General features: G+C 41.0%; 1 protein-coding gene across 1 annotated transcript; it reads left to right on the top strand.

Moving 5' to 3' along the window:
* Nucleotides 1-37486: 37486 nt before the first annotated feature.
* On the top strand, nt 37487-131069 carry LOC139722177 (uncharacterized). The gene is made up of 80 exons (XM_071633492.1): nt 37487-37532; nt 38187-38435; nt 39257-39508; nt 40549-40806; nt 43800-44069; nt 44590-44845; nt 45268-45342; nt 45965-46146; nt 46565-46828; nt 47186-47444; nt 47876-48132; nt 48496-48750; nt 49353-49614; nt 50162-50415; nt 51989-52240; nt 55791-56042; nt 57074-57325; nt 57717-57968; nt 58370-58621; nt 59018-59269; nt 61592-61843; nt 62830-63081; nt 63971-64222; nt 64868-65119; nt 65770-66021; nt 66330-66581; nt 67986-68240; nt 68747-69001; nt 69414-69668; nt 70172-70426; nt 71897-72151; nt 74606-74857; nt 75937-76191; nt 76846-77091; nt 77376-77630; nt 78351-78596; nt 79553-79804; nt 80685-80930; nt 81657-81914; nt 82878-83123; nt 83580-83834; nt 84637-84888; nt 85369-85620; nt 89465-89716; nt 90948-91202; nt 91663-91776; nt 92213-92335; nt 93041-93166; nt 93596-93718; nt 94306-94431; nt 94966-95100; nt 95698-95856; nt 96665-96811; nt 97273-97392; nt 98203-98451; nt 98938-99186; nt 99631-99882; nt 100778-101032; nt 101479-101730; nt 102663-102914; nt 103498-103740; nt 104479-104730; nt 105775-106026; nt 106577-106831; nt 107542-107796; nt 108156-108413; nt 108851-109108; nt 112480-112734; nt 112990-113244; nt 114514-114516; nt 115616-115867; nt 117264-117518; nt 118207-118467; nt 119119-119370; nt 120854-121111; nt 123369-123449; nt 127993-128031; nt 128986-129087; nt 129643-129777; nt 130837-131069. Exons 1-80 carry the CDS (start codon nt 37487-37489, stop codon nt 131067-131069), a joined length of 17796 nt encoding a protein of 5931 aa, XP_071489593.1.
* Nucleotides 131070-138493: the final 7424 nt, after the last annotated feature.

Below are 138493 nucleotides of genomic sequence, written 5' to 3'. Positions count from 1 at the left end.
AAGTTAGAGCAAGTCATGTGCACTATTAGTTTTATGAAATGGTGACAAGATATAACTTCCGCGGAGGCCATTAAAGCAATCTAACTAAACAGCACAACAACTGCGATGCATTTGAAATACACAGAGAACTGTATTACTGCAGCTAAGCTCAGACGAGGGATCATTAGAACCTGTCAATTAGTATACTGAACTTGCTTAACGCCCGGTAATAGGTAAGATGAGCCTTTCAGGCAAAAGTAAGGAATTGGTCACTTGATAGTTCTCATCCAATCATTTGGTTAGATTCCTTATTTGCATTCTATATTCAGTTACCTATTCAGTTAAGGCAACTGCCATCTACAGAGACGTTCAAATCTAAACTTAAAACGTATCTGTTCCTGTCACATTAAAAGAAATGTAAGTGTTGTCACTAATGTTCAGGACAATTGTATTCTGTATTTGGTATATATTGTCGGTATATGTTTGTTTGTTGTTTGCCATGTTCTTCTTTGTTGTCACGTTTGAACATGTATATGGATGTATATATCTATCTTTTCATTCTTAAATCACCATGAGCACTGAAAGGTGGACCTGTGCGCTATTCAAGTAGCCACTATTATTATTACACCGATAGTCACTTTGATCGCTTGACTTGAAAAAGGGGGCGTGGCACTATCAGACATGATCCTTCATTCTGTCCTCCCTGGTTCGTCGTGAATGTGCGCACTTGCACAACATTGAAGGAGATATAAATCACAACTTCTTTCTCTCTTCTTTTTTTAAATCTCTTTCTCCTCTCGCCCTGCCTCTCAGTAGAATGTCACAGTGAGTGAAAAGGAATGTCATTCTTCTGCACATGCACGACCTTTCATTTTTTTCTCTCCCTCTCGTGAATATGCGAGAGCGTATTACACACAAACAATTCAAATCTGAAAAAAGGTTGTTGTTTGTATCGCTCTCTTTTTCTCGTCTTTCTCTCTCCATCTTTTCCCGTCTCTCTCTCTCTCTTTCTCTCCCTCTCTCTCAGACGGGGTTAGAATAAAAGAAAAGGAATCACACTCCTGTATACTTCCTTTTATTCTCTCTCCCTCCTTCGCTTCCCTCTCCCTCCCTCTCTCCCCTCTCCTCTCTTTTCACCCTGCCTCTTTATTTCCCCTCCTGATAACATGAGTTATGTACAAAAGAAAACGCGAATAAAAAGAAGTGGGATTAACATAGACTGCACACCTAGTTTACATAATTAGCCTTTGGGAAGGGTGTGTGTTTTGCTCGTGCATTCGATATGAAGGCTGAAACTTCTTGTTGTTGTATAAGAATGCGTGAAATGAGGGCTCATGTCTGTAGCCAGGTAGTTTTACTCAGAGGTTTGTTTCGGGCTTAAAGGAAACCAAAACCGACAGAGCAATTGAGTGAAAACAGCAAAATTATTAGAACACATCAGTGAAAGTTTGAAGAAAATCGGATCATCGATGCAAAAGTTATTGATTTTTAAAGTTTTGGTGTTGTAATGACTGGATGAGAAGACTACTTCAGTTTATGACACCATGAGTGGACAACAATAGAAAGAAAATATAAAGAATATTCCACATGCTTTCACTTTTCTGTCCTAATGAAAGAGCACTTGACTTGCAGAAAGCAGGGGGAATTATACAATTACCCTTTACATTATGTCAGTAACAAGTTGATGAAAAAATGAATTTTTGTGGAATTCTTCATTTATTTTCTTTACATTGTTGTCCACACATGACGTCATAAACTCTAGTAGTCTCCTTATCCAGTCATTACAACACCAAAATTAAAAGATCCATAACATTTGCATCGATTGTCCTATTTTCCTCAAACTTTCACTGATGCGTTCTACTAATGTTGCTGCTTTCACTCGATCCACATTTCTCTTTGGGTTTTGGTCTCCTCTAACTGGAGTTGAACGAAGATGTCACCTTCATACATTTTGTCTTCCCGTTGGTCAGAATTGAGCTCATCATAGTTTGAAATCAAGACCTACATCGTGTATACATACGAGTATCTATAGTATTGTCAAATTTGCTTCTATCATTATTTCATTAAAACAATCTATAGCTGTCCTGTTCGCACTCACTGGAGCTCCAAAAAAAAAAGTAATGAATACATGAAATGACACTGGTGATTGTATTATGCACTTTAATTTGAAATAAACGTAGCCCTTACACACTATTCTGACACGTAAATACACTGTACATCCACACACAGGATTTTTATTGTTTGAACCTACAAAGATAGCGTGTATGTAAGCCTCTAACAGACAATGACAGAGGATTAGCATATTACGTCAGGTAAGTTTAGCTTGTTCGTCTGTCTGTCCGCCTCTCTCTCTCTCTCTCTCTCTCTCTCTCTCTTTCTGCGTATCATATGCCTTTACCAGTCCATCTAATCAATCTGTCTATGTCTATCTATCTATCTATCTATCTATCTATCTATCTATCTATCTGTCTGTCTGTCTGTCTGTCTGTCTATCTATCTATCTATCTATCTATCTATCTATCTGTCTGTCTGTCTGTCAATCTATCTAACTATCTAACTATTTATTTATTTATTTATCTATCTGTATCTATCATCTTTCTATCTATCTATCTATCTATCTATCTATCTATCTATCTTTCTATCTATCTATCCATCTATCTATCTATCTATCTATCTATTCATTTATCTATCCATCTATCTCTATATATCTATCTATCTATCTATCTATCTGTCTATCTATCTATCTGTCTACCTATCTATCTATTTCTCTATCTATCTATCTATCTGTCCATCTATCTAATCAATTACATATTGTACTATTGTTATCATATATACGTGCACCCATTTTGCTCTCTCTCTCTCTCTTACATGTAGTCCATGCTTCTATCAGTCCATCTAATCTATCTATATATCTGTCGATCTGTTAATCTATCTATCTATCTATCTATCTATCTATCTATCTATCTATCTATCTATTTGTCTATCTATCTATCTATCTATCTATCTATCTATCTATCTATCTATCTATCAATCTATTAATCTATCTATCTAATCAATTTAATACTGTATTATCATTATATATGCCTATCCATTTTGCTCTTTCTCTATCACCATCATGTCATTCATTTTCTGGAGTCGATCACATCTTCTACAACACAACGATGTCCTATTCTTCATTCCATTCTCGGTGAATGAAAACGCTGCTCCCACCTAAGAGTCGACCGAGCTCCGTTTCACTTCCTGACTTACGGTGAAGGAAGAAAATTGTGTTTGTTCTGTCCCTTAACGAATGCAAAGCACCAAAAGAGGAATTTTGGAGGTCTCTTTTAGGCGAGGGAGAAAAAAATAAAAGGAAAGTCTATTGTCATTCATTTGCAATCAAGGTAAATATCCCATTGAGTACCAACCAAACACGCCCTGAAACTTGAATGCAAATCATTTGACTGGCAAAGTTTCACCTCACTATAAACATTCCAATCAGTCTAAACCCAATACTTTAGGAGAGAGAGAGAGAGAGAGAGAGAGAGAGAGAGAGAGAGATGGGGTGATATAAGGAATAAACTCTCTCTATACCTCATGCACACATTACTTTTCAACGTTTTTTGTTTGTTTTTTTTTCACGGAGCATGGTCATTTTGCCGAAAATGTCAAACTCGTATAAGAATATTGTATATGAAACGTGATTGATATCATCATGCAGTATTGAGTCGTCGGCAATGGTTTTCGTCTCCAAAAGGTTTGCATTTTATTCATTGGGTGCTGCTCAAAAAGTGAACTAGTATAAAGTTTACTCGAACATGATAATGATGATGATGATGATGATGATGATGATGAATAATGAATGAATGAACTATAAAAAAAAAAAGAAAAATCAGCGTCGCAATGGGAGAAAACGGCAACGTTATAAGTTCATTTATGAAAAAGAAGATATCTTATTATGTAAATAAGCAGCTATTAGTATAGACATTATGCACCATATATTTACATGTGCATACATGGTCTACATATCTAGATAGCGATATTGATGATTACAATGACCATCATTCACCTCAATTCAATTCCAATTATACTTCTTTTCTTTTCTCAACAGAATATAGAAAGAAGTGCTTGAAATTGGACATCATTTGAGTCATACAAAGAAACCAAAAATAATACACGTTTTAAGTTTATGTCCATGACCAATGCAAACAGATATATATGTATACAATCACACTTGTATATATATTTTGAAAAAAAAAATGGAGGTCCCCACTGTAAAGACTACTAGTATGCTTGTAGTATGAGGGCTCCGTTGGAAGGGAGGGGGTGAAAACTTACAACTACAAAAAGAGTGCGCAATGCTTGCTTGATGATCTTGATAATCACTGTATTAATGTAATCTTAAAACATTTAACAAAATGTTTCAAGATGTTTTCCGATTTTTCATCTCTCTCTGATACAATTCACAACAAACTACGCTTCCGGCAGTTTCCCTGATGTTATTATATCTTTATTTTCAGTTTTAACGTTTCTCAAGTGCAGGGTGTTTGACCCCGGTGAAGTGGTCGGTCGGACTTACATCCAACTGAACCCCATGGAAGACCAGCTACAAGTGAAGAGGAATATGGGCTCTCGATCCAGCCATCTTCTCGGGTGGAAAATGAAACAAGTCAGCAAGTAAGCAAACAAGCAAACAGATAAGCAAGTAAACAAGCAAGCAAGCAAGCAAACAAACAAACAAACCTTCATGTCTTTTTTCATGACTCCCAGTGAGTGATGAAAAGAACCAAACAACTTCCTTTACGCCCATTAGAGTCCGGTATTAGAGCTACTTTTGATTCCCAAAACCAAGGAGTTATCAGACATATTAAGTCCTTTCCAAAACGCGAGGCCAGAAACTTGTCGGTTGTTGCTCCTGATGGCTGAGTCATCGGAAGGCGGATCCCATTATACGGGATTTTTTTTTTAAATTTTTTATAGCAGACACGAGGGAGAGAGAATAAACGTTTCGTAAAGCTTCAGGATGGTTTAGACTAATCAACCAGGCCGACCGCCGCGCCGGTTACATCGTAAAAGTCACCACTATGAAAATATCTCAGTTTAGTTGTTGTATCACAGTGCCACCGTGACCGTCAAAATCTAACGACAATAGCTATGCGCTTCACGTATATGCGTATAAACTGCATCCTCTGTACTATTCCTAGAATACATTATCTCTTAATAATCAAAAACACAGGAAAAACAAATACATTGTATCGTCATGGATTTGAAATAAACTATCGTAGTGTCATCGTTAATTGAAATATATATGGTGTCCCTTGTTCAATGCTTATATGTAGCCTATACAATGCATGGTTGGGAAGGAGTCATCAAATTCTAAGTAAAACCCAATTAGATGAAAAGTCGACCGGACGTCCCAATATAATCATTTTTCGATAATTTTCAATGAGAGTGGAATATGAAATATACTTATACACACAATTTTGTTTTGGTATTAGGTTACAAATTAATGAACAGTGTGGAGTCATCTGCAATCGAAACTTAACTTACGTAGTCCCAAACCTCGAAAAACATCGTGTTTATATTATACACCCCAACCACCATCTTCTTAGTGTAAGTCATTGGTACTGTACATAACCAATTTAAAGTGCAATTCATCACCATGTTCAAATTGGCTTTACTCAATAAAGTACAACTATACTCAACCAGAAAGGCTTTGCCAGAATCAGACGTTATAGGAATAAAAAAATCATGGATAAAAAAGGAGTGAAATTGATAACAAGAAAGCAGAACGTGAATATGTAATTAGTCAATGTGTCGTGCCTCCAGAACTCTTCCATTTACCTGCACAAAATTGTCACTTAATTAACCATGCTTATATGCAGCTTTTGTTGAGGTGCCATGGCAAGAAATTTACACCCGATTATTATTGTAGTTACTAGCAGCACCCGTGGAAATCCACGGGTCTGAGGGGTTTTATTTTTTTTCTCATAATACGATTTTGCACATTTTTATTGAAGAAATAAAAAGAAAAGTCTTCTCATTCTTTCGTTATTGTGCTGTCTTCTAAATGACCACCCTTCCCAGAAATTTTATAATACATTTTTGTAGTATTCTCTGCCAGGCGATCCGGTCCATTGGTAGGGATCATTCCCGCCACTACTTGCTTTTATTATAGAACTTGAGTTTCGAGGGGTTATTTGCACCCGTTGAAGTCCAACAGTTGTCTTGTTGCCCCTCACCCCTCCCCCCCCTCACGCACACACACATTTCCACCTCCGCGGGGCAAAAAACAAAAACATTCAGGGAAAAATTACCAAAAACGCAAATGAGATTCCCCGAAAGTTCTGCCCACCGGTTGTTCCCGTCGAAACGGGAAGATATTAACACTATGACTTTGATTACCCCCTGCTCTTGCATCCACGCGGGCACCCGCGGGAATCCACGGCTGGTCTCAAGGCCTCGGTTTGTTTTGTGGTTTTTTTTTTGTCATGTTTCTTTTCCCCACGTTATGAGAGAAAAATAAGATATTTTCGTCTTCATAATTTTGCTCCCTCCTTTTTGTTTTTAATCACCAAAACTTGGCTTGATGTATCATATTAATATAGAACTACATCTGCTTCAGATTGTACATTATCATAATTAATATTAGGCCTACAATTATTGCTCCTATTATTGTTATTATTATATCATTATTATCATTATCCTTATCATTATTAATATTATTATTATTATTATTATTATTATTATTATTATCATCATTGTTGTTATTTGGGGAGGGGGAGATCATAGTCATCAGGTTTAATAGGCACCCGTGTGAGTTGGTTCTCACGACCTCGTATTTTTTTCTTTAATATTTTTCCCATGTTATGGAAGAAAGAAGAATATATACATCACTGCATTCGTCTTCATTTGCTCCCTCTTTTTTGTCACCAAAACTTGGTTTGATAGACCATAGAACCACACATTCTATTTCCACTTGCAATTTTAAAAATAGGCGGTCGGCAAAGCGAGGTTTTCCTCTACGTCCGCTCATCTTATGAATATGTATGATTACAGCAGCTCTGCAGTAAACGAATAGACACAGCTGCGCGTGTAATCTGATATGTAAGGGTACGATCGGCAAATATATTTAGCCGCGTCCTAAACAGTCTGCGTACAATGACACCGGACTTGAGAACAAACGGCGAGCAAACTAAATGACGTACCTGAACTGCATTTATAGTATTCTGCAGTTGTGCAAAATACAATTACATAACCAACGTTTGTTGTTTTCATTCAATAATGGCGAACTGTACGTAAATGCCCTTGTAGTACATATCACGCACACACAGATTCGTGTAACCATCGTCAATACATTCAGTACACGTAACAGGCGGAGGCAAAGGTACATCACAGAACTATATACACACAGTGTAGAGTGTGTATAGAGTTCTGCGAGGTACATTGTGTGTGTGCGCGCGCGTCCGCCGGAAGATGTCAGAGATTTCGCTGCACCATCATCTTTAGTATCCCCTAGTGTCTCTGCAAGCTAAAAGATGGAAGATCGAGAAAGCAGGAGGCCAGCGCAGGTTCGGTGAATATTGAAACGCTCGGCTCTTTCGTCACGCACAAAAATGCATTATGCATGTAGCTAATTAATTTTTCTTTTTCGTCCTCGACGTCGACACGGAGGCGGAGAGGGGACGAAACCCGCGCCATTCGATGTAGGATACTCTCCTGCGGCCGACGGCACCGGTCGCAGCTGCCCGGAGCCGACGGCTCGGGAGGAGATAGAGAAACCAGCAACGCCGAAATAAAACAGGAAATACATAAGGCCGCGACAACAACAACAACTTCGAGTATTATAGTATAGGACTAGCAGCACCCGTGGAAATCCACGGGTCTGAGGGGTTTTATTTTTTTCTCATAATACGATTTTGCACATTTTTATTGAAGAAATAAAAAGAAAAGTCTTCTCATTCTTTCGTTAATTGTGCTGTCTTCTAAATGACCACCCTTCCCAGAAATTTAATCCATGTAATACATTTTTGTAGTATGTGCCCGGCGATCCGGTCCATTGGTAGGGATAATTCCTGCCACTACTTGTTTTTATTATAGAACTTGAGTTTCGAGGAATTATTTGCACCCGTTGAAGTCCAACAATTGTCTTGTTGCCCCTCACCCCTCCTCCCCCCCCCCCGTCACGCACACACACATTTCCACCTCCGCAGGGCAAAAAACAAAAACATTCAGGGAAAATTACCAAAAACGCTAATGAGATTCCCCGTAAGTTCTGCCCACAGATTGTTCCCGTCGAAACGGGAAGATATTAACACTATAACTGATTACCCCCTGCTCTTGCATCCACGCAGGCACCCGCGGGAATCCACGGCTGGTCTCAAGGCCTCGGTTTGTTTGTTTGTTTGGTTTTTTTATATTTCTTTTCCCCACGTTATTATGAGAGCGGAAAAATAAAATATTTTCGTCTTCATTTGCTCTCTCCTTTTTGTTTTTAATCACCAAAACTCATAGAACCATCATCTGCTTCAGACTGTATACATTATCATAATTAATATTAGGCCTACAGTTATTGCTCCTATTATTGTTGTTATTATTATTATTGTTGTTGTTATTAGGGGAGGGGGAGATCATAGTCATCAGGTTTAATAGGCACCCGTGGGAGTAGGGTCTCACGACCTCGTTTCTTTTTTCTTTAATATTTTTCCCATGTTATGGAAGAAAGAAGAATATATATTCGTCTTCATTTGCTCCCTCTTTTTTTTATTGTCATCAAGACTTGGTTTGATAGACCATAGAACCACACATTCTATTTCCACTTGTAATTTTAAAAATAGGCGGTCGACAAAGTGAGGTTTTCCCTTACGTCCGCTCATCTTATGAATATGTATGATTACAGCAGCTTTGCAGTAAACGAATGGACACAGCTGCGCGTGTATTCTGATATGGAAGGATACGATCGGCAAATATATTTAGCCGTCCTAAACAGTCTGCGTACAATGACATCGGACTTGAGAGCAAACGGCGAGCAAACTAAATGACGTACCTGAGCTGCATAGTATTCTGCAGTTGTGCAAAATACAATTAAATAACAACGTTCGTTGTTTTCATTTGGGGACGCCAATGGCGAACTGTACGTAAATGCCCTTGTAGTCCATATCACACGCACGCAGATATAGTGCTTGGTGTAACCATCGTCAATACATTACATATACACGTACAACAGGCGGAGGCAAAGGTACATCACAGAACTATACACACAGTGTAGAGTGTGTAGAGTTATGTGAGGTACATTGTGTGTGTGCGTGCGCGTCCGCCGGAAAATGTCAGAGATTTCGCTGCACCATCATCTTTAGTATTCCCCCCAGTGTCTCTGCAAGCTAAAAGATGGACGATCGAGAAAGCAGGAGGCCAGCGCAGGTTCGGTGAATATTGAAACGCTCGGCTCTTTCGTCACGCACAAAAATGCATTATGCATGTAGCTAATTAATTTTTCTTTTTCGTCCTCGACGTCGACACGGAGGCGGAGAGGGGACGAAACCCGCGCCATTCGATGTAGGATACTCTCCTGCGGCCGACGGCACCGGTCGCAACTGCCCGGAGCCGACGGCTCGGGAGGAGATAGAGAAACCAGCAACGCCGAAATAAAACAGGAAATACATAAGGCCGCGACAACAACAACAACTTCGAGTATTATAGTATAGGAAACCAGTTGCAGAATTGTGAGGAAGAATTATCATCTTAAGAATATACATACATGCGGTCAATATCAATTTTCGGGGAAAAAAAGGAGAATTAATATAATACACTGACATTCCATCAAGAGTTGTTATTTTACGCCCAATATCCGTTTGTCCAAAATATTGTATTATTTTTCAAAGACAGCGTAAACATAGTGCCAAACTGAACTCAAGAAAGCAGGTGAATGAAGTAGGAGAACCCCGTACAAAGATACGTTCTTGCATCAGTGCCAGATTTAAATGCTCAACTGCGCAGTATACACGTAGAGTTCTGTTTATCAGGCACTGGGAAACTAAAGTGAATATCAACAGGAAAAGACGAAACAAGTGTGTTTGCTTTCCCCCTCTCAAACTCAGAAGCCGTAAGTTGCATCGCAGTAGGAGCATCTTGAAATAACAGCAGCCCTATACACATTCTATCCGAGGGTGCGGCATTCCGTTAATGTTTATTCGGCACCAAATCGGCACACACTGCAAATAGTACAGCCCGAATGGAAGATTTACCCAAGAAGCACGACATATGCAACGAATCGCCTCAACTCGCACTCAAACTATATTTGGAGAAAGCTGAAGTGTTGTGTTTGCTGCCTGGAGCAAATAGCACACACTATAGTTTATCGCGGAACCCTTCTCGACAAAATCGTCTATGTTTTCCAGTCACGTATGTGCCAAACTGAACATGTTTTGTTTCGCCAGTGAAAGTGCTACCGCTGCTATTCAATCACCTGCCACAGAAGGAGTAATCACTTTTCACACACAAGACCAAAAAAAAAAAAAAAAAAAATATATATATATAGAAGATGTCTCAGGGAGCGGCCTTGTAGCATACATCATTTGGGAAACGCCTTTATCTGACAACAATCGAAATAATCTCCCAAGGTGTCGCGTCCGGGCCAGGCCAAGATGAAAATTGGTTCTTATAGGAATGTACGAATCTGCCATCATCTCGTGAAACTCCTCGCCGTCACTGGCTCGATAGTGGCTGCAGCTAGTCACTCCTTTTGATTGACAGGTATGAGAGGAAAAGAGGCGGAGAAGAAAGTATTCTTCACGGTAGACACTTGGGATGAAATCAGTGACGCCAATCCAAGAAATAGGTTCTATCTCCATACGGCGAAGTTTTATATACCTCACAGGAGCTGGGTTAATTGGTGGGTGCTGGGCAAATATTGGGTGGTTCATCAGTTCATGCGTTGTCATCCCCCAATCCACTCCCCCCCCCCCAAAAAAAAAGAGAATAAAAGAGACCACCACCAACAAAAAAAATAAGCAATCAAAAAACATAAACGCGCGCGCGCGCGCACACACACACACATGCACACATACACTCATACACATACACACAAAAAAAAAAGTTATAGACGGAACACCTCTTTTGCAAGGAGTAAGAAAGGAGTCTGGCTGTGGCCCAAGCGTTTCATGACCGAATGCTATTTGCCTATAAGACCCTACTTCGAATATTATGTAAATTATTGTGAAAAATACCTCTCATTGCAGTGCTTTCCCATCCTGCCTACTTGCTAAAGCCTTTCTTAACTCAAGTCTGCATTAATTTTGCGTCACTTCGATCCGCACCTGAAGCGAGCTAACGCCCAGTATAAAAGGGGCAAGAGTAAAACAGTACTTGGTTATGCACAAACAGGAAGAAGTTGTCCCAAAGGAGAAGAAGAAGAAGAAGAAGAAGAAGAAGAAGAAGAAGAAGAAGAAGAAGAAGAAGAAGAAGAAAAGCTCCTGTAGAGGAACACGACACGGGGTCTGTTACAAAGCTGCACTGCAATAGGGAACATGAAGTTTGGAAAAGTTAAAAACGTTTAAACGTGTTTCTATTGACCCGATTTCTTGATATGGCTTACCAACTGCACAAGATTTTAGACAGGGCTCTATACATGATCTTATAGCGCAAAAACAAAATCAAAGTCTGTTCAGTTCATCTAATTAAAAAAAAATCCAAAGGAAAAAAAAAATCGTACATTGTGGGGGACCGAGGAATAAATTTGCTTTTCTTCAATTTCATAGATTGTCGATAAGCTGGAAGAAGTTTTGAATTTTTGCAAGTTTTGATTTTTGTTTCTTATCATGTCATTATGTGGATATATCCTTAAACATTCAATTTGGTAAGATACTGTAAAGGCAGATATAGATAACTGAAACATTTTTTTGGGGGGAGAATTTGGCCAATTTATTCCAGATTTCAAATAGAAAGAGAGGGTGCCACATGGAATCTAACACAGCTTTAAGAAGTCGTATAAGGTTTTAACGAATTTTCCAATAGTTCTCAAACTTTCATGGCGTGTTCTGGTAATCTTTCTTTATTTACTGAATACATGTCTGTCATTGTCTGGGGAACCTTCTTCATCACTAACAGACATAATAGGCGGAAAGATGAGAGGAGAGAAAAAAGGGTGACTTCAAATTACACAAGACGTTTCCAACTAAGATGCTACTGGGGTATTCCAGATTATTCACACTGATGCCTGATTCAGGTTGTGTCGTTCTCCGAAACGCACCGTACAAGCATTTATGATTTAAATTGCAAACATCAGGTCCACTTACGGGAAGAGAAGGGGACAATTCTAGACGATACAAAGTGCGGAGTGGCATACTCCAATAGGAATGAATCAAATCAGGGAAATAACGACATCAACAAGAACAAAACAATGACAACAATAAGACTAAGTTTTATATACCAGGGGAGTTTTATCGAAATAGACCCTGGGACCAGGATTCCGTCCGGAGAACATGGGTGTGTTAAGCCGATTGGACAAGCCCGATTGAGGCTGGACAATATATCGACATCGTAAGGCTTCCAAGTTACATGCACACACAACCCCAATCACATTGTCATATACATTCTACACGTGCACATGCTCCTGGAAACTTTCGAGAAACCTGTACATGTACATGTTTTTCTCTTTTGTTGAAATCCTGTTTGACACTTTTTTCTCTCTACATAAGATTGCCTAACTTTATGAGTTATATATAAAGTGCATGATTTTATCTCTACATATTGAAACTGAGTGGAATTCAAATCAACACCCATATGACCAGCGTATACAAAATAACATTTATTTGTAACCATAGCATTATACAGTGTACATCAAAACACAAAATAGCATGTATATGTGACGATTGTGTGTTCATTAATTCAAAGCATAAAAAGTTCTGAAATGAGTTTCTATCCAGGTGCTTTTTATCTTCTCCTACATTTTTGGAGTCTTTCTCCTCATTGTTTATTATTCATCCTTATCATTTCATCCAGAGGCACAAATGTTTGGTTTTATTCGAAAAATAACACCACTGCATCATTTTATTTGATTGACGCCGCCATACATCTTTCTCAGCAAATGTGAAGATTAATTTTGAACTCTAAAACAGCACCGCGAACAGTCATTTCCAATTCAAAGATGTTTTTTTTTTGTTTCTTTTCGTTTCCATCTGAGAAGATGTATGGATAGCCAATATTCAGCTGCAATAGCTGGTTTTCCATGGGGTCCAGTTACAGTGTCCGCTTCATCACACTGCACTCTTGCACACGCCGAAGCAAATGCCTAGAAATTCCTTACTTATGGAATCTATTTGAAAGCATTTCGTAAGGGGCTCGTTTTCTGTGTTTTTATTCATAACCAAACCCTTTTTTGATACTAAAGTTAACAACCCAGTTCCTAAGCAAGAGACGGAATTAGCAAAGTTGTTAATTTTGACTAACTTGGTCTACATCTGACTTTCTCTCCATTGAAGAGAAGGTGAAGTGTTGGATTAGGCGGACGTTCATTCATTCGACAAAATTTCGAGGACAACATTCACTTATATTCATGCAACGCCAAAGAGGTTATGCATACTAGTCGGTATACTGAGTATGCAACCTCTTCCTGGAACACGCAAAAAACCCTGAATCAATGAGCTTGGAAGATTTAATGCTCTCTACTCTGTCGTTTATACCTGTAGTCTGCATTGAACCGTTCAGACACGGCTAAGCACCTCGATGCCCTGTACAATGCATTGACAATAGAAGAGCTCGAGACTTCTCCAGGCGCTCTTGATTGCGAATTACCGAACTTTGTCTAGACTTGGCGGCAGCAATTGCAATATATTCACAGATCTCGTCGAGCGAGACCAAAAATCACCGTCCATGCATCTTGTCTGCATGATTTCACGTGTACGTGATCCTTCCAAACTGCTTTCTTTTGGTTTTAAAGTTGCTCCATCTCCATCCATTAAACTTCCCCCCTCCCTTTTAGATTGCATATATCAATTTCTTCAATTGCCCGTTTACCAAAGATAGCCTTTCTTTCCTCTTGAGATCCAACATCTGTTATGATTGCTGTATTTATGTCTTATGCAAAATGGCATGTCTTATCATTTTGTACGTCTGATATAGCATTTACATTGCAAGTAATTTCGTTGCGTCGGACATTCTTATCAAGTTTGCAAAAGAAAAAATAAAGTTTAGTAAGTTGATTGCCGAAAATAGCATTATTAAGTAGTCAATCGAACTAACAGCCCTATAGTCCCTTTAATACAATATTATTACTTTTGTTTTATGTTGTATATGGACACTTTTCAAGCATTGTGTTTCATAATATGATCATTCCAGAACTTATCCGAGTTCTATATAGGTAACGATATCAAATATATAAATATATATATATAATACAGATATAAATAGATTATGACGTCAACTACACATTGTAATCCTATATGCCTACAATCACGAATACCTGAAAATGTGGACTGTTCTTAATTCTACTTTGTTTGTTATGCAATATGTTAACGTGTGCGATGTGATGTGACAACCTTGTGTAAATTTGTTATGCAAACCTACAAATCCCCAGTCACGAGATAAGGTTGAATGCGCTTCATTATGATCCGAACACAAATATCCGAAAAGCTCACATGCTCTTTCTTTCAATTTAAAGAAGGCACTGTCCACTAAAGGTGTAAGAATAAAGGAAATCCCTTAAGTAACTGTAAAGTGCAAACACGCGTACATTTAAAAACACAACGTTTCAGCCTTATCTTAATTTCGTTTAATTTCATTTATTTTTCCATATAGCCAAATAATGCCAAACTATTAAAAAGTAATGAAACAAGTAGGTGAAAAGACATAAATAGGATAGCACAAAAAACACCTAAAACAAATGCATACTTGAAGAAAACATTAAACAACCATAAATGAACAAAATTACAAATAAACACCTGCATATACATGCACGTACAAACACATATGCAAATATTTTGATCTTGGTGAAGTCAACGCCAAATGAAGTAGCACGAAATTGTAAGGAACGTGGAGGGAACTTAAAATAAGCACAGCTTGTACAGATATCAACAATTTATGACCGCTGTCGCCATCTAAATAACCTGTCTTATTGTTCAAAGTGATAGTACAATGCAATGAAATGTAGTTTATAAAATCAATGCCATCTAATATCGGAAATTCGTAACAAACTATCTCATCATTTCAATAGCGTTCAATAGCGTGTATTTATTTCCATCATCAAAAAGAAAAGAAAAAGTTGACGTAATCCAAAGTGATACATTTTTTTTTTCATTTTTCTTACACTCGTCTGATAAAGGATTTTTTTTCAAATACAATATAAAGTATATGCACGAATGATATCATAAAAAGAAACAATGGACTTTGCCATGGCAACATAAGTAGTAAATAATCACAATGATGGAAATCCGTGTTCCACTAAGAAAGCCAAGCTTGTAAGATGTGAAACACTGGGACAAAACAACAACAGCACCAATTTGTTATACCAATAAAACATATTCATTTTAAATTCTTCAATATACTATTGTACATTTACTCATTGATATATGATGCTGATTCTATGAACAATACTTATTAGAATATTAGAATGCAAACATATAAACTATATAACATATCACATTTGTGGCACAGACACTATGGGGCCAGGTATGCCAGGAAAATTGAACGGAAAGGAAGATATGCAATCGGCCACAAAAAAAATAACGACAACAATAACAACAATAACAACACAAAACACAGAAATAACAGAACTTGAGGAAATGCACTCAGACAGATACTGGACAACGAAGAACGAGGAAAGAGGAGCAGGGAAGAATAGAGAAGGAAAAGGAGAGGGAAAAGGAGAGGGATGGAAAAGGTCTGTGGACACACTACAAAATCTCAAGGAAAAGTGAAACATAACGGGTTTTTTCATTAAACAAAATTAACTGGTATATTTAGAAAGCAAATATTATTCAAGTTTATACTTCAATGTAATTAACTTCACAGATTCTTTTAAATCACTATCCAGGCTATTCCAAAATCTGGGTCCGGCGTAAACAAATGAATTTTGAGTGTGTACAGTTCTCGCTAAGGGAAGATGAAATTCTGTAGATTGTCTAGTAGGATAATTATGTACGTGGCTGTTACGGTGAAATAAAGAATAAAATATTTTGGGGAAATGGTTGCAGTTATGATTAAACACGAATTGACCAAGTTGAAACAAATACAACTCTTTTATTTTCAAAATTTTGTGTTCAAGGAACAGCTTGTCAGTATGTGCTCGGATATGAAGGTTAAAAACAATTCTGAGCGCCATCTTTTGCAGAAGAAAAAGTTTATCTTACAATGTCGAATATGTATTCCCCCAAGCAAGAATTCCATAATTCAAGTACGGCAATACCAAAGCGTAATCAAAGCCGAAGAAGGAATATGATATTTCAATCTATTCATTATGCCTATGTTACGTGCAATTACATTACAAATATTGTTTATATGACACTTCCATGATAACTTATTATCAACACAAACACCTAAGAATTTGATAGACGATCATTCACCGATGCCATGCACGAAAGGGGAGGGGGCGAGGACACAACGTGTTTTCTATGATAAGAGAATTTTCGAGGGAACTCGTCGTGATGCCTCTTTATCCAGCTCATCAAATAAAATGTTATATAATCAAACGTCCATCAATTGCAAAATAGGGGATGACATGTACCCCTATTATACGAGCCGTCATTTCACGGCGCCTTGAGCGAACTCCCTCTCATGACGCAAACAATGGTTTAAACGCAGCGATACCATACCATTAAGGGTGTAATGACGAATAGTTGAAGTCGGTTCTTTGTCGTGAAATCCTTTCAATTTCATTTCTCTCCTGTCTGATGTCTGTCTGTCTGCGCGTCTCTCTCTCTATCTCTCTCTCTCTCTCTCTTTTACTCTGGCAAACAATAGGACTAATAGGCCTACAAAGTGTGCTTCTTCTTGTTTTAACTCTTCAGGGACACGAATATTATGCTTCGAATGGATTCCTTTGTCAGGCAGACATTTTCTCGGCGCTGTTCTCTCATAAGTGCAAACCTCGTCGAGGGAATTAAGGGCTTCGGCACTTCGGTCAGTGCGCGGGGGCTATTCCTGCGTGGTGTCGCTTTTCCAGCACCGTACTAAAATCCTTAAAAGTGAAGAGTATTTCCTCTGGGAGAAACAGGGAGACAGGTGAAACAAGAGAGTTAGAGAGAGGGAAGGAGGGAAGGGAGAGAAAGGAACAAACAGAAAGACAAAGAGACAAAAAGATGAGTAAGAGAGAGAGAGAGATGTATTTAAGACAAATGATATACCATTCGTTGGGTTCGTGGATTACTACATAATATTTACACTTAGAAGTTCCTCCACATGCGTGTGATTTGTATTTCTTGCATCAACACGTTGATCTATCAGGTAAATGCATACAGGGTGTGATCCCTAATTCTGTCTGACAGCACATTGCATCTTTAGTCGGAAGACAAGTAAACAAATTGACTCAACTGAATCTCTTTGTTTGATCTTACGTTGTGCTATATACGTATATCATTTAGTGTTTTGTCCATGAGCCCATTACTACAATTTCACTTTCGTAAAGGTTTGCTTCTATAATCACAGCGGGCGCATAGTGAAAATTCTAAAAGTAGCCTATATCTTTCATGAAAATATCATTTTGATGATTGGCTGAAATAACTTTGACTAACTGCATAGGCTTATCAAATTTCTAATCATGACACTGGCGAATGCAAATAAGAATCACATAATCATTTGAAAAACAAAATTTTGCGACGCCGTGTTTTCTTCACTGAATTACGCGAACTGCAAAAGACAACTTTTGTAAAAACACGTTTTGAGTAAAACACCCCTACCTTTATTATCTCAAAGGTGAAACGGTTACAGCAACAACAAATTAGATTTTGTTGAAGTCTTTCGAACCATGGAACTGCAATACTTCATCAACGAAAATCTCCATTGTATTTCATCTCGCTTTCTTTACACACATGCATGTACGTCGAAAGTTCTCGTGGTCGTACTGGCGTCCTTGGAGTGAAACTTTTACTTCCGCTCCCGCTAATGTCACGCTACCTCCACCGACCACGCCCAGTTTACAAGCAATTAAAGGGAGGGGCTGTCATATAGATGTAAGTGATAATTGCTCGGCAAAGAAATCGCTGTTCATCATTCCATTGTTTCGGACTTTAAATAAATGAATCATTGTTGGCAAGAAGGGATGTGCAAAAAAAAACCACGTAAATTGACCTTGGCCAAAAATGAGTTGTGCCCTCGTGGGCTGGTCTCACTGTGGGAGCGTGCATCGCAGATCGTATATCTACAGGTGAACTACGCTTAAAGATCCGCAAACCTGACAGTATATACCTACGACTATTGATGCTCTGTTTGTTCTGCACCGACGCGATTACTGACATCTTAGTCAGAAGGGCTTTCAGTGTTTGTGCATATACACAAGTCCTTCTTAGCCCAGCTAACAATAAGCCACCAGTTCCAACGTAATACCAAGAGCTGCGATGCATCAGAATCGAATGAATGAAAGACGATTAAGTCATTATCATAACAAACCTTTAGCGATGGTCCATTCCTTTCCAAGATGGAGGTTGTGGTATATAGTTGATAATAAGACTCTTGATTTTAAAACGAGTTCGAGTGCTGTCAATGGCTGACGTCTTTGGTCAATTTTTTTTTTTTTTACTCATGATATCCCTTTCGACCCGAGTGTATAAAATGGGTCCCTGGATGATGAGAGATGAGATAACTTTAAAGGGGAAATCCAGTCCAAATATAAGTAAGTCGGACAAATAAAGAGAGTAAAATCATGCGAGTTAAATGGCAAAAATTTGACTGAAATCGGATGAAAACAATAAGTTATGGCATTTTGAAGTTTTGCTAATTTTTGCAAAACAGTGGATATGAATATGCAAATGAGTGAGCTAACCATGTCATAACCTCACAATTTTCCATTGATCGTGTACGAAAATTGACGAAAATTCAATGTTTCTGTCATTGTACTCTGAATTATGATGTTATCCCTGGTTGTGTAACTTCATAATAGTGCTCAGTTAGATATACGAGGATTTGGCCTCGGGCATAATTGCGTTTGAATGAAAAACTGGAAATTTCACAATTTCATGTACAAACTATATAGTTGTGAGGGATGACTAGATGTTCACTTTTCCATTTGCATATCCATATTGACCGTTCAAGAACTCCCCCTCTCCCCAAGCGAAACTTTAAAATGTCACAAGTTCCTTATTCTTCATCCGATTTCGATCAAAATTATACTGTTGAACTCGTAAGATTTTACTCTTTCTTATCAGACTAAGTTATATTTGAACTGGACTTCCCCTTTAAGGTCTCAGTGGGGTATCAAATGGTTTTACAGGGAATAAGTCTTTTGTGAATTCATCTCCTGGACCGCCTAAATAGTTTGAAACCGTAATCTACGGAAGATTGTAACTTAGACTGATCGCTGATGTCAGAATGGTATGTCTGTTGTGTGTGCGTTTGTGCGCGTGTGCGTGCGTGTGGGTGTGGATGTGTGTGTGTGTGTGTGTGTGTGTGTGTGTGTGTGTATGTTGTATGTGTTAGCAAGATAATGAGTGTGTGTGCACATGTATGGGTGTCAAATAACCTTAGACAGAAAGGAAGAGAGAGAGAGAAAAAAAATAGATGCACAGACAGGAGAGGGTACACCACCACCACCACCACCAACAACAACAACAACAACAGCTAGCAAGTTCTACAGACACGCACCAAGGTACACCCAAGGGTGATACCAATACCTATTTAGAGCCCAAGAACCAAGTCTCAAGTTGATGTCCGATGACTGTTCAATCATCGGACAACTCAACAGACTCTCATATAGGACACAGGATGGACACTCCCAATATCAAACTACACAACACGAATCTGACACACACTGGACTGGACACTAATTCGACACTGAAACGAGTTACAACGGCAAATGGCGTCCGATGACGGTCTAGGCTCTGAGCTTAGTTCCTTCATCGGACGATCATGCCTCATCGACACACGCCAGATACAAAATGGACAACAAACACAAGTAGGATTCATCGGACGGCGAGCCGATACACATCGGTGAGTGGTCGGAAGCAAAAAACTTTGTATCCGGTGAGTGACCAATGAAAAAAAAACAAACCCTCTGTGGAACGGGAGTATTACTGCAAGTAATAAGTGTTGGATTCGGAGCGCTCAAAAGCAAGTCCCCTTTCATTTCTGATAGTGAATTGACCCTCTATTACAGTATACAATTCGGAATACGAGATTAAACGAATGTCATACGTGTAACAGTGTTGCAGCCAATATCCAGAATTTGGTGACCGACAAAAGCTAATAACAGTGGAATGTCTGACGAACATGTAAATTATTATTTTCTTGTTGGTAGCTTTGCATTTATTTTTCACGAATGTCTCCAGTAGGTCTGTCGATTTTTTTACGTAATCATGCACGCACTCGTGGAAAAACCGAAGACAATTAGTCTCTCCCTTGATCGCATTGACGTCCAATTATCAACGAGTCTTGACTATAACAGTAGCAGAATGCGTTATTTCCGTGTTCGTCGGGGCAAGAGTACAATTGATTTCAAACACCGTGTTCAATTAAGAGGAGAAAGGAGCATGAATTCGGCCTGCCGGGACCGACATTCCAACCAGCTCGATTTACATTTTCGCTAAAGACATTCTAAGAATAGGCGAAATCGTTATCGACGGGTTTCTCAGATCACCGAAAGCCTTTTAAAACAGTGCTATACTGTGGCAAACAATGCTACATAACCCCCTCGGACCATTCCGGGTTCCGTAATGCTTAATTCGGTGTCATGTAAGGGGCTGGGATCTCGGGGAAATAAATGAATACACATCAGTCTTGCTATTCATGGTTTTGATGCAGCTTCAACATTATGTAGGGAAAAAATGAGATCAAGACAACTCCCTTGCGTGTGTCTTGCGTTCCGTGTCACATGTTGCATGATTCATAAAATGCCGAAGTACCCTTTGACTGATCAATGCGCTGCGGCAATTGATTTGCATTGTTACATCACGATCCGAAATGCCAATTTGAACATTCCTCGGAATGGACTCTCCTTCACTCTCTCTCCTGCACTACTCTCCCTACTCCCTCTCCCTCTCCTACCTTCTCTCACCATGTTCCTATTGTCCGAGTGGAGTGTCCTGTCAAGCACGTCCCATTGTCCGCAATTCTTTGCAATTTGCATACGCCAATGAATGGCGAGAATGAGAGGTGAATGGCGAAGGGATTTTTAAAAGAAGCCCTCGATCCTTTGCGCAATCAAAAGAAGAGCTTTGGAGGAGATTGGTACGTACGGCGTCTGGTGCACTGGTGCGTCGTACCAGGTCTATTCAACTCCTCAACAGTTATACGAGGAGAGAACGGAAAAGAAGGGCCAGTCGGCGAGGTTCAACTCTGCGAGGAGGAAGCCAGCCGTCCCGACCACTCCCTTTTCTTCCAAGACCAGTTTTTTTTAAATCCCCCCTCTCTTCAATCCGGACCCCCATCATTCCCGCCCATCTTTCCCGGCGACCGTGCTGAGGAAACCTGTGGAACCTGTCCCGAAGCGGGGATTCATCAACCTCAACTCCTTGATTTTTTATTCCCCCAAAGAGGAAATTTTGTCGACAGGGGAAAATAAATCTGTTTGGACTCTCAGCAAGTCCCCACCTTCACCGTCCAGAATAGATCACCATCCATCCTGTGCCTCAAACGATGGGGAGGTTAACATTCATCCTTATAGCAGCCAGCTTCCTTGTCCAGGCTCTCGCACAAGGTAAGGTTGTCATTTTCAGATCAAAAAAGAAAAGTTTGAACTTCACTACTGTTTAAGAAAAGCTGTATTTTTTCTCTCAAAGTGATTAAAAGATGATTATAACAAAACAAATTCTTATGGGTGTGTGTGTGTCGGGGGGGGGGGGGGGGGGGGGGCTAACGTGCTTTCATGGCTATAGCGACCAACTATACTTAGACCTAGTCTATGTGTAAAGATCTGCTATTTAAGTCACATTTTGTGATAAGTCCCCTCCGGACCCCGAAAAATATAAGAACGAAAAGAAGAAACAAAATTCACCGAGCCGGTAAGGATTATTTAGAGCTATAGTCTGTAGACCTATGCCTCCAAGCAGTTCAATCAGAAAGTAGAAAACTGACTTGAGTGTAGAATCCATGACAGTAATAGACTATAGCTTATTATTTCGCTGCTATACGTATGTCGAGAAGCCTTTTGGTTTCAGATTCAAATTGTTAAAACCCGCTGATGTACATTTACATCGTGTATAGAAGAAGCAAAGAGGAGAAGTTACTGCTGACTTTGTCGTTTTCATTGGTGGTTTGCATTAACATTTTACATAGATCTAGATCTACCTATCCATCTCTTGTTCACAGAAGCAGAAGTGGTATTTGAAAAATTGGTGGGAGCGAGGTATGTTGAATGAGCCGAAGTATGCAAGCTAGCAAAAGCAACAAGTAAAATTAACTAAACCTTGTGAAACTACTGCTGAAAAATAAATACAAAATTTAAAGATTAACAAAAAAATAAATGAATTGAGACGTAAAGCCACGCCCAAATTTTCCCTTTAAAAAATGTATCCAGAAAATCGATAAAACTTTCAATCGGGTTAGATTTCACTTCTTTACATAACTGGTCTAATTCACTTTATCGTTGTCAGTCAATCAGATTCCACTCTAGGGCTGTCTGAGCAGCTCCTTTAGGAATTCACAGTAAAGCCGCAGCATCAATTCAAAAATGAAAATCAATTCAGACAACTGCACCAAGGTCACAAAATGTTCCTGGAGAATTGATTTGCATAATGTTTTGGGGAACGAAATGATTTAATCATGTTTAGTGTAACCCCGGAATGCAACAGACCGGTTTACTTTGGGTGAGAGCTAAACATTATTATTTTGATTCACCCGTTCTTCTGTGACAATGGCTGCTTGGAAGTAACGGTTGCACGCATCACCTGTTGCTATGTCGGTGAATGTGGGTTGGCCTTTGCAGTTACGTCAAACCACCACTGTTTCTGTTAGTGAACTCTCCGCTTCACTGGGGATGACTGCAATACCACATCACGTGATCTTCAAACTAGTGTCACGTGACATGCACGACTCGGATTAAAAAAATACTAGTAGTTTGTAGGAACACTTTAAAGTGCAACCGAATCTGAGGTTGCACACATTCAGTCTCATAAATCTCGGGTGCACAATTAATGTGTCTATTTTGTTCGTTTAGTATTTATTGCCAGGAGTTATTTTTCGCGATTTTCCTGGTAATATACCTCGCAAGATGTGAATGTATAAATTCTGTTCCGTGAATTTCAGGTGTCCACAATCTGAGTGTGCGTTTGTGTGTGTATTTGTATTTGAGTTTACGAGCCTACATCCTCCATGATAGGATGGAGGAACCTGCAATGATAAACATACAATATATACTCGATATGTAGAAGGCAGTTATCTAATCGTTCGATTAGTTTTGCATCAGGTTCGTTGGATGTTTAAAGCTTGACACATTGCAAGTTCCGCTTCAAAGTGCCAGTTTGCATCTCCGATGTTTGTTACTGCTGCTTCGACTGGTATGAAAATATAAATCTTCATATCACAGCAAGTCTACTTAAGCGTCTCGAGTTATCGGAGTCACGGTATAATCCTCTTGTCCTTACTTTCAGATGAGAAAAACAAATGTCAACAGATATATTTCATATGTTGATCTAAGAACATGGTCAATGACAGTGTTCATACTCACACGTCAGTTTGGTCTGTGTCGGCATTTATGAGATAATTCTCTATATTACTCTTGACAATGAAAGTCTATCATAGGTAACACTTCGTCGACGGAGCAGCGAAACTCTGTGGCGACAACGATTAAACGTTACAATAGCACTTTCGTTTGTCCGAACCGCCATTTGTCCATGTTCAGTGACGGATCCACTCTTTGGTTAAATTTTCATTCTCTTAGCAACGGTTCGCAAAGAAAGCAGACAGTTGTGACAAACAACAACAACAACAAACAAACAAACCAGGAAGTTTTGTAAAGTTGGCGGAAATCGAGAGGAGAAGATTTTTTGGGATGAATTCCTGCTAATCGGATCTTGGGCAATTCCATCTTTCGAGCGTGACACGAGGACATAGCTCCGCATGAGAGAGCGAAGCGTCTCCTTTGATTGATTTTATCGAACCAAAACGCGTTCCTTGCCCTGTATCGATTTCACGAGCCCAGTTCGGGCACCATTTTTAAATGGCGATTTCGACGTTCCGCTGTTGGATTAATACTTCAATAATTATCCTCCTTGTAGGAACAGACTATATAACGGCTTGTAGATCCTTTCGGTCACGGTCGGCCTGTTGATCTGTCCGCACGTGGGCCAGGTACTCGAACAATGATTTGAAAGAGGGCATTATTGTAAACCCTGCAGACAACCACCATATTCACACAAAACGTTGTACATGCATAATACCTAGTCAAAGAGGTTCTAGCGCTGGGATTCCAACTGGCTACGATTCTTCCAAACAGCCGTCAATATTCTAAGGGGATGCACAAAAGAACCACACGAGTTCGCTTGTGCCTTTGATTGTTGGTGTTTGCATTATGTCGCTGTCTTTCTGAGCAATCTTAAAATTGATTTTGAACTCTCACATTAAAATGTCGATATATTTTGCTTGTTTACTTATTAAATGAAATTGAATTTTGCCCATAAAAATTCACAATGAAATGAAAGTCAATGTAGTCCAGAAATATGATTATACAAAAGTTTCAATCAAGGCAGTACATTATGAAAGTGTTCGAAACTGTTTCTTCCTCGAAAGAAAATTATCTTACTTTTCCGATTTATCTGACAAATAAAATTATTTGGTTTTGATAGCACAATCTTCAAGTAGAATTCTTTATAAATTGATACATCAGATCAGTGTCCGGACATGACCTGTCGAGCAATTTTTATTTTTATTTCATCAATTTTTTTTTCTCAATGTTTTATTCACGCATCCCCATGTGTTGACGATTATGATCTGCTTATATTACATAAAGTATATTAATAGGGATGGCTTAAAGTACTTCCCATCATAAAGACAATCCATGATTCGTGTTGAAAGAGTGGCTGGACAGTATGCAAAATGACACAATAAATCCATTGTTTTCCTATCTGTGATGCAGATTTACTTCGGTATTAGTAGCTGCATCAAAGTTGGTTCGAAGTATAAAACAGGACTGCTGTGGTTCCATGTCTTAAACTTCCTTGATCTGCAATTTGTTCATTGTGCGCTTTGATCCCTCTCATGTATTCGAATGCGTTTAGATCACTTGCTTGAAACGTGCAATGATGGATTTTTTTAATAGTTATAATTGAAGAGCTTGCAACCAAAAGGCGCTAAATCAATTGAAAATGATGGATTTAGCGCCTTTTGGAAGCAAGCTCTTCAATTATTGAGCAGGTTTCGAGCTATGCGGAATGTTAAAGGTGTTCTTCTCTTTTCAAATAGGAAATTGAGAAAAAATAACTCACAAGGAGGTGGGGGGGGGGGGGGGGCGGGGAACGTTTGAGCATGCGTCATGAGTTCAATATGTAACTGATAGTCACGTGTTTGCCCGCAGATCATCTTACTTGACTTCCGGGAGTGTCGCCACTGTTCTGTTACTATTCCCGCATTCGTAACTAGCTTTTATTCCTCCAAGCTATTGCTCTCTACATCCTTCTTAAACATTTAACAAAAAACTCAGACAGACCAAATTACAATGATAAATTAAGCAAATGGGGGTGAGGTACATCGACGACAGTTCACAAGGTTATTTAATAAGCCTATCGGATCACTATGCATCAGCGACCCGGATCACGTTTTATTTATTTATTTTTTTTTTCCTTATTGATGACATGCTGGAAAGCCCGCATTCATGATATCAAACAGTAACGTTCTTTTCCGGTTCATTAAGCACCATGGGTCGTTACTCGATATCCTCAGCACACTATTTAAGAAAAACACTATTTACGTATAGAAAACATTGCGAATGAGATTAGTCAAACCAAAATTGAACTGAATTCGAGAATGATAATATTAAAAAAAAAATCAAGACAAAAATGAAATTTTCCGTAGACAATTCATGGAACATGACCAAATGGTCGAAAGATGGAAAAGAACTGCATGCAATTCACAGGTATATGACGGTACATACACCGGCACATGCACTTCGTGTTTTCTTCAGAAAAACATATTCGTCGTGGTTACGATTGATACCAAAGGGTAACACAAACAAATGTTTATAATGAAGTCGCTCGAGTGTTTTTCAAAACAGTGGAGAGATTTCGCTCCCCAGCACCTTAGACGTGAAAGGCAATAGACAGGTTTCACCCACGTCACGTGACTGACCAGATCGTGAGCGCGAGATGCCATGGGAACGCCATTTTTTGATGTTTCACACCTTTGTACTCATTTTTTCTCATCTCATGGATTTCCACATACACTGTATGTACTGTGTTTTGTTTTGTACGCTGCCTATGTCTTAGGCAACGCCTTTTTATTCTTGAAGGCCTATTATTTCGAACCTATAATCTGACTTCTGCCTACAATATTGGACAAATATTGTATTTCACCTGTTGAATGACTGAATCATCCTTAATGGGAATTTTGAAAGTTAAAACAAAAAATGATGGTGATGCAAAATCGATAGACCATCAGCTTAGTACTCTTTTCTTATAGCAATGATAATCGAATCTTTATTTCATGTAACGATTGAGGCATTCTTTGTAATTTACCATGAGGTGGCCGCATTTTTCATAACCGGTTCACTGCTTAGGCTTGCCATCGTGTGAATAAAAAAGTAAGTGGAGTCGTCGATGTATACACATAACTTGTTAGTCCTGCTGTGAGCGCATTTTGTAAAACCGCGGCATGGTCTTGATCTTGGTTAGTTGAAATATCCCAGCATTCCCCGCTACATTCGTAATACATGTACTGCATGTGATGAGATGGCGTGCAGGACCCCGAGTGTGTAGTATTTTTGGGCGTGGCCGTCTCGCAGTGTCCTCGATATACGGCGGAAGCGCTTTCTAAGCTCCCAAAACTAATCTACACACGAATGTGTCACGCATCACAACATGATCCCCGCCAAGTCAGGGAAGCTAGGGAACAAAAAATTCTTTTGTTTGAGAAGCTCACGAATGCCACAGCATTTGTGGGCTTATCCAATCGAGGGTCCTGTAGATTTTGGTCCTGTTCTTGAGCGTTTATGTGTCGTGTGTGTTTCTCGAGCCACGAAGAGACAGCAAAAATCCCTCGTCGGTGGTTTGGACACCGGGTTTTGGGTGATGCCAGACACAGGCTGTTCTTGTAGAATTTCGGTTCATTCCAAACAATTTCTTTTCTTGTAACACATTAATTCCACAAGAAAGTATTGTGCGTCTTGCACAACTGAGATCTTATGCAATAAACGTGTTGACGTCTAGAGGGAACCAAAGGGGGAAAAGTAGGGCCCACACACACTAAAAAAGTTAAGAATGACTCATCGCAATAAGTGCTTACTGTGTTTCGGAGAGATAGTCTGATCATTGTTCACTTTCTGTAAAATATGAAGTATGAGTATACTGTAATACGTGAATGAGTTAACGTGAAAGTAGCTTAAAATTGTTCTTCATTTAGGCTTCCTCGAAACGTTCTTGGCATTGCTAAAGGGGAAAGATTTCAGTGCATAATTTGGGGACTGTAAAACTTTATTCCAAATTAAAAGCAGGATTCTCAACAAGGGCGACGTCAATCTGTAAACTAAATGTTTAATCCCAGACCGCCTCGGCGAGACGCCATCAATGTTGTGAGCAAGAAGTATAGTATGATGATGGTTATGACGGAGTTTAACAGCAACCACAATAACGCCACCACCACCACCGCCAACATCAACAACAACTTCATCACCACTAGCAAAACAGACGTAAAAAACAACAACAAAGACAGAACAAACAAAACAGACGAAGCTCCTCACTAGGCTAAAAGGGCGCGTCGGTGTGCCTTTTTAAAAGTACGCCTCAGAGCTTGCCCCACCCTCACGACCTTGGGTATGTCTTGTACTTTTTATAAGTGGATTAAAGAAAAAACAAGCAGAAAAAGACAGGCAATCGACGCCTCGCCTTCCCTTTGTCCATACATTTATTGACAAGAACCGAAATATTGTGTAAGCATATCGATCCTCGGCTTAGCGAGACTCGCATCAATGTATCAGTGCGAATACACATTACGTGGAGGTCCATTTCACATGGGCATCATGATTTCTTGTCTCTAGGTCTTAATGTTTTTCGTTGTTGCTGTTGTTGCATTTCGGGATGGGGTATGGGAGGAGGAGAGGGGAGGGGTGTGTTGGTGTTCAGACGAAAATAGCCCTCAAAAGAAGCAAATAAAGCGATGGGGATTGAAGTTGTAAACCAGGATTGGGGGGAAGGGTGTGCACGTCACGATCTAGACACCTACGAGTCATACAGTCCACGAGTAATACAGCTCACGAGTCATAAAGCCTCGAGCTCCAAGGCCAATGAGCTCGACATCAAGACAGACCAACGAGCTATCGAACTACACTACGGCTTTACTTGCCTATGTCTATAGCTCGTGAGCTCGTGGGCCCGTTTAACCGGGTGCACGTCACATGTCCGACATTCACATACGAACGAAAGCATTTATGTGTTCATACATGAAAATGGAACATTCATAGCCTAATGGAATGTGATTGATATATCCATGAGACATGTTTGGGTTATTAACGTAGTTGGACATTCTGCGCTTTATACCTGCATGGTTAAGTTACGTACGATATATTGTACCAAAAAGTTAACCCGAGGCTTAGGGCCTACCTACGTAGTATAGCTCAGTACCTTCATATACATGCGATTGGAATCACCACACCTTCACTATACAATATTAATGACGCAGCTTTATAATGAAACAGCCTTGATAAAGCCTCTTTCTCTTTAACGATAATGGTGCCTCAAACATTCACTGATGTGTTATCAATCATTAATATAGCCTATTGATTCGTTAATATTTACGATTCACCGCGCAGCTCCATTGTGGTGGCGAAATGAATAACAGGATCTGGCAAAAGGGGCATTTACTTCCCGTCGCTTACCAAGCCTCCTGTATTTGCCGCAATTGTCCGGGCAAGGACATAATGCCGTCAACCCTTTTATGCATGTGCGTCCGAGCTCGCTGATGCGAAACGGAGGCCCATTGTTTGGAGTGTCCGTTAGCTGGCATTCCGAACTGTGATTCGGATGAATGGAGAAGAAAGTGTGGTCGCTACATTCAAGAAGAAAAATGCGTTGTTCAGCGACACACCCCGGGAGATCGGTCTTCACAGATCCCATGTGACCTCGCTTGGTGAATGCCTCGATCAGTTCACGAGTCTGAGCTAAAGCTATCATGTTGAGTAATCACACACTCTGGTGTTAAACGCCTATGTGAATGACATGTGTTATGGAATATACACATGTGTAGTACAATAAAATACCCGTCTGTGCTACTGCGTGTATGTTTGTGTTGTGTGTGTGAAAGGAAAGATGGTGCTTATGTTTGTAGGCCTCCTTTATTGGCCATGCTGGTGTCAAATCTCCCCCCCCCCCCCATCTAACGCGAAGATTTTGGGCGGCGCCATTTCGCCGTCCTGAAAACCTGTGACCCGATAATGAAGGTGCACTTACACCACAAATTCACAATGCTTTTAGACGGAAATGGTGCTTCTTCATTTTGTGAACATCACAGTGTGTGGAATCTGAGGTCCCTTTTGTCCGCCTTTTTTTAATAGGTTCTATATTTTAGTCATTTCTAACCACTTTCTGGAAAAGTGTCGACAAGAGGGCTGAAAGCTCTCACTTTTTCGTCAGCGGCATAACATTTCACTCGATACTTCGATACTTCATTTGTTCTTTTTTTTTAATTCAATAAGTGGTTTACATGATTCCGCTGAAATCGGCGAGCAACACATGCAAACGTCAAAATATACATACACTGTATATTTATGTAATACTGTGTATGTATATTTTCACTTTTGTAAAATCATTTGTAATTCAGCCTCAGGCTGCGATCAATGATTTGTTGAATAAAGATACCATTAATAATAAAAAAGTGACGCAATTTCGACACCATGAGGGCAATGCTCCTGGCTGATTAGAACGTCGTAGCTCCATGATTAGAATGTGCCACGAAGCAGCAGTAGGGCGTTTTTCCAAACGCCGCGAGGTACGCCGATAGCGACCATTATCATCTTTCCTCTTATGATTTGTCGCTTACACAGCGCAGTTTGCCTTTCGTTTTATCCCTATAAAAGGGACTCGCCACAGGATTATACACTTTGGTTAAAAAGAATGACGATTTTAAACATCGGGTGTATAGATAGATCGGCGCTCACAGCATAGGATGGACTATTGACAGTTGGGTCGTAAAAAGGACTCGTCCATCCTTGCAATCACATCGTCAAGCGTTTGACGCTTTTTCGGAGACGGCCAAAATACAATGCTGTAGAGTGTTATGCTAAATCATGTTTCCATGTTATCAAATAATAATGGTATTTCGATGTATTGCAATTCAGAAACGTGTCCACAAGATTGATCTGTTATTTCGAATTTCCAAGTCCGGCATGATTTGAATATGAGAACTTTATTTTGGGAGGAACCATGAAACATCTTATTTAAATACCTTACATGCCGGATGAAACAAATTTGAACATGATTGCGCAGGAACTGACTTGTACCCTGGATGTTAATTACACAGATATGGATGAGTGGGAAAAGAAAGGCTACATAAAAATTGCTGCATGAGTGTGTTTATAGGCAAAATACAATAAGAACCATTAAGATACGTGTTTCGTTTTGCTTTTAATCTTGAAGAGATTTCACTGTTCGAGCTTCACTTAGCTTTATCAAGTTGCGGGTCTTTATTTTCATAACCAAAGAGTAACAACACAGTCAGTATTTCGCAAATGGCGATTTCTTAATATTGTTCTTGCCACAATAACCGTGATTTGCGATACCCTATATACATCGACACAATCTGAATCTTTCGCAAATGATGTAAAAGATGTTTGACCCCGATTCCCGCTGAATGATTTGAGCAAGATTCTTTTGCAGGAAGGAAAGAAACCCGTCGTTCTGCTCAACATGTGTCTTTAAACATAAAAAAGTCACCAAATAATAGGGAGAAGACTCTATAAGCCGTTGGATTTTTTTCCTCATCGTTTTAAGAAGATTACCACGTGCAATTCAGAGAGCGAACAAATCGATGACATCGCGAACAGAAAAGGTCACTTTTTACTCGCAGACTATACCTCTATTCTACTACTCAGTATTCGCGTTTTGTGTAATCTCCTCCTCGAAGTGCGCATAATGGCGTAACGGGCTTGTCGAGAGTCCGGAGCGAAAGAGGGCGTGGTACTTTGTCTCCTTCGTGATTGGGCGGAGTCCCTCCTTTTTTATTTTTATTTTTCAGGGTCGCGACTTTGCACCCCTTGTTCTGTTGCTCCATTAAAGATTCTTCTTGGTCAGGTGACCATGATGAGTTATCCACGTGATCAGGTGATACAGAGAAAGTATGCACGTATAACGATGTTAGGATTGTAAACCTTTGATTACGCACCATCTAGCAAAGCATTATGGGATACTGAGGAGACCGGTATTATGTCACAGGGAAAAATTACAATGGGATGTGCAAAGCAGGGACTGCGCTCATTCTTGGACACCGATTGAAATATAACAACAGTCTTACGTGGGTCTGTAAAAGATGACAAGTCCCTGGTGTCTGAACAATTTCTGAATTTAGTGTAAGTGTTTCTGCACAAGAAGGGTAGATCTAAATTAAAACAAATAAGGGTAGAAATTTATACACAAATGATTTCACTTCAATTTGTTTCATACTTCTCATAGGTTCTATCAAGTTGCATTGAAAACCATTAATGTGAGCACACATTTTTGCACTTTGTCAATAGTAAACAAACAAAAGAATACACACACATGCACTTCTTTCGATGATAACTTGTCAATATCGACATTACGTTACGGGTTAATAGTAAAGAAGTTATGATGGGATCTATACACCTATTTTTTTTTTTTTTTTTTTTTTTTTGGCTGTATGCCCCGAATGAGCAATGGTTGCAAAATGAACGGAGCGCGGACAAGAAAATTCAGAACAGATCAAATAATATCAAATAAAGAAAACGACTTATGTCTATATGCCTACCAACCGTTACGTTTACATTTTCAATCATGACTGTGACCCAGTTTGCATTTGCTTTGAGAATCGAAAATGTAATTTTTCAGGCCTATATAGGTACGTATTATGAAGCGGAATGCACAAATCGTTATTCATAGGCCTACCCTGCCGTCGAGCTCTCAGCAGAGAGAGAGAGAGAGAGAGAGAGAGAGAGAGAGAGAGAAAAAAGAATCGCACATAGAGAATGAAAATCACAAATCATTTACGAAGATTTTATAATTCAGCAAGCGAATATTGGTACTAATACTGAATTCTCAGTGACTAGGTCTAATTGGTGTTTGTAGTCGAACGGAAAGATAGTGAAGGAATTAGTATCCTTAGAAACTATCATGGCTAGACCCATTCCGATACGTGTTGCAGTTTTCACACTGATAGCAACATAAGGTGTCAACAAGATTGACTTGCATGTTTGCTAGTCCCACATATAATTGATTTTGTTGATTTAAAAAACAAGTCTCATTCTTCAAATTCATGAAATTCTTCCATCGAGATGTTTTTGTAACACTCTAATGTTTTTAGGTAGATTGATTGTGGTACGCGTGGACTTGTAGGCGAGTGTCACTGGAGTATATTAAGTTGTATCACGACGATGACAATAATGCGAAGACACCACTTGTAACACTTGTATAACTGAGTGTAACTTTAAACGTATAACCGTTCAGTAGACTTTACGATGACACAATAATGATGACGAAGAGACGCGAAGGAAAGTACAGTTCAGCCAGAATGTATACTTTTAATATTTGTCGTAATACAGGAACTGCGTGAAAGTACAACCTCAGTATAATAGTAAAATAAACACTTGGCACTCCCTGTTGTGCTCCCAATCGGGGCTGGAGTGTATAGCTCATATAACCCTCTGCCGGGTGGCAAGAGGTCTGGCAGTACCAGTAGTTAGGCTGAACTAGAACCAAGAGTAGTATGGATTTACAGGGACATTTATACTAAAACTTGTAAATACATTATTATTAACACTTTGCATAAATTGAAAGGGGAGATTATTGTTTACTAATACATATGCAGGATATTTCCTAGAAGGCAACCCAAATTTGGGAAGGGGAAAGTTCTTATACCATATTTGGTCATGAGAGTTTATGAATGAACTCACTATTCTGTAGTAGTGGTCGTCAGCACAAAGGAATGTGCTTTTCTAGTGTTTTAGGGAGAAGTCTAAACAAAGGGGCACAGAGAGGAGGGTGGAATGGGTCAGTGGGGACTGACCACTTTCCTAATAAATCAGTGCGTCATGCGTTATAATGCACTGCAAGGACATCTACAGTGGGGAAGTGAGGAGTGGGGAGATGGACACAATTTTGGGTCTTACATTTTCATTGCAACTGATTGACAATCAGTATTTACGTCGATGTAGGGCAATTTGTCAATCAGTTGCAAAGACTCATTCTTATGCTGCGAATAGCTTATGATAATCATTATTTTGCTCGGAGAGACCCCTCTCCTTGGTTTCACCAGGGAGGTGTTAGAAAAGGAGAGACAACTCTTCGTAATTCATGCAAACACATGTTTTGGTTCAAAGCGTTACAATGGGATGTCTAGCATTCCACTATACGCTTTGAAGTCATGCTCTGCATCGCTCTAGTTGCAAGGCGAAGTTCGGAGACGAAGAACGCATTTCCCTTTTCGTTGAATTACAAGCTTTATTTCCTCGTAAAATTTGAAATGAAATACTAGAATTGATTAAGAGTAGTTGAGGAAATAATTCAATATTATAAACATGTATTTCTAGTTTCTTCGTAATGCGCAAATTGAAATGAAATGAAAATTAGGCCATCTTAAAAACGTCATATTTTTCTATAATCCGCACATTTCCGCATGTTAGTTTTCTATCCTTTAATCTTGGATATTTTGATCTTTCAAATAAAGTACTCCGCTAAAGCCTGCACCAGCGTGCTTTTAAACTATTTGCTGTTAAAATTGTCAGTTTTACACTGCATTTTGATTCGCTGCTCCAATTCAAGGTACACAAATTCATTGTTGCCATCACATTGAAAGAGAGAGAGCGAAATGCAGTAGGGGCAAGTATTTCTAGATGTGAGAGCGCTATAGTCCCGATTATTGATGCTCTCTTTTGTCAAAGCACCTGATATCCACCTGCAGTTAAGCGCATAACTTCTCGGCGGTGCCGCGCATTACTTCAAAGGAGAGCAGGAGTTGTCTCTCCTTTTCTAACACCTCCCTGGTTTCACCGTAAAGCTAAGGTCGACAGTTTAATTTAAAAAAATAAAATGAGCCTCGATACTTAAAGATTAACAAAACAAACAAATCAACAAAAACGCTGGGCTGGCTATGACATTTTCTTGATGATGAGAATGATATAGGCATAACAATTTACTTTTACTGTCATTGTATTACCATACTAGAACTACCAGAAATGGAGATTCTCAAAACAACAACGATCGAAGGTAAACAACAGAAAACAAGCAAAACACAAAAACCCACGTGTGCAAAAGGTTGCAACCAAGTCACATGACCAAAGTAATGTCAGGTGACTATTTCGCGTCTGTTTTGAAAGGTGCGACATACATACTCACAGCGCTGACCTACAGTGCATGATCATGTTCTCTCATACCTCCTTGGTGATTAGTTACGGTGTCCCCGATTCGCCTGCGCGGCACACTAGCTTGCGATTACACACGATCTAGCTGAGGTAGAACCAGTGCAGGCCACTGGCAGTAGAACAACAAAGTTGGTAAGAAACTCTCGGCCATGTTTTGTGATGGAGATAGCGATCAAAGCCTGTTGGAGGTAATCAAATGAATGTACACGAATACTACTAGATAGATGATAGATTTAAACACTAAACTTTACCCGGGCGCTCGTACAATTAAGTTGTATAAACGTTACTAGTTAGACTAGATTCTAGTTGTAACAACTGTTGACACTGTGTTGTGTAGGTCCTACCCTGTGGCGCTCTTCACACGGTTTAACTTCGTGTCGCGGGCCGAGATTGTATATTCCAACCTGCTGTGTGTGCTAATGCTGCCTGGTGGAGTGGTGATAACAAAATTTGGTCTTTAATCATAACATGTTAATTTTTTCCACCTTTATTCAGGGCCGGACATCGTGGGCTGCCCCAATGACGTGAGAGTAGTCGTCGCTTCCACGGCCAGTTCGGCGCAAGTGACCTGGACGGAGCCCACGACAACTACACCAGCGTCCGTCATTCAAACGGCATCGCCTGGAGACACGTTTGGCTTTGGCTTTACAGATGTCACGTACACATTTACGGAACAAGCGAGTCCATTTGATTCGTCTGTTTGCAGCTTTACTGTGATTGTCTCTGGTAAGTTGAAGAAAAAACACAAACAAACAAAAGAGCAAAAATGTAAAAATATTTTATTCTTATGACTAATAGATGACGATAGATTGTGAATTGTGTGCAGTTGAGATTCAGAACATGTTCTGGATATATTCTTATTTTGAATATCGATTGCGTTCAGGATCACACAATTAAATTAGAGCTTTGTCTAGCCAACCAAACCGATCAATAAGAGCCTAGATTCAATCTTAATCTATTCATTCTCAACTGAAATTTACACTGAAGTTTGGCATGCAATCAATGGAAGCTTCATGCAGTCAGAACCCAGACAATCGGCAATCATTCATGACCCATTATTGGAGACACCTCACACTAGACTATTTCTAACTGCACTTTAAAATCGAAAAAACAAACAAAACAAACCAAAACTAGATTTTAGACATTCTACCACCTACCCAGTACCATTAAAAGGAAGAATACAACTTCTAGACTCATGTTGTGAACTCTAAGACAATACTACGTGGAGTAAGAAAAGCTTGAAGTAGAATCCTATGTATGTTGTCTATCATCAACTGAGTTAGTTTGGATGGTCTCTAGTAATGTCATTATTGCCATCTGCTTGCAGCCATCTTGTTTTTAGTGACTTTATCTTAAACCCTACCGGTAGTGTAAGCGTTCGAGGAAAAATGGATCAATTGAGTATCTCAGTATGACCTTCATTTTTGTCGATTACAGTCCCCAATGACAACACCTTGCCAACGGTCTTCAACTGTCCATCCGACATCATTACCTATGTGGCAAATGGGGTCTCGAGCACTCAGGTGACGTGGACCGAGCCTACTGCGTCGGACAACCTCGGTGCTGTGCGGTCATTCAAGACCAGCTCACCTGGTGACGTGTTCTCCGTAGGCACCACTACAGTCACATACACATTTGAAGACACGGTCCCAAACCAGTCGACGTGTACATTTGATGTTGCCGTTGTTGGTAAGTGGGCAACAGCCCCTTTTTTCATTAATTTAAGATTGTAGTGTGTTGATATCTTTAGAAGAAATAAGGCACCCATCTTTGAATTCTTTTTTTTTTAAAAATTTTTTTTTTTAGATATCATCCTGAAAGAAGATTTTAAACAGCATTGCATTCATACTCATTATGTAGTTAAAGGGTGGAAAGTGCTTGCAGATTGCACATTTTAGAAATATAATTTTATTCCGTCTTGTAGTAGCCAGAAAAATATGGCAGGGTTTTATATGATTTTAACTTGAATTTTATAACAAGCAATGTCTGAAATATCTTATAAATCTATCTTGCGGAATTGAAAATTCTTTTAAAAGTGCAGATTACATTACAAAGTTCAAAGTTAGGTCTTCTTTTCAATGTCAATTTCTCAGCAGCAATTCAGTGCAAAATTGACAAGAGATGTTGTCATGGGGGAGGCATTTCCTGAAGCTTTTTGTCTGATAAATTTGTTTGAAAATTTGCTCCCAGCCAATCAGATGCAAGGATTTCAGTAGCTTATAACATTTTTGTCAGAAAAAATATCTGACAAAATGCTTCATGAAATGCCCCCCAAGGTCTGATGTTGATGAAAGCTCATCCATTCTGATAGTGTCATTTTGCTGCATGCATCATCAAATGTTATGGTGTGGAATTGAAGGTTTAGGTTGGCCTTATTATTCTGTCAGAGGTCTGCTCTTCATCAGTGGCTGGTTCAGTTAGCTTCAGATGAGTGAAGTCTAGTATTAACCTGTTGAGGACGGGTCCTGAGTATACTCGAGCAGGTGTCTATGGTAAATGTAGCAATATCAGTCTGTCCTCAAGGGATAAGGCACTCATCTGTCAGGGGGCTGAGAGTGCCACAGATGTTAAAATGAGGACAGGGATATTTTCCCCCTAGAATCTAGGGACAGACCACCCATTCTTTCCAGCCATTGAATAGGTGAAGAGGGGGAGGTGATGCCCACTGCTTCTGTCAATGGGATTAAGGTTGTTGTGACCACAGGCCTGTCATTTCAACAATGCTTGAACTTTTATATTGGAGGAGGATTACTAGTAGAGCCACTTGTAGATTTACTGTGCTGAATTCGTAGTGAAAGCCCCATAGATGTTAATCCCCAATAAAATCTAGGGCTATGAAATACACAAGAAAAGAACTTCAGAGTCTGGATGACAATGAAAAACAAAACTTGCGCTTTTTTTTAAGTCGGAAGTTACTGAACTGATCATGCAAACATAGAACAAAGAGCTTGATGCAGGAAACCACATGATAGGGCATAGTATGGGCGTTATAGAGCAAAGCAAGTGGTACAACAGCAAATGTCATTGTCCACCGTGCACTCGCGAGAGAAAGGGCTAATATATGCATGAATTAAACGTAGATGGGTCTTAATGTATCAGCAGAAATCTGTTAAAAACACACAAACTGATCTATGCAGTAACAGGCACCCCCTCAAAAGACGTACATGGGCACACAAACAGCAGGGTGGTGCACCTCCTTGCACAGAGCAAGACTTCATTAAATACTTCATTTGTCACTGTTTGCATGTGAGGAGGAAATGGTTGTACAACAAGCATCTGAAACAAATATAAAGAATGTTGCAATGCTCTTTGTGCCCAGTGGTACTAATTTGTTCTTCATGTTTTGTTCCTGATCCAGTCGATTCGACGGCCCCCGTTGTGTCCAACTGCCCGGCGGACATCAGCTTGCTGGTGAACAACCTTGGGGACACCACGACGGCGACATGGATTGAGCCAACGGCCACTGACAACACTGGACTGGCCGTGTCGGTCATCCAGTCCCACACCCCGGGAGATTCCTTTGAAATTGGTTTCACCGGTGTCACCTACGTCTTCAGGGACTCTGTCAACAATGTCAACATCTGCAACTTTGTTGTCAGAGTTGGATGTGAGTTCCCCTCCCCATATTTTTACCTCTGGAGTAGCATCTGTTTAACCAAATCTCGAGAGAATTTTATGAACCTTTCACATTTCTGGTGTTAGCATTAGGGTAAAACTTTTACGCTGTCAAACCTACCTTGCCAAAAGTCCAAAAGGAAGTGAAAAGAACCATACATGATGAAGCCGAAGCTCCCTTTTCCTTGGTTCACAGTAAATATGTAGGGCCTGGTAATTACCTTCACTCTCTTATACCGCATCATTGAAGGTGCTAATAGGGTGAAAAATCTTTCATGTTGCATGAGTTTTAGGTAGCTCCAGTTTTAGAAGTTTTACAATGCAATTTTTGGACCAGTGTAGACAGACAAGATGATTAAAGATAGAACATGGCTGTGAATGATAGTTCAAAATGTACTGAATCATTCAGGTAATATCTTTACCTTTTTGTTGAATTTGGTTAATGCCAGAGCTTTTATTTGGTATCATAAGCAATTTCCACTTTTTTTTGTTGTTGTTGTTGTTGCAATTTCCCATATAACGAAGTCCTCAGGACCAACAATTTTCTTTGGTTTTATCAAAAGAAAGTATTGAAAGACATATAGATAGTGATGTGGGGACCTGAATGTTTATCTTGTTTCAAGAAAGTGTCATAATAACAGTGTTCATAAGAATGGGAGTGCACTTTATAAGCCAGTTCAGCATTCTTGTTCTGTTCATAAAATGTGTCCATTTTTGTTATGGGCAGTTTTTAAATTTCACTCTGGCTGCCTCGGTGATTTTAAATTCTTTCCCCTTTTGCCTTTCCCCTGTGATGCACCATATTTCCTGAAGTGGTGGGAGATGCCACAGCACCTGTAATAAGCAACTGCCCAGCAGATTTCACCATCTTTGTCCCGACGAGTGGCTCGACGGGAACGCCGACGTGGACGGCACCAACAGCGACAGATGACACAGGCGTGACCCAGTTCACCGCAAACCTCTCGCCCCTGACCAGTCTGCCCGTCGGCACGTTTACGGTCACCTACACCTTTGAGGATCCGTCCGGCAACGAGGCAACATGCTCCTTTGCTGTGACAGTGGCTGGTAAGTTCTGCAGGCTGCCCTCTAGAATAATATTGCTATTTTTGAAAGCAAACAAAGTTAATATTCTGTAAAGTCTGGACATACTTGTTAGTGGCTGTCTTTTTTTTTTTAGCCAGCCAACTTCAACGTTGTTATTTCTGACAAGTTCTGTAAATGCCATGATGTAATCATTCAAACAGAGTTCCAACCCTCTTAGGCCCTTAGCTTTACTTGCCAATTTTTTTTTTTTTTTTTTTTTTTTTTTTGTTCTTGCATTTAGTAATTCAACCAAACTTGGCCAAGGTGTAGATTAACAAACCCAATCAGGTGAAACAAGTCTTTTCAGTCCAACAGGAAGGCCATGCTGACACAATAGGGATTAGACAGAGGGGAAAGGTAATCTATTCACTGACAGTTGGTTACCAGACATTTGTGCCTTATTGGCGAACAAAGCACAGTACGAGGTTAAGGGACGATACAAATGTATATGCACTTCCTGTTGTGGCAAAGTGAAGCTGATTCAGTTTTAGGCCATGAACCTTAAGAAGTAGGAAATGGGGGAGTACACTCAGGCTTTATGCAGTGACATTTCACTTGGTTTGCTTTCAGTGTTATTCCACAAATTTGTGTCTTAGCTAAATTAGTCCCACTTCAAGTCAGAATTTATTTCATTGTCTTTAGCAATCTGCAAAAGTGGTGAAATGGATTATTGGGGCTAACTTTCAGGCTGTTTTTTTTTTATTGTACATCACCCAGTCACGGTTGAATAAAAAAAGTAATGCAGCTGTTAATGTCAGAAAATCATATCACTAAATATTAATTTTTTATTCTACTTTGCACATGATGAAAACCGAATAGACATTTTTTGTTCTATACTAACATATCATGTTAAGATAAAGTGAAGGAGGTTCATTAAGCCTTTTCTTTTGTCCACATTGGCTTGAATGAATATATTTCTCCCTTTTAGATTAAATGAAGTGTAAGGTTTTTGTTACTCTCTAAGTCAGTTATGTACTGCATAAAATTTCAGTTCCATATTTTTGTATTGTTGCTCTCCGTAGTTGGGACTCCCGATACCACTGTTCCCATTGTGACATTCTGCCCATCTGACATCGTCCGCGCAAACGGTGGACAGAACTTTGTTCTCGTCACTTGGGATGTGCCAGTGGTTGTTGATGACTCGGGCGTTGTCAACCAGCTCTCTGGCCCATCATCGAACTCCCAGTTTTACGCTGCTGGTACCACCAACACCATCAGCTACCAGTTTTATGACCCCTCTGGTAACCGTGCAGACTGCAGTTTTACAGCAACTGTTACAGGTAAAGACTTCTTTTAGTCGGGTAGGGTAGATTCCTAGTCATAATTCCATGAGATTTCAGCCTATCCCCACTTTTTAAAAAAAATTAATTCTGTGAAAAGCAGAAGAGAAAATTTGACTGAACTTCCAAGTTTTGCAAGATGTTGTGGAGATACTCCTTTACATACCATAGAAGTTATCATAAACTCTTCAAGCACGATAACCTAATTGTATAATTGATGCTAGAAATTCACAAGTCTATGATTAGCAGCACAATCACAATGCAGTTTTATTACAACCACCTGGAATCCAAGGTATGAATATTTAATGTGACATCAACATTTTGTGTTTAACAATCAAACTTGACATTAAATTCCAATGTGTAGTTGTCTTTTAGAATAAAAGGCAAACTTAAAGGTCACATGAAATACCTGCAGTGCAACTATGAATTTCTTGAAAGGCTGGAATTCTTGTTGTGGTCTTCATTTATAAGGAAGGGTTGAGGCTGGTGTGTAAAGGTTACCCACAGATCTTCTTGTCACAGTGAATGTTTCATGTCATTGAAAAGGTCAAAGTTTGAGTGACCAGTCTCTGTTGGTCTGTCACAGCTCTTGGTGATACCACCGCACCTGTCATCAGCAATTGTCCAGCTGACATCACCGCTACTACGGCCTTCGGTCAGACAAGCACCATTGTCACATGGACCGAGCCAACGGCCACCGACGACTCGGGAGCAGTCAGCTCATCCAGCACCAGCGTTCCCGGCCAGTCGTTCTCGACGGGAGTGACTACAGTCACATACACCTTTACAGATGGGTCAGGGAATTCTGCAGTGTGCTCATTCACTGTCACTGTATTGAGTAAGTTGATGTTTTTTTCTTGTCTTTGATATTGGATAGGAATGTGTGTGTGTCAGAGAGAGAGAGCTATGAGATATTCTTTATATTATCTAATGGTGTTGGTGACCTTTGACCTCCTGACTTAACTGATATAAACCCTTGATTTACACACCTTTGTCTGTCATATCTTGTACAATGGGCTATGCTTGGCTAATATCGCTACTACTATTCAGCCTAGCTAGGCTGCTGTGGAAGATGTGTCACTTTTACTTGCCCAGAGAAAAAAAATGAAACCAAAATTGAGAGGTTACAAAAAGTAGGTTGAACTGTTGGTTCTACCTGTCTTCACATACAACCCCTGAAATCTCGGCACTTGTGAAAGAATTGACAACTTGTATCAAGTGTATAACTGAGACTTTTTACACAAAATATGAGAGCATCAGCTCCATATTGATTTGCACCCAAACAAATGCATTGTCTTTGCATGGAGCATAGTCTGACATTTCTAAGAGCGGTCAGACTTCAGAAATATCCAAAGTTTGCTTTCGTGCTATGTCAGTGGTGCACAGTGAAACCTCATCTCCTTGCAATGTTGATTTTTTAGTTTTCTTGTAAAAAAACCTGCCAAATGCAATGTAGTATACCAATAATTCATGGATTTGACATTTCCCCCTCCGTACTGTTTGAGTTTTGCAAATTCATCCCATTTCACATTGTTTATGTGTCCAAATGTTCTCTGTGAGTTAGTCCAGTTGCCATTTTCAAGCTGTGATGACTGTTTAAATCCACCCTCTGCAAGATTTAGAACTTTCTGACTACAAAGAGGAATCTAGTACTAGAGCATGGGTCTCATTTAAGAGTGGCAAAAAATTCTTCAGAGGTTGTGACCAAAGGTTTACAGAAAATCCACAAGTCTTGTCTCCAGAGGTTGTCTTCTCAATTCATTTTAAGGCTTAAGATGTATGTTTAGGCCTTTGCAGCAGAAGATTCCATTGCAGTAAAAGGAGGGAAACTTCATAAACTCTGTGTGACATTGATCAATGTCAAGTTACGGTATAATGGCACAATAAGGCTTTCGTTAGTGCTAAGCATGGTATCTCAAGTAAAGCTATTTGAGATGATTGTCATAAACTTAAGAACTCGGTTTTTGCACTTTATATTAGTATCAAATTATTCTTATTTCAATTATTCATTACAGCCTCAAGTGACACCACCGCACCGGTCATCTCCAACTGTCCGTCGGACATCAGTGTGGCCATTTCATCTGGGTCCTCTGGTGTAGCCGTCACCTGGACTGTTCCCACAGCCACGGATAACTCTGGTTCTGTCAGCTCTGCGTCTACTGCTAACCCCGGCGATTTCTTCCCTGTTGGCACAACGACTGTCAGCTACACGTTTTCTGATCCATCTGGAAATTCAGCTGTCTGCTCATTTGATGTCACCGTCAGTGGTATGTTGTTGGGGAAAATGGAGCAAATGGCGCCCCCCTTTTGAGTGGGAAGTGGTGACGTGGGTTGATGGATTTTGTTGCATTCCCTGCGGGAAATTGTCTGGTTATATACTATCACTTGCAGCGTTTTGTCATATGTGCTTGTCCAAGTCGAGTAATTCTGTCCTGTCAATGTACTTTTCCAAATTAAGTAATTCTGTCATGTCAGTGTACTTGTCCAAGTTAAGTAATTCTGTCCTGTCAATGTGCTTGTCCAAGTTCAGTAATTCTGTCATATCAATGTACTTATCCAAGTGAAGTAATTCCGTCTTATCATATCGATGTAATTGTCCAAGTGAAGTAATTCTGTCCTGTCATTGTTTAAGTCTGTTTTAAAATCTTGTTGAAGTGACTAAACCTGTGCAACCAATGATGAATATTTCCGTGTGATTTACCCCAATTTCCTGTGGTTTGAATTGTATTGAGCTAACTTAATACTCTTTCCACAAGTGATCTCAGATGTAAACAACTTAACACAACTTAACAAGCAACCCACTTGCAAATACCGAGCTTTTCTTGCTAGTCCCTGTTCATCATTTGATCCATTCAGGGACCCCCAGATGCATGCAGCTATCTCCTTATACTCTTCACACAGCAAACTTGCATGAGCTTCTTTCATCCACGATTAGCCTCATCTGTCTTCTCCATGTGCCTTTCTCGTGTACCCACATTCCTTCCTCTTTCAAGCATCGTCGGATGGGGACACGACCCCGCCAGTAATCACGGGATGCCCCGCCGACATAAACCTAGAAATCCCTTCTATTGCCCTCACGTCCGTCTCGATTTCGTGGACGGAGCCAACGGCAACTGACGACTCCGGTTCGGTGAGTTCCGTGTCAACTCACCAGCCAGGTGACTCCTTCGACGTAGGGACTTCGACGACTGTCAGTTACACATTCAGTGATGATGCTGGAAATACGGCCACATGTTCCTTTGATGTCGTCATTACCTCTGCTGGTATGGGATCTTTCTTTTCCTCTCCTGACCAGCACGTTGCTTCAAGAAATGTGATTGTTATTCCACACCTGTCTTGTATTCAAATCTTCACTCTTTTGAACCTTGTACCAGACAATTGTTACATTTTGATTGATGAAGCTGATAACATTCCTAACCTAACTCTTAACCAATTATTAGAATTAGTTACAACTCGACTCCTAACACAATGAGAAAGAGTTGTATGTGACATGCTCTCAGACAATAACTCGGTACTCTTGAGTGCCCATCTATCTTCCTATTCATGTGCTGAAATGAGACTATGGCTTTATCTGACAAATATAATATTTCCTGTAAATCCTCTCTTGAAAAATCAACATGTTTTTGTGGTACAGGATACAATACCATCTAACTACTTCACTTTTCCCATCATGTTCCGTGTGTTTTTCTTCTCACCTTGTGTTGTACTAGTATTTTTTGTGTGAGTGTTCCATATCATTGTGTGTTTATTTCTGTTCAAACATCTGACTGCCTGTTCCTGCAGCTACATTAGACACCACACCCCCAGTGATTGATGGGTGTCCGTCCAACATAGCGATTGAAGCAGTGAATGGAGCCAGTGATGTTTCAGTCACATGGATCGAGCCAACGGCCACGGACGACTCTGGCTCAGTGAGCCTGACTCAGACGGCCATTCCTGGAGACATTTTCCCTCTGGGGTCCACAGAAGTGACGTACACATTTTCAGATCCATCGGGAAATTCAGCCACCTGCTCATTCAGTGTTGTAGTGTCTGGTATGTGTTCCTTTCCTTTCATCTATTTTCTTTTCATCTTATATTTCCTTCTTGTGCATGTGTGATAAGCATTTGTAATTGTACCATGCTGTGCACTTTGAAAGGTCTTTGAACCCCTTTGCGCTTTGCACTTTGTGATCAGGGTCTAGTCACTTGAAGTACCTCACAGTTGTGAGTCAATTACGATAAACTTCATTTGGCCACAAATTACCAACCGAGATGTGGAATATGTGGAATATCTTGTACAAAGGCTACAATGATCAGAGCAGTCAATGTAGAATTTCTTTCAAAGTTAAAGTCAAATCCTACACCTGCCAATGTGCTGTGGGATGGCGTCACTTAGCAATAGATGTGATTTAGTGACTCCTGTTAGTAGTCATTTACATCTCATTTCCCCCTTGCCTTCCTTCCCTCTGAAGTGGCCAGTGGTGACACAATAAGTCCGGTCATCACAGGATGTCCATCAGACATAAACCTTGATCTCCCCTCCGATTTCCTCTCGTCCGTCTCGGTGTCGTGGACGGAGCCCACGGCCACAGACGACTCTGGTTTTGTCTCGTCCACATCGACGCACCAGCCGGGTGACATCTTTGATGTCGGATCTCAGACAACTGTGACCTACACATTCAGCGACAGTGCTGGAAACACAGCTATATGTTCCTTTGATGTGATTGTTTCTTCTGGTATGTCTTTCTGAACACTTTTCATGAAGAGAAAGAAAACCTGAATTCTTACTCCTCTTTCAGTGCTTATCAATTCAGACCCCTTCATGTGTGATATGTTTAAATTGCCAATCTCGTCCCTGCCCTTAATAAACCATGTTTTTGTACCGACTGTCAAATGTTGCTGTCATGCATGTGTGTCCCCCAAGTATTGTTTGTTATAATGCATGTGCTTCTAACAACTGAACATTTCTGTTCTAAGTCAAGTTTTCTTGATATACTGTGTTCTGTCATTAACCATCCATCTGTGAAATTTCTATGTGTCCCATCTATTGATTCATGTCTTGAGTGTATGTATTACTTTGTGTGCTATGAAACACAGCCACTCCATTGGATACCACACCCCCAGTGATTGATGGGTGTCCGTCTGGGATAGCAATTGAAGCAGTGAATGGAGCCAGTGATGTTTCAGTCACATGGATCGAGCCAACGGCCACGGACGACTCTGGCTCAGTGAGCCTGACTCAGACGGCCATCCCTGGAGACATTTTCCCTCTGGGGTCCACAGAAGTGACGTACACATTTTCAGATCCATCGGGAAACTCGGCCACCTGTTCGTTCAGTGTTGTAGTGTCTGGTATGTGTTCCTTTCCTTTCATCTGTTTTCTTTTCATCTTATATTTCCTTCTTGTGCATGTGTGATAAGCCTTTGTAATTGTACCATGCTGTGCACTTTGAACAGTCTTTGAACCCCTTTGCACTTTGCACTTTGTGATCAGGGTCTAGTCACTTGAAGTACCTCACAGTTGTGAGTCAATTACGATAAACTTCATTTGGCCACAAATTACCAACCGAGATGTGGAATATCCCTGAACTAACATCTTGTACAATGGCTACAATGATCAGAGCAGTCAATGTAGAATTTCTTTCAAAGTTAAAGTCAAATGCTACACTTGCCAATGTGCTGTGGGATGGTGTCACTTAGGAATAGAAGTGATTTAGTGACTCCTGTTAGTAGTCATTTACATCTCATTTCCCCCTTGCCTTCCTTCCCTCTGAAGTGGCCAGTGGTGATACAATAAGTCCGGTCATCACAGGATGTCCGTCCGACATAAACCTTGATCTCCCCTCCGATTTCCTCTCATCCGTCTCGGTGTCATGGACGGAGCCCACGGCCACAGACGACTCTGGTTTTGTCTCGTCCACATCGACACACCAGCCGGGTGACATCTTTGATGTCGGATCTCAGACAACTGTGGTCTATACATTCAGCGACAGTGCTGGAAACACAGCTATATGTGCCTTTGATGTGATTGTTTCTTCTGGTATGTCTTTCTGAACAACTTTCATGAAGAGAAAGAAAACCTGATTTCATACTTCTCTTTCAGTGCTGGTCAATTCAGACCCCTTTATGAGTGACATGTGGTTTTGCCAATCTCGTCCCTGCCCCTAAAAAAACATGTTTTTGTACCGACTGTCAAATGTTGCTGTCATGCATGTGTGTTCCCTTAGTATTGTTTCTTATAATGCATGTGCCTCTAACAACTGAACATTTCTATTCTACATCAAATTTTCTTGATATCCTGTGTCCTCAACCATTCATCTGTGAAATACTTGTGTGTCGCATCTATTGATCCATGTCTTGTGTGCATGCGTGTGTTTTTCTGTGTTACGAAACACAGCCACTCCATTGGATACCACACCCCCAGTGATTGACGGGTGTCCGTCTGACATAGCGATCGAAGCAGCAGATGGAGCCAGTGATGTTTCAGTCACATGGATCGAGCCAACGGCCACGGACGACTCTGGCTCAGTGAGCCTGACTCAGACAGCCATTCCTGGAGACTCTTTCCCTCTGGGGTCCACAGAAGTGACGTACACGTTTTCAGATCCATCGGGAAATTCGGCCACCTGCTCATTCAGTGTTGTAGTGTCTGGTATGTGTTCCTTTCCTTTCATCTGTTCTCTTTTCGTCTTATATTTCCTTCTTGTGCATGTGTGATGAGCATTTGTAATTGTACCATGCTGTGCACTTTGAAAGGTCTATGAACCCCTTTGCACTTTGCACTTTGTGATCAGGGTCTAGTCACTTGAAGTACCTCACAATTGTGAGTCAATTACGATAAACTTCATTTGGCCACAAATTACCAACCAAGATGTGGAATATCCCTGAACTAACATCTTGTACAATGGCTACAATGATCAGAGCAGTCAATGTAGAATTTCTTTCAAAGTTAAAGTCAAATCCTACACCTGCCAATGTGCTGTGGGATGGCGTCACTTATTGATAGTAGTGATTTAGTGACTCCTGTTTAATAGTAGTCATTTACATCTCATTTCCCCCTTGCCTTCCTTCCCTCTGAAGTGGCCAGTGGTGACACAATAAGTCCAGTCATCACAGGATGTCCGTCAGACATAAACCTTGATCTCCCCTCCGATTTCCTCTCGTCCGTCTCGGTGTCGTGGACGGAGCCCACGGCCACGGACGACTCTGGTTTTGTCTCGTCCACATCGACGCACCAGCCGGGTGACATCTTTGATGTGGGATCTCAGACAACTGTGACCTACACATTCAGTGATGAAGCTGGAAACACGGCTATATGTGCCTTTGATGTGATTATTTCTTCTGGTATGTCTTTCTGAACAGCTTTCTTGAAGAGAAAGAAAGCCCCAAATTTTTAACCCCTCCTTGAATGCTAATCAAATCAGACCCTTTGATGTGTAATATATGCTTTTGCTTGGCTTTTCTCTGCCCCGAATAAACCATGTTACTATACTGTCAAGTTTTGCTTTCATGCATGTGTGTTGTTATTGTTAGTATTGTTCGTTATAGTGCATGTACTTCTAACAGTTGAACATTCCTGTTCTTACTCGAGTTTTCTTATGTGCCATTTCCTATCATTCATTGTCCATCTGTGAAATTTCTGTCTGTCCCATCTATCAAATCATGTCTTGTATGCGTATGTGTGTCTTTCTGTGTCATGAAACACAGCCACTCCATTGGATACCACACCCCCAGTGATTGACGGGTGTCCGTCTGGGATAGCTATCGAAGCAGCGAATGGAGCCAGTGACGTTTCAGTCACGTGGGTCGAACCGACGGCCACAGACGACTCTGGCTCAGTGAGCCTGACTCAGACAGCCATTCCTGGAGACATTTTCCCTCTGGGGTCCACAGAAGTGACGTACACATTTTCAGATCCATCAGGAAACTCGGCAGCCTGTTCGTTCAGTGTTGTAGTCTCTGGTATGTTTGTCTGTATGTGTATCATACATCTTGACTTCATCTTGCTTACCTGTCTGTGCTCCTTTGTTTATCTCTTCCTGTGCATGGAACTATTCTGTCACAAGATCCTGTCTCTAACAAGAAATTGATGCACAGTTACCCAGCTGATAAGACATTTATGCCAATCCAGCTGTCAAAGTCGTACCCCATTTTCAAAATTGGTGGACTAGTTCTGATAAATGATCAGTTTGATTTGTTACTCTTGACAAATTGTAATTTACAGCTTACATTCAGTGCACAGTACAAATTAGAAATACACAAACATTTCTCAGTGAGCTATATAATGACACCTGGAAATGTAACAATGCTAAAGAGTGTGGTAAAGAGTAGAATTGTGCAAAGTCACCTTTTAGAGGGCATAATGCTTTCACAAAACGTTTCATATTTCAGTCAGCTTGGTTAGACAGGAGTCTTTCTCTATTACTTCTGTATATTCTGTCAGTCCCTCTTGTGCTGCTTACAGCTAATGCCCAACTCCTCCATTCACACTCTCTTCTACACTTCTCTGGCTAAAACCTTCATAAAGTTTGTCTACATCAAGCTCACATTTTCTCCTTTTGTAGCGTCTACAACCAGTGATACCACAAGTCCAGTCATCACTGGCTGTCCATCTGATATAAACATTGAAATCCCTTCTGCTTCCATAACGACCATTTCTGTCACCTGGACGGAGCCCACCGCGACGGACGACTCTGGCTCCGTCACGTCCTCCTCAACCCACCAGCCCGGCGATTCATTCGCGCTTGGCTCGTCCACGACTGTCGTTTACACGTTCAGCGACAGCGCCGGAAATACTGCTGCATGTTCTTTCGATGTTGTATTAACATCGCCTGGTATGTGTTTACTAATCCAATGTGGTCAAAATTCACATCACTCATTGATTAATATTTGCTGGTTATCAGCTACTGTCATGATTTGATAGGCTCTTTACAGAGTGAAAACATTATAGTTGTCATGTAACCTCAATAACAGCATCTGTGTCCACTGTTAAACTCTGTCTCTGTGTATAGAAATGTCAATGTCCTAATTCTGCTAATTACATGTACTACTTTGACTCGACATCTTATACATTTACATTTATGTGACTTTATTAAACAATTGTGTGTGTTTGGACCATTTGTAAAGACCATGGCAAGTTATGTTAGACACCTTCCTTGTGTTTGTGCACACTATGTATATACTATGTGTGCTGTCATTTTTGTAATCCATTCACATGCTTGTCCACATCTACAGCTGTACAAAGTCTTAAAATACATCAAAAAAGGAAGGCTCATTCATACTGTGATGGCTCAAACTCATATTTCACTGTGAGCCATTGTTGTCATTGCTCTGGTATTCGGTCGTACTAACATTTAAGAGTATGTTTTCTAACAGCAACAACAGATACAACGCCACCCGTGGTCAGTGGATGTCCATCCGACATCACCGTTGAAGCAATTTTCGGCTCCAGTGATGTTTCGGTCACGTGGCCGGAGCCGACGGCCACTGACGACTCGGGGTCTGTGAGCTCGACTCAAACGGCCATCCCTGGGGATCAATTTCCGTTTGGATCCACGGAAGTGATTTACACCTTTGCCGACCCCTCGGGAAACACGGCTGCTTGCTTGTTCAATGTTATTGTCTCTGGTATGTTGTCTGTGTTTTCTAATCTTTGTGCTCATCACAAGTGACACATGCTTGAGGGTCACTGTGTTTGGTACTAACACACACACACACTTTTTTTTTTTTTTTTTTTGTAATATTCTTTTATTTGAGTTTCATTCAATGTGAAATCCATATTAACAATAAAATTAATACGTCCATCAACAAAAAAAAAGAAAGCAGCTGCATTCTTCTTTCTTGTGCTGCTAAATCATTTTTCAAACATACAGTACAATATATTTGATTCTTTTTACCAAATCATACCCTGTTTTTATAAAAGAAATGACATAAAAATCTGCATAATTCTCAGAAAAAGCTATTTTGATCAGCCTAATCAAGCCAATCCGAATGTGCCTTATCACTCACACACCGACTAAGAGATGTGTGCTACTCAATCACTTTTTTCACTTAACTTCCTTCTTTTTTTTCTTTTTTTTTTTTGGCAGAGCACACACTATATACACAAATATATCAGATAAAGTATAACTCTTAAAAGGGAAAAAAAATCTTGATCAACTTGATCAGATTGCTCAATATCCACTTCATTATATAAATTCTCTTACACTCTCTTGAGAATACAGCAGTTCCTACAACATATTAAAAAAAAAGCATTCTTTACTTAACCGAACAAAACTCATCATTTTTTTTCTATCTAACCTATCAACCACCCCTCCCCCCCCCCCGTACCGCACAAAATAACCATATGTGTATATCATCAAAACAAATCATATTCCTGCCTGACCCCTTAACCATTATTCTACCATTGCCTAACTACATCTACCTAACCCTAACCATCCCCACCTATTTCCCCACTAACATACACACACAGATGCGAACACACACATACACACACACACACACACTTGGCAGTAGGTAAAAACCAAGATTTGAGCACAGCAGAACACTAATGTTTTATTGGCAAACTTGAAAGAACAGTTACTGACATTATTTAACTGGTGAGGCCATGAGAGGGTTCACTAATGCAAAAGTCATGCAATAATAATAATAATATAAAATATAATGAGAAATAGTAGTTTCAGATCATATCTTTATCTATTTTTTGTTTTATTTTGTTTTTCTTTTTACGCTTTTGAGAGGTTAATCAAATGGAAACAAGTGCCAGTATCTCCTTTAAACACATGATAGATAACAAAGAATATTTTGACACTTTGTAGGAAAAACTTGACTAGTCTACATTTCATTTTGGACAAATTCAAAATACCAACAAGGTACATACATGTTATTCAAAAGCTTGTCATGAAAATGCATTTTCCTCTTTGATATGAAGAAATGTTAACCAGTTGATGGAACAGCATTTACTGTTGATGAAGTCAAATGCAAGAGAAAAAAAATTGCACGAGTTGTCCGAGGGAAAATTCACAAATTGATACAAATATTTCATCCTTCAAAAACATAAGAAGTTCAAGAATTGCACATTCACGTCATTGTACCTGTCACTTGTACTAGTGTGTCTTTTACTAAAAAAAAAAAATATTCCTGTCCATGTACAAGTATCTATTTCATGTTAATGCAACCTCACATTCGCACGACCTCTCAGCCATACCCGATGAATTTGCACCTGTCGTTGAGGGCTGCCCGGCGGACATCGTGGTCGAGGCTGTGGTCGGGTCCAGCGACGTTCCTGTGAACTGGACGGACCCCACTGCCACAGATAACTCTGGCACGCTCACCCAGACGCAGACGGCCCGGCCCGGGGATACCTTTCATTTCGGTTCCACTAACGTTGTGTACACTTTCACTGATATGTCGGGCAACAGTGCTTCATGTTCCTTCACTGTAGTTGTGTCTGGTATGTCTGAAACACCTGTCACTACTCTCCATCATTGCATGCCAATATTATCACAGACAAAGAATGTATCGATTATCCCAAGACTTATGTATTTTGACCCCACTTCACTATCTCAACACTAAGAGTCAGGCAAATGCCTTGATTTTGAAGGGGCTGATACTTCCATAACCTTTGAATGAAGTTTTCATACATTTGCTCATGCATTTTACAGATATCCCTCACATATAGGTCAGTGTAATCCAAAAGAATCTCTACTGAAATTGTGAATAATCACGTAAGTGCAGTTGCACTGCATTTTGCATATCTAGCTCTCTTCCCAACCCCCCCCCCCCCCCCCCACCCCTGGTTTGGCCAAACCAGTATGTGCATCCAAATCACTTTGCTATCTACTGAAGATGTGAATTGTCACGAAAGTACAAGCACATTTGTACTGTTTCATTTCTGTAGCAGTTTGGTCGAGTCTGTATCTGCGTCCAAATAAATGTTTGGAATACGCTCTTTGGCAAGGGTATGCATTCACCCAGACCTTGAAATGCCCCAAATTTGCCGTCTTTCTACCCAAGCAAAAGGTTCTGTCAAGTGGCAGTAGCTTCCTTATGGGTTTTTATTTAGTATGTCCCCAAGTGGCTACTGCAACGCCACATGCACGACTGATGATGACTAGTGAAGTCAATAAATTCGCAATGCTACCACCAAAAATTTATATCGTATCCAACTGACTTCAGAGTTGCAAGGGAGAATTTGTATACTTTTGAAGGCTTAAAAAAAAAATATATATATTTTACATCTTTTTTTTTGCACCCCTGCCTCCTAAAAAGTGTCTTGCCGCTCTTTTTCCTTCATTTTCTAATCTGTAAATTTACGCAAAAGATGTAAATCACAACCGTCTAGAACCTCATGAAGTCTCCAAACTCCTGTAGGTTTATCCCAGATTACTTCAATGCATCCAGAAAGTTAAGGTCACTGCAGATCATTTATGCATAGGATCCACAATAATGTCAAGTGTGTGCTGGTCTTTTGACCTTTGCTGCCCACCCCTCTCAGTTGAAGGCATCTTGGTCACATACCACTCCCATCATCCACACTAAACCGAATAATAATTCACACAGCTATTCCGGATCTGTCCCCTCCTGTCGTTACCGAGTGCCCCACCGATATCGTCGTGGAGGCAGTGGTTGGCGTGGATGGGGTTTCGGTCAGTTGGACCGAGCCGGCGGCCACGGACAACTCGGGGAACTTCTCCGTCACTCGATCGGCCCTTCCAGGAGACACTTTTCACTTTGGCACCGCTAACGTTCTTTACACCTTCACTGATGCCTCTGGAAACACTGCCACGTGTTCCTTTGATGTAATTGTCTCTGGTATGTCACATGTCATCAACTCACCAACTTTCCCCACATTCATTGTGCAATCACAGTAATTTAGTACTTTTCAAATTTTCAAAGGTTTGACTTCTTAAAGAATAAAGAGCAGAAACACAACACAATTGTAACTTCTTAATCAGATGACAATGGCAAATATCAAAACATCAATTGCAGCAACATTAGCAAGTTAGATATGTGTACTTCATTGCTTGTACACAAGCCTTTGATTCTTTGTGATTAGGGAGCACAACCACTTTGTGAACCGTTCTATATTCAGCCATTCATATCCTATCATCCACAAATTGCTGATTCTGTTCCTGAAACAACTTGCAGTCAAATAAAGGACATGACTGGTATGTCACATATCAAAGAAACTAAAAGCTTCTCTTTAATGCTGTTACTGTCTCTTTCACTTGTATGTTATGGGCATTGTGAGACTTGTAATTGTGCAGTCCCATATTTGTTGCTCTCTGTTTTGTGCATCTTATTACTGAAACATTGACATATCTTTGTTGCTGTCTATTTCACATTATGTTAACCTGCTAAAACAAAACTGTCTTCTATGTCACTATGTGTTTCATTACCCCTTCTGCTGCTAAAACAACCTCACCTGTGTTTTTCATTATTATGTATGTGTCTCATATACCCTTCTGCTGCTAAAACATTGCCATCCATAATTGGTATGCCTGTAGCCATACCTGACATTGAGGAGCCAGTCATACAAAACTGCCCTGCGGACGTGGCAGTGACAGCTCCAGAGGGTGTGACCGATGTTAGCGTATCGTGGGTGGAACCGACGGCGAGCGATAACTCGGGATCTATCTCCTCCTCGGCATCTCACATTCCCGGAGACACGTTCACTCTCGACACTACGCCTGTCACGTATACCTTCTCTGACGCTTCTGGCAACACGGCAACTTGTTCATTTAATGTGATTGTGTCAACTGGTATGTTTACTCATAACTAATTTCATAATTCCTTCTGCATTTCAGATATTCTGTACTGTAGCTAATTTCTCTCGTTTGTAATTCTTGTACAGCAAACGATCACAACACTATTGGTAATCTACTCCGTGACCCACATGTATGCTGTCATGTGCAAGTCCAATTTGTTATATGGTTTATATATATGTATTCTATGTAATCTATTAACATTGCTGTAATTTAATCAATTTGTGACTTCTGATCATCTACCTCATGTGTGTCAAACATGCTGTGCATACTTGTTCAATCAATAATCGTTGTGTCCACTGCCCTTTGCAGACTAATCTTTAAGCACTTTTGTGTCCAACTTTTCATATCCTTTCTCTTGCCTGTCTATTCTCTTTCTTGCTTGTCATGGTTCGTTGCGGAAATTTTAGCAAGCGTTGACACGACGAGTCCAGTTATCTCGGGCTGTCCCTCCGACATCAACCTCCAGATTCCCTCGGACGCCATATCGACCATCTCGGTCACATGGTCCGAGCCCACGGCGACGGATGACTCGGGCTCGGTCACGTCGTCATCGACCCACGCGCCGGGAGATTCTTTTGCGGTGGGTTCATCGACGACGGTGACCTACACTTTTAGCGACGAGGCAGGGAACATTGCCACGTGCTCGTTTGATGTTGTTGTAACCTCTGCTGGTATGTGTAGCTAACCCTTTGTCGGTGTCTAACCTTTAAATGTAATTTCATGTCTCGCCCCCCCTTCCATGTTGACAAAATGTTTAACTCTGTGTATTTATAACTTTTTTGTGATTGTTTTGTTTTCATGTACTGTATGTGTGTGTGTGTGTGTGTGTGTGTGTGTGTGTATGTGTGTGCTTGTATGCATTATGAGGATTGTCTCATTTGTCTTCCTTGTTTGCTTGATTGCATCTCATACTCGGCAATTATTATTCAGATGCCCCCCCCCCCAAGAAAAAAGTATTATATTGCTCATGTTATACATGCATGTATATTGAGATGTGCAATTTTCCTGTTTACATTTTGTTATTTGCAAAGTTCTTGTCATGTAAATGTTCTTGTTGCCTCACTTGTGCATTGCACCGCATCATTTTACTTCGTCTCATTCAATGTAATGTTTGAAAGGCACTGTAGAAGTTGTTGCTGTTCTCAATACATGCATTGTCCTGTGACTCATCATGCTTATGTCAGTACTGCGCACACAACCCTGCTATTCACTATCCTGCCTCTATGTGTTTAGCCACGATCGACAACACCGCACCGGTCATCTCCAACTGTCCGTCGGACATCAGTGTGTCCATTGCATCTGGGTCCTCTGGTGTAGCCGTCACATGGACTGTTCCCACTGCCACGGATAACTCTGGTTCCGTCAGCTCTTCATCTACTGCTAACCCCGGCGACTTTTTCCCCGTTGGCACAACAACTGTTAGCTACACATTCACTGATGGTTCCGGCAACTCGGCCGTGTGTTCTTTTGATGTCACTGTTGCTGGTATACGTCTTTTATATGTCACCATTTGTCTCTGTCTGTTAATGTATATCAAATGCGACTTTGTGTCAGAGAACTTGAACAAATTCTGCTGATGAGAATTTCCCTCCCCCAATTCTGAGTCTGAAAGGAAAGGTTCTTAGCTTTGGAGTAACAGTTTCTTGTCCATGTAGAATGTTCCTATGAAACCAGCTGAAATAAATGCTGGAATATATTATCCATTTAAGAGAATCATGGCTTTTGAGAGGGTCTTTTAAAGTTGATGAAGTTTCCACTGACCTTTTGTGTGTGTGTGTGTGTGTGTGTGTGTGTGTGTGTATGTGTGTGTGTGTGTGTGTGTTTCTGCACACAGAAGAGTACTATCTACGAGTTGGTATCAGAGGATTTTCAAGTTACTGAAATATTTGCATATGCATTCTTAAGCACACAATATTCCAACTTATTTCAAAGTATTGAGGCTACCAATGACTGTTTTTTGAAAGTTTATAGGGTTGTCATGTTCACTCTTATTTGCCTCATTGAAGGAAACTGGAGAAAACAACATCAGACTCCGGAAATGTGGCTCCACAAAACTGTCAAAAGCACTATTGTCCCTTAATTCTTTGCTTCAAAGCTTCAGATAATTAGGTAGAAGAGGAAATGGTCTTCAAAAAAAAAAAATCAGAATTTATCATTTACTTTCATATTTAAGATGAGTGTACTTCACCTGTATATGAAATTTCCTGTTGTGTTATGTGTGAGGATGGGTATTAAACATGAGGTTGGAATGTGTCAGAGGAAATACAGTTTGTGTAGTCCAGTTTTTCCTCATTCATCTTTGCTGCACATTCCCTTCCCATACCCAAGATCTATTATCGTGCAAATTACAGTGTATCTGTAGTTCTAGTCCTCACCCTGCCTTCGACTTCATTGTGCTAGTATATGTTCACGCCATTTCCAGCACACAATTGCTTCATCTGATATGTTGCTTGTCATGCATTCTTTTAATATGTCACATGCACACACTCTCCGTTCACTATCCTGTCTGTGTTTAGCCACGATCGACAACACCGCACCGGTCATATCCAACTGTCCGTCGGACATCAGTGTGTCCATTGCATCTGGGTCCGCTGGTGTGGCTGTCACGTGGACTGTTCCCACAGCCACGGATAACTCGGGTTCCGTCAGCTCTACATCTACTGCCAACCCCGGCGACTTTTTCCCCGTCGGCACAACAACTGTTAGCTACATTTTCACTGATGGTTCTGGCAACTCGGCTGTGTGTTCATTTGATGTCACTGTTGCTGGTATAATGTCTTTTATTTGTCATTGTTTGTCTCTGTGTTATGTAATGAATGTACTACATCAGAAAAATAGAATGTATGTATGTTGTGTTAATATGTGCTTGCACTATAGCATTTGAAACAGCAAAATGTAAACACATTTTGTATGCTGCCATTCATATGAAATTTTGTTCATTGCTCATATCAGCATAGCTGCGAATTCCACTTTTTGTGTATGCCAAATCCATTATAAGTAATGGCACGTTTATATCTTACCCATTTCACTGTACCAATATGGTCCAATAAGTTACCTTGCATGATGCGATGATGTACACTTGTGCTGCTCTTTTCATGCATATATCTATATCACATACACATACCGGTTGTACATGTATACTGTCCTGTCTATGTTTAGCCACAATCGACAACACCGCACCGGTCATCTCCAACTGTCCATCGGACATCAGTGTGTCCATTTCATCTGGGTCCGCTGGTGTAGCCGTCACATGGACTGTTCCCACTGCCACGGATAACTCTGGTTCAGTCAGCTCTGCATCTACTGCCAACCCCGGCGACTTTTTCCCCGTCGGCACAACAACTGTTAGCTACACATTCACTGATGGCTCCGGCAACTCGGCTGTGTGTTCTTTTGATGTCACTGTTGCTGGTATACATCTTTTATATGTGTTCATTTGTCGCTCTGTTGTTATGTATAAATGTACTCCATCTGTAAAACAGAATGTATGTTTTGTTAATGTGTGCTTGCACTTTAGCATTTAAAAACCTCAAAATGTAAACATATTTTATATGTTGCCATGCATGTGAAAACTTGCTCATTGCTCAAATCGTCATCGCCACATTTTATTCCCTTTTTTGTGTATGCCAAATTCAGGATAAGTAATGGCATATCCATCTCACACTCATTTCATTGTATCAATATGATCCAATACGTTACCTTGCATGGATATGATGATACACATGCACACTGGACTGTTTTTCATGCATCTACGTACGTAGTATCTATATCGCATACACATACCCACTGTATACTGTCCTGTCTGTGTGTAGCCACTATCGACAACACCGCACCAGTCATCTCCAACTGTCCATCGGACATCAGTGTGTCCATTGCATCTGGGTCCTCTGGTGTAGCCGTCACATGGACTGTTCCCACTGCCACGGATAACTCTGGTTCTGTCAGCTCTTCATCTACTGCCAACCCCGGCGACTTTTTCCCCGTCGGCACAACAACTGTTAGCTACACATTCACTGATGGCTCCGGCAACTCGGCTGTGTGTTCATTTGATGTCACTGTTGCTGGTATACATCTTTTATATGTGTTCATTTGTCGCTCTGTTGTTATGTATAAATGTACTCCATCTGTAAAACAGAATGTATGATTTGTTAATGTGTGCTTGCACTTTAGCATTTAAAAACCTCAAAATGTAAACATATCTTATATGTTGCCATGCATGTGAAAACTTGCTTATTGCTCAAATCATCATAGCCGCATTTTATTCCCTTTTTTGTGTATGCCAAATTCAGGATAAGTACATGTAATGGCATATCCATCTCATACCCATTTCATTGTATCAATATGATCCAATACGTTACCTTGCATGGATGTGATGATACACATGTACACTTGACCGTTTTTCATGCATCTATCTATATCACATACACATACCCACTGTATACTGTCCTGTCTGTGTGTAGCCACTATCGACAACACCGCACCGGTCATCTCCAACTGTCCATCGGACATCAGTGTGTCCATTGCATCTGGGTCCGCTGGTGTAGCCGTCACATGGACTGTTCCCACAGCCACGGATAACTCTGGTTCGGTCAGCTCTGCATCTACTGCTAATCCCGGCGACTTTTTCCCCGTCGGCACAACAACTGTTAGCTACACATTCACTGATGGCTCCGGCAACTCGGCTGTGTGTTCTTTTGCTGTCACTGTGTCTGGTACGCTACACTTATTGTCTTGCATGACTGTCACACTTGATATCGAAGTGTCTCTGTAAAGCATGCATGTGTGTCTTTGTACATTGCTTTGTTATTATGTATTGCTTTTGTAAGCATGTTCATTTTTTTTTTTTGCAATTGATGTGGTCATTCCATCAAATAATCAATATATTACATTCGCCATCTTTGTTCTGTGTTACCTTTGCTGCATGAGATGTGAATGAAGTTTTTCTGTCCTGTATTATGTAGTCACCATGTGCATATTCCTTTGCGATATACACAACTCTATAAAGCCTTCATATGCCAGTAGCTTTTGTGTCAGAATTGCATAAATACTTAGAGGTTTTTGTATGATTTGAAGCGGAGCCAGCTTTGCATGTTATAAACCAGTATTTACCCCCAGATTGCCCAGCATATTCTAGCTATTCTCATTGCCCGCATCGCATATCAATTTTTTTCATGCAGAATTTTGAAGTGCTTCGTGAGCTGAGTTTTGCAGCTGTGTGCTTTATACGCCATATATTAACCGAGTCTAAATTTTTGCGAATTGGGACTTCCCGACAATTTCACAAATGGTTAAATTTGCAATGATGGAGTACAGTACTGGACGGTGAAATGTACATTTGCATGTCATATTCATATTTAAATCAGAGTTAATATTTTTGAATGTCTTTAAATTCCGAAGAGCACCTGACTCGCAAAATTTGCAAAAATAAAAACCTTGCAATATATTCAGCGTATACAGTACTCTCTGGTTGTCATGAAATGGAGCCAGTGTTCTTCTTTTCCATCCCACGTACAATCAGTTGGTATGCCAATGACATACATGTAGTGGACGATGTGCGGCAGTTTTCTTCGTTTCTGTACAGAGGAGTCACCTATAAGCATACATAATGTGATATCATTCCTGCAGCCACCGCTGACACCACGGCACCCGTCATCACCAACTGCCCCAGCGACTTCTCCGTGAACTCGGGCACGAATTCCTTCGTCTTTGTCTCCTGGGGCGCCGTCGACGCCACCGACGACTCGGGCACGGTGACTCAAGTGGCTGGGCCCTCCTCCAACCAGGGGTTCTACCAGGCGGACACCGTCAACACGGTCACCTACGTCTTTGAGGATCCCTCCGGCAACCAGGCCACGTGTACCTTCACCGTCACCGTACTGGGTACGTTCTCCCGTGAAAGAAAATGCCTCTTAATTTTGCTAGGTGTATACCTGCAAATAGTTAAAGGGATAGTACAGTTGGTCAAGGTGGGTGATTCAGAGTTTAACTAATTATGATTAAAATATCAATGAGCAAACATGTACAGTATGATTCTAAGAGGAATTCAAAGTTTATTTGATGAAAATCGATAATGAAACGACTGAGATACAGTGTATCAATAAACAAAGTAAAACAAAGTGGTCCTAATAAAAGGTGGTTCCTGCCTTTTAGTAGGACCTCTTTATTTTTTGTTGTTGTTGATATCTCACCCATCTTGAAACCAATATTCATCAAATAAACTTTACATTCCTCATAGAATTGTATGCTCTGTAATATTTCATAAGAGGTTTCTCATTATCTCACACAAAAAAGTTGGAAACCTGAAGCCCCATCTCAACCAAAATTACACCATCTCTTTAAGCTGTGCGTAGTGACATGTTTAGCTTTTGTTGTTTTGTTACTCTGAAGATGATATCCAAATATCTTTGTATTCTTGGTAGCCAAAGTGTTAAAGAGACAACCCAGGCTCACTGTTGATGAATTTACATGTGCATATACTTTATTTATGAAGCGTATAAGGGTTTGGTGTGATCTCTCTCAGAGACATACACTGTATTAACTGGGAGAAGGATATGGCGCAATATCATATTCTACTCCAGCTGTTCGGCAAGAAAAATGCTACTGGTTGATAACAAGCAGCAGTATCAAGTTATGGCTGCTGACAGTAGGAAAATGCTATCTGTTCATTCTAGTCATGAATTCTGAGATAACATGCATGGCACTGCCCAAGTGGATGCAGGTTGAGCGTATGCATCGCATGCTCTGACAGATTTGTATTCCACGCTAGGCAATGATTTAAGCCTAGAGATGTGCTCAGTGCAGACTCTGTGGGTTGAACATGTATGATCGTCAACATGTCATGTGGCAGACATGGGCATTGCGGTCATTTATTCTGATAAGTAAAAGTAACCTTTTTTTTTGGTTAATTGTAGGGGTACATGTATGAGAGGTTATTAAAAGCATTTAGCAGGTCATGCTTTGATTCAAGCAACCTTTTTGTTTCAGACAGTGACGATTATGTGCCATATGCGGTTTTAATAATCCTCATCTTGCAGGCAATGTGGACAACACAAGCCCCGTCATTTCTGGCTGCCCATCGGACATTACAGTTTCGACGACGCTGAATGGCAATCCCGTGGCAGTGACCTGGACGGAGCCCACGGCCACCGACGACAGTGGGTCGGTCACCACCACGCAGTCCGCCAACCCCGGCGATTCTTTCAATGTTGGCTCCACCACTGTCACGTACACCTTCAGTGATGCTGCGGGAAACACAGCTGTCTGTTCCTTTGATGTAATCGTGGTTGGTGAGTGTGTGTGTTGTGTTTTGGGGATGGCAAATGTCTTTTGAATAGGGAATAACTTGTTTATCTAACCTCCACCTATACAGATACATGTACACGATGTTCTTACTGTAAAGGAATGATTGATATTTTCTGTGCAGTGTCTATTTTAAACTAATCAGGGTCCAACTATCACTGCATTTTATGATGTTGTGCATGTTTTGGTGGTGGTGACTTTAATGGTGTACTTCTTTGACTCTTAACTCTTTGTTTGTTTTGACTTTTGCCGTGATGAAGTTGAAACTGTGAGAGAAGGCCAGATTGCATATTTGAGTGTTTGTACAATTCAAATACTGTATCACTGATTTTTTGTTTTAATATTGTTATTCACACTAAATCTGATCCATGAACCACATTTTCCTGTGAACAAACCAAATGGCAGATATATATTATGCTGAATGAACTGACCCAAGTTGTGATCCTCTTTTAGTTTTAGGAATCAATTTTCCTCTTTTCAATGGAGCAATAAGGCTCCAATACAAAGATGTAAATCCCTCAAGGTGCCGGTCACTTGAGATCTCTTGTTCTAAAGCTTGGTATTACGAAATTATGCCAGATTCAATTTCCTTTTTTTTTTCCTCTTTGGCTTGCCACTTAAATCTTTGTGGTGGCCATGCAGATGATAATTGTCAAATTTTGTGCACAAAACAATTCAAAATCTTTGATTTGATTTCTGTGGTTTATTAAAGTGTAATAAATAGGCGTTTGGTCATGTGTTATATCATAGTCTGCACCAGCAGACAAGAAAAATGAAACTTATTTTGCCTTCAATACATGGGACAAGCTTCAGCTGCTGCTGCTATAAACAGGAAAATGTGGTTTTTAGTAACACAAAGTTAACAGTGAGTGCCTACAACCAGTGGAGAGAACTCGGCAAGTTTGTGAGTATGCAGTTCCACACTCTCCTCACGTTCATCCAAATGCATGTCATGCTTGTCTCGAACAAACAGCGACAATCGACAACACCGTTCCCGTCATTTCGAATTGTCCGAGCGACATCGCCGTCCAGACCACTCTGGATGGTTCCGCTGTGGCTGTCACCTGGACGGAGCCCACCGCTACAGATGATTCTGGATCGGTTACCTCTGCCTCGACGGCCAGTCCCGGGGACTCTTTCCCGGTCGGGATTACCACAGTCACGTACACATTTAGTGACGGCTCTGGCAATTCTGCTGTCTGTTCATTCTCTGTTACTGTTTCTGGTATGTGTTTTCGATTGTTTGTTCGTTTTTTTGTCCCTTTCCCTGCCTTTGCATGCATATAATCCACAGGGAATGTAATTGCTGTAATGTATCTGCAGACAAATGTTGCATGTCTCATATAATCATTAAATATTACATTTTTGACTAGACACTTGGTTGTCTTTGAAATGTAGAAGCTAACCTTATAACAAACGCTTGTTGTGGGAGTGGCAAATCATGTTCAGTTGTAGCCAATATCCATGATTTTATAAGCAGTAAGAAACCATGAATATACATATGCCCACTTTTTTCAAAATTTTACTTTACCAACTAAGTGCTTTGTGACAGAATGATATGTTATCATGGCAAGAACTTGACTGTTTTCTTCAGAATTATTGAAAGTATTTACAGCAAGCCTTGTGTTTGTAATTCTTATTATAGCCACTTGTATGCCTGTGTACCCTTTTTTGTTGTACTGCATGGTAAAGTCACCTCTGGATATTTTGGAATTGAGCACAATCACAGGAGTTAGGATGAGCACATTGGTCTGAGGGATGTGTTTGTGTTATTCTACGGTGAACAAAATCAAGCAAGAAAAAACAAAATTGATAACTCATCCACAAGTGGTCTGCATGTGTCATCATAGATGGCACTCACTGTGATGTACATCTTTTATAACACCAAGAGGCTAAATATACCTCTACCTTTTTTTGCTGGCTTGTCACAACATTGAGTATTCTCCTCCCCATGATCATATACTGCCCATTCTAAGCACAAAATGTGCCTTCCCAGTGGACTGCACGTGGATGCAATAGAGCTGTAAGTCCACCACTATGTAGTGCTGAAAAGACACAACTCAAAAAGGTTTTCATTGATGCCTTCAACCACGTACTAACTTCGTATCATGCAGCTACCGTAGACAACACCCCTCCCGTTATCTCGGGTTGCCCAAGCGACATTTCTGTCCAGACGACACTCGGTGGCGCCGCTGTTGCGGTGACTTGGACAGAGCCGACAGCCGTTGACGATTCCGGCTCGGTTAGCGTCGCCTCGACAGCTAGCCCCGGAGATTCCTTCAATGTTGGCAGCACTCTGGTCATTTACACTTTCACTGATGGCTCCGGCAACGCAGCCGTTTGCACATTCACTGTGACCGTATCTGGTATGTTTTGCTCACTTGTCCATCCATAGTGAATGTATCAGTAACTGTCACTCAGTTTTCTGTTCTCAGTGTCTCTTGTCACTGTGCCTGTAATGATAATGTTCCCAAAAAAATGCCTTCTATAACGATCGGATGGAAGTTGTCGCAGGAAAATTTACTTCGAAATCAGCCTTCACTTCCTGATGATGCCATGGTTGTGTTGTCAGAATCTGGTCCAGCGTCCGGTTTATGCACATACAGCTGTAGATGAATGCAAAATGATATTAAATGAAGTAAACATCTTCAGAAGTCGTACAGTATCTGTTGAAATCACATCACATTGTTTCACCCTGTACCAAATATTTTGTTTTCAGATCAACAGTAAGATGCCAAAAGTAGACGCAAATATATCAGCATTGGTTATTACAGTACATATCAGATGTTCATCATCACCATGTAACTATTTAAACAAATATTTCTGCCTGGTACAGAAAGTCCCACCACATCAGTCCTGGTATATTTCATCAACTTGTATTTGTTTTGTGTGTTTGTGCAGTTCTGTGAAGTGTGTCTAAGGTGCATAGATTCTAAAATGCAACTGCATTTGTTTGGAGAGTTTTCTGTGGATTTCTGTTGAAGAGATTGTTTGCATTTTGTATCCTACAGCTACCGTAGACAACACCCCTCCCGTTATCTCTGGTTGCCCAAGCGACATTTCTGTCCAGACGACACTCGGTGGTGCCGCCGTGGCGGTGACTTGGACAGAGCCGACAGCCGTTGACGATTCCGGCTCGGTTAGCGTCGCCTCGACAGCTAGCCCCGGAGATTCCTTCAATGTTGGCAGCACTCTGGTCATTTACACTTTCACTGATGGCTCCGGCAATGCGGCCGTTTGCACATTCACTGTGACCGTATCTGGTATGTTTTGCTCACTTGTCCATCCATAGTGAATTTATCACTAGCTGTCACTCAGTTTTCTGTTCTCAGTCTCTTGTCACTGTGCATGTAATGGTAATGTTCCTAAAAAGCAATGTCTTCTTTAGCAATTGGATGGAAGTTGTTGCAGGAAAATTGACTTGGAAATCAGTCTTCACTTACTGATGATGCCGTGGTTGTGTTGTCAGGATCTAGGTCAAGCATCCAGTTTATGCACATACATGTATAGCTGAACATGAATGCAAAATGTTTGATGAAGTAAACATCTTCAGAAGTCATGCTGTATCTGTTGAAATCACGTCACATTGTTTCACCCTGTACCAAACATTTTGTTTTCAGATCACAATAAGATGTCAAAAGCAGACTCAAATGTATCAGCATTGGTTATTACAGCATATATCAGATATTCATCATCACCATGTAACTTAATTACACAGAAATATTTCTGCCTGGTACAGAAAATCCCACCACATCAGTCCTGGTATATTTCATCAACTCATAGTCGTTTGTGTGTTTGTGCAGTTCTGTGAAGTATGGTCAAAGGTGCGTTGATTCTAAAATGCAACTGCATTTGTTCGGAGAGTTTCTGTAGATTTCTGTTGAAGAGATTGTTTGCATTTTGTATCCTACAGCTACCATAGACAATACCCCTCCCGTTATCTCGGGTTGCCCGAGTGACATTTCCGTCCAGACGACACTCGGAGGTGCTGCCGTGGCGGTGACTTGGACAGAGCCGACTGCCGTTGATGATTCCGGCTCGGTTAGCGTCGCCTCGACAGCTAGCCCCGGAGATTCCTTCAATGTTGGCAGCACTCTGGTCATTTACACTTTCACTGATGGCTCCGGCAATGCAGCTGTTTGCACATTTACTGTGACTGTATCTGGTACGTTTTCTTTTATACACCACCCGTTTACCTTCACAATGTACTCAGTTGTGTTTCACCCTTAACTGATGAAGACGTAAATGACATTTCATGCATGCACAGGATTAATTCAGACCAGTATTTTTGTTTCATTTTCAGTGGTTCTCATGCATTATATACTGATTACATAACATGAGTGATCAGTTTATCCATCATACAATGAGAAATTGTTACTCACCTAACTTCCATCTTGATTTATCAGCCATGCATGTGTCTATTAAGCCGCATTCATCCACGCACCGTGTGTTGTGTAATGTATTCACGAACAGCCACCATTGATAACACCCCGCCCGTGATCTCGGATTGCCCCGACGACATAACGGTCCAGACGACGCTCGGCGGGGCCACCGTGGGCGTGACGTGGGCGGAGCCAACCGCCGTGGACGATTCCGGCTTTGTCACCTCCTCCTCCACAGCTGCTCCGGGAGATTCGTTCGGCGTTGGCGCCACCACAGTGACGTATACGTTTAGTGATGGCTCCGGCAATGTAGCTGTGTGTGAATTTACAGTCACTGTGGCTGGTAGGTGCATTTTCCTAATCAACCCATCATATTTTCTATTTTTCTCTGTAAATGTAGCAGTCACACTACAACCCTCGTGTTGCTTTATATTCTGTATCCTGTGCATTCCAGTTCCTATGGTTTCAATTTTATAACACTAATGACATTCATGTTTCCATTTTTTCTATATAGAAAAGCCCATGCATGCAGATAAATCTTTATTAAATATCATATTCTCTTCTGTAGCCCATTTCTAGATCCTTGCATCTAAAACACTTTACTCATCTGAATATGTTTCTCATTGATGTACTGTCCTTGTATCAACAAGTTGTGTGTGATGTGTGAGATAATATCCCAATGTGTGATTTTCAACAACAAAAAAAGAGAAATATAATATTTATGTAATGTCAGGTAAAATTTTGTATTTTCCTCACAATTTGTATATACTTCAAATATTTACAGGCAGTTTTTAGCTGCATCACTCATACATGTATGGTCTTTTCATTTTGTTTTGTGAATTGTTATATGTAACTGTGATAATGGTTGCCCATGACATCACATTCCACATTGAATTACCTGTATTTTCATTATTTTATCTTAATATTCATTTATTTGTTCTAGCAGATACTGCCCTCATACACACTTATTGTGATGTGCTTTTAAAATGTTGTCAAGCATTTGTCAGAATCGACCGTAAATGAAGCAAAGAAGCGAATTTCCAGACTTGCATTTCTCGCCAACCTTCCATTCCTCTGGGATCATCCATCGGCCTCTGTTACCCCACAGATAATTCTATGCTTTGGTTGTAACAGGATTATGGTAGACATATTTTTTCCTTCCAACCTCCCCTGGCTTCTATTACACAAACTGCATTTATTGTAGCATCCATCCATGCTGCCTTAGCTTCTGCCACAAGCAGTATGATTAAATTCACAACGGCAGAATGCTATCTGCCTCCTTTAAGTTTAGCACTTCATGGTGTGGGGATGGTGAAAAGGGAATTTGAAGTGATTAACACATATCCAGTCACCTTGGTTGTGGTAGTCCACTTTTTTTTTTGTTTTGTTTCATTTGGTTATCGTCCTCCCTGCGCTTTGCTTAATTGAAAGACTGAAGTGTAGTACAAATGTGTATGCTGCAACATACAACATTGGCCGTCTCTGATGTACTGGGTAAAGTGTTGACTTGCCTCTATATGGAGTATCTAAACATATTTGCAAATTTCACAAAATTTGACAGCTGTACAAGCGCTTGACAGCTGCAGCTAACACAATATGGTGCAACTGCCCTCTGCTGGTGTTGGAAAGAATTACTCGTGCTTGACCAAGGCCAGGCATACCTTTCTCTCAGAGATGATAACGTACTGAGTTTATTGAGTTCCCTGTATCATTGAAAGCCCAACCCTGCACCCCCCTTCTCTCCCAGCTACCATTGATAACACGGCACCCGTGGTCACTAACTGCCCCTCTGACATCACCGTGGCGACCACCCTCGATGGCAGCCCAGTCAGCGTGTCGTGGACGGAGCCCACAGCGACGGACGACTCCGGCAATCCCGTCATCACCACGTCAACGTCTTCCCCGGGAGATTCTTTTGCCGTCGGGGCAACCACGGTTACGTACACCTTTGCCGATGATTCGGGAAATGCTGCCGTCTGTACATTTGATATCATTGTTGTTGGTACGTGTCAAGCTGCATGCCGCTCTCTGCTGTGATTTTGTTCTTCGAGCTCTGAACTTTGATTTTTTTTCCCTCAATCTACAGTTTGTAGATATTAACAACTTGTTTACTCAAACACTGACAAGTTCTAAGCCATACAAGTATCCTGCCCTTCTGCGTTGATACTCCATTGACTATTACTAAAACTCTGAACTATTTTTTTTCACTCCTGCAACAGCAATGTACATTGCACATGAACAGGATGAATTTGGGGAAAGATTAGTTCAGGTTGATTCTATTTCAGTATGTGTAAACCTGAGAAAAAAAATCAAACACTGCTGTTTAACAGTATTTGTCTGCACAAACGATACATGGTCACTTCTCTTATGCATGATTAATATCTGATTGATGACAAGAAATAATGATTTTCCAGTCTTTAATGTATCCAGTGTGTAACATTAAGTATAAACATCAGGATGTTAACATGATCTATACTTGTACCTCGCATATTCCCGTCACTAACCCAGCTACTGTCGATAACACGGCACCTGTGGTTACTAACTGTCCAAATGATATCACCGTGGCCACCACCCTCGACGGAGCGGCGGTTGCCGTGACTTGGACCGAACCCACTGCTGTGGATGATTCCGGCTTGCCTGTTACCACCACCTCCACATCTGCACCGGGAGATTCTTTCCTGTTAGGAACTACCACAATTGTGTACACGTTTACCGATGGTTCCGGCAATACCGCCGTGTGTACATTTGATGTCACAGTAACTGGTATGTGGTAAATTAACTGCATACTACTACACAAGTAACACTTACAGCACTGTAACAAGCCTTCTCTATCCAACTATTTTCTTTACATCCCAATCCTGCCATAAAATCAATAATGCATCAGTTTCCTTTAAAATGTTGCCTCACATTTGCCAACAAATATGCAGGTTTCAGTCAAGCTGATAAAGTGATTGTAAAGTCAGTTTTTCATAAACAAAAAGCTTGCTCTTAGAACAAAAAATTATTGTTTGGCTTCCTAAGATGTTGCAACTTTAGTTGCTTTTTTTTTTACTCAAGTAGAGAAAAAATTGCAATGATTTTCTTCCAACTTTATGCAACACCTTAATCATTCAAAGAGATGATGAATGTTTCCTTACTGACGTCACACCTGAAATTGTCCTCTCACTAACTCCAGCAACTATTGATAACACGGCACCTGTGGTTACTAACTGTCCAAATGATATCACCGTGGCCACCACCCTGGATGGAGCGGCAGTTGCCGTGACTTGGACCGAACCCACTGCTGTGGACGATTCTGGCTTGCCCATTACCACCACCTCCACATCTGCACCAGGAGATTCTTTCCCGGTCGGAACCACCACAATTGTGTACACATTTACTGATGATTCTGGCAATACAGCTGTGTGTGCATTTGATGTCACAGTAACTGGTATGTGGTAAATTAACTACTTGTTCATGCACTTGCACTGATACTTAATGTATTCTTTGTATCTAACTTTTATTTCCCTCAAGTTCAAGTCTCATAAATGAGGTGAATAGAGATGATTATAATCAGAACTTTTCTTTTGTTGTGAGACAGCTTTGGTATGTTTTATAACCTGCAGGCATATTGTAGCCATCAATTAATTTATTCAATTCTCGGTGCCAATCTTTTTTTCCTTAGTGCCACTGTGCATTATAAAGTTGCTGTCAAGCTGCCACAATCTCTCTTGAATTCAACTTCTCACCAATTAGACACTGCAAAATTTCAAGTTCTTTTTTTTGTGTCAATATTTCATCAAAGCTCAATACTGCAACTTTTTTCTTCTTCTTCTTGGCACTGCAAAGATCTTTCAAATTTTGTGCAATACTGTGATAAGTGAGCAGAAGAGTCACAAATGCGTTCCTCGCTAACATTAATCCTGTTATTGTTTCTTTGGCAAACCTTAATAGCAACTATTGATAATGCTGCACCTGTGGTTACTAACTGTCCAAACGATATCACTGTGGCCACCACACTTGGAGGAGCGGCAGTTGCTGTGACTTGGACCGAACCCACTGCTGTGGACGATTCAGGCTTGCCCGTTACCACCACCTCCACATCTGCACCGGGAGATTCTTTCCCGGTGGGAACCACCACAATTGTGTACACTTTTACCGATGGTTCCGGCAATACAGCCGTGTGTGCATTTGATGTCACAGTAACTGGTATGTGGTAAATTAACTGCATGTTATTGCACATGAGTCATACTAAATACATTCTTTGTATCTTTTTACTTTCTTAGATCTAAATGAATAAAGATAATTAAAAAACCAAGTAATGAAGCTTTCCCTCTACTGCGAGGTCAGCTTGCGTATTGTCACCTGCAAGCCTTCAGCTTACTTTCTTATCCAACTCTCTCTGTCAATTCTTCCAACTAAGTGCTATTTTGCCTCATAAAGTTGCCATCAAGTTGCCAAAATCTTTCTTGTGGTCAACTTCTCACCTATTGGACACTGCAAAATATCAATCTCTTATGATTCTGGAACTTGTTCCACTCTTGCTTCTTGGCAAAGGAAAAACATTGCTGTCTTCTGTACTATTGCTGTTTTATTTGATAGCATGATTAATTCAAGCACTACAGAGTCTAATCCTAACTTTGTGTATGGGAGCATTCTTTTGAATGCTGCATCACCTGATGTTTTTGTACTCTTTGCAAGCAAAGCTTCTGCTCCCTTGCACTTTTCCTTTTTCTTCGAGTGCTTATTTTTCCAAATCTACATAAATGTATCTTTGCATGAGGTCACATGAAAGTTGCTAGAATCTTTATTTGGTCGTTATTTCATCAAAGCTCAGTACTGTAACTTTTCTCTTCTTCTTCTTGGCTCTGCAAAGATCTTTCAAACTTTGTGCAATACCGCGAAAAGTTAGCAGAAGATCTAGAGTCACAAATGCTTTCTGTGCCGACATGAAAGCTGCTAAAATCTTTTAAATATTTCATTAAAGCTCAATACTGCAACTTGTTTTCTTCTATTTTTCTTCTTGGCACTCCAAAGATCTTTCAAACTTTGTAATCATTTCTTTGGCTAACCTTAATAGCAACTATTGATAATGCGGCGCGGCCGTTGCCGTGACTTGGACCGAACCCACTGCTGTGGACGATTCCGGTTTGCCTGTTACCACCACCTCCACATCTGCACCGGGAGATTCTTTCCCGGTCGGAACCACCACAATTGTGTACACTTTTACCGATGGTTCTGGCAATACAGCTGTGTGTACATTTGGTGTCACAGTAACTGGTATGTGGTAAAGTAACTGCATGCCGTAACACTAAACATGCCCACAGTATCCAACTATTTCCTTCAGGTTCCAATTCTGTCATAAAATGAAATATGCATCAGTTGCTTGAAAAATGTCAACTTGAGTTTTAACATTTGCAAACAAATTTGTAGGTTGCAGTCAAGCTAATAAAATCTTTGTAAAGTGAGTTTTTCTCATAAACAGTAAGCTTGCAATTTAAAAAAATGTTTGATTTCCTAAGATGCTGCAAATTTAATTTTGCTTTTTTTTTTCACTAAGCTAAGAAAAAATTGCTATATTTTGCTGCCAACTTTGTGCAACATCTTAATTATTGAAAGAGATAATGACTGATTCCTTACTAACATCACTTCTGAAATTGTTTCTCTAACTAACTCCAGCAACTATCGATAATGCTGCACCTGTGGTTACTAACTGTCCAAATGATATCACCGTGGCCACCACCCTGGACGGCGCGGCGGTTGCCGTGACTTGGACCGAACCCACTGCGGTGGACGATTCGGCTTTGCCCCCGGCTACAACCTCCTCGTCCCTCCCGGGGGATTCTTTCCCGGTGGGGACCACCACAGTTGTGTACACATTCACAGATGGTTCTGGCAATACAGCCGTGTGTGCATTCGATATCACAGTGACTGGTACGTCCATCCATCCCTCCCTTGCAAAGTGAGGGTGGCAGTGCTATGCTGACACTGCCTTTCGAAAGGCCAGTCATGTTATTTCAAATACCATCTCCGTATGGGCAAAGAGAGAAAGAGATATTTTCATAATGCTCTCAGACTTGGTTTCATGTGGAAGGAACTGCAACGTCTCATTGTGTTCTCACTCTTTCGAGAACATTTGATTTTGTTCAGCAACAATAATAGCAAAACATGCCACAAACACACACACATGCACTAAGATTTGATCTGATATCTTGATGCCATAACATTTTAAATCAATAGTTACAGCTTCTCCATGATATTAACTTGGTTTGAAATCCTGTCCTCCGAATCTCAAAAGCATCTTCCCTCATACTTTTTTTTTGAGTGTGTGTGTTAAAACTGTTTTTCTAACATTTAAGTGATGATATTGGCATTGTGCAAAGATTGATTCATATTCCTATAAATACTGTCATTACACCACAGCACTGAAATGATGTTATATTCCCTCTCATTTACATGTTCAGTGTATTGTGCTTTGAATATATACTTGATACATGAACACTATTTCTTCCCCTTTCACTAACCCAGCAACTATTGATAACACTGTACCTGTCATTGATAACTGCCCGACTGACATTACTGTTCCGACCACTCTCGACGGCTCGCCGGTCAGCGTGTCTTGGACCGAGCCGACAGCCACTGATGATTCGGGCGAGATGTTGAATGTGATTGCCACTTCAGTACCCGGGATCAGCTTCCCCCTGGGCACAACCACTGTCATATATACTTTCAGTGATAATGCCGGAAACAGCGCCTTGTGCACATTTGATATTACCGTCACTGGTACGTCTCAAGGTTGAATGTCCCCTCGTTATAGCGCCCATCATCCTAGTTTTGGAGCAGCGACCAGAAGAGCATGCAGTTGGAAGCTGTTTTAGAGTAGGGTCAGATCTCATGGCTCAGAAGACATTTGCTGCTTTCTCCAGGAGGTCATGGAAATACAGTGTAGTATACCATAGGTTGGTCTGTTCCGTCATTGGAGAGATGATGCTCTGGACAGTTTAGCATTTTAGTTCCGGTTTTCATCACACAATTTGTCAATCACAGTTAATCCTTCGTTCGGTTCCATTCTCCCATCTTGATTGCATGGCTCTTTAGATGTAGAGCATTGTGGAGATACTGTACTGTGTTCCTACTGTAGTTTCACTCATTTCTTGATCATGAAGACAGGGCAGCATGCACTTTTGGTGCATTGCAACCCACGATGCGACATTGTGCTTACAGGTTCCAGTTCACAGCTTGATCCATCAACTGTTACAATGCAATTCTTGTACTCATAGATCATGGTACAATAAATTTACACTGTAGCATGTCCATGATGTGTCCATTCCTTCAGGGTATTGGGAAGAAAGCATCAATTTTGATATTACTCTCTAATTCTCTGCATTGACCTTAATCTGTTCTCTTAATTTCAAATGAGCTAATGTGGTTTCAACTCATTACTAATTATTCTTTTCCTCGCTATAGGAATTGCTGCCATCTGCAGGTTCTCGCATCACATTTTTAGCTACTTTTATCCAAACATACATGTATATATTTCTATATGCCTTGTCTTTATATAGTTATGCAGCAGTTGTATCTCATTGCTAATGATTGAAGACTTTGTAGCACTCCTAACAATATCTCTTTCATAGCATAGGTAAGAATGCATCATACTAGTATTCTGTCCATCTTGTTCCTCACCTATTGCATGTAATACACTATACTATAGAGCCATGTCATGTTGATATGGCTTTCTCCATCCTATATGTGTATTATATACAGTTGTCACTCTCATTACTCTATAAAATGGTAACTTTTCTCCCCTACAGCAAGCTGGAAATGAAACTTCTTTGAAATGCAAGCCGTGCATTTCATTTGATCCATTCCCTTCTGGCAGCCAGTGCCTACACATAATTCCTCTTGCAGCGAGCTGCCCAAAAGCGCACACGAAAAGGAACAGCAGAAAGATAACAAAACTGTAATTCAACGTGCCTACTGGGCATCAGTTCTTTTGTAATAATGGATTAGATCTTAGCATTTTTAAAGATTTATGTATTTATTCTTCTTCTTTTTTTTTTTTTTGGGGGGGGGGAAGGGTGGGATATAATGTACATGTAGTTTCCTGTGGTCCATTATAAAAAGAATATTCAAGCCAGTGTGCATTTTATCCTCAAGTGACTTTTGTGAAGTTTTGTTTATGAAGGTACATTGTATGCCATGTGTGCATAAACCTTTCAAATGACTTGTGACACACATTTATGGGAATGGATGAGAAGGGTGCACTAATTTTAGGCCTACATACTACATTCCATGTTTGGTTTGGGAGTTTGTGATGTAGGCAATATTTATAATCACCATCTCGGGTTGTTTGGTCTCGTTTAAAAATGCCATCCCTCGCTCACACAGCCACCATCGACAACACCCCGCCAGTCATCTCCAACTGCCCCGGCGACATCACCGTACAGACCAGCCTGGGCGGCGACTCCGCCACCGTCACATGGCAGGAGCCGACGGCCGTCGACGACTCGGGCTCTGTGACGTCCACCTCCACGACCTCCCCCGGGAGCTCGTTCCCCGTCGGCACGACGACGGTGGTCTACACGTTCACCGACGGCAGCGGCAACACCGCTGTCTGCACGTTTGCTGTGATTGTTCAGGGTATGGGTTATCACCCGTCACTGGTTCACTTTTGTCTTGTGTTTGTGTTGTGTGAGGCTTTTTATCACCTTTTGTGATTTGTGGACACAATGCTGCCAAGCGTTGCACTCCACCGATTGTTTTATCCCACCGTAAACCCATAATTAAAATGACTTGCACCTCACGTCTGCAATGTGTTTGAAAGCGTACACCCAAATATTGTTTGTGGTAAATGTACACTGTATGGGATGTGTGACTGTAATTGAAGCAATGCTGGATTTGTAATTTCTATTTCTACTCCAATGAATTGTACATTTACCCCAAGTTATTTCATGCATGTTTTTTCTGCTTGAAAAAGGTAGAATAATTGTATGTGTTTCTGGTCTCTGTAACTATCATGTAGTGATATTTCAGTTGGTAGAGACATAGTCACAGACTTAGCAGTCCATAGATTTCCTTTTAATTTTCATCTGATTATGACATTCTTTTGTAAACCAGAAATATTATATTATGACCGGGAATATGTTCCAGTGAGATATTTCCTATTTATTGTTTTCTTTTTCGAAAGGAGATTCTTGCTAGTAAGAACACTTTGGACTGTGATTGCACCAGTACCACATATAGGCGATGGTGTCCAGTTTGTTTGTATTTCAAAGGAGTGAATATACAGTGACACAACATTTGCTCCTGCGACAATTGCTCCGGTCTTACATGTATTTCCTCCAAGGACTTAGGGTTAAGTTTAGGATCGTGATAAAGTTTTAGGTTTAGCTTAATGTGAGGATTAGGATTAGGGTCAGAGTTATGTTTGTGGGTAAAATTTTTGTTTGCCGTCACGTGCAGATACTTCATGGGAGCAAATGTCATGGAACGGAATATACTGCCCATTAATGCAAGGTTTGGGCTTTAGGCCCTTGTGTGTAGACACTCGCCAACCATTTATTAAAATAAACCTGCAATATGTTTGTTTGGATTTTTAAAAAAAGAATCTATGTAGAGCCATAGATTGAGTCTCCTTGCTTTAGTATGAGTCCGCAAGTACACAAAAAAAAAAGAAGAAAAAAATGGTCTGAATGTATCCTCTTCTTTTACCCTTGAAGCCACCATTGATGTGACCGCTCCTGTCATCTTTGGCTGCCCCACCGACATCTCGGCCAACAGTGTGTCCAACAACAACCAGGTGACCGTCACATGGCTGGAGCCCACGGCAGTGGACGACTCGGGATCCGTGTCGTCTGTGGTATCCACCAGCAGCCCCGGAGACCCGTTCTTCATCGGCGTGACAACCGTCACCTACACTTTCGCTGATGCGGCCGGCAACACGGCCACCTGCACCTTCTCCGTCACCGTTGTTGGTAAGTCTCGAGTTATTCCACTTGAGCCAATGCGTTCCTATTGATGATGCATGGTTTGCCCATAGCAGACAAGTACACTCAGTGGGGTTTCTTTGTAAGTTTTTTTTTCATCTTCTGCTTCTATGCATAGATACTGATTTGATAAGAACAGATATTATACGCTGCATCTTCTTTTTCTGTAGAAGTGAAGAAACGATAAGTGCAAAATTTTGGCAAATAACCAAGACCCTTTCAAAGCTGTTTACATGCCCTCACTGCTGAAGAGCTGAGTGTGCAAAATGTGCATTATCAGCCAGCTTTGTGGCAGTAAACCTGTGCCTAATCATCAACAGCTAGCCATGCACTCTATGTGATTATGAATGGCAATAGAATATGCTATGCAGAAGGGCCTTGGAATGAAATCTTATTCTTGATTTATCCTTCAATGTCACCTTTCATCAAAAGCGAATAGGTCTATTCAGGCCTTCAGCTCTCCAGTGTGCCTCTATTGAAATGCTGCCCACCCCACCCCATACTTCCTCTGCAGTCCTCGTAACTCTTCAGTGTGGCATCAGCTGGTAAATTTCCTGAAATATTAACGAGAAATGACTTCTCTCCCCCCCCCCCCCCCCCCCAAAAAAAAAAAAAAAAATTCCCTTCCTTTTTCGCTGACAGACACCAGTGCACCGGTCATCAGCAACTGCCCCAACGACATCGTCGTCAGTGTTCCGTTTGGCACCAGCAGCACCACCGTCACGTGGACGGTGCCGACTGCCACCGACAACAGCGGAGGCGGTGTTACTGTCTCTGCCAACGCCAGCCCCGGAGACACTTTCCTCGCCGGCGTGACTCAGGTTACCTACACTTTCACCGATGAAAACTCCAATTCTGCCGTCTGTAGCTTCAACGTCATCATCCCTGGTAAGGCCATGGGCTTATTTTTATTTATTTATTTATTTATTTTTTTTTGGGGGGGGGGAGTAGGGGCAGAGTTTAATGGGTGCAAAAAGAATTAGAAATGGAATTATAAAAAATTGATCATATTTTGATCAAACATTGCCATAGTGTGATCTGTAGACCTAATCACATCAGCTGAAATCAATATGGATTTGATGGGGACCTTTGATTCCCTCTTGTTCTCAACTGGTCAGTCTTGACCATTAACTACATTCGTGGTCATCTTTTTCCTCTCTCTTGCGTGCTAGTTGAGGGCGACATCACTCCCCCCGTCATTGCTGGCTGCCCGAATAACATCGTCGTCGCCAGCGACGGCAACTTCAACGGTGCCACCGTGACCTGGACGGAGCCGACGGCCGTGGACAACTCGGGAGATGTTCCGACCGTCGACAGGACGAGGGCGCCAGGCTCCCTCTTCCCCATCGGAGACACCGCCGTAACGTACACGTTCACCGACGCAGCCGGAAACATGGCCAGTTGCTCCTTTGATGTCACCGTCGTTGGTAGGTCACATGCCTCTTGGGTCTTGTCGTATCAAAAATTGATCAAAAGATAGGAATTCTGTATTCCTTCGATTGAACCAGTTAGAAACCTTGATCTTTATGAATGAACTAGTGACCATCTCATGTGAAAATGAAGGTACCAAACATTTCTTTGAATGATACCTTTTTTTGAATGTGGGTTGGAAAATCTGTTGTGGTGAAATGTGAAGTGCTTTCGTTGATACTACCATTGTGTATTGTGCCGAATGCACATCTTCTATCAAATCTGCTCCCCAAAAAGTGCAATACAAGGCATTTTCTCAAACATTTTTTAGAGAGACTGGAGGTTTTAATTTTGTCATGGTTGTCTTTTGGAAAGTAATTTTTGTTTTCCACTAGTCCAATTCATTCGCTCTTAATATTGATGGTGGTGTTCCCACTGCCTACTATAATGATTGGAGACTGACAGCACTTTAAAGCAGCATCTACATATTTCACATGCTTATCAGTATACAAATGGAAGATACCTCAGAAAGGTATATTCATTTTACATGGAAACAATTGGCAAAACAGTGTCTGCACTTTCATAATTTTCTTCAGTCTTTTTTTTTTTTTTAAACTGCAAATGGTCATTAGGTTTCTTATCTGAAATGAACCAAAAAGAGAATTTTGCTGTTACAGAAAACATTTTCAACATCAAAAGTTTCTTATGGTGTGTGTTTTTTTTTTCTCCATCGTCAGATGCATCTGCACCGGTCATCGCCAACTGCCCAGTGGACATCACGTTGACGGTACCGTTTGGCACAACCAGTGCGGTTGTGACGTGGACCACGCCTACTGCTACCGACAACTCGGGCGGAGTGGTGACCAGCACCAACACGGCCTCACCCGGCGATGTGTTCCCTGTCGGTCTGACCCAGGTCCTGTACACCTTCTCGGACAACCAGGGCAACTCGGCCGTCTGTAGCTTCACCGTGCTGGTCACAGGTATTTTTGACTCGCTCGCATGCAGTTCCCCCTCCCCCATACCCAACAATTACTGTATATGCCATATATTTTGCAGGTTTTTTGATTTCACAAATACGGGTGTTGGGTGCTAGTCACAAATTTAAGAACACGCTAGAATATTATGTCTGATTCCAACATGAAAGCGACATTAACATACATGTATCGTCGGCTGAGAATGATAAGGGCGTTAAGTTGCCGCTAAAGCCATAATGTTTGAGGCACTTTAACACACTTTGATATCATTCATGCCCGATGAATTTTCTCCATTCATCACAGTTTTCCATGTTTGCAATTGATTTTAATCACTTCTGATATTGTCAGCGAGTCCTGATTCGCAATAAATGAGACTCGCTAAATGTACATTGTCCAACGGAAGGGCACGTTGAAAATTAGACTTTTAGGAACTGGGACACATGCTAGAACATGATGAATAACGAAAAGCATTCCCCCTTTCTACAATGCATCAAAAAATGTTGGTGAGGGTACAAAGGATTGCCCAGGGATTTTAGAGGAAATTAGTTGGCAAAATTTCGTTACTGACAGAACTTGACATTATACAGAGCAGAAGCAGGAGGTCACAGAGAAAGTAATCGTTACCTTCCCATTACGAAACACTTTGAAAGTAAAAAAAATATAAAAGCAAAACAGTGAGTGACTGCAAAAGGTCCTGACACTTTGCCAAAGTTCATATCTCAAGTATACACACGTATACACAGTCTGTTCTAAGTTTCTTTCCATCTCGATTCACATTGCAGTTGGCCTTGATGAAAAGGCCACTACATTGTACATTCTAATGGTGTCAGAGCAGTAGACTAAGAAAACAAAAGAAGAGAAAATTCTTTCATGTTTGCTCACCCACTTGCACTGACTGAACAAGTTGAAAAAAATATGTAGGTGATTTAAACAGTGCCATATTTTGTTGGTTTAATCCATAGCCCTCGGTGACACCACTATTCCTGTCATCACTGGGTGCCCCAGCGACATCGGTGTCACGGCCGACAGCAGCCTTAATGGTGCATTCGTCCAGTGGACCGAGCCAACAGCCACGGACAATTCGGGGTCCGTCAGCTCGAGTTCCACGGCATCCCCGGATGACTTCTTCGTCATTGGAGAGACAACCGTCACATACACCTTCACTGATCCTGTGGGCAACCAGGCATTCTGCTCATTCAACATCCTTGTCACTGGTGAGATGATTAGGACCACAACTTAAATGACATACAATTGTACATGGAACATTTTCTTTCTTCTTCTTTTTTACATGCAAACGATCATATTGTTCCTTGGATGAGAAGACCTTGTATCTCAGTTGGCATATATTCAGAAACCTACCTTAATTTTGAAAAACAGAGCAGTAATTAATGTAATTCACCATGTTTCTACATTATTGAACATCAAGATTCATGTAATCTTGCAGCTACAAATGTATGGGGGGTGAGAACTGACTAGCAATTTTTCTGAAAAATGTCATATTGTGCAATCTGTGTCACCTCTAGAATCTGTGGGTAGAATGTTTGAATTAGTGTCATTCCTTGGCAGAGAGGTCAATGAACTCTACATGAGTTTTTTCACCTTTTTCCATATTGTATATTTTTGTGCATGACCCCATAGGGTGGCCAGTTGTGACTTTGTTCTCAGCTCAGACCACTGCAGTGACAGTATCAGGAATCCATCTAAATGTTTCCTATGACACCCCAGTAGAAGTTATACGGTATATAAGGGCATATGAATTTTGTATCGGTGTTGATGGCAGTTAGGGGAATAAATTCATAATCCTGTTTGATTTTGTTTAATTTGGGGGTATTTACAAAGTACCAGATATGAATTCTTCTCCAGAAGCAATAGCAAATAAATTAAAAGTATGAACTCGTTTTTAAGTACATCCTAGTACAAGATAATGTTGCAATGGTCCTTTTTCATGACAATGGCAAGGTCGCAAATTGTATGTAGTAATCATGTATAAGTGGGAGAAAGAAAGAATTACAGGAGACTGGCAACTACATGTAGATCTTGAGCCTGGTGATGGATCCAATAATGTGAGGCTTCTGTCATCTTCTGTTTGTGTAGACACCACCGCTCCTCTTATCAACAACTGCCCCGAGGACATCTCCATCACCGTGCCATTTGGAGTCAGCTCCGCCGTCGTCACGTGGACTGTTCCCACGGCCAACGACAACTCTGGTACCTCCACTCTCACCTCCAACACCGCCAACCCGGGAGATGCCTTCTCTGTCGGCAGCTCCCAGGTCGTCTACACCTTCAGCGATGACAACGGCAACACCGCTGTCTGTGCCTTCAACATCTTCGTTAACGGTAAGGAAAGCCACCATACTGCTTTAATGTTTGATTTGTGTGACTTTGTCTCATTGTTAAGAGTTGATGAGAAGTTCAAAGCTACATGAATTGTAAGTCATTGCCTTTTTCAGAACAACGAAAATGTAAAGTAGCTGCTAAAACAAGAAGTGTCATGTCCACAAGATTTGCACATACAGTGTATCAGTTGGTTTCCATGATTGTTGCAATTATGTTGTAAGTTATAGTTGTAGCAAGTGTTGTATCAGACAGGAATCTTATACAAGCACCCTTCTCGCATCTTTGTGTAGCTAGATTTGCAGAAGCTGCCGAAAAGTTCAGATACAACATGTATCTTGACCTGCTTTGAAAATTAAAGTAGATAGTACCCCTTTTTGTGCTCAGGCACTGAGCTTGATTTGCCAATCTTTGTCACAAGCATTCATTTATCTATCCTAATTTACCTATTTTTAAAGCTAGCAAGCCCACTGAGGTGCAGCGATGTGCCTCAGTCCAACAACAAGGCCATGGTGCCACAATAGGGATTAGGTAATCTCTCTTTGGTTTCAAGTACGGTATCAGTAGTTTCCAGACATATGTGCTACATGTAATTGGTGAAAAAAGCACTCTAGAATACAATTCATGCTATTTAGTAGCACAGTGAGGTTTACATGACATCTTTAAGTCAAATGTCCAGGGGTGCTATTTGACACTGCCTTGTTTTCATCGTTTACCAAACTGTCAAAGCCTTGGGCGACACAACCCCACCGGTCATCTCCGACTGCCCAACTTCCACCATTGCCGCTCAGGCCGACCCTCTCCTACCGGGAAGCAACGTGGACTGGACGGAGCCCACCGCCACTGACAACGACGGAAACGCTCCCACCGTTCAGGTCGCCAATGGCCCCGGCACGTTCTTCGTTATCGGTACCACGACCGTGACATACACATTCACCGATGCTTCTGGAAACGAGGCGGTCTGTTCGTTTGACGTGGTGGTCATTGGTGAGATTTGATGTGTCATTTTGCCACAGCTGTCCTTTAAAGACCCAGCAGCATAGGGATTCATGTATAGCATGATTCATTTGCTGCCTACTGGGGTACACTCAAAAACCACGAAAGTACCGGTTGGGGTATATGTGCATCAAAGCATCGACTCATTGGTAATGGCCGACTTACACGTTTGAAGTCAAGATTCTTTGGCTATGTGTGTGTACTTTATACACAGACACGAATGATAAAGCAGTACGCAATTTGTTACAGGGATTCCGAAATATATCCGAGCCAGCCTCTCTCCTCCATTGTATTCCCACATTACCTGGTCTTTGAACTCAGTATTTCTTTGTCTGTGATCAGATTCTGTTGTGATGAAGCACATTACAGAAAACATCTTGATGCACCTTCCAGTGAATGTTGTCAAAAAATTTTGCAGATCCAAATGATTTTAACAAAACAATTAAGTATCATGTACACTAATCCTCTAAAGTTATGTCATTTCTCTTCATCAGCACCCTTTCATGAAGAGTAAAATATGATGAGCTTCACACATCTCTTGCATGGTGTAATTGATATTTCACTTGATATTCCCCCAGTGTGTGCACACAGTGATCAGATGGGTAGGCTACACTGCACATCCACTCTCAAAAATCGCCAAGACATGTATGGTCTGCTTCATTGGCAGTGCAGTTTGAAATTCTGGTCTGACTGGTAAATGTGCTTTGTGTATTCTCCAAAATTACTCCAGAGTCTTTAATCAAGACGTAATGAACTACATGTACTTGTTCCGCCCCAATAATGTTAAGGTACATTGTAGTAGGATTTTGTATTTGTTTATTTTTTTTTTTCTACTTTTTATATCAAGTCCATGATCACATGAGAAGAGACTTGGTCACTGCATACCTTTACATGAAAATCTTAAAGCTTCAGATTTTTGAAAGCTCACTACCCTCTGTGTGATGACTCTGGCAGATACGACTGCACCAGCTGTTACTGGATGCCCCGAGGACATCTCCCTCAACGTTCCCTTCGGCACATCCACCACCGCTGTCACGTGGGAGGCCCCCATCGTTAGCGACAACTCGGGTTCGTTTGACGCCACCAACAACTTCAACCCGGGCGACACCTTCCCAGCTGGTGTCTCAACCCAGGTCACCTACACTTACACGGATGATTCCAACAATGTCGCTGTCTGTACCTTCCTGGTTACAATCACCAGTAAGTAGTTGAGAAAATGCTATGCTCCACAATCGTCAATTTAACCACATGCTAAGTGTCAGAATACTAATTGCTTGAAAAATTAGTGTTGCTAAATATATGGCATTTCCAGCACATCTAGTGTCTGAAAAAACAAGTAAACTGAAAAGAGACAAACAAAAATTTCATATGTACAAATTATTCCATCACATCCATAGGGTAGAGACCTTCTTAAAAAATTGATACCAATATGTAACACATCTTGTTCTTATACTGTATGCTGCCTACCAGTACACATACGTGTATGTGTGCATGTTGCATTCGTGTCAGGATCAGATTTTCCCATGTTCTTAAATTGTGAATAGCAACCGACTCCAAAAATTTGTGGGCATAGACAGTAATTGTTTTGTTTGTGTCAATGATGGTATCTTTGTTGTTTCATCCATGGTAACTGCTGACCAATGAAAATTTCCACAGTCGGAGCTGATATGACCGTGCCCGTCATCGCCGACTGCCCAGCTGACATCGTGCAAATCCTGCCCGACGACGCCAGCAGCGTGTCCGTGACGTGGACCGTGCCCACGGCGACCGACAACTCCGGGGCTACGCCCGCCGTCACCACGACAGGAAACTCTGGAGACTTCTTCGCCGTCGGCACCGCGACCGTCACCTACACCTTCACCGACGTTGCCGGCAATGAAGCAGTCTGTTCATTCATTGTCACAGTCGTTGGTACGTCTTGCAATGTTTGCATGCCCACTCTGACATGATAATGATTATTTTACTATTTCATGCATACTTTCCCCAAAAACTCAGAAGAAAAAGAATGACTTGTTTGCATTTTGCATTGCATGTCCCTCAAACACAATTCATGATTAGAGAGTTCAGAAAGTTCAGAAATAACTTTCCTATAGTATCATTAAAGTCATGAAAAAGTTCTAATATTTTGTATTTATGAAAGCGGGTGCATCAATGTGTTGCCGTGGTAACGGATTATTTTGAATGAAAATCATACAACAATATTGTGAATTCAACTAAGTTGAGCATTTGGCTTGAAATTTGGCTCATGTGATGGCTATGATATACAGTTGGGCAAACTTCATTTTTGTCAATGTCAAACATTGTGTTGCCACAGTAATACCATTATTAATGAGAATCTTAGAAATTGTCAGTTTATTCATCTTGCTCACTCAGTTCTTGACCACTTGACTTGAGCTTTGGCACAAGTGACTAACAGTGAGCAAAATACATTTATTCAATGTTAGACCGTGCATTGCCATGGTAACAATATTTAGTTTCCTTTAGAAAGTAACAAGATAAATCCTGGTTGAACTAATTTTCTCAGTTTTAGGTGGGGGTATTAATCACAATGAGTGATAGTTCTAGTTTCTGTAGACACACCTTTGTATGGAGTTCCAGAGAACAGCGGCGGATACTGAGAAGGCTCTATTGCCATTTGTTTGGGTTTTAACCGATTGCACAGATATATTAAAGTTTGAAACGTTCTCCTCTCTGTTTCTCTCCCTCCCTTCAGACAACACCCCACCCACATTCCTCTTCTGTCCCTCGGACATCGTGCTGGAGATCCCACTGGGCACCGCTTCGGCCATCGCCATCTGGAACGAGCCCGTTGCCCAGGACAACTCGGGCACGGCCACCTTCCAGAGCCAGACCGCATCCTCTGGGGATTCGTTCGCCGCCGCAACCACCACCACCGTCACCTACGCGTACGCTGACGACACTGGCAACGTTGCCACCTGCTCATTTGACGTTACCGTCAACACATGTACGTGTACCCTCGTCAAATAGCAGAATTTGGGGGAAAATGCAACCATGACCCCATTGTAGAAAATTGTTGTGCAATTGATAGTATGGAAGGCATTTCACACCTTTTGCTTTACCTCGCCTTTAGAACTTTTGCAAGAAGTGAGGTATGCATACTGGATTCAAAGTATTGAAATCATTCAGTACAAATGTATAAGTTGTATTGCAGATTACATATGTCCTCTCAGAGAAATTATGCATGAATGTGTTTGCATTAGTGAATTCGCCTTTTCTACGAATGAAAATTGCTGGACTTATTTTTTAGATGTAAATGAATTTGAGCTTTCATCAGTCATCAAACAACTCTGTTTTCAAAAGGCTTGTCAGATATTTATTGAAATGTATTTGTATTTACGTTCAAAAATGTTTGTCGAATACTGTGATAAAATGGATAAGATTTTGCAGCCCTCAAGTTTTACTTTTATGTGGTGTTCACCCGCAGTCGACGATGAAGGACCAGTGATTGCAAACTGCCCCGACAACATTGTCGTTGAGGTGGAGATTGGTGTCGGAGGAACGCCCGTCACATGGGCCATCCCCACGGCGACCGACAACTCCGGTGTCATCGTGACAGTGGAGAACAACTTTGCACCTGGAGACTTCTTTGACGTGGGTTCCACCCTGGTCGTGTACACCTTCACCGACAACGCCGGCAATCAAGTGCAGTGCGCCTTCAATGTGGCTGTCAATGGAGGTATGCAGAGTTTGGGCTGAATCATGTGCATTCACAGCAATTTCCCTTAAATTGATGAGATGAAACACTTTCTGGATATTGAGTTGAATGTTATTGCTTGCATTATTGTTGATGTAGGTTGTTATAGGGATGGTGTAGTATTGGTTGAGGTGAGGATTCAGCTTTTAACGTTTTGCGAGATGCTCAGAAACTGATGTATGAAATGTTAAAGAGCTTACTAAGATTCTAAGAGGAATTTAAAGTTTGTTTAAATGAAAATCAGTTTTAAAATGGCTGGGATATCCAAAAATCAGAGTAAAACAAAGTGATCCTAATAAAAGTGGATCCCACCTATCATGAGGATCACTTTGTTTTGGATATCTCGGCCATTTCATTCCTCATAGAATTATGTTCTTTCACATTTCATAAGAGGTTTCTCATTATCTCAAAAAATTGTCACCAAAAAACGTTGGAAACCTGGAACCCCATCTCAACCAAAACTGTACCACCTCTTTAAAGTTGCTACTGTTCTGTGTGTGTGTGTGTGTGTGTGTGTGTATATATATATATATATATACAAATGTATTTATGATTACAATAAATAAACCTAAACACCGATCATTTCATAAATGCTGGCATAAAAGTCTCACATCCACTTTTCAAGTATTTCTTTGTTGAAGCATACCAAATAACATCCTGTTATTCACATTGCTCATTAACTTCTATGGGTTTGGCATCATTTACATACTGTGAAAGTGGATATTTTCGCGTGACTAATTTTTCGCGCTCGGCAGGGTAAGAAGAGTTTTGCGTGTTTTTAATTCTGCGGAATCAAGACATCGACTACTCGGCCGTAATCTGGCAGAACTGCGTATCTCCTTTAACACATTACGCCAGAAATCGGGTTTAAAGATTCAATGTTACACCTTTCTAAACTGAGATACGATGAGTTGCATTTTTCCTCTTTTCTAGGTCATAATTGGTCTAAAGAATTTATTTTCAGCAAAAAAATGACAATTTTACCTTTTTAAGTAGTAAAAATTACCAATATAAAAAACTTACGCAGTTCTGCCAGATTAATCGTCGCCAAATTTTTGCGATCGTAATCTGGCAGAACTGCGTATCTCTGGTCACGTGCCCGGGTTGATCAGCCAGAACTGCGTAAGTTTTTGGCCATGCGGGGGGTTTTTCAGGCAGAACTGCGTATCTCTAGGAGATACGCAGTTCTGCCTGATAAGCACGTGTTTCATCAGGCAGAACTACGTATCTCTTTTTGTCGTCAACCACGTGCTTATCAGCCAGAACTGCGTATCTCCTAGAGATACGCAGTTCTGGCTGATAAACACGTGGTTTACCAACCAGAACTATGTATCTCGGTCTATTTTCTGCGGGTTGTCTATCGTATTTTACCATCCACCTTCTTACTATTCAGCGGATGCAGTGTCAAAACAATTAATATTTTACATCGAGTACAATTTTTTTGAAATATTTGTATTGTATAAAGTCATCATTATTGATTCACATTTAATTTCATTTTATCCATTCATTTGTATGTGGAAAATAACTTGCTTTCCCCAAATGTTGTCAGTCTGTGTTCATGTTTCAGTATTATTTAGCGGCACAAGAAGTACTGCTACATCAAAAGCCTGGCTGCTGCTTGGGTTATTGTCGATCTCATGAAGCATTGCATTTGGATTAAGAATAATATTAGACTAGGTTCTAGATGTTAAGCTATATTGTTCATCAAGACTACAGGTACTACACTGTAGACCGTCTAGACCGTAGTCTATTCAGGCCTAACGATACACTAGACATCTAGAGACTAGTAGAGCGGTACGTAGGAATCTGCATACGATAGGCCTACTGATCTCATCATTATCCTAGTATTTCTACTCTATGCCCAAAGTAAGAGTAAGCCTAGACCCTTTTGGCTGAAGGCCTAAACTCTATTTAAACTAAAGAATACTAGGAGCTAGGCCTGACTAAAAGTTTATTTACAGCTTTATTATAAAATACAAAAAATAGACCCTAGTTCTCGTTTGTGTCGACTCCTACTGTAGGCCTTATCGTCGCTGTACAGTACTAACGTTAGGATAGTGTTCTAACCGTTACTATCTACGCAGGCCTATTAAAAACGTACGAGAACTCTCGAACTCTGTCTACTCGATTGTCTAGGTCTATGTAACATCCAGACGTCTATTTTGGAGCGTCATTATAACAGACTAGTAGATCAATGAAAATTAGTTTCTAGATTTTCTAGTCTAGACTCTATATCCAGGTAGGGACTAAATCTACAGCTAGACTGTTTATTGGGGATCTAGGCCTAGAAGGTATTAATGTTATAGTAGATCTAAGAACAACGTAAAGCCTAACCCGCCTATCTATTGACTAACGGTAAGTCTATAAAGTCTATAATAGCCTGAATGTCCTAAAATAGAACACAGATCTACTCTAAATCTAAGTTTCAGATCTATTTCTAGGGCTAAATGTTTATAATTTAGCGTTTAACCTGTAGATTCTAGATTCTTCGTATTACAGACTTCAAGAATGTCTGGCCGAATCAAATCTAGAAAAATAGAAAACTGGGTAATGACAGAATAACCGGCGATTCAGCCTAAGTTAAGTAACGGTAGGCCCCAGTAGTCTAGTACTACAGTAGGTCCCTACTGCACAACTCTATTGAGAGTACCGGTACGGTACCTGTATTAAAAAGTAAACTGTAAAAGTGTTAGTATTGGTCAATTTCTGACGTCTGTAGGATTAGATCGAAAATGCCATCGTTATGGACGGTATCCCAGATATTCATTAAACTTCTCGAGATCAATCCCATAGATCCAAGCCCACTAACCGCTTATTACAATGAAAAACAAAATAAGAAGCTATGGTCAATGGATTACAGATATTGTTGTTCGCGTGACCTACGCTATCGCACAGTACATTGATTTCACGTACATTAACAATGGACAAGTGCTGCTGCAGTATTAAGTAGGCCTAGGCCTCAAGTTGACTGGAGCGTGATGTCAGACAAGATGCATACTATAACGTTTGTTAGATCTAGAAATGCTCTAGGCTTAAAAAACACTAGATTGTAGCAAAACTTAATAGTAAGGCATACCGCATATTGACCTGTTTTGAAGCCTGCCAGTCTATGAAGGGAAAGAAAGTGGCAAATTCCCCCAAGAGTAAGGTAGAGGGTTATTGCTTTAGCGTGACTGTCGTCGTGTACAATATACACACACGTAGCCGTACGACGTGTCTAGCTAGCTAGCTAGCTAGGCACTGCTAGCCTGAACGCGCAGCGCGTTCGTCACTACCAAGGTCGCGCACGCGCGTGTTAAGATATACCATGTCCGTGCGGGATGCAGGAACACCTTGGTCCAAGCGTTGTCGTAAGTCGACTTACGCAGTTCTGCCTGATTAACATCGGAAAATTCATTTCGAATCTCGACTTACGCAGTTCTGCCAGATTAATCGCCCTCTCTCCTCAGGAATTTTGCCAAAATTACTTTCTAAAAATAACTTTCTGTACCGATTCACAACTTATTTTTTGGCCCACTTGAAAGAGCATGAGAAAAAACACACAAAACACTCAAAACCTGAAAATCGACCAAAATCGACTTAGGGAGTTCTGCCAGATTACGGCCGTACTGGAACATAACATGGTAAGCAGAAATATTCGCGTGCTTTTATTTTCGCGCTAGTTTCAAGTTGCGCGAAATGCGTGAAAATTTCACCACCGCGAAAATTTCCACTTATACAGTACCTGTTGAAATATTAGCAGTACTTTGCCCACAGTCTTCAACTTTGTAGTAGAAGGGAAAAGACTTTTCATCAATATTCTGCTTCTTTCTCTTTTCTTTCTCAGTGGACACCAGACCACCCCTCATCCAGTTCTGCCCGGATGACATCTCCGTAACGACGGACATCGTCAACACCGGCGCCACGGTCTCGTGGGATAATCCAATCGTCGCCGACGCATCCGGCGATCCCATCAGCATTGTGGTCTCCAAGGCGTCCGGCACCTCCTTCGACGTCGGAACCACAGAAGTCATGTACACATTCGTGGACTCGTCCGGAAACAGCGTGTCTTGCAGCTTCTTGGTCACAGTTGTGGCAGGTAAACAAAAAAATGAATGAGAGAGAAAACTCACTCTTCTCTTTTTACTTTCTTTGATCTTATTGTTGAAAGCCATAGCAACCAATCACATCTCCTTTGTGTTTTCTTGCCCTTTCTTTAAATTCTACCATGGAAAATGGAGAAAAGAGCTAAAATGGGATGAGAGTAACCATCTTGCATCACCAGGGTGTTTAAAACATAAGTTTAACATTATTTCCTATTTTTCCCTAATTTTCTTTTTGTTGCTTTTTTAACTCATTCCATACGGAAAACCTGGTGGTTTGTATATCAAGTCTATAAGGCAGGGCTCGACACTAACGGTGGCCCGGGGCCACCAAAAATGAAAGTCGGGCCACCAAATTTCAAAAAAGGGCAAATTTGGTGGCCCGCCTCGGGCCACCAAAATATTTTGAAAAGTATGTCAATAAATTTGTAACTTTTTGCGCCGGAAATTAGCAGTTAAATTTGTTCAAAGGATGGATGAAAAGGACTGAATGAATGCCTGAGAGTGAGTGTTGCAAGTTTGTTGAAGTTTATTTATGAGTAGATATGTCCAACTTCTAATTCTTACTATCATAAATCTTAAATATTTGACTCATTAAAAAAAAGGACTTTTAATGTTTTTTACTGTATGTTTTTTTCGGGACACCAAATTTTTCTCTCGGGCCACCAAAAATTTGAAATTTAGGATTTTGGTGGCCCCATCGGGCCACCAAACAAAAAAGTTAGTGTCGAGCCATGTATAAGGAATTCAGTATGGAATGGGTAAAGAATGACAAGGTGAAATTGTCATTTTGAAGAACAAGAGGAAAGTCTTTGAATATGAAATCAGTTTGAGATTGTGATGATGTTCATGTGGCAATGGGGATGTCACAATAAGGAATCATCTGCCGTAAGTCTTGAAATCTATTCTTATTTCTGATCAGTTTTCTTCAGTTATGATGCAATACATACAAGGTGTACATTAATTTGCATAAAATAGCTGCTTGTGCAGTGATCAGCTATTTAGACCAGAAGTGGCGTCTGACACAAGCATCAACCAAACTGCGGGCCTCCACAATTGCTGATAGTGGTAATAGTACAAAATCCAAAGCACCATTTTGGAAACCCGAGGAAATTATGTGTATGAAGTGTATGGGGATTTTTGAGTCTCGTGGAAATGGGCTAAAAAATTGTGACCATTAATTATGCCTTTAATATTGAGTCTCGTGTTTGCCTTTCTGCCTACCAGTGGACGATGCCGCCCCAGTCATCAGCGGTTGCCCCAACGACATCACCCGCACGGTGCTGACGGATACCACCGGTGGCATCATCACCTGGACCCCGCCCGTTGCCACGGACAACTCTGGGGAGCCCGTGGATCTCCAGAACATTCCCAGCCTGCCCGGAACCTTCTTCCCCGTGGGCACCACGGTCGTCGTCTACTCGTTTGCAGACGCCGTGGGCAACACCGCCGAGTGTACCTTCACCATCACCATCGACCAGGGTGAGAGGACACATCCTCTATTTTGGCGAGCTTGATCTTGACCTTTAACCTTTGAACAAAACATCTGTGATGTAGGGTGTCAGTGGTAACAAGTCTTGGATCTGCAATATGAATATTAACATGCTGCTGTTATACAAAAAGTAGCATTCTGCACATGTAGCAGACAGCCGTTTCCATTGTCCAACCTGGGAGGAGATGCATCATCATGAACATTAGCGTTGCAGATCTAAGGCTTCCTATGGATAAGCTCTTGCAGCTCAATATTTCAATCAAATGCTTGAAAAAGTGTAAAAAAAAAGAGGTACATGTATAAGGTTTTGTTTTATATTAAGTTTCCTATTCATATATTTGTGATTATCTTTAGATTCGCAGAATTAAAGTCAAGATTATTCAAGTTAATTCTAGTGTATTTTATTTGTCAACTGTGCCTTAACAACAACTTTCTTTTATGTTTTCATAGACTCGCCATGCAACCTCAGCCCATGTGAGAACGGTGGAGTGTGCCTCGCCCAGAGCTTGACTAACTATGTCTGTGTGTGCCCTGGCTGCTTCACTGGCGTCAACTGCCAGATTGGTGAGTTATTATATCACTCTCCCTTCTCCCCTTGCTGTGGGAGGGACTGAATTCTTTAGCATGACCAGTGTAAAACCTGTTCGACAATGTTATGTCATTAAATCATTTGAGACTGTGATATTCAGTGCTCGTGCAATGTTGCTGTGCTTTTTTCTGTTTTTATGTTTTGCAGATGAACAAACAAACCAAAAGCTAGATAATGCACCCAAAAAGTCGTCTGTGAGTTTACATTAACATATGCAATTCCAATGAGAAAGAAGAAATGAATACATTGGGGAGAAAGGGAGTCATTTCATAGTTTTTGAGAAAAACTAGTGGATATTTTGCTGTACAACTTGTTAGGGAAGGAAGGTATGAGGAAAATGAAGTATATGTATTTTCAATGAGTTGTGTGAATCTGTCTCATCTCTCTTTATATTTTTTTTTGGACCTCAAGAACTCGACCCGTGTGATGGCAACACCTGTATCAACGGTGGAGAATGTTTCCCTCAACCAAACTCCTGCACACAGTACTACTGCGAATGCCCCGAGTGCTACTACGGAGAATTCTGCGAAAACCGTGAGTGTATTGAATTGTACAACCATCTGCTTTTTGCTGCCCTTGATGTTAAACTACAATCTTGTCTTGAAGATGAATGTTGTCATTATAGTATCATGATCATGTGTTTGCTATTTCATGTGTGGCTGTGAAAACACAAAAAATACCAAAAATTAATTCATTCAAGAATCTTTGGCCCAAAATATGAGACCAGAAAGTCTCTTACATCAGTGAAATGAGATTCACTAAAAGATGATCAATGCCAAGTAGTTTGTTTATGGGGTATGCACTTGCAGGTTGGAGCAGATTCTTTCAAGAAAAGTAGTGGGCTCAAGAGTGCATCTAACTGCAGTATGTACTCTTCTGATGGAATTGCCCCACTTTCAACCGGTTAAATTCTCAGCTGTGATGAAAGTTCCCGAGATAAAGACATTTTCTCTCCAAGAGCATGTCATCTTCTTCACCAACATTTTAGTAAATATGATCAGTTAGTAGTCATTCCTACTCATTTCACCTTTATCTACATTTTAACACATTTTGTGCCAAATATTGTTCACCCCTTGAAGGACATTTTCATTATCTTTCTGCCAAAAGCTCAGTTGTTCAAAGTCTTGGCTCCTAGAAACTGAGCTAAAGCGTTTAAGCACAGCACATACAAATACAATTTCCAAGGCAACATATTTTATATTAACTGCATTGTTCTCCCCCGGCCGTTTTCCCCACCAGGTGTGGATGCCTGCGCCTGCAACAAGTGTGAGAATGGCGGTGTCTGCGTGCCTTCCAGCGGTACTTCCTGCACCGACTACAGCTGCCTCTGCACCGGATGCTTTGTTGGACAGTTCTGCGAGAATGGTGGGTAAAAAGACCGTGTGATGAAAAGGCATATTATAATTCATGGGTAAAAATAAATAATTCTTATACCTTAGAGGAAAACAAACCTTTAAACATTGATATAAGATTAAAATGTAATTTCCTAGTTACTTTTTTATGGGAATCCCAAGGTTTGAAATGTCATTCATGTTTCTTATTTACACGTATCAAAAAATAAATATGTATATGTATAAATACCGGTATATGTATATTTTTTTTCCCCCAAGAGGACAGCTGCAAGATATTCAGGGCTTTCTGATATTGAGGAAACCACACAGTACCAGAGTCTTTTGTTTTTTGTTTTGCCATTATCAATGCATTTGGTTTTCCTTTTGTAAAGTATGAATTCAAAAGAGTATTGACTGCAGTGTTTGATGAACTTTGCCTGTGTGATGCGTTTGAAATTCTCAGAGTACAACCCGTGCGATTTTGGACCCTGCCAGAACGGAGGAATCTGCAGCAACATTGCCGACTCTTGCTCCGCCTACAGCTGTGAGTGCCAGGGCTGCTTCACCGGCTACAGCTGTGACATTGGTGAGTACAAGTACAAGTACTTTGTTGCCAAACACTTTGCCTCTAGTGGTTTTGAAGAGAGCTAGATAGACCACCGACGAAACAGTGATCAAAATTTTGGAGTGACCACATTCTCACAAGAAATGCTTCCATGTGGTTAATGAAACTCTCATTTAAAGATGTGCATAGAGTATGGAGCCTTGCTAATGGTATGCTGTAGGGAAGAGAACACCTTCTTCCTAATTTACAATGATGCACCTTAAGATCTAGATACTGTGAGATGGTTCACTTGAATACATTGCTGTTTTGAAGGCAGATTAACCCTTCAACATGATTTCTGAATAGCTAATGAATCAAAGTGATTTGATGACATTGGTTGGGGCAGGGGAATTAATTTTGATATCTTGTGATTATGTTATTCATTGGACCCCCAACCTAATGGAGCTGGTTGCATTCAGTTTTTACGGAAAGACCATGGCATTTTCTTATTGTTTTTTTATAGAGCAGTGGGGATCGTCAAATAGGTAAAGAAATTGACAAAATGACTTGTGTCAATTTGCATGTCGTAATTCACACATACACCTTTGGTTTACCTTTATCCTTCTCAGCCATCCCCAACCCATGCGACGAAGATCCATGCGCCAACGGAGGGGTGTGCTCACGGGTGTCCGGAAGTTGCTACGCCTACCAGTGCGCCTGCCAGCCAGGATTTGCCGGGCCACGATGCGAAGATGGTAAGATGGCGACTTTGGATTACAGTGGGGAATATTTTTAACAACACTTTTTACTACAAATTTCTCCAGTGATAGAGGCTTTCTGTACAAGGCTTGATTGTGAAAAGTAGTCGTATGTTCTCTGGGAGTAAAGCAGTTTGTATTGTGTCTTTTTTTTTCAATTTATCAGTGACATCAAATGAAAAGTTTTGTGCCGCGCTCTCATGTCCTTCAGTCACAATTATTGTCTCTTCTATTGAAGTGGTATCTGAGTTTCACCATCATTTTCATCACCAACAAGGACTTCGTAGACAGCCCGACGATAACTGTTGTTGCTCTCTAGAATTTTCTGGAGTGCCTTGTCAAATGTTGGCAGTTAAAATTTGTACAGACATGAATACACTCTTCAATATTCGGTGAAATATAGAAGAAAAAAAAAACACTTTACAGTCTCATCTCATGGATTACCAAAAGATAACTTTGTATGTAGTGTGATTCAAAGACATGCTACTGTAGTCTTGATTCTGATATTCTGTGTATTTGTGCTCAATGCAGCTGTCGTTGTCCTCATCAATCCGTGCAACAACTTCCCCTGTGACAATGGCGGATCCTGTGTCTGCGACAGCGAGGGTGACTACGTCTGCTTGTGTCCCCCGGGATACAATGGAATAAACTGCCAGTCTGGACTCAGTAAGTAGTGTGAACAAAAGGAAAACGTCTATCAGATGGGGAGGGAGGGGGAGGGGTACAGATGCAATGTGACACAAGAGTACCTTAAGACAACCCTTATAAAGGTATGAATAAAATACATTGTGGCTATTGCAGAAAAAAATAACACATTTTGTCGTCTGGGAGCTTTGCAATTTGATCTTCCCAATGGCATTGTTCTCAATAGGTAAAAAAGGGCCAACTAGAGTTACTTTAATTATGATATATTTCAACTCATTAGCTACTGGAATGTGATGAACCCTGTACCAAAGTCTATGGGGTTACAGAATTTTGTAGGGAATGAGTTACGAGTAATGAGTCAAATTATGCAAATGCTCATGAAATTGTGCTTTGAAATTCTTGCTATTATATTTGCTTTTGTGCATGTTTCTGATATAAAAATGATAACAAAGGAAGACACTCCAGTCACAACTTCACACGGCAACAGTATCTGAATATCGAATGATGTTTCATATGATATGTACTGTGATGTGCAGTGTCCGGTACATAGGCTGTGTAACTGTACTGTTGAGGGATGAAAACGATGATTAATTTTCCCTTCTGTCTGGTACCTCACAGTCACTGTCCAGGATGCCTGCGCCTCTAACCCGTGCCTGAATGGAGGAAACTGCATCAACAGTTACCATAGCGACAGCAACGTCAACGGCAACTACGTCCCAGAATACACCTGCATCTGCCAAACAGGCTTTACTGGCATCAACTGTGCTTTCACCACAGGTACTGCAGTAGTCATTGTATCTTTCCCTGTGGAGGCGAAGAATGAGCTTTAATCCCTTCTCTATGGAAACCTTGTTGATTTTCATCCAGTAAAGTCTGTGGGGACTCTCAGAGTTCCAAAGGCAAATTTTTAAGAACCATTGTAGAAGTTTAAGATGGTAATCTGTTGGCAAGCTCTGTTGAGTTAAACAGAACTTAACCACATCAAAGAACCACTTTGGCGCGCCTACAAAATCAACGTGCTCCTACACCATAGAAGATGGCGATCATGAACTGCATATAAATTGTCTGAAATAGGGCCGAGTTGTCCCTGAGACCAAGTTAACCAGGATCCTCTGGAATAAAAGTCGGTAAACTGACTTTTATTTTTGATCTCAAAATACTTTGAAACAACTCATCATCCCAGCAAATTGCGTCAGCCAGGTAGGTTTCTTGGTAGACTCTTTCGATAAATTGCAAGCAAATATGAAATGGTGCAAGACGGGTTCTCAAACCCTTACCAGAACCGTTTTCACCTTAAGAAGAATCAAATGTTTTCAATGTAAGTAATGACAAAGCCATTGTCACAATGTGAGCATAGAAACCTAGCTAACCAACCAAAGACCTATCAATTGAAATAAAATTCATTTAGTCACTGAAGGCAGGGTACAGTGCCCTCCTACAAGCTACTGTGGATGGTAATGATATGAATGCAAAAACACAAACATGAATATGACTGAATATAGAAATGTCAAGGGTGACAAATATAAGGTTTCTTGATGTGATAAATGAGATATATTTTGTGCAAACTTTTGCCTGTCTTGTGCAGCGGACAACCCAGGCCTAGTCGTGTGTGACGACTCCAAGTGTCAGAATGGTGGAGCTTGCTTCAACAGCTACTACAGCTTGGACCAGAGTCTCTCCTACTACTGCAACTGTCCGCTCGGATTCTTTGGAGAGTGTTGCGAGCTCGTCCGTAAGTGCAACTCTGTGCCTCGTTCAAGCATGGATTCTTTATATACGTGTATGATACGTCTACTTTGTCAAGCATAATTATAGATTTATCAGGCTGTAGATGTGGATGTATACTTGTATGTTCAATTCAGCCACTTGCAAATGCGTTTCATGAGTTGCAATGTTTGGAAAGTACTCTTTAGAAAGTGCTGCTGTGCCCTCAGAATTGTGTAGATTTTAATTGTCTATTAAAATATATGATGGCATTCAGGTGTAAGGCATATTTTCGAAACATTTTCGAATTTGGGGAACCTAGTTAATGCTGTCAAAGCAAGGAGCATGGTAATAACTCCACATGTACATGTTGACGAACACTTGCATGTAAGAAGATTGCTCTCTGGTAGAAGATGGACATGTCGTAGCATCAAACAGCGGATTTCATCATTTTTCTCTCTGCTTTTGACATGCTCTAAATCTGTGTAGACCCTGATCCGTGTGCCAGCAACCCCTGCCAGAATGCAGGCAACTGTCTCGCATTCAACACCTACTTTGTCTGCTCCTGCGTTAACGGCTTCACGGGAATCACCTGTGAGATCGCACCAGGTAAGTCTCGTGCCATCTCTTACAACCTCTCCCCCTCCTTCTCTCTTTTGAAGCTGATTATTAAAGATGATATGATTTGAAATCACGGCTGAAGTTTTATTTTTCATCTGCAACAGCAGGCCAGGGAGCAACGTTCACTAGTTACGTGTAAGAGTGAAAAAATTGAAAGAATGATAACTGATAGATTGTGATAAGAATGATAATAGTGAAGATTTTTTGTTGTTGTTTTACTGTCGGCAAAATGTTTGGCAAATCAGTCAGAATGTGAAGGTAGTATAAGTCTCCCTTGTTAATCAAGTGAGATTATCTAGATCCATGCTTCTCAACTAATGGGCTGTAAGGCTCTTGCAGGTGGACGGCAATGTCAGCCAGAATTGAAATAAAAAGAAAAAGATTAATATCAGATCTAGTAGGTGGGCCTCAACAAAATTTATAGGAGCCACAGTGGTCCTCGCGTTGAAAAGGTTGAGAAGTGCGGATCTAGATGAAGACACTGTATCAAAAGTTTGATATGATTGATGATATCAATTGATTGCATAATTGTCTTAACGCATGTGTTTCAAAGTCCTTGGTTCTAACTCCCAAACAGTGATAAGGAAAAGAAATTGTAAAAATACAAGTAGATCACTTGTTACATTTTGTATTTCACATTGCTTGTTAAAGATATGGCTCTATCACATAATTTGGACAAGATTGAGTGTCTGTTGTGTGATTTAGAAATAGGCTAATGTGGCATATGCAGCTTTGCATAGCAGAGTGGCATGTGAACATGTGATTTTTACATCTGGCTGTTACCCATCTATCCCCCAGACGACATCACAGCTCCGGTCCTCCTCTGCCCCAGCGACATCTCGGTCTCTGCCACCACCACCAGCGGTGGCACCGAGGTCAACTGGAACGTACCCACCGTCACCGACAACTCGGGCAGCTGGGGCTTCATCAGCGTCAACAGCGAGCCTGGCGTCTTCTACCCCATCGGCACTTCCCTTCCCGTCACCTATACCTACGCCGACGCAGACGGGAACATTGCCACCTGTACATTCGTCGTCACTGTCACAGGTAAATGCTGAGGATTTTGCAAAATTCGTCCACCTGACCTTCTCACATATGCGACACTGAAGTAACAAATGCAAAGGTGCATTGATCAATGCGTCAATTGCTGCGACACCCTTGGTTTTTCCTCCCCAGCGTGAGAAAGAAATATTTCATCCATTTCTTGTGCTTTTGTCCTGTTTGAAATACTTGGAGGTAGAGTGCATTGACTTACATACGTGTTGCATGACTTCGTGAATACATATGAATACTACAAAATCATCAATGCCTAGTGTACTGATTGAAATAAGAATAATAAAGCTGCAGCCAGAAAAGATTCTACCATCAGCAAAATATCCTATTTTTTTATTACTGAGTGAAAGAAGAGATTAAAACAGCTTAGTCTTGGAATGGTGATAGAAAGTTGAAGTAGTTTTGTATAAAGGTTAGACAAAGGGGGAAACAAATCTAAAAGCTATCTACACCTTCTTGTCCCCTCTGTCCACTATCCAGAATTGGACAACATCCTGCCAATCCTCCAAGACTGTCCAGAGGACATCGAGCTCACGCTGCCCCCCGGCGGCCTCAGCTCCGCCGTCTCATGGCTGGTACCATCGGCCACCGACAACTTCGGCAACGTCAACGTCCTCAGCAACTTCTCTCCCGGCGATACCTTCGATCTTGGTTCCACCCTGGTGTCCTATATCTTCAGTGACGACGCTGGCAACTCTGTCAACTGTGACTTTACGGTCACCATTGCTGGTGGGAAATTGTTTTGACTGTATATCCTGCTTTAGTGATATAGAAATATCAAAGTGATATATCAGTATGTAAGGACACCACTGTCACAATATTTCAATGCCATTATACATTGGTACATACTTAAGTTAGGTAATGTTATTAATATATACACATATAACACTTTCAAAAAGAAACTCCAGATGCACACATCTGAGGAACGATTACAATGATTATGTTATCCATAGATTATTTAAACCTGTGATCGATTTACATGTTTATGATTCTTTAATTGTCTTTGTTCATTCCGTGTTATTATACCTGGAAACATATTGCAATAATTGTAGGAACATTAGAAATTTTTTATGTTATCATTTAATTATCATTAATAGCAAAAGGCAATTGAAGATGGTGATTCCAGGAGAGTTATTTTTTTTTTTTTTTTGGCTGTGTTTTTGTTTTGTCCAGTTGAGCCAGATATTGACCCACCAGTCATCAACAACTGCCCTGGAGACCTGGACATCGTGGTTGCCCCAGGGGTCACCGAGTCTCTGGCCACTTGGATCGAGCCCACGGCCATCGACAATGTCGCAGTGGCCAGCGTGTCCAACAACTTCAACCCCGGTACCTCCTTCCCTCTGGGCACCACGGTGGTCACTTACAGCTTCTCCGATGCCGCCGGCAACCCGGCTTCCTGCAGCTTTGATATTACAGTGTCTGGTAAGATTTCCATGCTCAGGCATTCACACCTTGAATCTGTGTGTGTGGGTCCAAAGACACCTGTTAATCAGTTGAGGATGGTTTGATTTTGCAACAACATGCATTTCCCGTAGACACCTGCCTGAGTATACTCAGGACTCGTCCTAAACGGGTTAAAAAGCAAAATAAGGGGAAGAGGAACTGTGTGAGCATAAAACTTCTTTTAATAGCTGGGACTAATTTGACTCGTTGTATGTCATGTACTCCTAGTTTACCAGTTAGATGGCACAACTATGTGCGGAATCAATCCAGTTAAGGTTCCAGGTATGAAATGACTGGCTTCATGCTAGGGGACAATGCTAGTAAATAGTTTGATGCTGCCATGCATGTGGTATCATTCCTGGAGGAAAGTGTTCAGCTTTTCAGTTAAGAAAATAGAAGTTGGGTAATGTCCTGTAGCAGCACCATCATTCTCTGCAGCAATTTTTAAAAGTCCTGAATCATGTGAGGTAGAGCATATTGCAATGTCAGCCTCCATGTTGGATATTAACCTGTTGAGGACGTGCTGATTTCGCTACAACACGCATTTCCCATAGACACCTGCCTGAGTATACATACTCGGGACTTGTCTTCAACGGGTTAAAGACATACTGTTGTAGCACAGAGAGCCAAATGAACTTTATCAATGCTAGCTTTCAATGAAATCTCCATGTTTTGAAATGCATGCAGTATTGGCAATTAGAAATTACCAACTTTCTTCATTCATCAGTCAGATAAAATGCTGTTGACTATCAGAATCATCAACTTCATTCACGTCAATATTCAATTCATCGGTCAAAAATAACGCAAGTACCAAACATACAATTTCATCTATTTGCCTATCTCTCTCCCTCTCTCTGCCTTTCTGCTACCAAAGTTGGTGAAGACTTGCTGGCACCCGTTGTTCAGAACTGTCCCGGAAATATCGCCATCTTTGTCAGCGTCGGCATCTCTGAGACTGCTGTCACCTGGATCGAGCCCTCCGCCGTGGACAACTCGGCCGGTGCCATCACGGTCACCCAGAACTACGCTCCAGGTGATATCTTCCCCATTGGAGCCACCCAGGTCACGTACACCTTTGCCGATCAGGCCGGAAACACTGCCACCTGCGAATTCTTTGTTGGCCTCTCAGGTACGTTTACTTCCTATACCTTAAGATTCATCTGTGACCTTGCCTTTTTTTCTCCTTTCCATTTATATTTGAGGGATACCATACCTACTTGCGTGTCTGTTGTATAAGATACTTTTAAACATCTTTAATAAAAATAATAATGATAATAGTTGCATTTGTATGGCGCTGTATACTTTAAACTATGAATCACAGCAATTAGTCAATTTAATTTGTAACCATTGGAAAGTGCATACAGTACACTCCCGTCATAACAAGCACGGCTATAACGAAATTCCCGTTAGAATGAAATAAAAATCCAGGTCGCAAAATCATTGGCGCTATGTTTTTGTATTGTTATTTGTTCGGTTATAACAAAATTTCAATATAAAGAAAGATATCTGCCGGTCCCAAGGACTTCGTTACAATGGGAGTCCACTGTAATTCTGTCTGATATGTCCACTATTCAGTCGCCGTCGACAATGAGGCACCAATCATCTCTAACTGCCCCGGCGACATCACTTTGAACGTCGATGCCGAGGTGACCCAGGTCACCGCCTCGTGGAGTCCCCCAACGGCCGTGGACAACTCTGGCAGCTTCAACACCGTCAGCAACTTCGTCCCCGGTGACGTCTTCAGCCTCGGCGCCACCGGCGTCATCTACACTTTCACTGACCTCTCGGGCAACGATGCTGTCTGTGCATTCAACATCATCGTTACAGGTGTGTATCTTGATGTCTCTTTGTAAAAGAAAGTCCGATGGTCAGCTGTAAATCTTGACCGCTTGGAAGTAGCACGTGGTGCTAAATGAATTGAATTGAATGAAGATTGGCATCTCTGGGGGACGCAGTTGTAGATTTGTTGGCAATTTGCTCGTACACATAGAACAACAGCATTGATGTGTTGATTTCTCCATTTGTCTCAAATTGAGGCTAGAAATGTGCTTACTGTGGGTGTTCAACAGCATGACTTGCAGGAGAATAGGTAATAGATATGTGTATCTATGTACATGATATCTTGGCCCCTGACATTGTCATGCGATATAAATTGTGTGGTCTCTAATTATGACATTGAAAAGACCTCGTCAAGTCACTCTTCTCAGAAGTTATGGACTGTTACTTCTTTATTCATGAATTATCAGGGTCTGTTTAAATATGAAATGCTTTGATATACATTGTATAATATTTTGTGACTTATGCTTGGACCAGTACAGCACAATGGCCGCCCAAAGGATATGTGTTTGATAGTGGTCACACAGGTGACACGACATATTGCTACTGTGACAATTGCTCCAGTCTCATTTTCTCCTTCCATGGACTTATCATGGTTAGGGTTAGGGTTGTGATAGGGTTTTAGGTTTAGTTTGATGTGAGGATTAGAATTAGGGTTAGGGTCATGTTTGTGGGTAAAATTTATGTTTGGCTGGGGGAGCAATTGTTGCAGGAGCAAATGTCATGGAACCAGTGACACAAGACTGTTGTCAGTGGTATTGAATCTAAGATTTGAGGGAGAAGGACAGCTTGAGGTCCTGATATGTCTGTATTAGAGATAAATCTGTAGATCAGACATGGAATACCAGTGAGGTTGTGGTCTCTGTTACGTACAGGTGTATCTGTTGATTGATGCTGACATTTCTTATAACATTCTTGAATAGTCGCTGCCGATGTCGTGCCGCCCGAAATCTCGAACTGCGCCGGCGACATCAGCGTGGAGGTCAGCGCCAGCGTGGCCAGCGCCACGGTGTCCTGGCTGGAACCCACGGCTGTGGACAACTCCGGCGTGGTCTTCACCAGCCAGACCGCCGCCCCAGGCCAGGTCTTCCCCATCGGAACGTCCACGGTCACTTACACCTTCACTGACCAGGCTGGCAACATGGCCATCTGCTCCTTCGTTGTCACGGTTACCGGTGAGGAATCCCTCTGCGATTATATGATCACAAAAATCGCACTGTTCACTTCCTTTGTTCCATGGGAGAGAGGATATTTTAAGCAGGATTTGATGGTTATGAAACATTTAGAAACCTTATTCTGACAATCATATATACAACTGTACGTAAGTTCAGCAATGGAATGTACGGAAAGTCATACGAGAATGTGACTCGCACGATTTGAATTGTACGATTATCTCTGGGGCATATCGGGCATTCAAATGTTTACACCAAATGGCTATACATGTATGTTCTTGATGTAAAATACTTATCAAAGTATCGATACTCTGTACAAATATCAAATATTTGCCAGGCATGCTGATGTGAACAAAGTCATTTGAGAGTATACATACGTATATGATGGAATTCCTCCAGCCATTATAATCTAGACAGGTATGAAAAGTAAACACACAAAAAGGCATCCATCCATGAAGCTACAGTGTACAAGTGTATTATCAGTGCCACACGATTCAAGTACGATTGTTACATGTACAGCTGTACATGTAAAAATCCAGTAGTAGCCAGCTGAAATTACCCTCCCCCTCGTCTTCTTTCTACCCAGCCATCGATGACATCGCACCTGTCATCATTGGCTGCCCCAACATGATCACGTACGAGGCACCACTTGGCTTCACTAGCGCCCCTGTGGTCTGGAACGAGCCCACGGCGCTGGAGGGCAATGTGGTGGTCACCCAGACCAACTCGCCAGGCTCCCAGTTCCCAAGGGGCACCACCCAGGTCACCTACACCTTCACCGACGCCGCGGGCAACTCCGCCTCCTGTACATTCACTGTGATTGTCACCAGTGAGTGCATCAACAAAACGCCAGTCAATACCATTAGTTGCAGTAGTAGTAGTAGCAGCAGTAGGAGCAGGAACAGTAGTAGATGTAGAAATAGCAGTAGCGGTAGTAATAAAGAGTAGTAGTAGTAGTAGTTCTTGTCTTCGCAGTCACTGCCGCTGCCATGGTCGCCATGGTCCCCGTCGCCATGTCAGCAGCTGCAATAGTTGAAGTGGAAGTAGCTGCAAAAGTAGTACCATAGTAGTGGTAGTAGTTCAGGGTGTTAGTAGTAGCAGTAGTAGCAGCAGTAGATGTAGAAGTACCAGAAGCAGCAGTAGTAGTGATGATAATGGTAGTGCTGACAATGATGACAATGATAATGATGATAGTAAGGATAATGTGGTAACAATAATTCCATCAGTCTCATCTCCTTTGATGAAACTGAAACTTCATCTTGACCCTGTGAGGACAAGTCTCAAGTATAATCGGGCAAGTGTCTATGGAATCAGCCCATCCTCAACGGGTTAAGTACTTGTATTCAATAGTAATATGAAGTATTTGGGCAATATCGTCCAACTAGTGCTTTCACAATTACTTTTACAGGTAATTGTGTAGGTGATGTGCAACAATTAAAGGCCAGATATGCTATTCAGTATGTACACTTTTAAAGTTTCTCTGAAAATTTCTGTCTTTGTGCCTTGATCCACATTACTTCCTTTAACCATGCAAGTTATTCATTTCTTTGCTTTTTCAAATTCATAGTTGCTGTTGATGTTACCCGCCCTGTGATCTCCGGCTGCCCCGATGACGTCGACGTCCGTGTCGATGTTGGAGTGACTGCCGGTGCGGCCAGTTGGGTTGCCCCAACAGCTGTCGATGACTCCGGTGTGGTCAACGTTGCCAACAACTTCAACTCCGGGGACCTGTTCTCAGTGGGAACCACCATTGTGACGTACACCTTCAGTGACGCCGAAGGCAACTCGGCTACCTGTAGCTTCCTCGTCACCGTCGTTGGTGAGAAATCGAATACAGTGAAAACCTGCCTTAGTGGCTGCCTGTCTAGAGTGGCCACCTGCTGTATACAGCCACTAACCCCCCCGAAGAAATAGCCACTATTTTTGTCTCCCTTGGGTGGCCGCAATAGACAAGTTTGACCATATGTATCATTTTTTATACAGTGTGATATGATAAGATGAGAGCCATGGTCGCAGCTATCTACAGCTACCCAACTGCAAAGATTAAGTACCTCAGACTTGTGTCTATAGTACTGTAAAAGTGGATATTTTCGCACGACTAATTTTTTGCGCTCGGCTGGATAAGAAGAGTTTCGCGTGTTTTTAATTCCGTGGTATCAAGACATCAACTGCAGGAACATATGGCAAGCAGAAATATTCGCGTGCTTTTATTTTCGCGCTAGTTTCTGATTTTTGCGAAATGCGCGAAAATTTTAACACCGCGAAAATTTCCACTTTTACTGTACTATGTGCATCTTAGCAATGTGTGCAATGAGATATGATTTATTGTATAATTGCTACAAGAAAAGAGAGGAATTTGTTGAATTCACATGACTTTTTGTGGAACATTATCTTAAATGGATGATATAAGATTATACCATCCTCAAAAGAACAAAATATGCACATACATGTACATGGTGCACCGAATTTAATTACAGTTTCATAAAAGATCAACATCTTCCTGTCTTAACATAATGAATGAGCAAACATGATACAAAACGCCCCCCCCCCCCCCCGAAGAATATAAGACTATAAGTCACCAAATTAGGGTTATCACAAGGTTCCAGAGATATTCACTGATAAAGTGCTAAGAAACTATGATGGACACTATCTTCTTCACATTTGATATTTGTGCTTTACCTTCTACAATGTTCTTATCAAGATGTTGTATTGGTTGGTAACACAGAGTAACCTGAATGAAATATGTCTCTCTGTAGCTGGATTGCTCGGTAAACGAATAGAAAGTAAACGGAGGAGTTTTTGGATATTTCGATCGGCAGGTTTGTAACCACATACCCTCTCCATCTCCCTTCCCCCAATTCAGCTGAGGCCGACAACATTGCTCCCGTGATCACGGGCTGCCCCGACGATGTCTTCTTGTTCGTCCCACTGGGCACCACCCGGGCCAATGTCTTCTGGACGGAGCCCACGGCCACCGACAACTTCGGTGATGTCAGTGTGAGCCAGTCGTCCACACCGGGCAGCCTCTTCGCGCTCGGCCAGAGTTCAGTCACATACACTTTCGTTGATGAGGCAAATAATGTCGCTTTCTGCAGCTTTGACGTCTTTGTCCTCGGTGAGTATTTCTCTTCCATTGCAGTGAAGATGTACAAATGTATGCTACTCTGTTCATACCACTTACAGAGAAATGTTATTTAGTGTTCAGATTGGCATACCACTTGAAGAGAAATCTTACTCAGTGTTCAGATTGGTTCATCAAATGCAGTAAAATTAAACAAACAGAAAATTTAGGAGCTTGAGTAAACTTGATCAGGACAAGAACTTCATTGTTTTTATTACTTGTCTTAAATACCTTTTTGTACTTCTTACGTTCTTCCCTAAATGAAATATATTTTTTCTCGCCTCTATCTCATGCTTCAGTTACATTCACAGTTTTGAAGGCTCTTATTTGGATATGACAGTATCCTTTCTTGGGCCAATATTGACCAGGCTAATTTGTAGATGACCTTGAAGTTGTGTGATGTGTATGTGCATTTATGGGAGAAGAAATACAAAGGTTATTTAAGCACTAGCAAGAGTTTGATGAATGTGATATAAGCTTGACTTGGCCTGGCAAGCACTGCATTCTGTGCCCGTTTATGACTGTCTCCCTCTCGTTCCTTTAGTCCGTGATGCTGATGACGTAGCCCCCGTCGTGACCGCCTGCCCAGGGGATATCACTGTGAACACACCCGATTCCAACACTGCCGTCGTGGCCTCCTGGCCTGTTCCGCGGGCCATCGATAACTCGGGCGTCGTGAACGTTGTCGCGACCAACGTGCCCGGAGACTCGTTCCCGCTGGGCATTACCACAGTCACCTACACATTCACTGACGATTCTGGAAACAGCGCCACCTGTGTATTCGATGTCAACGTTGTCAGTGAGTGTCTGAGGAATCTTATGTACAATCATGTGGATATACTCGGGGAAAACAGGAAGAGAGCATTGTTGCTGAAACTGTAGAAGCAGGAGTAACGTACATGAGCCGTGTAGCACTTTTTTGGAGTTTAAGTGTCAAAATCAAATTCTCGTTCATAGTGGTTTGAACTATTTGAGTAACACCCCTACTGTAATTTTATGAGAAGAAAGGTCAATTGGCACTGATCTAGAGTATGATTCAGCGTAGATGAAAGTATTAGAAATTTGAATCCATTTCTCATATGACATCATCTTGAACTAGCCTCTTATTTTGTTGTTGCTCACAATGATTCTGCCACGTAATATGATATTTATATGACTGTTCTTTGTGCAAATTTGTGATAAATCTTTCTCTTATACTGGAAATTGCAAAATGAAAGTTCACTTCTTCATACAGTCAACCATGTCTTGGTGACCTCCTCTCTATAGCAGCCACCTGCCATATACAACCACTATAAAAAAAAACAGTTCTCTCTGAGAGAAAAAGCATGTTAAAGGAAGTAGCTGTAGCGGCTACCTGTCTATAATGGCCACTTTTTTTTTTGTCTCCCTTGGGTGGCCGCCATAGACAGATTTGACTGTACAATTGAGAACACTAGACTTTCCATACCCTCGGTCACATCTTCACACCATCTTTCCCCATCTTTTTAAACAAACTTTCCGTCCACCCAGTCGGAGCCATTGACACCACAATCCCAGTCGTCAATGGTTGCCCCACCGACTTTGAGGTGCTGACCCCAGAGGGTTCCACATCTGAGGTTGTCACGTGGACGGAGCCGCAGGCCTTTGACAACTCCGGAAGCGTCGCCGTCACCCAGAGCCATCGGCCTGGCGACCTCTTCAACCTCGGCACCACTCAGGTGGTCTATCAGTTCAGTGACCCCAGCGGCAACGATGCCTTCTGCATCTTCATCGTTACAGTATCAGGTTAGTCTTGAGTCCGGACTTCTTGTCTTGACACTGTAGGCAAAATGATATTCATACACTTTGTGTCTTCAATTGACTTTTGCCTGTTTTCTTTTTCCTGTTCATTTTTACTTCTTCTTTTTTTCTTTTTTTTTCCCGGATCAATGCGCTTAGAAACATCAGTATCAAGCGCTATATAAATGTTATTCATTATCATTATCATTTCTCCAATCCTATTAAATCAATTTATAGAATTGCAAAAAATAATCATCTAAAGGGTACCTGACTAGCATGACAAAGAAGGATCATTTGGTGAATTTTAGTTCTTGGGAAGCTTGTAGCAATCTGAATGTTTTCTCAATACCTGTGTCCCAATGCAGAGCTGATCATTGTGGATAACACCCCACCGGTCATCACCGACTGCCCCGCGGACATCCAGCTGACCGTCCCCGAAAACATTGCCACCGTTACAGCCGTCTGGCAGGAGCCTACAGCCGACGACGAGTCCCTCCCGATCGCTTCCATCCAAAACTTCCTCTCGGGAGATCAATTCCCCGTCGGTGTCACAACTGTCGTCTACACCTTCACCGATGCTGCCGGCAACTCCGCCGTGTGCTCATTCGATGTCACTGTAATTGGTGAGGCTCAAGATACGACGTTGTCTCTCGCCTTAGACTTTCTGTGTGGGAAAACCTGGCCAGTGGTGGTGCAACTTTAAATTAGTTAATGTCATACATATTTTGTTTTGAATGTTTCTACTTTATGGTAATAGTTGTGGACTATCAGAAACCTGGTCATCTATTCAATCAGCATATTTCCATTCCATTTATATCATGTCTATGCATAAAAGACTGGGCTCCCAGTACCAACTATTTGAGAGGAAAACTTTACATTGGGTAGCCAGTGCTACACTTTATATATGTCAGTTTGCATTACTTTTATGGAATGAAGCATTGTATAAAACATGACACATGTGTGAACTGAAAGTAAACCTTTGTAAAGAGGTGAGGTTGAGATGCAAAATCTTTTAATTTGTGATTGTGGAATCAATTCTGTTTTGTTTGTTTTTTTGTAGCCATTCCTGTCGACAATACACCACCAGTGATCTCCAACTGCCCCAGTGACATCAGTCTCTCCGTGCCGGCTGGCATCGACAACGTGGCAGTCACCTGGACCGAGCCCACGGCTACGGATGAGACCAGCCCTGTAATAGTCACCCAGACGGCCAGTCCTGCAGACGTCTTCCCCGTCGGTCAGACGTCCATCGTCACTTACACCTTCTCCGATGCCGCAGGAAATGTCGCTGTTTGCAGTTTCCAGGTGTCGGTCACTGGTGAGTTCTTGTGCAAACAATGTATCGGTTGATTGTTGTTGGAGTATCCAAAATAGCGCTGCCCAGCCTTGATAACAGTGCCATTAATAATGCTATTTTTTCCTGTACCTTGCAAACTCTAACTTGGAGAGAAGGAGTCCTGGTAAATACTTGGATATTTCAGCAAATTCAGTTGTGTAAAGATTTCATCTTCATTTTCATCCTTCCTTTTTTAGCCATTGTTGTGGACAACACTGCCCCTGTCATCAGCAACTGCCCCAACGATATCTCCCTGACCGTCGGTGCTGGAGTCACAAGTGTCCCTGTATCTTGGACCGAGCCTTCTGCTATTGATGAAACAAGCGCAGTGACGGTGACCCAAACCCACGCCCCAGGCACCAGCTTTGGCCTTGGTCAGACCACAGTGGTGTACACATTCTCTGATGCAGCAGGAAATGTGGCCGTTTGCGCCTTTGATATCTCGATTTCTGGTAAGCTTTCCTGATTTTTAACTACCTTGTATTTTTATTGTGTGAATTCGGTGGCAAAAGTCAAAAAGAATTTCCATTCATTGTGTGAGTGACATCGATGTCAAAATTACTCTAGTCACTTTGAGGTAAACAAAGATTCCCTTGCTTGAAAACACAGAAAAAGATTTCTCTGTTTTCATTTTTTTTCAATTCTGTGAATACTTGCAGTATTTTGAAGAAGTTATGCGATACTGTCACTAAGGCCCAAATCTGATATTATTGTCATTATCATTATCTTTGCCATTGTTATACAGCGCATTATGCCTTTGGCAAGGTCTCTATGCACTTTAGAGGAAAATAAAACAAAAGCAGAAAAAGATAATTACAGTGACAATAGAGTGCTGTATAGATCCTCATCTAACAATCATTATGTTACTTTTTGAACTGGTACAGTTTTAAGGTTGTTCTAAGCTTTTAATGAAACTTGCATGTTTAAGGTCATTTGTAATTGTTAGATTCAAAGGTGTGCCAACATTGCTTCTGTACCAGATACTCAGCAAAGTGTGAGAGGGCCAATGTCATGTAGTTTGAGAAAATGGATGAAGTCTTGTTCTTAATAATATACCTCTTCATCATTTTCAGCCACTTTTGTGGACAACACTGCCCCTGTCGTCAGCAACTGCCCCAACGATATCTCCCTGACCGTTGGTGCTGGAGTCACAAGCGTCCCTGTATCCTGGACTGAGCCATCCGCTATTGACGAAACGAGCGCAGTGACCGTGACCCAAACCCACGCCCCAGGCAACAGCTTTGGTCTCGGTCAGACCACAGTGGTGTACACATTCTCTGATGCAGCAGGAAATGTGGCCGTGTGTGCCTTTGATATCTCGATTTCCGGTAAGCGTTCCTGAAATTGACCTGCTGTTTATTTTTGTTTGTGAATTGGATGGCCAAACTAAAAATACATTTCCCTTTCAATCTGTGAATGGACATACATATCAAAAATTGATCCAGTCAGTGTGAGTGGTACACTGCCGTCCTGGTTTGAAAATAAACAGGAAAAATGTTTGTTTTTTATAACCACATTTTGAACTTTAATCTACTCTCTGAATGTTTGAAAAGCTTCAATTACACAAAGTTCTGTATTATTTTCATGAACCTCAGAATCTAAGATTGTGAGATACATATATGTGGTGACATTGCTGCTGTACTGGATGCTCTGCTAGATGTGACAAGGTGCATCTTATTCAAGGTTTGAGGAAATGGAAATAATGACCTGGTCTTTCAAATATATCTCTTTGTCACTTTCAGCCACTACTGTTGACAACACCGCCCCTGTCATCAGCAACTGCCCCAACGATATCTCCCTGACCGTCGGTGCTGGAGTCACAAGTGTTCCAGTGTCATGGACCGAGCCGTCCGCTATTGATGAAACAAGCGCAGTGACCTTGACCCAAACCCACGCCCCAGGCAACAGCTTTGGCCTCGGTCAGACCACAGTGGTGTACACATTCGCTGATGCAGCAGGAAATGTAGCCGTGTGCGCCTTTGATATCTCCATTTCTGGTGAGCGTTCCTGATATTGACCTGCTGTTTATTTTTGTTTGTGAATTGGATGGGCCAAACTCTTTCCCTTTCAATCTGTGAATGACGTACACGTCAAAAATTGCTCCAGTCAGTTTGAGTGGTACACAGCCGTCCTGGTTTGGAAATAAACAGGAAAAATGCTTGTTTTTTTATAACCACATTTTTAATCTTAATATTCTATGAATATTTGAAAAACTTCAAATATCAAAGTTCTGTGATATTTACATGAAACTCAGAATCTAAGATTGTTAGATACATATATGTGGTGACATTTCTGCCGTACTGGATGCTGTGCTGGATGTGATGAGGTGCATCTCATTCGAGGTTTGAGGAAATGTATGTGATGACCTGGTCTTGCCAATATATCTCTTTGTCACTTTCAGCCACCACTGTTGACAACACTGCCCCCGTCATCAGCAACTGCCCCAACGATATCTCCCTGACCGTCGGTGCTGGAGTCACAAGTGTCCCTGTATCTTGGACCGAGCCATCTGCTATTGATGAAACAAGCACAGTGACAGTGACCCAAACCCACGCCCCAGGCACCAGCTTTGGCCTTGGTCAGACCACAGTGGTGTACACATTCTCTGATGCAGCAGGAAATGTGGCCGTGTGTGCCTTTGATATCTCGATTTCTGGTAAGCCTCTACATGTGTCTGCATCTTTTTGATATGTTTTGTAACTAGAAGGGCTCAATTCTACTGTGGGTTGCATACTTCAGCGAGATTGATCCCCCCCCCCCATATCTGTTCAAGCTTTTGGTGTGTATGAACATTTTAGATATGGAATAACAAATCTCTGTATTCTGTTTTTGTTTGTCAGTTTGTTTGATATTTTGGGGGGATGGGGGAGATCAGAACTTTGGATACTTATGAATTTTCATCTGATTCTCGGAAAAAAAAAATTGCTATACCATTTTTTTTTTTTTTTTTGGATGAGTTTCCTATAACTGAATTCATTATAATGGCAAGTCTCCTTGCCTTTTCCAATATATTCGCAGTCTCAAGAAGTTTCACCGACAAATGATGTAGATGTCAGAGTAGTTTGTGTCAGTCTTTACGCGCAAAATAAACAGCCTTCCTGGTTGTGGATAAGAAAAGGATGCTGCATAAAGTTCATCACAAGACTCAAATTTCTTGATCACTGGGTATAACAGTTAGGTGTGTACAGACAATTAAAAGCATCAAGCTTGTCATGTATGGATATAAATGGAGACATGTCTTTAAGGTTAATGCCTAGTGCTGACATCTGTGGTCGGGTTGTCCTGCCCAAGTTGGGATTAAAGTTTTCATCAAAATCTTTGTCGAAGTCATATTCATCCTCTTTTAATTGCAGCCACTACTGTTGACACCACTGCCCCTGTGATCAGCAACTGCCCAAGCGATATCTCGCTGACCGTTGGTGCTGGAGTCACCAGCATTCCCTTGTCCTGGACCGAACCGTCGGCTGTTGACGAAACAAGCGCAGTGACAGTGACCCAAACCCACGCCCCAGGCAACAGCTTTGGCCTTGGTCAGACCACAGTGGTGTACACATTCTCTGATGCAGCAGGGAATGTGGCCATTTGCGCCTTTGATGTCATAATTTCTGGTAAGCATTCCTGATTTTTATGTTTTATTTACTGGGTAAAGTATGTTTGCACATTGTGTGCCACAGCAACCCTCCAGAGGGTTGCTGATAAGACTGTGTGTTAGATTTTTCATTATACCTACTCAATAAATCCCCCATTCAATGGTGGAGTTTGTTTCGTGAAGTTTCTGCTCAGTAGTCCATACAACAGGCTGGAGCCAGCATTGTATTATAGAGCAATATTTCATCTTCAATTCTTCCTCCCGAAATTTGCAGCCACCACTGTCGACAACACCGCCCCTGTCATCAGCAACTGCCCCAGTGATATCTCCCTGACCGTCGGGACGGGAGTCACAAGCGTTCCTGTGACGTGGACTGAGCCGTCGGCCGTGGACGAGACCAGCGCTGTCACGGTCACTCGCTCCAGTGTACCGGGCGACAGCTTTGGGCTGGGCACGACGACTGTCCTGTACACTTTCACCGACGCATCCGAAAATACCGCTGTGTGCTCCTTTGACATCACCATCACTGGTAAGTTACAGCAGCTGCCGCCTGTTTGAGGTTATCATCTATTATCACCACTGAAAGATAGTTATGTGGCATCGTCTTTTCTTATCATGTTGCTCTTGTGAACTTTCTTATTCCCTACACATATTGTGGAACAGATTTACTCACTTGTTACCTTTTTTCTTTCAAAACAGAGTGATGCACAGAGCTTGAAAACCCACAGAGGTTGTCTCTGTAGATATGGTGATATAATATTTTGATAACTGGAAGATATGACTCGTATCTTTAAAGGCATATTACATTCCATCACTCTCTTGTAGTCTTTCTATACTCATAAATCACCTCTCTTCACATGTTTACTGCTCCTTGTATTTTCAATTGTCCTATACAACTTTCTTCAATATGCATGATGTTAACCATATCTATCTTTGTACATTTTTTCCTTTCTATGTATTGTAATCACATTGAAAATTATTTTCCTCATGACCAACATAAAATGAATGCAGTTAGGAGGGTGTAGAATTAGAAGCCAATTCTTTTTCTGAAATATTCAATCCGAATACCTTTTAGATAAACATTCTTGCATGTCAACATAACCCCTGGTTCCCATTTCTTGCATGCAACTGTCTTTATATCCATTCTCTCTACCTTTTGTAACAACTTCTCCCTAACTCACCATGTGTAGCTGCAGTAGATACTACCCCTCCCATCATCAGCGGTTGCCCCACGGATATCACAGTGGTTTCGGCTGGAACCGCCAGCACCCGCGTAGACTGGGTAGAGCCCACGGCGACAGACGCTTCGGGTTCTGTCTTTGTCTCGCGAAACCTCGCCCCGGGCTCCTCCTTCCCCGTAGGCACCACTACGGTAACGTACATCTTCAGCGATAACGCCGGGAACGTTGCCTCGTGCAGTTTTGACGTCACTGTCACCGGTAGGATCACAGTCCCAGACATTACTCTGGACGTTGGACAAAATATTTCCAACAGTTTGCGTTTACACACTGTGGTCTTTTCTTGCACTCTCTGTTGCCGTTCAAAAAAAAAAAAAAAAAGAATTCTTGCACTCGTATGGGTTGCATTACCATTTTAGTCAAATGGTGTAAGTTGTGATTCATCCAGGTAATGATCAATAAAGGAACCAAAATTAAATCAATTCATCTGGACTTACTGTTTTACTTCCGAGAACGGTTTCACGTCCGATCCTGGACGCTTCATCAGCTCGTCCGATTTGATCTTTGAGCTGATGAAGCGTCCAGGATCGGACGTGAAACTGTTCTCGGAAGTAAAACAGTAAGTCCAGATGAATTGATTTAATTTTGGTTCCTTTATTACCATTTTAGAAAAACGTTTTTTGATATTTTGCTCCACCCCAAGCACTGTGCTGCAGTCTTGATCTTTGGGTTTCTATTCCCATCATTCAAAAGTTGAGATTCACTGTATGACTGGCACATTAAAACATTAAAACATCAAACTCTTTTGATGACTTTGGGTACAGATTCTAATCTTCACATCATCTTTGGGCTGGGGAGAGATTGGTGATCAGTGAGTTGATGGCTCCTAATTAAAGGGAGTGCTCTTCTGCAAAGTTCAGATAATTAAATCTTGCCCATAGATATAGCGAGCAGCAGTTTGGGTCACAATTTACATTGGAAGAATTCTGGGGGTCCTTTTTTTTTTTTGAGGAAGGAGGGTCTTCTAGTGTCCTCACCTTGGGGTAAAAACTAACAAGCTTCAATAATGCTAGGTGTACTTTCGTAGGAAGCGTTTGAACGCTCAAAAGTGAACCGAAGCGAACCGAATCAAAGCAAACCGTACCGCGCTGTGCTATTGTATTTGAAGTCTTCAAGCACTCTGTGGAGAAAGCATGCTTCACAAGTTATCTTTAGAGAGGGTCACACATTTTGTAACAACGGGTCACTCACCTGGCACGCTTAGAATACTTACAGATGTCCTGAACAAAGAGAAAAAACTCTTTACATTATGATGTATGTACATGTCACGCGCATTCATCACATGCGTACTGTTTGTACGCTTTTGGCACCCTTTAAAGAGCACATCTGGAAGTTGTCCCCTTTTGGCTTGGTTCAGTTTGGTACAGCTCACTTTATTAGGAGCGTTTGAGCACTCCTGTGGCACGGATTGGGTACGGTTCTGTTTGCTGTAGGAGAGCGTCAGAATGCACTGCTGGCTAACATCTTTCTATAAAGGTTTCCTGTATCTTTGTCCAAAGCTAAACTCACTCTTCAATGTTTGTGTCTGACTTCTTCAGCTTCTCTGTTTTTCTTTATAGCCGCTTTCTGTCTGTATCTCTGTGTCTGTCTGCATGTTTGTCCATGTATCTCTTTGTTTTTCTCCCTGTCCACTTGTACTGCCTGTATGAAATGCACCCGTAGCTGCGGTCGACAATACCCCTCCAACGATCGCTGGCTGCCCCATGGATGTCTCCATCGTGCTACCGGCCGGCACGGTCGGCACGGAGGTGGGCTGGGTGGAGCCGACCGCCACCGACGCGGAGGGCGCCGTCACGGGCTCGAGCAACCTGTCCCCCGGGGACACGTTCCCGCTCGGATCCACCACTGTCGTCTACACTTTCACTGATGCCGCTGGCAACACCGCCACCTGCACCTTCGTTGTTACTCTTGTTGGTAAAATGGCTCACTGTCTCTTTTTCTTTCTTTCTGTGACTTCTGTGTTCTTTGTTACAGGTTTGTGTCATATCTCATGCTGCAATGTTGGCGCATTGGATGTAATTTCTCTGTTGCACAGTAACTCTTAAGCTCCTTCACATTCACTCTCTCTTCTTTTTCCTCTTTTTCTTCTTCTCCCATCTCCCATTATTCCTCTCTCGTTCTCTCTCCATCTCTCTCTGCCTCTCTTTGTTTTGTTTAGGTGATTATATTGTCCTGTACATCTAAACAGTGACAATATAATACTTTCCTTTGCTCACATGATGTTGGTCTAAAAATGTTTGACATTGTGTGTTTTGTCACTCTCAATGTGTTTTTTTTTCCATGTAATAAGTAGTATGTCATCAAAGATTGTCCGCTGCTTGTTTGATAGTAGTGAAATTTGTCAGCTTCCTTCTTCTTTACTCCCATTTTCTTCTTCCTCCTTGCTGAAGCTGACTTTTAAGTTGACAGTTTTTGCCTTTTACCAGCTTACTCTAAAACCTGACTGATATAAACTTGTTCTTGTTTCCTTTCTTTCATGGATTTTTTTTAAAACATATCCTTGAGAATATTCCCACTGCACCTTTTATTAACGCTTTTGTTTACTTTCTTGTGATTTCTTCAATGTCACCGTGGATTTGTAGCATCTGCATATTATGCCATTATTTGTTTTGTTTTTAAATAGTTACTCTGTATCACTTTGAGCTGCAGTAAAGTCTGATCACACACACAGGTGGCTCTTTATTATCTTGATCTCGCAAAACTGCAGTATCGTTTTGTCGTCTTGGAGAATGTACATCATGGACATTTCTTCTATTTGTTGTTTGTCTGTAATTTGAGATGTGTTGAATTAAATGACTGCCAGCACATTCTGTCTGCTTTTTGATATCTTTACAAAAAATGATGTGTATTGTCATTGGATTATGTCTTTTTCCGTAGGAGTGTTCTGCACCATGATTTACAGTTGTATATCAGTCACACAATCATTGCTCTTTGATTCCCATTGGTAAGGAAAAGCCTACCTGATAAGGCATATACTCCAGAAAAATAGAAGAATGCACTGCAGAGAAATACTGGTGCCTACATTTCTCGAGGCAGTTCCCAACTTTGAAGAGCCTACCCAAGAGTCATCATAATTGTTATGCTACTCGGGAAGTAGGCTGATGGCTTTTACAAGTTTTTGTTATGGAAAAGCAATGTTTGCAGAAATTAGTCAGCTTGTGATAGATACACATTCAAAATATATCAAAGTGGATGATTAGCCATGATGAAGTTTTTTTTTTTCAAATATATGAAACTAGTGAATCTTTTCGTCAGGACTTCAAAGAAATCAGCCCTCAACAAAGTTTTGTTTGAAATTTTTGCGCAATAGCCTCCGTTGTGGACAACACTGCCCCAGTGATCAGCAACTGCCCCAACGACATCTCCTTGACCGTCGGCGCCGGAGTGACCAGTGTTCCGGTGTCCTGGACGGAGCCGTCGGCCGTGGACGAGACCAGTGCGGTGACGGTCACCCAGAGCAGCACTCCGGGCAGCAGCTTCGGCCTCGGCCAGACCCAAGTCTCATATGTCTTCTCGGACGCGTCTGGAAACAACGCCTTCTGCATCTTCACCATCACAATCACGGGTAGGAACTATGTAGCCCTTTCTATGCCAGCGACTGAAGAGAGTGTTTACAATCCTATGGGGACCTTCTGTGCCAAACGAAATGTAAAGCACCCAAGGGGTTAATGCACATCCTGCTTTTGCTTGTGGAATAAACCTGCTGCAAAGTTACCTTTTCTCCTTCAACTACTTTTCTTGTCTGAGAAAAAAAAAAGGAAAAAAAAGAATAGTGAAACATTTGAAGGATGATTGCCCTTTTTATTTCACAAGGGTTCAGGATATTGAAACTACAATGTTCTTAAAGTCCTATTAACCTGTTGAAGACTAATCCTGTGTGTACTCGGGCAGGCATCTGTATGAGAAATGCCTGTTACCTCGTCCTCGGCAGGTTAATTGAAGACACCCTTTACATTTGCTTCATTGTTGTCTACTTTTTGTGTTGACAGACATAGTCTTGGAATTTCAGGCATGAAATAATAACATTGATGCCATAGCTCGCATGTTGATGATCAAGTCTAACCCATCATTGTGGGGACCAAGGGCCTGTGAATGTTTCTTCAGATAAAGGGCACTATTAATAAATGATGCTGTTTCATCATATCATCATCATCATCATCATCATCAAGTGAAGGTGATATTTGTTGAGAAGCTGTTGGATTAATGTTTGCTTTCTCTGACGGTTCTTCATCTATATTTCTATTCACTCGCAGCCCAAGCCACTGGTGACACCACCCCGCCCGTCATCAGCGGATGCCCCGATGACATCAGCCTCGTCGTGTCCGGCAGCACCACCAGCGCCGCCGTCTCCTGGACCGAGCCCACCGCGGTGGACGAGACCAGCGCCGTGACGGTGACCCAGACGGCCACCCCCGGCACCACTTTCGCCGTCGGCACGTCGACCAGCGTCGTGTACACCTTCACCGACGCTGCGGGCAATTCGGCCATCTGCCAGTTCACAGTCACGCTGGCTAGTAAGTGCAGAATGTTTCTATGGACCTCACTGATTTCTGTAATACCCAAAATGCTGCCATCACTGTCATTATCAAATATACAGAATTTTTTCTTTTGTATATTCTAGGAATGAATTTTTCACTGGCAAACAGCAACAAAAAAAAAAAAACGAGTGTACAATCTTGTCTTGAGCTCAAGTTGAACTTTGCCTGTTACGGGCCAAATGAGATCATGATTATTCAGGTAAACGAGTAGTCAGTACAGAAGGAATTTGTTGAGTTGCTTGCCCTAAAGCTGATCCTAATTAAAAAGAATCCATATCTCACCATGTCATCACCTTCATTTTTGTAAATGAGTGTAGCAAAAAGCTAGCCTCAAGCCATTAACAAAGTCAAAGTAGAAGCTCTTTTCAAATCTTACAGAAGAAAAACACAATCTTACATGTATGTTCTCATATATTCCATCACTTTGTGAATGAGATAGAATGGTCCAATTTTAACAAGTTATACATTATTTTAAAGCTTAGAGGTTTCTCTTTTAAACTGTAGAAAGTGGAAATTCATCTTGACCTACTCTTTGTGGATTTTGAGCTGGGCAGTCAGATATACATTTAAGATAGAAATAGAACTTTTTTCTATGATGCACTACCCATAATCACTCCTCTCCTGCAGCTGCTAATACTGACAACACGGCACCTGTCATCAGCAACTGCCCCTCGGACATCACAACGTTTGTTGCCAGTGGCACCACGAGTTCGGCAGTGTCCTGGATCGAGCCGACGGCCGTGGACTTCGTGTCAGCTGTCACCACCACCAGGACTGCCGCCCCCGGCACCGCCTTCCCGGTCGGAACCTCGCAGGTCACGTACACGTTCTCCGACGCTTCAGGAAACGCTGCGACTTGCTCATTCCTCGTCACTGTTGGTGAGCTATGGAACACTGTGTGCACATTCTGGCATCGGTCATTCATTAATTGCCCGCCTATCGATTAATTGGTCCATGAGGAATCACAAAGCAAAGCCGCAACTTGTTGGCTGTAGGGAAAATTGGATTTATGGTTGGCCCTGAAAATTAGCATTTGGCGCTACAAGATATTTGTCACCTTTAATTCACGAGCACTGTGTAAAAGTTTGGTGACAATGAACTCGGTCATTCACCTGGAGGCAACTGTTAAGTGTCAAAACATTTGTAGAATATATAAGAGCATGTTTTATGAACGCTACGTCTGGGTCAAAAGGGAACACAAGTGAGGTGGCTTTCTGCACACCAGGCAGGGACTTGAATCGAGAACCTCTGGATTGAGAGTGCCAAGCAATCTCCACCACACCTCGTTAATGTACCTGCCAATTCCAAGATTTTTAAAATTTTTGTATTACCTCATGATGCTCCGATGGTGCTCCAAAATAGTAATTGGCTGTTCTGTCAGCATGAACCACTTTACATGTTGAGTAGATGCTTACCGGTAGTTTCCAAAAAGCGATTTGACCTTATTTTTCTCTCTTTCTTCTCCCCAATCAGCCATCGATTCCGCCGCTCCTGTCATCCAGAACTGTCCTTCCGACATCACCCAGACCGTCGCAGTGGGAGTGACGAGCACCCAGGTCTCATGGACCGAGCCCTCCGCCTTGGATGCTGAGGGAGGAGTGACAGTGTCCTCCACCATCACTCCAGGAGCAGTCTTCTCGCTGGGGGTCACGCCGGTGACGTACACTTTCACCGACAACGTCGGCAACCAGGCCACTTGCAGCTTCAATGTCATCATCAGTGAGTGCCATCTTTGATCCCACACATTTCTCCCTATCCAGTGGTCAAAGAACTAACCACAGGTGCACTATGCTGTGATTGTAGTTAAAGTATCGTGACTGGAAATGGTTACATACTGTACCTCTTCATGAAACGAAACGGGCAGCAGTATTTCAGTCGTTGCCTTGTCTATAACAGACACCAAGATCTTTGATGACTACAGCACTTTGTAATGAGTCAAGCCCTAGGTTGTAACAAAGTGATTGTCCTTTGACAGACCTGTGAATTTAAATTTGCATGGAAGTAATTAATGATGCTCCTGCAATTTATTACATTAGCCAATATAAAGCAGACATGTAATTCTGCTTTGGTAGATTGTGTGTTTCAATAAAAAGTCATTATATGTGACCTTAAAAAAGAATTGTATTGCAATTTTATTGTCTCTTGAGATGACCCCTTTTGTCTTGGATGTTTCCTGTGTAGAGAACTCTTAGAGCTCATTTGAGTTTTATGAACTACTGCTGTACTACAGTGTGCACAGATTTTGGAATTTATGCTAATCAGTAGGGCTGAAAGTAGATAAAAGGCTAGGTATGGTTGGATCGCTCACAACAACCTGAATGCATCCAGTGAACTGCATCTTTGCTGCCGCTTTCTCATACAGCTACTGCGGGGACCGGCGACACGACAGCTCCAGTGATCTCCAACTGCCCCAGTGACATCACCGTCTCGGACATCAACCTGGATGGAACCCAGGCCGCCTTCTGGGTGGAACCGACGGCCACCGACAACTCTGCCGTGACGGTCTCCCAGACTGCCTCTCCCGGAGACAGCTTCATCCTCGGCGACACGACTGTCACCTACACCTTCACAGACACCTCCAACAACCAGGCCGTTTGCCAGTTCGTCGTCACGGTGACAGGTCTGTAGTGATGATGCTCGCAATAACCAGTTGCGGTGCTAGTGGAGATCAAAATGGTGATGATGATGATGGAGATGATGATGGGAGGTCTTGATGAATTGAGCAAAGAATGAATTGCTTGCTTGATGAAAGAAAGTAAAAACGCCAGTGAAAGTTGTGCTGTACAGCCTATGGATTTGGAATCAGAAACATGTCATATTAAGAATGCAAAGCCTGTTCTTTCATCTCTGCAGAACCCCCTTTCTCTTATGACTTCTCAAGTTCCATGATAAAACAGTGTGAAAAATTCCCCCTTGGAATATATTCTATGTTGTTTGTATTGTATTTTTCCTCTTGCCTCCATAAACTTCAGTCTGACCACCTGAAATGTGCACATGGTGATTGCACTTGATTTGTTTTTTATTATGAAAGAACTCCCATCCATCCATATTTTTTGTCTTTCCTCCATCAACGCAGTGACAAAAACTTGAGCATGAGAGTTTACCATTGCAACCCATATGTGGCTGTACAGCACTTCTGTACTAGATGATGATGATAATGATGATCATGATCATGACGACAACGATAATGATAGGGATGATAGTGATGTTGAGGACAATGATGATGATGATAATGTTGATGACGGTGTTAGTTATGATGATGTTGATGGGATCATGGTGATGATGATGGTGATTCCAATGACGGTGATGGTGATGATGACGAAGATGATGACGATGAAAGATGATAGTATGATGATGCTATGATGATGATGGTGAATCTCAATAGTCAGTGACTTCCCACCACATTGTTAACTAGTCCATACATGCATGCACAGCTAATTTCCCACTGCATGTAATCCCACATGTTTGTGTACTGGCAGCTCTTTCGGTCTTTGTGGCAGCTGACACATGTCTTGGCTTCACTCTGCAGAAATAACTGATACAATTCAGACTGTCATTGGCCTAGACGGTGTCGTAATTTGTTCCTCATCCATCTGAGAATTAAAATTCATCAAAACCATGCACCCATCATTTGTTGTTCGTTTGTTTGTTCGTGGCTCAAGTGCAATTTACAAGTGTTATAGGGCCAATAGCAACCAACGATTTAGTCCTTGGCCACTTTTCACCCGAGGATTGGTATTGACCAGTCATATCACTTGATGTTACAGTTGAATGAAATACTGCTTAAAAAGACAGCAAGAGTAAAGACAATGATTTTTTGTTGCATCATGTTTGCACTCACTTTCCTGTTTCATAACCCTTGCATGCCGTAATTCTTTGACGGTATCAAGCTTTTTTTTCCCTCATAGGTACTGGCAATTCAAATTACTGAACTTAACAAGAATATCCCTATTGTTGTAATCCATTCTCTTGAATTGCACACTGTTCTAATGCAACATTTCTAATAAATGTTCTGTAATTCTCCCCTTGTGCAATTTAAATTCTTTAATTTTGCTACAACTTAGAATAAGAGGGAAAATGAGATGAAGTAGATCTTCACCAAAAGTAAATGAAGTAAATTTGCACCAATTGTCTGTGGAAAGATTGTACATAATTTCAATGTTTTATTCTTCATACATTTTGAAACAGACAAATTGGACTACTGTGCCAGTCCATTCATATCTGTACTTTGTGCAGTCATCTTCTCTACACCCTGTCAAATCTTTATCAGTGCACCATACGCTCGGCATGTATTTACCAGCAAAAAAAAAAAAAAAAACTGTAAAGATTTTCGTGTTTGTCAGTAAATGCCATAATATCTCATAATGATCCCTGAAATGCACAGATTTAATCTTTAAGCAGACAAAATGTTGAATTTTTGTTGAATTTATATCATTTCTCTCACAGTTAGAATGGCAACCCGCTGTTGAAGCAATATGAAGCAAAAACCTGACATTGGATGACCCAATTGCTGATATTTTTCTCTTTTAAATGCGGAAAGTTACCTTTACTTGCTGTTTTCGATTCATGACAGTCTGTTTTACAGGTGGTAACCTTCAATGCAAGCATATGATTACTCTCCGTTTGTGATTGTTTTGTGACTGTTGACACTCACTTATGTAGTCTAATTAGTTGCATCTATGACTCTCCTAACACAAACATCCTGTGCATCGATTGACATGTGTAATTAATAAGTGAGCTACGTAGAGTTATCAGTTCACTCAAATGAAAACAAAGCCGACTTATTTCCTCCCTCCTTTTCTCCACCCAGTCGCTTTCTTTCGCAAACATTGACCGTCTTTTTCTTCCCTACCCCCCAACCTCTGTGACCTTTCCAGAAAGTACGCCCTGTGACAGCAACCCGTGTCAGGCCAACGAACAATGCTTCTACAGCGCCGACACCTTCCTGTGTCTACCAGGTGCGCTTCTCAATCCTACAGGGAAAAAAGAGAGATTAAAAGATAGAGTGAGAGAGATGTAAAGAGAGAGGGAGTGAGGGTTCAGATATTACGGACTTGATGCAAACCTATACAGAAGGATAAATTCCAGTGTGCACTGTACTTCAGTTTAGCACTGCTGCCAAATACCTGCATGTTAGCCTTGTGTAAAGAAACACACAAATGCACACACACACTACAAATGAATAAATCTAGATATTTTTGTAATTTGTTTCTCTTTGATATTTCAAAGGGCAAGACATGCTATAACTTTGTGTGAATGTTTCCTTGTAATTGTTCATACTTCTCTGAATTGTTGCATAAACTCAACCTCCCAAAATTGTAAGAAGAAAGAAAGAAAACAACAAAAAGAGAAAGAAAGGGTGTACAAGCACTTGAAATGTGTAGTAGGATGTATTTGATTTTTTATTCCTGTGAGGGTGTACAATGTAGGTAGAGAGTGGTATGAGATCATTTCAAAAAGAATGTTAAGAATCAATTGATAATGATTTGCAGTTGGATTTCTTGTGTAATTTTTGGATATTTTTTCAATTTCATTATTTTTTTAAAGTTTTTCTTTTTCTTTTTTTTGCACTGTACATTGCTGTGCATGTGAGACTTTGCTCTGCTTGGAGTGTTCCCATTGCATCAAGATATGGCACTGTGTTTTGATTTTTTTTTCAATAAATCTTGATAAAAAGTCTTCTACTTTGATAGAATATGTACCATTTCACCTCACATTTTACCTTAGTGGTCATTTTTGTGTGCATGAGACCCTTAGTACATGTAGGTAGGTAGGATGCACTCTTCTCGCTTTTACAGATTTCCATCCTCCACAATCGAACCCTGTTGCCCGTGGTAACCACTTCAGTGTCATCTTCTCTCATATCGATCTAGACTTGTCCTCCATCCCTTCATAACCCCTTCCCCCATTCTACCCCCCCCCCCACCTTCTACCCAAAATATCTCACCCTCATCCTCGATTCGTCCGTTGACAATGATAGGGCGTTCAGTTGCCACTAAACCCATAGGCCCGAATTCACGAAGGTGGTACAAATGAAACCATGGATTAAACCATGAACAAAAACCATGGAGCGCCAAGCGTCGCATGGAATGTTTTGTTATGAAATCAGTCATTTCGTTGATGAAATTATTATTTTTAACGAAATGACAAGATTTTGTAACTAAATGAACATTTCGTCCACGAAATTATAATTTCGTTAATGAAACGGTCATTTTGCCGACGAAATGACCAATTTCGTAATGAAATATTCCGTGCGACACTTGGTGCTCCATGGTTTTTGTCCATGGTTTAACCCATGGTTTCATTTGTACCACCTTTGTGAATTCGGGCCATTGTGTTTTAGGCAACTTAACGCCCTTCTCATTCTCAGCTGACGAGTTCTTTTCCTCCTTGGTAGACTTCTACCGTGACATCCAATAAAATGTCCTCTTATAAATCACTCTGTTCCTCTGACTGTTCATGAGTATTCCTTGTATTTGCCTTCCTTTACCCCTATTTTATGACTTCTTTCTTGATAGAATGTGCCTTCCAAATTTCAAATGCTCTCATTTTCATCAAAAATTGGATTTGTTGTCTTACTTTATTTGCCAAGATCTCAAAAGGATCAACTTTGACCGGATTTGTCCATGTTAGCACACAAACAGATTGCATTAGATTTAAAGTAAAGGTCTATACTTTGTGAACGACAACAAAGTCTGTGTCAAATGCAGTCAAACTGCCTGTCACTTGTTGGACAGCAATTTTATTTTTATCTGAAACTAATCATAATTGTGCCAAATGATAAAGCATTAGCATAATCGATTTGAAACTGGATACATCATCAACTGTCTAGATTGACGAGTAGATGTCCATTTTTTGCAGCCAATTCATTTCAGGCTCCTCAGATTAAATGTAACCCTACCACCTTTCACTTATTTCGTACCCCGCCGAAACTTGTCATTCATCATATCACTGTACAAGAAAGTCAACCTAGTTGATTTTTTAATTGTTTTTTTTTTTCTTTAATAAAGGTTACATATACATATAGGCAGTGATAATTGGAACTTTTTCAATGTCACTATCTGAAAATGCCATTGATGTTTTAAACAAGTAGGATGTCAGTGGTAGTCACAGAGTTAAGAAAAAATACCAATGATGCACTGGGAGCACTCCAACATAATTTGTCTCAAAGTCAGGAATTTGATGTTGTTGAAAAAAAAAACCGAAAACAATTTTTGAGCAAATTTATTGCTCCACCCTCAAAATCTCTAAAACAAAATTGGAAGAAAATTCTGATATAGAAAGATTAGAATAGTGGCAAAAATTAAGGTGCAGTTTATATACTTGGTTGTATTCAAGAGTGAGTTTGCTGTCTCGTGATCAAAAGAATTCCTGTCGATAATTGACCAAGTTGTAGTTTTACAAAACACACTTGGGAGTTTATATAGCCATGTGAACGAAAAAAAAAAAAATATATATATATAACAAAAAAAAAAAACCCATAATAAATCGAGAGAGAAATTTTCCTAACTGTGGATTTTTTATTCATTTATTTTTTATTTTTTATTTTTTGTCTTGCGGTATTCTAGATGCACAAACAATGTTGTTTGCAAAAGGTTTTGATTTTTTTTTTTTGGCAAATGACAAAGAAAGCAGTGAATTGTATGAATGAAAGAATCAATGAATCTGCCTGTAACGATCTTTTCCCAGCTTTATTTCCCCTACTGCCCTCCTTGTCCTGCAAGCTCTCGCCTTCTGCACCTGCATTTGTGATTTCATAACACCCTATGCATTCTCTTTGCAGAGTAACACTCTCAAGATAATGCCCCCCTCTTTCAGAACCCCTTCACCCCCCCCCCCCCCTCCCTCCCCATCTTCCCTGCCTTTGTTTATTTCAGTCAATTTCAGAGTACCCTGTAATCCACAAAGATCCACTCACTTTATGTTCATGTAGTGAAGAAGAAGATGAAGCAACAGATGAGTGAAAGTTTGGGCAAAATTGGGCAGGCGATTAGAAGCATTAAAGATCACGTTACATGTAGTGCTGCTTAATCACCAAGTGTGGTGTTCAATTACCACTTCTTGTCTCTATCATGCAACAGTGCCATGCTCGGGACATACCACTTCATCAGTGCTTTGTTTAAAATTTTCGCCTAGTCTTCAATATCTTCTACAGGTGTGTCGGGATGTCAAGATTCTATCCGTCGTTCCGGGACATTTAATATGAATCAAAGAAACTCATGTTTTGGTTTAAAAAGCAAAGAAACAAAAACACCATTTTGTGGTTATTTGATTCAAATTGCCATTTAAGGTCGGTAGCCTCTAACTCACAGGGCTGTATGTTTGATAGCTACCTTGTGTTCAGTCTGTTATAAGTTTCATAGGGAGTGCTCTATTTCACTCAAGCTTTTGCCAGTTTGTTGCTTCTTTTCCATCAGTTTCCTTCACAGTCCTTTTTAGATAATGAAAAGGGGTCATTGAGAAGTCATGCATGCACTGCTATATGATCATTGTGAAGACACCTCCCATCGTAGTTAGATTCATTTGCTCAAGTCTCCGCCATGTTCACCAGAGAACAGACAGCTATTTTATTAAAGAGTGTACGTTTGTGTATTTTAGATAGATCGGGATATTTTCATGATAGCTTTTGCTCTAGATGTTAACTTCTCGTTTGAAAGGTTAATGTACTTCAGAGGTCATGTCAGCCAAGACAGCATTGATCTTGTGCGGAATGTTTGTGTGTGTCATTACAAAGAAAAAAAGAAACAATTATGAAATGCCACTTCAGTTTATTGGCCAGTTTTAGAAATAGGTGTTTTATACATGGAGTTAAGTTCTGAAATTGCCAAATGTAAATAAGAGCTCAGTGCTTTTCCACGATTACATTATGCCACTATATCACTACGTTCATTTGAAAATTACCCCGACAAATATCTCCCAGACAATTTACCATACTGGACAATTTACCCTGGACAATTCCATTATGTTTGCATAATTGCTCTCCAGAAATTGTAAATGCACATGAGAGTTCTTTTATACCACCCTGGGCAATTGCTCTGGGGTACATGTAGTTCCCAACTACGGGATAGTTGTTGATTGTTCAGTGAAGACAGTCCCCCAGTATGGGTGATTTTCTTGGCTGTCATTGCACCATAATCTTTTTAATGGGGAGGGGGACATCAACCAAATTGGAAAGGGTCTGACTTTATACACAGTGCCATATCACATGATGTAATTGACTTTGAGCTGTGCTGTTCGATCCCAAGAAAAAAAAACAAGCAATATTTTAAACATGATTTTTCAACATGATGTTGTTGCTTTTTCAAATTTACTGATTCTTGGTTGTATGTGTTCACACCATGTGATTGTGCAATTATACATATATCACAGGAGAATTGAAATAATGGATTCACACTTGATGTAGTTGTAGTGTTTTGGTACTACCACCACCACGTACATCATATGTGAGTATATTACTGAAATTAATTTCTCTTTTTGTTTTGTTTTTGTTTTTTTCTAAAGCTGGCCGAAAGCGTAGGGAGGCTGACTCCATGATGACCGGTAAGTAAATAATGGAATTTGATACAGTGCACTCCCATTATAATGAACATGGTTATCATGAAACTGCGGTTACAACAAGGTAAAAATTCAGACCATAACATTATCCGCTCTATGTTTTGTATCGTTTATTTGTTCGGTTATGACGAAATTTCGATGTAACAAAAGAAAACTACCAGTCCTGAGGATTTTGTTATAACAGGAGTCCATTGTATGTCCATTCTGACTGCCACTTCGATTGTTCCAAATTTACTGGCCATTTTTCAAAATGCCATCCACTATACAAAGAGACTAGTGTCGAGCTAGGTTTCAATCCCCAGTTGCAAAGAGTATATAGGATGCTGTGTGGGTTTACTAAAAATCAAGGGAATTTACAAGTTTTTTTGTGTTTGGTATCTTCCCCCCCCCCCCCAAGTCTTCCTCTCCCCCTCTTGCCAAGCATTAATTGTTCTTTTATAATTGCATGTATTACATAGTTTTTGACCTCAGATAGCTTCCATTTCATCAAAATAAGGTTTCTGTGTTTACTTTATCCTTTGAAAAGTCGAAAGCTTTTCGTACATGAGGGATGCCCATGTTTTGTCACACAAATTTTTTGTATTGATTTTCTTTTCTTTTCTTTTTTTCAAAGATTATTTTCAACACTGTCTATCGATCTTCTTTTAACCCGTTCTGTACGGGAACCTGGTGGCCTGCATATTATGTCCGTGGGCATTTCAGAATTTAGTATGGAACGGGTTAAAAGATTCTTTTCACTCAGCACTCTCTCCGGATTTGTTCTTTTTAACCCGTTCTGTGCCAGTGAGTCAAATGTACACAAATTATGCACACATACAGTGTACCTGTACTTATGGACAGGCTATAAATTTGGCACACAGAGGGTTATACAATATGTACATTATTCTTTTAATTCTGTGTGCATTCAACATTGTCTCTCGATCTGATTGCTTTACCCAGAGGATTGCCCGTGTGAAAATGGTGGCCTTTGTCAGGAGGACAGCAATGGGGATAGTTTCTGTCTCTGTGAGCCGGGATTCCGTGGACCTCTCTGTGAACACGGTGAGTTTGTAGTTGGGATCTAAACCCTGGGACTAAAATGTTTGGATATACATCCTGGGACGGAAATGTTTGGATCTACACCCTGGGACTAAAATATTTGGATCTGCACCCTGGGTCTACAATGTTTGGATCTACACCCTGGGTTTAAAATGTTTGGATTTGCACCCTGGGGCATAAATGTTTCGATCTAAACCCTGGGACTTATCAGTAAAAGTTTGAATCTAAATCCTGGGACTAAAAGTTTGGACCTACAATTGTAAACCCCTTGGACTGAAAGTTTTGCTCTACACCCTGGGGCTAAAAGGTTTGCAAAAACTTGTGAAAAAAAGCAGTAATACATGTTTGAAGCCCTTGCTCTCCAGTGAGCTACTACTCCAAAGTGTGGCTTTGATCAAAGTGTAAACTGTAGGGATGTGGCCATTGGAAAGGTATAATGCAAGTGCAGGTCAGTGAAAGTAAATGAGGAGTTAATTCTGCATGTTATAAAAGTTATTGATACGTACTAGTTGTTACTTAGCGATCTGTCTGTTCCTGTCTCTTGAAACCATCCTACAGCTGTGGAGATCGCTGATCCCTGCCATCCCAACCCCTGTGTCAACAATGGAACGTGCCATCTCACCCCCCGCGGCACCACCGTCGCCTTCGTCTGCGACTGTGCCGCCGGCTGGTACGGACGCTTCTGTGAGAAATGTAAGTTTGTCCACAACTCTGTAAATCGTACAATCATTTTGATTCATCACATCTCGTTTCTCCTGACAATTTCTTACTGCTTATGTATCTGAGAAGTGTCATATAGATGGCGTGTAAAACATTGTAGGTATATTGGGCAAGCTGCTTATGCAATAACCATGTAAAGAAATTTTAGTTCAAAACAAAACTTGTGTGCACAATTTTTTTTTCTTGCTCTTGTGAAAGAATTTCAATAACTGAACTGTGTAAGATGTGATGAGCATACACAAGATCACATGAGTGAAGAGAAATTGAGTACGCAGAGTACACTTTGTGTAAGATAGCAGTTGACTGCAGTAGCGGATCCAGAGGGGGGCACATGCCCCCCCCCCCCCATTATCGTTAAAAACAAAAGAAATAAAAAGAACCCTGGAAGTGGCACCAGAAATATTAGTTCTCCCCCCCTTTACGGAATTCCTGGATCCGCCCCTGGACTGGATAACAAATTCATGTAGATCTTACAGTGGACCCAGCTTTTTGCACAAATGTCTTTCAAGTCAGTGTCCTTGGTTGGACTTTGCTTTGCATTCACTGGTTGCTGTTTCATGGGCAAACTTCATAGGGTCACATGTATAAGTTGTTGCTTTAATGACAGCTGTCGGATTGTCATTGACAAATATTTTGTAGTTGGCAAATTTGAATTGAAGAAGATTGCAGAATCCATGGGAATGCAATGGGCTGGGTAACAATGTAAAGAAATTCAGGGATATTACTTTTTCAAAGGACCAGACAATAATTAACTTGTCACTGTAACTCTACCTGTTCATTGTCATGATACAATCTTAATCATTAAGCTATGTACAAGACTTCATTATATTTATAGTACACTAGTTTATTTCCATTGGGTATATTTTCCGTTCACTTTCACACAATTGTGTAAGATTGTGTAAGATTATAATCACCAGAAATCTGCAAATATCTGAAATCCAGTGAAAATCAGATCAGAAGGTATGATAAAACTTTGTGAGAGATTTGTTGTATGTATTGACTAACTTGCCATCTGTCACTTTCTCTATACAGCCGGCGTGGAGCTGTTGTCGGACAACGACCAGCGGCTGGTCAGGATGGGCGAACGCGCCCTGCGCAGGATCGTGGCAGACCAGGAGCAGATGTCGTGGGCCTTCCTCGCCGGCTGCCTCCTCCTTGTCGTTACCGTCATCACCCTCCTCGTGGGCTTGCTGTGCCTCGTTCCCCGTCTCCGGACAATACGCACCGGCAAGGCCGCCCTAGACGAGGTCACCCTCGTCCAGTAGAAGGGCGCCCTCACGACCTTGTTACGCAAAAAGGGGGAATTTTTACTAGATATCTTCTCTCTTCCAGTGTATAGGGATGAGATTTAAACAAAAAAAAAAGTTTTGTTTTTCGTATTGTATATAAAGTAGGATATCACTCGCTGCAGCTTTAAGTGTGATTTGAGGAATTGTGATGCAAGAAGAATCAAGGTGGTCCCGTATGGCTTGTCATTTTGCACAACTTGCAAATAATTTGCATAATAATGTGATTGGACTAATAAAAGGAAGGTTGGTGCCTTCAGCATAATGTATTGTTGATAAGTTCCAGATCACCCTTTGCAGCATTGTTTGACTAGCACATCTTCCTTTTTCCCTCCTGTAATTAATTTTTATGTAGTGGAGTAGAAAGTAGTTTGCACAGAAATGTGCATGTTTCTATGGAATACCACTATGTAGAACAAATCTTTAAAAATAGAATTTTATGCAAGCAAATTATTGCTTTCCCCTTCCATCAAATCTCCCATCTTATCCATTTTCTTTTTTTAAGAGGGAATAAATTCACTGGTGTCGGATAGACCATAACTGAAATTTAGTGTGTGCATCTATGTTTGGGTGACACCTTTGTTTACAGGACTTGTGTTGACGATTGGTTTGATTTATTCTTTTTTTTTAAATGGGTTTATGGAAGATTGTCTTTCAGGGAAGTTGGTTGGAACGACTTCTTGCACAATCATGTATTTTTCTATGTTTTTTCGATTTAACGATCTGTCATTATTTGAGAACTTTCATGAGCATTGTAATGCATTCTGTGTCTACATACATTTTATATATTTCTCCAACTGAGCAGCTATTTACCCAGCAGCTTCGAAAAAAAAAATTTATGAAGAGCTCGACTGGAAAGAAAGCCTGTTTTGGAATTATGAAATATGGGATTTCATATCTTCCTATGAACAGCTACTCTTGCTATTTTTGTTGAAATCATTTTGCTTGCTGTATTCTCTTTACTTCACTATCATAACTTTGCTCATTGTTATTTTAATTCATTGCACTGTCTCTGGACTTGAATAAATTCTGAATTTTGAAATGGAGCTCATTGATTCTATGCATGTTGTCATTCTTGTTTTTTGTCGAGCCCACCAGAGGTGAGGGGAGACTAAAGGATCGCCTGCGGCATCTGTCCGTCCGTTGTCCGTCCGTCCGTCCGTCGTAGCGTCCGTCCGTCGTAGCGTCCGTCCGTCCGTCCGTCCGTCGTCTGTTCGTCGTCTGTCCGTAACGCTACAAAAAATTCAATAACTCTTTACTCTGGGCTTCAATTCCAATCAAACATCAAGGGAAGAGGGGTCATACAAAGTTTCACATTAATACGTATATGAAGGTCACCTCGAGGTCAAAGCTCACAGGCAGGGGTCAATGAACTTCTAGGGCCCAATGTTAAGTTTTTATGGCACGTTTCTACTATGGGTCATAACTTTTGATCCATAACTCCATTTGTGACCAAACCTGGATGGTAGATGTCCCTTGGGGAGTGGATGATCACCACAAGGTCAAAGGTCACAAGCAGGGGTCAACGAACTTTAGAGCCCAATGTTAAGTTTTTATGGTGCGTTACTATTATGGGTCATAACTTTTGATCCATAACTCCATTTGTGACCAAACTTGGATGGTAGGTGTCCCTTTGGGAGTGGATGGTCACCACAAGGTCAATGGTCACAAACATGGGTCAACGAACTTTTAGAGCCCAATGTTAAGTTTTTATGGCGCGTTTCTATTATGGGTCATAACTTTTGATCCATAACTCCCTTTGTGACTAAACTTGGATGGTAGATGTCCCTTGGGGAGTGGATGATCACCATAAGGTCAAGGGTCACAAACATGGGTCAACGAACTTTTAGAGCCAAATGTTAAGTTTATATGGCGCGTTTCTATTATGGGTCATAACTTTTGATCCATAACTCCCTTTGTGACTAAACTTGGATGGTAGATGTCCCTTGGGGAGTGGATGATCACCACAAGGTCAAGGGTCACAAGCATGGGTCAACGAACTTTTAGAGCCAAATGTTAAGTTTATATGGCGCGTTTCTATTATGGGTCATAACTTTTGATCCATAACTCCCTTTGTGACTAAACTTGGATGGTAGATGTCCCTTGGGGAGTGGATGATCACCACAAGGTCAAGGGTCACAAGCATGGGTCAACGAACTTTTAGAGCCAAATGTTAAGTTTATATGGCGCGTTTCTATTATGGGTCATAACTTTTGATCCATAGGTCCGTTTGTGACCAAACTTGGATGGTACACCTGTAGATGTCCCTTGGGCAGTGGATGGTCACCTCACGGTCAAAGGTCACAGGCATCGGTCAACGAACTTTAAGGGCCCAATGTTAAGTTTTTATGGCACGTGTCTTTTTTGCCATAAATTTTTACCCTTTCATATCTCTTTTTATCTGTTATATCCCATTCGCGTACAATTTCAATTTCTTGTACGCGAATGGGCGAGACACATTATGGCACTTGCCTTGTTTTAGTAGCTACTCTAACTTTGTGTCCAATAATATAAACATTAGTAGGCAATGTGAGATTGATTGAGTGTGTGGTATATAAAGATACTATAGGAGGAAAGCTATGATAAGTATGGCTTTGTGTGGAACTACAAATAAGTATTTACACATTTGTTTTTTTCATAATCTTAGTCACTGTTTGTGGCATTTGATAATCAAACAAGAGTCTCTTTGTGTTTGTAGTGACCCCTCAATGAATGGATGTTCAACATAGATATATATATGGCATATCAAAAAGATGCAAAACGAAGTATCATGTATGTATGTATGTGTGTCTATATACACTCAACCGAAAAAGTTAAGTTCCCCCTAGCATTTTTGGATACAACTCGAAAAGCATTTTACCAATTTTCATAATTCAAACGGGAATGGATAGGGAATTTTATTACTCATAACATGAATGGCATATCATTGCCACCAGATATCATTATTGGTGTGAAAAAAGGCATTTTATGTCAAAATGCATGGGGGAAAAAAGTTGCACTTAAGGTTATGTGAAGCATATTGTGTACATTTCCAATGGTCGGCCACTTGTTTGCAGATCATTGACCTCTCCAGTTTCCTGAAACTTTGCTCTAAGTTTCCTTATGGCATTGGGTGAAACCCCTGGTCTCCTGGCCCCCTCCTTATCCGGAACCCCAGCTTCAAGGAAAGCTGTAGCTCTCCCTCTTTCAAAAATTTGTACACACGGCATGATGCAAAATGGCCATAAGCACATTATGATCAACCCAAATTGGAATTGAAAAGCACATGACTTTGACTAACATTTTCATATTGAAAAGGCCTATTGTTTGAAAAGTATGCATAGCATCTGTTTGATAGGGAATCGCATTGTACCTGAAGAAATTCCTGAGAATTACATAACAATTTAATAGGTCATTTGCTAACTTGCACAGGAAATGTACACAATATGCTTTATATACCCTTAAGTGCAACTTTTTTTCCCGTGAATTTTGACATAAAATGCATTTTTTCAAACCAATAATGATATATGGTGGTAATGATATGCCATTCATGTTATGAGAAATAAAACTCCCTATCTAAACCTGTTTGAATTATAACAATCGGTAAAATACTTTTTGAGATACATGTATATCCAAAAATGCTGGGGGGGGGGGGAACTTACTTTTTTGGTTGAGTGTATATATATATATATATATATATATATATATATATATGAAGAGTTTATTCGCAAAAACTGATAAGTCCATATTTGCGATTAAAGGTCAAGAAAAATAAAGAGAATAATAAGAAAATTTTTGCTTCTTTTGACCATAACTTCAAAAATGTACCTTTATATGTAGTGACCAATATATCATTTAAAAAGTATCATTTAAAAAAATGCATTTTTTCAAACCAATAATGATATATGGTGGTAATGATATGCCATTCATGTTATGAGAAATAAAATTCCCTATCTAAACCTGTTTGAATTATAACAATCGGTAAAATACTTTTTGAGATACATGTATATCCAAAAATGCTGGGGGGGGGGGGAACTTACTTTTTTGGTTGAGTGTATATATATATATATATATATATATATATGAAGAGTTTATTCGCAAAAACTGATAAGTCCATATTTGCGATTAAAGGTCAAGAAAAATAAAGAGAATAATAAGAAAATTTTTGCTTCTTTTGACCATAACTTCAAAAATGTACCTTTATATGTAGTGACCAATATATCATTTAAAAAGTATTATTTTGTACTTTATGACAGAGACCATACTTCAAAATCTTCAAAAATGGACTTATCAGTTTTTGCAAACACTCTTCATATAATATATATATATATATATATATATATATATATATATATATATATATATATATATATACATGCACATGCATACATATTATACTTGTATTTGTTTCATTTTTTTTTTATTTTTAGCTCACCTGAGCCAAAGGCTCAAGTGAGCTATTGCGATCGCCCTTCGTCCGGCGTCCGTCGTGCGTCGTGCGTCGTGCGTCGTCCGTCGTCCGTCGTCCGTCGTCCGTCGTCCGTCGTCCGTCGTCCGTCGTGCGTCGTGCGTAAACTTTTTACATTTTCATCTTCTTCTTGAAAACCCCAGGACCGATTTTCATCAAACTTGGCAGGTAGCATCCCTAGGGGGTTAGGAACTCAATTTGTTAAAATGGGCACCATGACCCACCCAGGGGGCCCCCAGGGGGGCCCAAACCCCCCAAAATTAAGGAATCTTTAAAAATCTTCTTCTCTAGAACCAGAAGTGATAGAGCTAAGTTAATACTATGAGTTAGTTCATTGATGACTGTAGTTTCAAGTTTGTTCATGGCAGAATCAGGGATGCCCCCCTTGGGACCCAGGGGAGGGGGGTGGGGAGGGGTTCTAATGGGGCCTAAATTGTACATTTTCATCTTCTTCTTGAGAACCCCATGACCCATTTTCACCAAACTTGGCAGGTAGCATCCCTAGGGGGTTAGGAACTCAATTTGTTAAAATGGGCACCATGCCCCACCCAGGGGGCCCCCAGGGGACCCCCAGGGGGCCCAAATCCCCCAAAATTAAGGAATCTTTAAAAATCTTCTTCTCTAGAACCAGAAGTGATGGAGCTAAGTTAATACTATGAGTTAGTGCATTGATGACTGCAGTTTCAAGTTTGTTCATGGCAGAATCAGGGGTGCCCCCCTTGGGACCCAGGGGAGGGAGGTGAGGAGGGGTCCTAATGGGGCCTAAATTGTACATTTTTATCTTCTTTTTTAGAACCCCATGACCCATTTTCACCAAACTTGGCAGGTAGCATCCCTAAGGGGTTAGGATCTCAATTTGTTAAAATGGGCACCATGTCCCACCCAGGGGGCCCCCAGGGGGGCCCAAACCCCCCAAATGAAGGAATCGTTCAAAATTTTCTCTAGAATCAGAAGTTATACAGCTAAGATAATACTATGAGTGAGTACATTAATGACTGTAGTTTCGAGTTTGTTCGTAGGAGATCCAGGGGTGCCCCTCTTGGGGGCAGGGGTGGGGGGGGGGGGGAGGGGGTTGGTTAGGAAGGTCCAAATGGGGGCCTGAATCGTACATTGTCATCTTCTTCCTGAAAACCTCATGATAGATTTTCGTCAAACTTGGCAGGTAGCATCCTTAGGGGGTCAGGATCTCAATTTATCAAAATGGGCACCATGCCCCACCCAGAGGGCCCCAGAGGGCCCCCAATTCCCCAAATTAAGGAATCTTTAAAAATTTGGGCCCTTATTGTACATTTTCATCTTCTACTTCAGAATGCCTGGTCAAATTTTGGTAGAGCTGTGAATAATTTAGATTAGTGACTGCGTGAAAGGTGAACTTGCGATACTCAGGTGAGCGCTAGACCCGCGGGTCTCTTGTTGTATATGTGATATTTCACAGACAACTTACCTCATCGACTCAAATTCTGCATAACAAAAGACTTTTATTGGTGAGTTATTTTTCCCCAAACAAGACGAGGGATTCGGAGTACAATGCATGCTCCCACTCCCCCTCCCCCAAATATTTGCTTTATATTTTCTGTAATTTGACAGCACAAAAAATAACTTACCTGAGGTGTCAATGCTTTTAATTCAATTTTTTTTTTTTGGGTGGGGGGGGGGGGGGTATAACGTCATGTCTGGTTTCTTCAGATTTTTATTATAGCTTGAACATCTGGATGTGTCAATTGCAATACCAAGGCACATAGATTTCGTACAAATACATTACAACAAAGTCCCACTTCATCTTCACTCATCTGTACACATAATTAGTGTCAATACATAGAAGCTCCTCTGCATTGAAAATGTACGGTATGATGTGGGCCCACCAAATGAAGCTTCTGGTCCAATAGTTCAGAATAGAATAAATAACAAAAATTCATGTATGAATAATTCTATATCAAGGGGCACCTCCTTCATATTATCTGTGAAACTCTTTCTTTTGTAAAAGTTGTTACATGGCAGAAGGGTCAGTGGGGAGACATGAAGAATAAGATAGTAATGCAGCCAGCTGGCAAAAGTTTGAGCAGAGGTGATATGCTAACAAAAGTTTGAAATATTCATAAAACATTAAATATAAACTGGCCAGTCAGTTCTCCAGTAGCCTTTATCTTGTCTTACTGTGATGTTAACTGAGTTCTGTCGAGCATTATTTTATTCTAAGAGTTAAAAAGGACAGGAAAATAATCCTACGTGTAATTAGAATGAAATAGTAAAAAATCACAGACCAGTAGAAATGTTGACTACATAAACATTTGAATGGTTCTAGTATTTAGCACACTAGCAATGTAACACACACACACACACACACACACACACACACACACACACACACACACACACACACACACACACACACACACACACACACACACACACACACACACACACACACACACACACACACACACACACACACACACACACACACACACACACACATGGACACACACACGATCTAGTTTATAGTGTAAGGATAAGAAGATGCAACACATATTGTTGAGAAAAAAAGAACAAAAAAGAAATGGGAAAACAGATCACATACAGAGGGTATATGTGTGTGCACTTGATTTTGTGTAGTTTACTGTGTGAGAGATAGAGAGGGAAGGGGCCCGGGGTGGTGGGAGACAGAACTTGCGGATATTATACATTCAACTGTCCACGGAGAGGAATAAGGAGATCGTTGAGAGAAACTGCGATACATGGAAGGTCGCAGTGAAAGAATAAGCCAGTCCATATAGTTCCACTTTGCGCATGAGCAGAAAAAGGTCATTGTACTAACAGGCATGATTGTTTTTTTATTCACTTAGGTATAAGCATCCATGATCTTGATAAGTGGTGCTTGCCAGCACATCCACCTGACAGCAGGTCTGGTATTTTGGCAAGATCAACAGAAAAGAAAAAGTTTGTTAAAGCAGTGGCA

The sequence above is a fragment of the Diadema antillarum genome, unplaced genomic scaffold, assembly GCF_040938485.1.
Source record: "Diadema antillarum isolate AM-2024a unplaced genomic scaffold, OU_Dant_1.0 scf00000160, whole genome shotgun sequence".
In the NCBI taxonomy this organism is placed as follows: domain Eukaryota; kingdom Metazoa; phylum Echinodermata; class Echinoidea; order Diadematoida; family Diadematidae; genus Diadema; species Diadema antillarum.
The sequence above is the reverse complement of the archived record's forward strand: the minus strand, read 5'-3'. Positions and strand labels throughout refer to the sequence as shown.

Excerpts from the sequence above, each read along its gene's own strand:
- LOC139722177 (XM_071633492.1), top strand. The coding sequence starts at position 37,487 with ATGCCCACTGCTTCTGTCAATGGGATTAAGGTTGTTGTGACCACAG. Across the intron at positions 48,133-48,495 it reads TGATGTGATTATTTCTTCTG|CCACTCCATTGGATACCACA; the intron begins GTATGTCTTTCT and ends CATGAAACACAG. Across the intron at positions 72,152-74,605 it reads ATTCGATATCACAGTGACTG|CCACCATCGACAACACCCCG; the intron begins GTACGTCCATCC and ends TCGCTCACACAG.